The 140,736-nt window shown below is 39.0% G+C and overlaps 15 protein-coding genes and 1 pseudogene across 24 annotated transcripts in view; 9 read left to right on the top strand and 7 right to left on the bottom strand.

Moving 5' to 3' along the window:
- LOC120421453 (centrosomal protein of 164 kDa) overlaps positions 1 to 10,122 on the bottom strand; it is a 24,769-nt gene extending 14,647 nt beyond the window's left edge. The window contains exons 1-2 of the mRNA XM_039584665.2: positions 9,265 to 10,122; positions 8,803 to 8,914 (exon numbers count right to left, since the gene is read on the bottom strand). Of these exons, the coding sequence (XP_039440599.1) occupies positions 8,803 to 8,914; positions 9,265 to 9,340 (188 nt within the window). The 5' untranslated portion in view covers positions 9,341 to 10,122. The remainder of the gene's footprint in view (positions 1 to 8,802; positions 8,915 to 9,264) is intronic.
- A 6,667-nt stretch (positions 10,123 to 16,789) lies between these two features.
- LOC120421462 (protein DPCD) lies at positions 16,790 to 17,738 on the top strand. 2 transcript variants are annotated; one of them, XM_039584675.2, is made up of 3 exons: positions 16,790 to 16,934; positions 16,996 to 17,524; positions 17,590 to 17,738. In XM_039584675.2, the coding sequence occupies exons 1-3, from the start codon at positions 16,897 to 16,899 to the stop codon at positions 17,716 to 17,718; spliced, it is 696 nt and encodes a 231-aa protein (XP_039440609.1). In that variant the 5' UTR covers positions 16,790 to 16,896; the 3' UTR covers positions 17,719 to 17,738. The 2 variants fall into 2 exon arrangements, with proteins under 2 accessions (XP_039440609.1, XP_039440610.1); XM_039584676.2 differs by having other exon boundaries at positions 16,858 to 17,524.
- A 205-nt stretch (positions 17,739 to 17,943) lies between these two features.
- On the bottom strand, positions 17,944 to 19,313 carry LOC120421470 (speckle-type POZ protein B-like). The gene is made up of 2 exons (XM_039584688.1): positions 19,186 to 19,313; positions 17,944 to 19,099 (listed from the first exon to the last, which is right to left on the bottom strand). The coding sequence occupies exon 2, from the start codon at positions 19,094 to 19,096 to the stop codon at positions 18,035 to 18,037; it is 1,062 nt and encodes a 353-aa protein (XP_039440622.1). The 5' UTR covers positions 19,097 to 19,099; positions 19,186 to 19,313; the 3' UTR covers positions 17,944 to 18,034.
- Positions 19,314 to 19,579: 266 nt separating this feature from the next.
- Positions 19,580 to 22,107, top strand: LOC120421471 (origin recognition complex subunit 5-like; annotated as a pseudogene).
- LOC120421472 (glutamyl-tRNA(Gln) amidotransferase subunit C-1, mitochondrial-like) lies at positions 21,760 to 24,356 on the bottom strand. 2 transcript variants are annotated; one of them, XM_039584689.2, is made up of 3 exons: positions 23,722 to 24,356; positions 22,433 to 23,646; positions 21,760 to 22,362 (listed from the first exon to the last, which is right to left on the bottom strand). In XM_039584689.2, the coding sequence occupies exon 2, from the start codon at positions 23,406 to 23,408 to the stop codon at positions 22,923 to 22,925; it is 486 nt and encodes a 161-aa protein (XP_039440623.1). In that variant the 5' UTR covers positions 23,409 to 23,646; positions 23,722 to 24,356; the 3' UTR covers positions 21,760 to 22,362; positions 22,433 to 22,922. The 2 variants fall into 2 exon arrangements, with proteins under 2 accessions (XP_039440623.1, XP_052565019.1); XM_052709059.1 differs by having other exon boundaries at positions 22,433 to 24,356.
- A 2,508-nt stretch (positions 24,357 to 26,864) lies between these two features.
- Positions 26,865 to 29,518, bottom strand: LOC120421478 (uncharacterized). 5 transcript variants are annotated; one of them, XR_008212287.1, is made up of 3 exons: positions 28,128 to 28,712; positions 27,066 to 28,017; positions 26,865 to 26,995 (listed from the first exon to the last, which is right to left on the bottom strand). XR_008212287.1 is itself a non-coding variant. In XM_052709054.1 (3 exons), exon 1 carries the CDS (start codon positions 28,196 to 28,198, stop codon positions 27,260 to 27,262), a length of 939 nt encoding a protein of 312 aa, XP_052565014.1. In that variant the 5' UTR covers positions 28,199 to 28,712; the 3' UTR covers positions 26,865 to 26,995; positions 27,066 to 27,141; positions 27,257 to 27,259. The 5 variants fall into 5 exon arrangements, 4 of the variants coding, with proteins under 4 accessions (XP_052565014.1, XP_039440629.1, XP_052565015.1 ...); XM_052709054.1 differs by having other exon boundaries at positions 27,066 to 27,141; positions 27,257 to 28,712; XM_039584695.2 differs by having other exon boundaries at positions 27,066 to 27,141; positions 27,782 to 28,712.
- Positions 29,519 to 30,421: 903 nt separating this feature from the next.
- Positions 30,422 to 31,405, top strand: LOC120421466 (40S ribosomal protein S19a). Of its 3 annotated transcripts, none has more exons than XM_039584682.2 (3): positions 30,422 to 30,509; positions 30,775 to 30,845; positions 30,914 to 31,405. In XM_039584682.2, the coding sequence occupies exons 2-3, from the start codon at positions 30,775 to 30,777 to the stop codon at positions 31,311 to 31,313; spliced, it is 471 nt and encodes a 156-aa protein (XP_039440616.1). In that variant the 5' UTR covers positions 30,422 to 30,509; the 3' UTR covers positions 31,314 to 31,405. The 3 variants fall into 3 exon arrangements, with proteins under 3 accessions (XP_039440616.1, XP_039440617.1, XP_039440618.1); XM_039584683.1 differs by having other exon boundaries at positions 30,490 to 30,575; XM_039584684.1 differs by having other exon boundaries at positions 30,490 to 30,697.
- Positions 31,406 to 35,561: 4,156 nt separating this feature from the next.
- LOC120421469 (GRIP and coiled-coil domain-containing protein 1) lies at positions 35,562 to 37,882 on the bottom strand. Its single transcript, XM_039584687.2, has 2 exons — positions 37,648 to 37,882; positions 35,562 to 37,585 (listed from the first exon to the last, which is right to left on the bottom strand). Exons 1-2 carry the CDS (start codon positions 37,721 to 37,723, stop codon positions 35,649 to 35,651), a joined length of 2,013 nt encoding a protein of 670 aa, XP_039440621.1. The 5' UTR covers positions 37,724 to 37,882; the 3' UTR covers positions 35,562 to 35,648.
- A 4,190-nt stretch (positions 37,883 to 42,072) lies between these two features.
- LOC120421473 (actin-related protein 8) lies at positions 42,073 to 50,363 on the top strand. The gene is made up of 3 exons (XM_039584690.2): positions 42,073 to 42,171; positions 42,226 to 43,633; positions 50,061 to 50,363. The coding sequence occupies exons 1-3, from the start codon at positions 42,145 to 42,147 to the stop codon at positions 50,357 to 50,359; spliced, it is 1,734 nt and encodes a 577-aa protein (XP_039440624.1). The 5' UTR covers positions 42,073 to 42,144; the 3' UTR covers positions 50,360 to 50,363.
- On the bottom strand, positions 50,352 to 55,267 carry LOC120421474 (sperm-associated antigen 7). Its single transcript, XM_039584691.2, has 4 exons — positions 55,078 to 55,267; positions 54,850 to 55,006; positions 50,915 to 51,255; positions 50,352 to 50,849 (listed from the first exon to the last, which is right to left on the bottom strand). Exons 1-4 carry the CDS (start codon positions 55,154 to 55,156, stop codon positions 50,698 to 50,700), a joined length of 729 nt encoding a protein of 242 aa, XP_039440625.1. The 5' UTR covers positions 55,157 to 55,267; the 3' UTR covers positions 50,352 to 50,697.
- Positions 55,268 to 60,234: 4,967 nt separating this feature from the next.
- On the top strand, positions 60,235 to 61,650 carry LOC120421467 (zinc finger protein OZF-like). Its single transcript, XM_039584685.2, has one exon. It carries the CDS (start codon positions 60,250 to 60,252, stop codon positions 61,555 to 61,557), a length of 1,308 nt encoding a protein of 435 aa, XP_039440619.1. The 5' UTR covers positions 60,235 to 60,249; the 3' UTR covers positions 61,558 to 61,650.
- A 3,386-nt stretch (positions 61,651 to 65,036) lies between these two features.
- LOC120421463 (sodium/potassium/calcium exchanger 4) lies at positions 65,037 to 100,127 on the top strand. Of its 2 annotated transcripts, XM_052709047.1 has the most exons (8): positions 65,037 to 65,230; positions 88,280 to 88,453; positions 88,554 to 88,745; positions 88,843 to 89,025; positions 89,297 to 89,377; positions 94,460 to 95,134; positions 98,918 to 99,019; positions 99,085 to 100,127. In XM_052709047.1, the coding sequence occupies exons 1-8, from the start codon at positions 65,188 to 65,190 to the stop codon at positions 99,417 to 99,419; spliced, it is 1,785 nt and encodes a 594-aa protein (XP_052565007.1). In that variant the 5' UTR covers positions 65,037 to 65,187; the 3' UTR covers positions 99,420 to 100,127. The 2 variants fall into 2 exon arrangements, with proteins under 2 accessions (XP_052565007.1, XP_052565008.1); XM_052709048.1 differs by lacking the exon at positions 89,297 to 89,377.
- LOC120421464 (uncharacterized) lies at positions 81,964 to 82,771 on the bottom strand. The gene is made up of 2 exons (XM_039584679.2): positions 82,436 to 82,771; positions 81,964 to 82,330 (listed from the first exon to the last, which is right to left on the bottom strand). The coding sequence occupies exons 1-2, from the start codon at positions 82,730 to 82,732 to the stop codon at positions 82,022 to 82,024; spliced, it is 606 nt and encodes a 201-aa protein (XP_039440613.1). The 5' UTR covers positions 82,733 to 82,771; the 3' UTR covers positions 81,964 to 82,021.
- Positions 100,128 to 104,883: 4,756 nt separating the features above from the next.
- LOC120421475 (sodium/potassium/calcium exchanger 3-like) lies at positions 104,884 to 114,536 on the top strand. The gene is made up of 7 exons (XM_039584692.2): positions 104,884 to 105,465; positions 105,528 to 105,715; positions 108,439 to 108,586; positions 109,768 to 109,977; positions 110,042 to 110,239; positions 113,785 to 114,008; positions 114,099 to 114,536. The coding sequence occupies exons 1-7, from the start codon at positions 105,012 to 105,014 to the stop codon at positions 114,309 to 114,311; spliced, it is 1,635 nt and encodes a 544-aa protein (XP_039440626.1). The 5' UTR covers positions 104,884 to 105,011; the 3' UTR covers positions 114,312 to 114,536.
- Positions 114,537 to 125,721: 11,185 nt separating this feature from the next.
- On the top strand, positions 125,722 to 136,779 carry LOC120421479 (sodium/potassium/calcium exchanger 3-like). Its single transcript, XM_039584696.2, has 7 exons — positions 125,722 to 126,434; positions 131,371 to 131,661; positions 131,751 to 131,887; positions 134,963 to 135,133; positions 135,196 to 135,622; positions 135,690 to 136,034; positions 136,097 to 136,779. Exons 1-7 carry the CDS (start codon positions 126,308 to 126,310, stop codon positions 136,420 to 136,422), a joined length of 1,824 nt encoding a protein of 607 aa, XP_039440630.1. The 5' UTR covers positions 125,722 to 126,307; the 3' UTR covers positions 136,423 to 136,779.
- Positions 136,780 to 139,750: 2,971 nt separating this feature from the next.
- The window catches only part of LOC120421476 (sodium/potassium/calcium exchanger 3-like), a 6,225-nt gene continuing 5,239 nt past the window's right edge, over positions 139,751 to 140,736 (top strand). The window contains exon 1 of the mRNA XM_039584693.2: positions 139,751 to 140,174. Within this exon, the coding sequence (XP_039440627.1) occupies positions 140,102 to 140,174 (73 nt within the window). The 5' untranslated portion in view covers positions 139,751 to 140,101. The remainder of the gene's footprint in view (positions 140,175 to 140,736) is intronic.

Here is a 140,736-nt window from a genome sequence, read left to right as displayed (position 1 = left end):
TTGTTCCTGAAAACGAACTACTATGAGCAGTGAAAATTATTTTCTAAATACCATGTTTTAAGTGTTATTGGAACAGAATTCAAAAATATCTTTTTTTTTAATTTATATAAATTTTCAGTAAAACAAGTTTCTTAGTGGTGAAACCAGATTGATTTAAAAAAATGATTAGCGGAATAATGAAAATCTCATAAAAAAGGGGCCAGCAGCACAGCATACTTCGCAGAAAAATGTCTACCATAAAATATGTTTGATGACATATACGTCATTCCGAAGTAAAACGACAGCCCAGCTATTGGATAGAATGGGCTTGCCTGTCTCACCTGTAGAAATTTATCAAAACTATTAACCCAGGGTCGGTGCCCGTTATTTTAATTTTAATTTACTAATCATTTAATTCCTTCACCAACCCACACTTGGTGTAACTTATTCATTCAAATCACACCCGCTGGGTTCGTTCGTCAATCCTAACTGGTGCACTGATATGAGCTTTTCCATCAGCATAAATGATTTAAATTCAAGCCGAGCACCAGCACTTCGAGCGTGGGCGAGTGCTGCGAAAAAGTTATAAAAATACACACACACTTGTGCGGTGGGTTTTTATGGTGATTTCACAAGGACACCATTATGACGCAAGATGATGTGCAGTAGGTGAAACTACAATAAACTTTCAAGGGAAAAATTGATTTTCGTAAATTTATTTTACACTGGATTCCCAATGAAGATTTCCGTTTTAGCACAAACTGCATCTTACTGTCCAACCTCTAATCTATTTCCGTAACAAATTTCAAGAGAGTGTGAAGTGAGGTAATCCTTGAGAGTAATTCACACCCATGCACCCACGTAAAAGGCAGGGTGATGTTGCATTGGAACAACAGATTTATGAGAAAAGAAAATTTCCACCCACTTTGCTCCTTGGCGAATCTCCCCTTGTAAGGCCATGTAGGAAGCTGTCAACACGACTCCCACAAACACACACACTCAATTCTCCAAGGATGTTGAGAGATGACGAGGTCCTCGAGGAGTACGAGGAGGAGCAGGAAGGTGGTCCCTTGTTTTATGAAACACGCCACCTCGGAATGCACGGACACGGCCCGACTCGAACGGCACATGACGGTGCATTTTGCAGGCCGCTTTTCTATTTTCCCCCTGCCGGTGACCGACGAAACACAGAAATAACTTCATCCCTCTCTAAGCCATCACCACCATCACCGACCGGCCTGGCACAGGATACACTTTGTCAGGAAGTTGTGTAACAGCTCGGGCAAATGCAATTCATTTTGCATTTTCTTCCAGATGAATTGCATTTTGCGTGGTTGAGCGCCGGAATGGGACGGCGACGGAGCGATGGCAAGTGGTGAAAAATTGACTTCCGGCGCAAGATTTGTGCCGGAGTCGTGTGGCCCAGTTACGCTCCCCGTTACATGATGATCCGGAGGAGCACGTTTTGAACATTGGTTTTTTTCGCCTAAGATGTTGGACTATTGACATGACACACGTGGCTGAAGTTTACCAACATTATTGCTGATTTCTTTTTTAAGAACATAAAAGAACCTAAAAAACCTAAATATCATGCCTGAAACTATCACAAAATACATCAGACATCATTGCAGTTATGCTAACGTTGACAGATTGCAAGTTATCTTTAAATTGACGAACATGTTGTTTATCGAGTTTTACTTGCCTAGATGTTTTGTTAATAATCGATTTGAAAAAATGAATAAATAAAACAATCTCTTTTTATTTTTCTTTTCAAGTCCTTCTCAAATGTAAGTCGTGATTTTAAAAATAAAATTAACATTTTCAAGGGTTTGAGAAAGTTGCACACGAGTTTCACTTTTTAACATAACAAATCAGGTAGAATGGGATGGGGAATGGGGATAAAATCGGGAAAAGGCGATTACGTTCACATCTCGGAACGCGGCTATTTCCCCAAGTCCTGCCTAGACTATTCTTATTCAAAAAAAGTTCAGGGAATCAATTTAAAGAAGTTTAATCCTGGGTGGGCCATGGGGAACCGAGACATGGCCGGATTTTCACCGGAACTTTTATTCCGACGATTTTAAGGCTCTGGAAGGCATCATTCCCGATCGGCCATTTGGCGGCCATGTTTGTTTTAGAAAAAAAAAAACATTCAAATCTTGATTCAGAAGTTTTCAATCAAACAATTGTTTTCTTTGTGTTGTTTGTAGAATCATTTTACATACAGTGATTTTTTTATTTATCATTTTACATTATAGTGATTCATTTCAATTCACTATTTCTAGACCCTGAATTCAGAACCATCATTGGGGACCATCCACAAACCACGTGGACACTTTTTTTGAAATCTCACCCCCCCCCCCCCACCCTCGTGGACAATTGTCCATAAAAAAAAAAACTTTTTTGTATGGAGCGTGGACAATCGCCATACCCCCCCCCCCCCCCCTAAAGTGTCCACGTGGTTTATGGATAATCCCTTGACAGTGCCCCGGTGGAAGATTGATTAAGAAGGTCAAGTAATTTGGGCATGTTGCATTTCAAACGTCTTGATTTCAACAGAGCAGCCTACTACTAGTGTTTAATTAGTAAAACAATCAATTCTGACTTGTTTCTTATTTTACAACCACTAGATTGTGACAATTGTAAAACTTGATTGTAATTGTTATTGATTGTTTATTTGTGACGAGAGCCTGTTAGTTTACAACTTTTTATCAGGTTAAGGAGGTAAAACTTGTCAAATAGCAACAGGTTTTTTGCGAGTGTTTTCCTGTTTTCCGTTTCGTTTTTCAACAAACTTTATTTCCATCCATTGAGATAAATGTATAAGTCACAGCTGTAAGGATCCCCCAAAACTCTGTACTGCACCTATAAAAACTATTGTTAAACGATAACTAAAGAAATAAACAAATTTGAATTTGAAAATAAAAATTTGTCAAAAAGAGCATTAAATGAAATTTTCTAGCGTTTTTTTAAGGTCTTATACTGCCCATGACTGCATAAATGTCCCATATGCATTTTCATCACTTTTGAGTTATTGATGCAGTTTGGTTCAAAATCGTGTGCTCTTTCAGGAAAGCCTACAACATCCATTACTTTGACCTAGAAATCAGAAGGAAATTCAGTTTTTTTCGTAAAAACTTAACACGTAGCTTTATGTGTGGGACAAATTTCAAGTGCGTTTTTCTCAGCTTATTTTTTTTGCATATGGGATATTTATGCGAACATGGGCAGTATAGGACTTTACAAAAAAAAACACTAGATTTTAATTCTTGAAAAACGATTAAAACAAATGCTCATTTTCAAATTAAGATAAAATGAGTGGAAGAAAAAAGACTTCCGAGATATTTTCAACAAATGTACTCTAGAATGTTACTTTAAGATCCTTTCAAGAGTGAGGTCAAACTCCATTACCTTTTTAAGTTATTGACATCTGAAAATGACGTGTTATTGTCGCATTTTGGCTATAATTTATCTGAAAATGTTAAACTGAAATAGGGGAAATATACCCTCTCTCAGCCTATTTTTATTATCGGCCTATCAGCACTTTGATCATGAATAATAGCTTTCATGAAGTGTTTTTGACTGTAACGAAGTAATAAATAGCTCAAATCTAGATTAAATTTTCAAAACAACCTATCCCTCAAGGGTTTCCTATGCAGATAGGACCTTTTGAAAATTTAATCTAGAAATAAAAGTGAGCAAGCGACTCTCCATTGTTAATACATCTGAAAATGTTGATTTAATAGCGGAAACGGCAAAAGTGATGAGAATTGGTCGAACGGCTTAGAGTGGCTAAAATGGGTATATTTTCCCTAGCTCGAAACGGAGCATTTAATAAAAAAATACAAAAGTACTTTTTGAATCGAAAGTCAAATTTACAACGAAAAATTAAATTTAGCTTTTTTCGGGAAATTTTGGAGATTTTCCAAAAAAAGTTCTTAAAAAAATCATAACTTGGCATAAAACTAAACTTCCGTCAAACCCTATAGCTCAAAGGTTGACACTTTTTATCTAATTTAATATTAAAAAATGTTACTTAATCCACCTTTAGGTGGTTGGTGCCTTCCTCACATTCATAAAGTCAATACATTCAGTAAAAATAGCAACATTCCCCCTTAACATGTCAACTTAACTTAACAAATCAACTTTATTACTCATTTCTTTTGATAGGGTTCGCAGACCTTTAATATTTCTGGCTCATCGGCAAGGTCTGATAAAAAAACCCAATCCAACGATAGTTCGCATGGAAGATTCAGAAAAATATTTCTATCACAATATCTGAAATCCGGCCTCCAAAAAGTGAATAAATATCACTTAAGTGCAAATAATTTTTGATAGGATTGTCAGATCCTCCATGTTCTAGGCTCATTTGAAAGGTCTTTCGATTATCTAACTAACGGCGGGTTGCTAAAGGGACCCGGACATCATTTTCATTGAAATATCTGAGATCCGGCCTCCAAAAAGCGTATAAATAACACTTAAGTGCTAATAACTTTTGATAGGGTTGTCAGATCTTCAATGTTTTAGGCTCATTGGAAAGGTCTTTTCAATATGTATAGCATGATAGGTTTTCTTGCAAAAACCTCCCTTTTTACAATCTTCCGTACATACTCCTAAATCGTTTTTTAGCATAACTTTTGAAGTACTTTACTAAACTTGCTGATTTTAAAAAGAGACCTATGGGACCCCAAGACGGATCGAATGAGACTAATACGGTCAAAATCCGTTCATCCAGTCCGGAGATAATCGAGTGACAATTTTTTGTCCACCCACCTACACACATCCACACAGACATTTGCTCAGAACATGATTCTGAGTCGATATGTATACGTGAAGGTGGGTCTACGAGGTCAAATTATTCAATTCAATTCAATTCGGTTTTATTGGTGAATAATCAAGATACAATCAGTGAGCGAGTTGTGGCGCTATAACCACGGCAAATAGTGTCCAGGGCATTCGTGGAAATACAATGTCCCATCCCAGAGGGTCCCGGAGTACCAAACCTTCTTAGCATGGTGCTCCCAACGAATACAACCAAATCTCGGAGCGTGGTGTGTCCCCACGCTTCTTCCTCCCCTGTCGATTCAGAATTGTGTTGTTGTTCGAACACTCAGTGCTCAAACTCAACCCAATTACGAGTCATCTCTGCGATACGGCTTTACGCAGTAGGCCTGGCCGCTTTAACGCTTGTGATGTTTCAATGCATTCCGATGCAATGGCGCACTACAAATGTTAATAAATGACAAGAAGAGTGCTAGGCGTCATCTAACCTAAGGCACTCTCCAGGATCCCTTCGAAAGATTGGCTGCGCTAGGGTCTGATTAGATAGATTCGGTCTTATTAGTGAATAATCAAGATACAATCAGTTCTTTTGCAGTTCATAACAGAGTTTTGGAGTTCCTTTCAGCTGTGTGTTGCACCATAATCCATTTTGGAACAATTATTTCTATAACTATGGCACTAACAAGAGCAAGAAAAATTAAAAAAAAAAACTTGCTAAAATTGCAAAGGAAAGGGGAAAGAAAGAGAAAAAGCTTATAACTACATCACAGTATTTTATCCTTTGTAGATGTGCTTGATCATCAGCTCCCCAAGGGCTAGAAATTGCTCCGCCTTGTTACGGCAGGTCCGAAACCTCGACATCATCTCCCCCGCGAGAGCAAAGAACTCTGGCAGGGTGAAGAGATCTTCCCCGGTGACTTCTTGCTGGGCCGCATTGCCGCTACCGGCAGCGACCACGCTGGCGAACGATCGCCCCCAGCCAGGGGGGAATGCTGAGTTGTCCGCGGGAACCGTACGCTGCCCAGCAGCCGGCACGGTTACGCTCGTACTTCGCTGAGGAGGGTGGGACGCTGCTGCTTTCTTCTTCCTCTTTTCCTGCTCCTCGAGGTAATTTTTTCGTGCACTGCATCCACGGTAGTTGCTGGTATGGTTACCTCCACAGTTGGCGCACTTGATGCGCGCCTTGGTTTGCTCTGCCTTGTCCCCCAGGTCCGCCTTGCACGGCAGTGCACACGCCTCAGAGAGGTGTGTTTCACCGCACTTCACACGCGAGCCGTGGCCGAATTTCTGGCAACGGTGGCATTGTGCTGCGTCCGACGGGTTCTTTGAGTAGAACCGCCAGTTTACCCAAAACCCGTCCAACGCCTTAGTTCGTCGCAGGTCTTGAATCTTGACGGTGCCGCGGTCGAAGTACAACAGGTACAGTGTGTGTGTACCTGTGACTGTTGTCTTCCGCGAGAGGACTTTTATGTCACGCGGCGTTATTCCAGCACCCGAGAGGTCCTTCTTGAGGTCGGAGATCGGGCGGTCTTGGTACCCCTGCAAGACGACCTTAACGGCTGTCTTCTGCACGGGGTCGAATGTGTAGAACTTGAAGTTTTTACCCTTCAATTTCTCCACAACCAGGTCGAAGTTCTTGTTGTCAAATGTGTAGACTTGCACTGACGACTTACCGATTTTCAGACAATATCCGAGGCCTTCCAGCAACTCGTCAATATCGTCCACCAACGTGTCCAAAACAAAAATTGGAGGTGGTCTACGTTCCTTTGGAGAATTGTTCGTTTTTGGCGTCGGCACTTTTTTCCGTGCACGACGATCGTCATCGTCGTCGTCGGTAGTGCTGCTACCGTCGGTGTTGTTGTTGTTGTTTTCTTCGTCGTCGCTCAGCATCTGGAACTCGTTCCTGATGGGAATGTTGGCGGATGTTGACGTGTTGGTCGTGGCACCGGAAGTACCGGAACGGGTTCGCACTGGTGATCTTGGAACATATCCGGGATGTAGCAACTTTTTGTCGATGCCTTCTGCGCTCACGCTCCCCTGCGCGATGGCGGTCGACACGGCGTTGGTTTGTTTACCTTTTTGCACACGGCCGGTAGACGAACTTCGCGGGTTTTTCGAGGCCGCACTCGAACTGCCACGGCCACGGCCGGCCTTTGGCATGCTGCAGGAGCAAACTCGCGGGTAATCACGGTAATTTACGGCGAAAAAAATCGAAAAAACGATGGAGCACTGAGCACTTGACTGCTGCTTGCTCTCGTGCTTACACGGAGGTGAGGTCAAATTATGAATTTCATTTTTCGAGTGATTTTATAGCCTTTCCTCAGTAAGGTGAGGAAGGCAAAAAGAAGGATTTCAAGTTTGTCAAAATCGTATTTTGTGAAAAAAGGTAATTTAAAAAGGGATATTTTTCAGTGTACCTTTTCCGGATTATTTCTAATCATAACCTAAAACTTTGCCGAAGACACCAAATCGATAAGAAAGTTCATTTTCAAGATACCTATTTCCGGCTAAATTTGTACGGAGAAAACAATTCTAGAGTTTTTTAAAGGTCCTATAAACATAGTCAATAGCTTTGGACCTTTTCAAAAAAAAAAAACTCTAGAATTATGGAAAATGGCTATTTGGACCTCAGAAATCGATGGACTAAGTTTTATCTAAATCAAAACATGCAATGAAAATCGATTTCCGAAAACTCATGAGTTTTTAACGTTTTCAAATGTTTTTTTTTTTTTATTTTAAAATAAAACTGTACTGTAACAAGTGCTGAAAAGTTGAACTTTTCAGCACTCTGACGAATGCCATAATGAATTATTCAGCACTTTTATTGCTGGTGAAGGTGACAGTTAGGCAATTTTGTCAATATAAAGTGATTGAAAAAAAGTATTTTTAAAACGAAATTGCAAAGTATTTATTAAAGAGTGATTGATAACACTGACCTACAAAAATTGACAAAAATTACTGCGCAGGCACATTGACACTCATTTTTGCTTCAAAGAAAGCCCTTGCAAAAAGCATTTTTACTTTAACTAGAGTTTATATATCTGGCAATAATTAAAAACTTTGAATATCTGTTTCAACATTCAACTGTGAATATCCGATTTTGCATTACACAAAATTGTAGAATGTAACTTTCGAATTGAAACTAAGAAGAAAAATGCATTTTAACAAAGCTAACTTTTGAGTTTTAAATAACTGAGCAATCTTATTAGTTATGTTATCCGTCTATACTATATTCACATGAAAACAATTCTAAAGAATACATATTTTCCAAAAAAAGAAAACAAAATTGTTAAAAACGAATAATGTTATGCGTCTCCTTTTAATAGCTCGTTCAAATAAATTATGGAGAAGCATGCTTGAAGATAATTGTTCAATCGTAGATTTTATTTAAACATTTCATTTGATTTTGACATTTTTCTCATTTTCTTTCCATGATACCAGATAATAGTTCAGCAATAATGATTTAGCCATAACGCGTGCAAGCCAGCTTCGCAAAGAAAATCCAACCTTGCATTAATCATAAAAGAAAAACTTGTTCCAATCTCGCCCAAACAATCTCCTAACCGATAAGAAGCTTTTCGCAAACGACCCAAGTGACAGCGCGAATTCTACCATGAACCCATCATCCCAGCCTATAGAAGGTAAGTTTCGTACTAGAGGTAGAGGCCAAAAAAAGCAACATTTCATCCAATAAAAATATACATCGCTGAACTCTTTTTTTTTTCTCCATTGTCGGCACCGCACCCCATGTCAAACTCAGCCCGTAATATATTCTCTTTATTATATAATTTCTATAACGGAGCGAGACTGTGGCGAGTCCAACAACCCCCTCATCGAAGAAGATGAAGAAGACGATTTTCCCCGAATCAGGTTACGTATGACTAAATTTCCCTTTTTAGAACAAAAAGGCCCCGGTTGAAATCTAATTAAACTTTGCAGCATCCCCTCCCTCGGGGGAAATTCAACTTTTTCATAGAAAACTAATTTTAACCTATCGATATTTTTCTACATTTTTCCGTGTGTGTGTGTGTGTGTACTCACCAGGGTTTCCAGTTTTCCGGCAGCGGATGCAGCAGCCCCTGGCGGGCCAGATAGATCAGGTTGGTTTCGTTTTCCGGATCGATGCCAATCTTGACCGCATACTCGAGGATTTCTGTGGGCGAAATTTCCAGCCGGGGCAGCAGCAAAAAATTGGACAAAAAAAAAGAAATGGAAATTGTTGGAAAAGTGACCGGCCGTGTGCAACAGCGAGAGAGTGCCGAGCTGGATGAGTGGACAGATTTTTTGGGGAAAAAAGAAGGCAATTTGCGTTCACAAAGGCAAGAAAAGCAAGCGAAATCTGTGCCCTGAAAAGGCCTATCTCAACAGGACAAAGAAAATGAATGAACAGAAAAAGATGAGCAATATATCGCATATATCCTTAAATCATTGATTTTTCTCGAATCTGGCCTGGCTCTGAGGGGGGTTGGGCCATTTGTCCTCCTTTCCCGAAGGGGGCCGTACCTTCCTTCGACGGCTCGTACGTTGAAAAGAAGATTTCCTCCGGGTTCGTTCCGTCCAGCGATCCAAACGAAGTCATAGTCCTGGCAGGATTCGAAACCTCTCGAAGTCCACTTGGAATTTTGTGTCTCACGCTGAAGAGGTCCTCCGATTCTCTTCACACTTCACTGCACTCCATGCTGGGACACTTCGAACTCCACGAAGAAATCCCGCAGGTCACCGTAATCCGGCGATCCTAGACCAAACTCCCTTGGTTTCTTCCCTAGACACTGTTATTTTTAGCTTTTCAAAACTTTGCTCTTCCTTTTTTTCGCATTAACCCTCAAGGGGCGAGGACATCAACGCAATCTACACACACAGACAAAGCTCACACATACACAATCACGGCGGCGGTGGCAGCTCGGAAAAAAAGCACGTCCTGTCGGGTCGAATGCTGAGAAATTTGTGTGAAAGCTGCTGCTGCAGGAAGGAAGCGAAGCACATCAGCACAGATACATTACGGAAAGCTACGCGGGCAGGGCAGGACATGGCACACACGCAAAGTGTGCGACTTCAGCTGGTGCAGAAAGGATGTATTTGGGAAGCGAGCTGGTGCGCATGTGCCCTCTCGCCACCCCTCCCCCGCTCGGCAAAAACATATGAGACCCGACGAAACCACACAACCCGTTTGGCGTTGGTCCTCGGCGGCGGGTTTGCGTTTGAGGGAGGTCGTCACGGAAGAGATGGTGGATGCTTTATTTTGAGAGGGGGGTTCTGGCGAAATTATGAGTCTTTGAAGGAATTTTCTTGCAGCATGGCCAAATACTTTTGAGGAATTTTAATTATTTTATTAAATTTAAGCTTGTTATTTATAGTCTGGTAATTGCAAGCTAAGTTAAGCAACTTTTGCTTTTTCAAAAACTTTACTTTACTCTTGGTTTATGTTTGACTTATCTTGTGAAATATTTATTTTTTGTGATAGTGTGCACCTGCCAAAACCTATATCAGTATCTTTTGACTTTTTTGGACATCGAATAGCTATAACATTATACGAAAATTGATTTCACCATTTCTAATTTAATCTTTCGTGATAGATAATTTCAGGAAATAAATTATTTTTAATTAGCTACTAAAAATCCCGTCAGAATTTCATATTTCTAGATTTTCGGGAAATATTTTTAAACTGGAAATTCCCAGGGATTTTTTATGGGATGTTAAATTGCTCTCTCGAATTTGACAAAAAGTTGTAGAAATTTTAGCAATATGTTTGGAAGACAGGAACGAGGGCTATTGATCTATGCATCACTCGATTTCAGTCGCTTTTTATGAGCTATAATTGCTCATCAAAGTGCTGAGTTAGATGCTATTCTCCTCGTCATAAGAGGAACATTATGGCTTTTTGCAAACCACAGATCCGATAAATACGTGTAATTTTAAGAAGAATATTATGTTAATGAATTCAATGAAATTTTGCAAATTTCTGGTTGTAGCATTTAACTGTACCAAGCATTTTGTGATGTGGGGAAAAATTAGATGATTATGCTTGAAGTTTGAAAATTATGTTTTCATTCTCGCCTCGACTTTCCCCAGGGCCAAGAGACAATGAAAATGGGCAAAAAAAAAATTGAAATAACAAGCCAAAGTCTCAATATTTGAATCAAGATTTGAATGCAAAAAGTACCACTAGTTCAGTTGTTTTGCTATCATTATTTTCAAAAAATGGAAGATTTGACAAACCAAAAATTTTAGCGAAAAAAACTTTGTGCGATACCAAGCATTGAAAATTTTCAAAAATTTAAAAGATTTTTTAGTTAACCCAAACTTGCTAAAAATGATTCTAAACGCAAGGGAATGCATTTTTAATTAATTTCATTACTTACTAGGATGTAACAAAATTGACTTTTTGGCGGGCATTCAGGGGTTTGTTCCGGTGGGCATACTGAGCCCAAATCCCAAATATGAGCTTGATTGGACGTAACAGGAGCTAGCGCTCCGCCCTTCAATTTTATATAGGATTTAACCCGTAAAAAAAGATTTTTTCAAAAATTTCAATTTTTGAGGCATTTTGGCCACTAATGCGTTTACCAAAAACATCACTGACGTGAAGATCCTTGCGCATCTTTTGGTATATATAACATTGAAGTTTGGAGCACCCTGGTACTCGGTACAGACCTTCAAAGTTTGGCATTTTTTCGAAAAATCGGCCCCGGCAAAATCAAATGGCGTCTCGGGCGTCGCGAGGTGCGACGCATATCTTTTTTGCCGGGGACGATTTTTTGAAAAAATGCCAAACTTCGAAGGTCTGTACCGCGCTCCAGGGTGCTCCAAACTTCAATGTTATATATACTAAAAGATGCGCAAGGAACTGGCCTACACGCCAATGTTGTTTTTTGGCAAACGCATTGGTGGCCAAAATACCTCAAAAATTGAAATTTTTGAAAAATTCTTTTTTACGGGTTAAATCCCATATAAAATTGAAGGGCGGAGCGCTAGCTCCTGTTACGTCCAATCAAGCTCATATTTGGGATTTGGGCTCAGTATGCCCACCGGAACAAACCCCTGAATGCCCGCCTAAATGTCAATTTTGTTACACTCTGTTACTTACATTTCCATTGAAATTTTTAAGTTTTTTGAAAAAAATTTTCGGGCCGACTTTGGAGGGGGTGACAAAAACTTTAAATAAAATTTGTACCAACCTAAAATCAGGCAAATTGGAATTACTAGGAAAACTATTCCTTCTCATTTTTTTTTAATGCAATTGGCCATATGTCTAGCTTGTTGAAGTTCTTTTAGCGAAAACATTTCTGAGAAAAAACCTAGATTTATGATATTCGTCTTTTTCTTAAAGACTTAAAATGAAAGTCAGGGAGATTTATTTCAGCTACCGTCAGTAGGGGTAACATTAAGTCTGGGTGGTTAGATTAGGTCAAAGTGTTTTTTTTACGGATTTTGCAATTTTTCAAGTTCTTTTAAATGAAACTGAACTCTGTTTGAAGTGTTGTGTAGGGAACATTTCAAGAAAACTTTGCTGAAAAAATCTCTTGAAAAATCAACCCTTTTTATATTTTTCTGAAATTGCTCGAAAAGTACCTGAATGTTTAAAAATCTTCCAACATTGTAGCATGCCAATACCTTGCACAAGTAACACTGTTGAATTACTTGTTTTGACCCTATCTTTGTATTTGAACATAATTTAAGGGGTGAGATTGGGTCAGATTTTCGAACGATTGACATTTAAGGTAGGCTTTACAAATTACACCAAAATGTCTTGATAGAAAATATTTTTCGAAATAATTGAAATAGTCTTTGTTATTTAGAAACTTTGAGGGGTGTCTGAAGATATTAGAAAATCATAAATTGACATACATGGACACTTTTTAAGAAATTAAGGATATCCAAAACTCTGAATTTTGGCATTAGTGCATCTCCAGCGCGGGTACAAACAAAGAAAAAATACTCTAAATTTAAAAAGATCGTTCGTTGGATTAAAAGTTCGCGTTGGTGAATATTCGTAGAAAGTTCAAACTTTTTAATTTAAAAGTTGGAAAGTTGTTGATACTACCATGCATTTCTGGAACAAAATCGTTGTATCGGTAAAAGTTTTTTGCTTTTAATTTAAGAAGAAACTTTTTATGGCATGAATAAATAACATTTAACATTACAGTGATGATTTTCAAAAAATGTAATGGATTTTATTTCAATATTTTAATATTAAAACAGTTGCTTCCGTTTTTTTTTTTGTATTCAACACATCTGCTTATGGTTGGCCAACTTCCGCGTCCAAGCTGAACCGATTCTTACGGTACGCCACCGGTCACGTGCGAAGGCCCCATGCTGAGCAGGTTACGGATGGACGTTTCGTTGGGCAGCAACATCGCGGCCTTCATTTTGGAGCGCGACAGCGTTGTAGAGAACAGGGTGGAACAGGATAGTCGTCAAACATGTCCCGCAACGAGAAAAGGACTGCGGACCCTCAGGACATCCCACACTGTCCCGTCATCACTTCCGGCACATAATGCTGCTGATGGTCGTAAACCGCCGGCACCGAGTGCAACATCCGCGCTGACCTCCGATTATGGCGCTTCTCGTCGATTCCCTCTTCCGTCGGATCCTTCTCCTCACCGTTAAAATTTACTTTATCGTACTTGTTCGAAAAGCGTATGTAAATCTGCTTCAACTTAAATTTCGTCCTCCTGGCCACCACCACCGAATACAACCGGTGCAAATCCACATCCCGACCTCCGATCTTCGGCAACTGCATAAACTGCGTCCTACAAAAACAAACAAAATTAATCACAAACGCCACCAAACACCCAAGCTTCCTTCTTACCAACTCCGGTCGTGAAACAGCTGCAGGTCCTGCAGGAAGCTGGCCTTGTCCTTTTTCGAAAACCAACTTTCCCCGAGACCTCGTCCCGCACCGGCACCACCCACCTTCCGCTGCTGCTGTTTTGGCTCACAAAGGTGTCCGCGTCCGACTCCTGGCTGTGGCCGCGTCCGGATTTGATTCGCTTTGTGGACAACTCACTCACCACCGGCACTACCAAAATGTTTGTTTATATTTTGTACTTAGGCGTACACGGTTACACGAGAACGACGAAATGAAAGAAATTATGTAGTCGAATTAAAAGTAAAAACTTTTAAATCAGTTAGCAATGAGATTTTCAAAAACTGTAGCAGTAAAAGTTTTCATATTCAAAACAAGAAAAAAACTTTTAATGGAGCAAATTTTGACCACTTTTTATTTCAACAGTAAGTTACTTTTGCCATTACAGTAATATTTTTTTGTGTGTAGCAAACATCGAAGCAAATCAAATTTGCACCCGACGTCAACCCCACCGCGGTACCTGTCGCGGTAGAAAATTTGCTCTCAGTTCTTCGGGATTTCACTTTGCTACCCGCTATTCTGCTTGTTTGCTACCGTGGCAAATGGAATGATGCACGAAAAATTGAACCATGCACGGAAAAAAACCATTTTTTTAAATTGTTTTTTTACGTTAAAAAAAATAACAAAAAAATAAAAAAAAATTGAAAAAGATAAAAAAAAATTTAAAAAAAATTGAAAAAATTAAGAAAAATTAAATAAATACAAAAAAATTAAAAAAATTAAAATTAATTTTTTAAACTTTATGTTCTTCGACTCTGATCAAAGTCGAGGGGGGGGGGGCAAAAAAATTAAAAAAAAGTTAAAAATTTAAATTACAGGCCACGGTGTCAACATTTGAATGAAAAAAATGTTTTAAGATGCATCATACACCTGTCCAGTTGTTTTGCAATCATTGATTTCCAAAATTTCTAAGTACTGACGAAAATTTTATTTTTGCGGTGCTGTACATTGTAATTTCATAAAAGTTCAAAATATTTTCAAACGAGTCCAAACATGTTAAATATGATTATCAATGCAGAAAAAGGCATTTTAGATTGTTCTCAGTTGATTAGACTTCTATTTCCATTGAAATTTTGATATTTTTTTGAAAAAATATTTTATTGCCCCCTGTTTTTTCGGACCAATTTTGAAGGTGGGGGGGGGGACGTAAACTTTGAAAAATATATGCAACGGCCTAAATTTGAAAAAAAAAATCAAAAATAAGGCCGTTGCAAATATTTTTCAAAGTTTATGTCGCCCTCCCTTCAAAATCGGTCCGAAAAATCAGGGGGCAAAAAAATATTTTTTTCAAAAAACCTAAAATTTTCTAAAGGAAATAGAAGTCTAGCCAACAGAAAACCATTACAAATGCATTTCCCTGCGTTTAAAGCATATTTAGCATGTCTGTGATCGATCAAAAATATTTTTAATTTTTGTGAAATTCCAATGTGCAGCACCGCAAAAAGTTTTTTTTTCGACGAAAAAAAAAATCTCTCCAATACTTGGATATTTTGAAAACTAATGATTGCAAAACAACTGGGCAGGTGTAAAATGCATTTTAAAACACTTTGTTCATTCAAATGTTGAGACCATGGCTTGTTATTTGATTTTTTTTTCATCATTTTAATAAAAAAAATGTTTTAAAATGCATTATATACCTGTCCAGTTGTTTTGCCATCATTAGTTTTCAAAATATCTAAGTATTGACGAAAATTTTACTTTTTGCGAAAAATAATATTTTTGCGGTGCTGTACATTGGAATTTCATAAAAATTCTAAACATTTTTAAACAAGCCCAAACATGCTAAATATGATTATCAATGCAAAAAAATGCATTTTAGATTGTTTTCAGTTGATTAGACTTCTATTTTCATGGAAATTTTGAAGTTTTTTGGAAAAATATTTTTTTTGCCCCCTGATTTTTCAGCCCAATTTTGAAGGGGGGGGGGCGACATAAACTTTGAAATATATTTGCAACGGCCTAACTTTTAAAATCGAAAATAAACTTTAGTCGTCATTTCAGTTATGCTACTTTTCTATGACCAAAGAAGCTATTTTGTGTCATTGGTTCACCCATACAAGTCTCCATACAATTTTGGCAGCTGTCCATACAAAAATGGTACGTAAATATTCGAAAATCTGTAACTGTTGAATGAATTTTCTGATCTTCGTCAAAGTTGTAGGTATTTTTGAGGAATATTCAGAAAAAAATAGTTACACAAAAAAAATCCGATTCGATTTTTTATTAACATTTTTTCACAAAACTCACTCTAAAATTCGTATTTTTTGATTTTCGAAATTTTTTATGTTTTAGGGGACAAAACCCCGCAACTTTTGAGCCTTCAAAGAGAAGGCCCCAACAAAGTTTGAGTCAAATAAAAAAATACAAATGAAATCCATTTCCGGTTTTGGTAGAGAATTGCTCTACTATCAAAATGTTGCTCAATATCAATGAAATTGTGATTTTTTTTGGTGATCTGCGGCTTTAAAAACCTTTTTATCTTTAACAATTGATTTTAAAGTTTTTTCAATAAAAAAAAAATCAAATTGAGGAATTAAATATATGGCTTGAAATCATAGAAATAATTAGTAATTCTTAGGTTTAACGTTTACTTCAATAATAACCCGGTTCTGTACAAAATCTAAAATACACGCAGAGCAGAGATCTCTCCCCTCAAAAGCTCTTTCTTTGTAGGAAAAGTCCTCAAATGTCTACCACCCCTTCCGGACGTTAGCATAAAACAAAACAGTTATGCACACACACACTCATACACAAAGCACTCGCACACATACACACAACACGCCGAGCTTTCGTGGGCAAAGGAGAGAGAGAGAGTTGTGCACCGTTACCATGCCACCCACCTCGGGAAAACTTTTCCTAAACCGTAGAAAGGATCTCACTTTTAACAACTTTTATTGAAATTAAACTTGTGTTAGAACTTTAACTTTATGTTTTACTAAATTATAATTATTTGTCACATTTTCACACTAATTTACGAATCGTTTTCCCGTTGTTTTCCTCGTAAAAGCACTCATTTTCCACGCAGCACACCCACGAAGGACTCGTCCTGACCGCGCCGACTTTTCACGAATGAAAGCTCTCTCACAAACTCAAGCGCGCGCGCTCTCTCTCTCTCTCTCTCTCTCTCTCTCTGGTGGTGAAAGCTCCCCTCCGTGTGGTGAAGAGAGCGTTGTCAATGTAAACAACATGTGCGTCGCGCGTGGTGGCGCAGAGTTTGTTTTGTTTTGCTTCAAAATCAGCTGCGATTCTCGCCGAAAGAACCGATCTCCATGGCAATCCATGGCAATCCGGTAGTTTGTTTGGAAAAGTGAATATTGTTCACTGCAGCTGTGCGGTAAAACTTGGTAAAGTTCTAGAAATCCCCTCAGAATGTCCTACGTGGCCTGGTTGAGCCGGATTCGCGGCGCGGACAAGTCCTCCGCGATTCAGGGCACGGTCCGCAAGGTGCACTACAACTTCCCGGACGGGGCCGAAATGCTGGAGGAGTACAGCACCGAAACGGGCGTGGTGCTGCGACGAGCCTGGAAGAACCGGTCGGACCTGCTGCGGAAAGACGATTGGACGGTGGAGTTGGGAGATCCCATCCCACAGGGATTGAAGAAGGGCGGTGGCGGCGCCGCCGCGGACGGTGGCTTCCTGGTGCAAGAATCTTCAACGGAACCGTTTCTCTCCAAACGTGTCACGCGGAACGCCATCGAGTGGCGCATCCGGAACCTGCCGTACCCGCTGTCCACGTACACGATCAGCTGTGAGGGCGATCAGCGCACGATTACGGTGCGGACGTCCAACAAAAAGTACTACAAAAAGATCGAGGTGCCGGAGTTTCAGCGGTGCGGCTTTGCCCCCAGGCAGGAGGATTTGACCGTGCGGCACCAGAGCCAGACGTTGATACTGTCGGTGGGTTTGGGTTGAGAATCGTTTGAGATTTAATTGAATTTAATCGACTTTAAATCTTATTTTAGTACAAAAAGCCTCCGATTCTGGTGGAGATGGAGAAAGCGGTTCTGGTTGAGCTGCAAAATGTGGAAACAGTTGAGTATGATAACAGTCTTCAGTGCGAGGACCTTCTGAAAGGGTTAATTGGACAATAAGATTAATTTTCTAGCGGAAACCACGTTTACATTTTATTTCGATGACCTGCCATAAAAATCAGCTATTTTTTTTAAATGTGTCGGAGTGAGATTTAGTCATACAATTGTCTGGCCCAATGCCACCCCTAATGAAAGTACTATTTTTTGTACTTTCATTAGGGGTATTGGACCGCCGCCAAAGTTGTTTGGTTACTTCTATGCACGAACCAATGCAAACAATTTTAATTTTAAGGAGAATTTCGAGTTTATTTTTTATTCACTTTGAAAAGATAATGTTGGGACATAGTTTAGAATACTGTTCAGAGATCTCCTTTTCCTAAGTGGGTGGCAATTTTGCGGCCAGCGCCCAAACCGTTTCATTGACCAGGTGAGGATGGGTTTGGACCATCGTTTTCCAACCGGTCGTTTTGGTCACGTTGACGGCGACGCTACCACTGAGAAACTGCAGCGTTTCCTGCTTCATCTCGTGGTCGTTGTGCATGTCCGCCAGCACCAGTGTGTCCGCCGCGGTCTTCCATCTGAGCTTGGCCATGATGTGGCGCCGGCACAGACTCTTCAACGTTGCGATGTCATACTTATCAGCTGCCGTGTACAGTTTGTGGGCCATTTTGTCCATGCTGGTCGGCGTCAGTTGATCCGTGTAGATGTACCGGAGCAGTTCCCTGAAGACATCTGGCTCGATATCGTCGATGGTTACGCAGTTCTCGATCGTTTCCAGCATTTCATGCTCGAACATGGAAGCGAAAACGGAGCTCCGGGCTGAGAGTATTCCTTTGTAGGCAAGAAACCGTTGATCGGCAACCTGTACGGTCACGTCGCCATATTTCTCCCCGTCGACGAGATTTTTCAAATCGTTGGACAAGCTTCCTGGCAAAGTTTCCGGCAGTTTCTTCGTCAACTTTTTATCATTCGAGACTTTGGCATTAGTGACGATTTTGCACTTAATGAAAAGTTGATCATCAATCTTCACCTTCTCGAGCAACATTTCACGTTTGATGAATTTGCTATAGGACCAAGTGTTAGATTTCGCAAAATCGCACTCGAAAGTGCTCTTCTGTATAATGCAGCCTGTGGAAGTTTCCATAGATAACTCAAACTCCACTTCGATTTTTGCTTTGCTATCCAACGGCGTATTTACTATCTCTAAGCCCAACAAACAATAGTCAGGTTCCGAGGACGATTTTGGATTAAAATTCAAAACCCATTTCTCTGTGACGCTCTCATCGTACGGAAACTGGAAGGAACTCTGGACGCCTTTGACCGTGGCCAGCCAAGTGCTGCAATTTTGTATTTCCCAGGTGTAGGCATACTGGTTTGGTCTCACGGTTGTGACCATCTTGTCTTCCTGGACGTTGGCCGCATTGCTGGAAGTGGACATGATCTGGACACATAATAAAGTTTAATTTATTAAAAACAACTTTAAAGGTTGAATCTTGAATCTAGGACCAGAATTATCATATTACTTACGGTTGAATCAATTAAACTCCTGAAATTTCGTCAGATTACGCGTCCGCGGATTCCCGCAATAACCCGTTGAAAAGACTACACCCTTACCAAAAATTATGATTTTCTGAGTTCAATATCCCACTTTTTCATACGATTTTTTAAGTTCTAGAGTAAATTTTCAAAAGGTCCTATGCGACAAAATAAACAAACTGAGTTATTTATTGCATGACATTCTGCAGAGCGGAAACTACGCTATCCGCTGATCCAATTTCTTAAAAGCCTTTTATTTTTCAAGTTATTGATAAAATACAAAACAACCTAAAACCTCTCTCAAAAAATTTCACACCGAATAAATATAGGTCGTTTACCACTTGGGAGTCCTATGTGCATTCGAGTCAAACGTGCACATAGAACCGTAGCAAATCGACCTATGTGCCATTTATATAATTTAATAATCATGATGCATATACGCCCATATCAAAATGACCTATGTAAATGTTTATTTAGCTAATTTAAAAATATTTATAAGTCGTTTTTTATGAAATCCTAAAATAAAAATATTTTGCAATCTTCATGTTCGCCCAATCCTCGCGCAACGTGTAGGCAACAGCTGATTGAGAGCATGAAATGTTTCAATGCTTCCAGCGCGCGAGAGAGAAACCGTTAGGAGAACAAATCGACCAATCAGAGAACTCGTCAGCATCTGTCAGATAGGTGCTTGCAAATTAACTTACACGACAATGTAAACAATCTTTGCTTGGGTCCGGATAGGACTTTTCGTATTTTTCTAGTTTTTTGATGTTTTTTTCATGTTTTTTTACCAAAGAAGTGCCAAAATCTTGGTGTAGGCTAATTATTTAGCGTTCAGGTAAGTTTTTCTATTAAAATACAGCAGTGGTAGCGAACTGTAACCTGAAATTTGAACAATTTTTGATGATAACTTTTTTTTAGGAATCTGCAAGCAACCACTTGGCTGCCGTTGGTAATTTAATTTGGAGAATTGCGTGATTTAATTGTGAGTTAATTAGGAATTTTGGTTTTAGGTGTCGTGAAGGTGGTTTGATGACGCCCATTACGAGCAAAGCGTGGCACCTGCGGCTCAAGCAGTACTATCCGGACCAAGTGAAGCAAATGCACGAGGGCAAACAAAGAAGAGCGAGAAGAAGAATTTTAATGCGTCTCCGCTGCCGCCACCTTCTACTAGTGAGAAGGAACCAGCGACGCCGGACCAGACGAAGGTCGTTGTAGCCATAAGCACTCGTCGTCGTCGTCTCTCAAGAATCACAGCAGGAGTGGTGGAAGCTGCAGTAGTAAGAAGGACAAGAACCGGCAGAACGGCGAGCGGGACAATAATAAAGACCGGGATCTGCACTAGGATCGCGATCGGGAGAGGGAAAAGGACTGTCACTGGAACAAGTACAGTTCTTGGTCGGGTAAACCGTCGAGTTCATCGTCCTCGAAGCACCACCACGAAGAACGCCACCGAATGCTGTCCCACTCGTCGTCGTCCTCGGATCGGCATCTACACAGCGGAGCAAGTAGCCGGCGGGAATCGTCCTCGAACGTTACGAAGGACAAGGAGGTCAGCGGCAACGTCGTGAGCGTTCCAGCTCCGATGGTTCATTCCAGATGTGTGGCGCCCGGGATTGGACGGCAACGTGCGAAAGGACGCCGTAGGGACGAGGATTCGCCGAAGGCCATCCTGAACCGGCTGACCGGTCACGTCCCGTGCGCGGCCAACGGGTACGCCTCGCTGGCCAGCGTCGACTCCATGAAGGACTTTGTGGCCCAGCTGGCGCGACTGTCGCCCTCGCGAAGCTACATCGTCGTGCTGGAGAACGCCGAACGGGTGCGCGACATGGACCACAACGTGCTGCCAATGTTGCTGCGACTGCCGGAGGTGACCGGGCTGAACGTGTGCGTGCTGCTCGTGTCGGATTTGCCGTTTGAAAAGTACTTTGTCAGGACGGGGCTCGCGCCGGTAGTGAAGCTGTTTGTGGCCGAGTACAGCAAGAAGGACATTCTGGTGATTCTGATGAACGATTTCGAGGCGGTGCGGGAGCAATTAAGGATTGAGTTTGAGTAAGGGTTATTTTGGATGTTTTAGGGCAATTTGTGATACTGATTGGTTGTACTTTTTAGGTCCTACAAGCATGCCAACTTGTCGGAGGAGGAAATTGATAAGCGTCTGAAGATTGTGGAGATGCTGACGCCCAATTTCTACAAAAACTACCTCAACATCTTCCTGAACGTGTTCTTCAAGGTGTGTCGAGACTTGAAGGAGCTGCAGCTGGTTGCGCTCGAGTGCTTCCACAAGTACTGCGAACCGGTGCTGGACGGGACGATTGCCGCGGACGACGTGACCCGGCTTTGGCGGAACCATGAAACTTGGCCTCGGGACAATCTACATGCGCATGGGGAACGTCAACCAGGAGTTGCTACGTCCCATCACCGTCGACGGCCAGACTTCTTCTGAATCCGTCGAGCAGATGCAAACGATGGAGCGGCTGGCGCAAAACCTGGAACTGCCCTTCTACGCCAAGTTCCTGCTGTTTGCGGCGTACCTCGTGAGTCACAACGCCGCCAAGGAGGACAAATAACTGTTTATGAAATATCACGGCAGGCAGAAGAAGCGCCTCCAGTCGGTCAACGCAAAGGCCAAGGTGTCGGAGAAGATGACCACCAGCTGGGACCGAAGGCGTTCACCATCGACCGGCTGTTGGCCATCTTTTACGCCATTCTGGACGAGAAGATCGGCCTGACGTGCAACTTGCTGGCGCAAATCTCAACGCTGATTCATCTCAAGTTCCTGAACTTTGCCTCCGGCGAGGGAACCATCATGGACGGCAGCGCGACTTTAGTGCACCGTAGGAATGGACTTTATCGTGCACATCGGCAAGGCAAGGCTTCAACGTGAGACAATACCTATGCGATTTCTTCTAAACTTGCGCTTGTATTTATTAAACTCAACTTGTTAAATACTATTTTCAATAAATATTGCGGTAAATCCGAGATGTGAATCGTTTCGCTGAGGGTGGTGTCGCGGGACCGCAGCTGAAAGAGGCCATTCTGGAGACACTGGTCGCGCAGCAGCAGGCAGTACGGGACGGCAATCGAGTCGAGGTGGTGCAGCTGTTTGGCCAGGGAACGACCGCCGTTACGCTCGGAGCAGTCGAGACTCCGGCATCAGGGCGGGGTCTGGAAAGCGAGAAAGACAGTTAAAACTCAAAATTTGATCAGAAATCAGAAACAAGAACGCAGTACTTACTGTCGGAAAGACACACGATGCCACACTTGAACGGCGCCAGCTTGCGGTGAATCCTCACGCTTGCATCGCCGCCACTTTCAAACGCATCCAGCACGATCTGCAGCGTGGCCACGGGTTGATCAGGTATCGACAGGAGAGCGTGTGACCTTGGTCCAGATTAAGGGTCAAGGAATCATTCAAGAGAACCTTCCCGTTCGCAAATCGCTCCTCTATTGTAACTCCAAACGGTACATTCGGATCAAAGGTTTCCTTTACAAAGCTCAGGTTCTCCCGCATCGGAATCCCAGAACATGCTTCGTACACCGCTGTTCCAGCTTCCCCTCGTCTAAACTCATCTCTCAGATTATTGCGCAACATTCGTCCAATCGGGCTCAGCTTAAAACCGTCCACAACATTATCCCCCAAACCTAACGCTACAAATTTACTATCCCTACAAGCTTCCAGCAGCTGCCGGAAGCCCACAATCCCCTTCCCACCAACCATCCCCCGCTCACTTCCTCGGTTCCTGCTCGAGCGGAATATTTCCCGGTGGCGCCACAAAGTACTCCTCCTCGGTAACGCGTGCGTTCCTCAGCACATCCTGCTGGATGTTCCAGTCGGACACGCGGTCCTCGCGCAGCGTCAACCGCTCTCGCTCCAGCACCGTGTACAGCGGTTCCGCAAACTCGATCGCGTCCTCGAGCGTCCGGTGGGCCTCGGCGCTGTCCAGATCCACCAGGCTTAACCGCTCCAGCAGCTGCACCGTTTGGGCGTCCACCGGGATGCGGGTTGGTGTCGACTGGCCGTCAATCGTAGATTTGTGTGGACGCTGGGGAACCTTGCTCGGATGTTTAAGCTCGTGGAAATTGATCTTTTGCCGGGTGCTCTTTTCCTGTGTCCCGGATAAATCGGCCGGCTTCGTTGAGGCAAAGGTCCTCACCAGCGAGTGGAGGGTGCGTCCCGGGGGTGGTCGTAGATGGCACGGAATTCTAATCATGTCACACGAGGAGCCGAACTACGAAGGAACACGGGATTGATAAGCTGAATTTTCTTGGTTCCGGCCGCGTCCTGCAGAATTTCGACAGCCAATATCGTCGGATTTTCCAACACCGTCGTATTGAAGCAGATGTTTATTACACTATTGTCTACCGACTCGAACCGTTACCGGGAATCCGTGCTGACCCGCCTCCAGGTAGGCCGGTTTCTTTCGGTGGAGATTTGGGCACCGATCAGATCTGTAATAAAAATTAACGCGAAAAAAACGCCATAATTTGTGCTGTCACCGTACTGTATAATAAAAAATAACTTACCTGAACAGCTTACGACAGGATTCAATCATTTTTAAATTTTAAAAACGTAAAAAAACAAAAAAAAACAACGCAAAACTTGAAAAGTCCTATGCGACTCAACCAAATATTGTTTACATTGTCGCATAGGATGTTTTGCCAGCACCTATCTGACAGATGCCTTCGAGAGCGCTGATTGGTCGACTTTTTCTCCTAACGGTTTCTCTCTCTCGCGCTGCAAGCATTGAAACATTTCATGCTCTCGATCAGCTGATGACCACACGTTGCGCGAGGATTGTACAAACATCATTATCATAAAAAAAGTTTTTCTTTTTAAATAAAGATTTAAATTTAATTTAGAAAAGTCCTATGTGCAATGCTGCACGCATTTGCTCCAATGTGTTTAATCCTATCTGCAAAAATTGTTCTATGAAACGTGTCCTATGTGCAATCAAAGGTCGTATGAAACAAATTTATTCAAAAATAAGTTTAAACTAAACTTTTGATAGTTCCCGATAAGTACACTTAAAAAGCACCATTCTAGGTCTATTGGTGCGTTTTTAGAATTGAAAAATACCCAACTTTGTTTAAATGGGATTTAAAAATGTCCAGCAATACTTTGACATCAAATTACACAGATTGAGGTTTTTGCACATAGAACCTTTTGAAAATTTACTCTAGAGTTCAGGTATTACAACCACAAAAATGGGTTATATGGGTTAAACTGAAAAATTCGTATAAAAGGTGGAATATTGAACTCAGAAAATCATGTTTTTTTGGTCAGGGTGTATTCGCGGGAAAAAAGCGAAAAAAAAACAAAGTAGCACGCCCAATTCAAATAACTCAGTTCTGAGTTATTTTTACTCAGATTTATAAATATATCGAGAAATTCAAAGTGCAACATGGAGTTAAACTTTCTGTCAAGCTGCTGTGACAGCTGTGAAAGTTTCACTCCATGTTACCGGCTCACATCTCTCTTTTTAATTTCTCGATATGATAGGGGAAATACACCCATTTTAATCACTCTAAGCCGTTCAACCAATTCTCATCACTTTTGCCGTTTAAACGCTATTAAATCAACATTTTCAGATGTATCAACAATGGAGAGTTGCTTGCTCACTTTTATTTGAGCTATTTATTATTTACTTTGGAACAGTCAAAAACACTTTATTTAAGCTGTACACTCAACCCCCGGTGGTTGGTCACTTTTTCGTTTGACACTTTTTTAGTTTGTACCCCGTTGGTTGGTCAAAGTCAAACTAAAAAGTGACGAACTGTTACTTTTTACACGGCGCTCACGCACACTATCAAAACAAACGTTTAGTAGTGTGTGTGAACTCCATGTAAAAGGGGTGTCAAACTAAAAAGTGACCCCGTTCGTTTGACAACAGTTGGTGTCAAACCATCGGGGTTTGAGTGTAATTCATGATCAAAGTGCTGATAGGCCGATAATACAAATAGGCTGAAAAAGGGTATAGTTTCCCTATATCAATTCGACGGTAACATTTCAAAAGGTACATTTTGAGACTTTCTGGGTTATTGCATATTCTAAAAAAGTACTCCTAATAAGCTACCTCTCCACCAAAAATGAGCAAAAGTTACTTTAGTAAAGTCTATTTAATAATGATTTTAAATATTTAAAGTAACATAAACAAAATATCTGCCATCAGCAGTCCCTGTTTATATAGCCCTGTCAAACTGTCAAACAAAAGACTACATGAACCTCGTGACGAAAAAAAAAAGCATTATGAAAAAAGCGCCATGTACATTAGGGTGTAATATGGTTGTATGGAAAAAAATAAAGTTGTCCAAATTTGGCTAGCACAGCAACTTTTTGGTTCCTTATAGGGTCCTTAACAACTCCCCAAAGTTTTTGAACGATTGGTTTAGTCAATAGCGTGAAACTTGGATTTTTTAAATATCAAAATTCAAAAAAATGATTTTTCCCATACAAATTTGTATGGAAAATTGAATCGCTTTGCGCAAAGTGAGGACTAAACCAATCGTTCCCAAACTTTGGGGAGTTGTTTAGGACCCCAAAAGGAACTAAAATAATGCTGTGCTGGAAAATCGATTTTGATATTACACCCTAATGTACCATGCTTCATCAAAATTGAATGGTAGAAATTACAAAAACATTGGAGGGTTAAAATTACCATATCGCTCTCGACATAGTAAAACTGACTGCGTTAATCAGTCAATCCAAGCACGGAATGTTTTCAGCAAAAATACGTCGGTTCGTATTCTCAATAACTTAACCCTACAAAATGGTAGCAACCGAGGTAGCAACTACCATGGTTGGATTTTCAGTGTTTGCAAATGTTTTGAAAATGTTATTTTTTCTCGTATTTTCTTTTACCGTGTTTTTCACTTATCCAGCTTTTTAAGCGAAAATGGCGTTCGAATCTCGGTTCGAATGGTGAACGCCCGAAATGTCAAAATCACGCAGTGGTACCAACATTACGAAAAAAGTGTGCCATGGTATGACAGCCGCATTTTTTTTCTTATGTTGGTGCTCTTGCGCGATTTTGACATTTCGGACGTTCAACATTCGAACGCCATCTTCGCTTAAAAACCTGGATAGGGATCGTGCATAAACCACGTGGCCTTTAAATTTGAAATTTATCAATATTTTTTTATTAGTAGTATTAAAAAATAAAAAAATATAATTTAATAATAAGCAAGACATTTGTTTCAATGATTAATTTTTAAATTATGCATTTTTATATTAAAAAAGATAAATTTAGCTAGGTGCACAACTCATTTAAAATTTTCCCATAAAATTGGAAGGCAAAAAAATATTACAAGATAAAAATTCAAAACATTCAAGGGAAAACTATAAAGAAAACTTAATTTCAACGCACGTTTTCCAAATTTTGAAACAAAAATTAATACAAAATGCATGATCATTATTAAATTAATGGTTCTGTCAAAATATCTTTGAATTATAATTATAATTATTTTTCTCGTGTTTCATGTTTTTTTTTTATTTTGTGGCCATGATCAAGTCCGAGATCAAGCCCCCATTTTTTTTAAATTCATTTTTATTTAGAGGTGAAAGAGAAATTTTACCACCCTCGTTTAAAAACAGAGTTTTTTTTAAATTTCATATTAAATGGTTGCGGACCAACTTTTTAAGTCCCCAAAAAAGAAAAACAACAACAACATCGATGACATCCAAGCTTTATTTCATCAAAAAAAAAGTCAGGTTACAGGTCATTGGTAAAATTCGTCACACCCCAAAGCTCCTTCAATCTCCCGTCGAGGACCGAATGAATCCGATAAGCAGCGATCAAATCTGAGGAAGATAAACGTGAAAAAAAAGGTTAGAATAAATATTACCAAACCGTGTTACTAAATGTAATTACCTCCTGTGTTTCCAAAAAGATTTGGTATTCCAGTTTTGACAGGTTGCGAGGTTTCCATCTGAGGCAAGGTTTCCATCTGAGGAAAAACAAAAACCAAAATAAAAGAGAATAAAACCAGCTATAACAAACAAACAACAAACTACAAAGTCACACAAAATTTTGAAAACATGCCAAAAATCTCACTAGATTACTTTTCAAACCGATTCAACAATAACAAGAATAGCAACCAACGAACAAACGCAAAAACTAGTTAAATACTTTGAAAATACTGAAAATTTTGAATATCGCAATCTCAGCAACCGTGGTAAACCACGGTAACTGAGATTTTGACAGTTGCCAAAATTTTCAACTTCGAAATTTGGATTAGCGGGCAATTCCTCGGTTGGAATTGCCGCTGGATGTGCCAAAATATTGTTTTCAGGGAGAATTTTGGTTCCCGATGGGAGATCCGGCGGAGTCGAATCCACCTCAGGTTGGTCTAAATAAATATCAAGAGGAATTTTGATAGCCGAGGTTGGATTCGACTCCGGCGGATCCACCGCGGGTTGGTCGAAATAGTTTTGATTTGGAATTTGGAAAGCCCATGATGGACCCGGCAGTGCCGGATCCACCACGGATTCGATCGAATTGCTAGGAACAAAATAATTAGTGAGAGAATTTTGATCTGAGAGTGATTCCGTTTCAAGAATCACCCCAGCAGGTCCGAAATAGTAAACCTGATTAGAGGTCCAATCGTCGAGTGGTTCCTGAACCGGGATCGCTGCGAAAGCGAGTTCCGCGAGCGACCTCGGTTCATGAACCACTGAAGCGCGGGCTAGCTCGTTGAGCCGCCCGAAATAGGCCACTGCGAGTTCTGCTAGGTCATCGTCTTCTTCATCATCCCGGATGCCCGATTCGACATCCGGGTCATAGGCCAGTGCTGGCCGGGACCGCCAGACATCCATGCGGTGCGCTAGAAAGAAAGAAAAGAAATTGCGGATTAGATAGAGAAAAATACGACCGTACGCCGCCATCTTCAGTTTGGGTATGAGGGGTTTGTTAGGGGTGCACTCGGGTATATACCTTTTCGGCTTGTTGATTCGTTTCCAAGGGGGGCGTTGCCAAGCGCGCGCGCAGCTATTTATGTTTTTCATTGCTCGCGCATAGCAACGGGCGGGGTTTTGGTCGCGGTAGGCGTTGCGCTTTGCGTTAAAAATTTTGACGGGATTTTTTTTTTGTTTTGCAGAAACTTCTCCGGCCAAGAAAAAACGCTCCTGGGTTCGTTCCGCGTGTCCGCCGAGGATGATTCGTCGATTCAGCTGCTCAAGGACGAATTGCCGGCGAAGATCACGACACCGACGGTCAATCCGGACGTTTCCGAAGTGTTCCAGTGATGAACTTTGTCAAGCAGCGCTCGCTAACCTGGCATCTAAAGACGCACAGTGGCGCGGGAAGCGGCCGGAAAATTAAACGGGAAGACGGTGGTGGTGGTGGCATTTACCCGTCGGCGTCGCCCTCCTCCTCGACGGGAGAAGTATGTCAGGGTTGTACGAGGTTGTTTACCAATGCGTACAAACTGAAGACGCACGCTGGCGGTGCCACCAGCTCCAGTGGCCAGGTCATCGAGGCGCCAAATCTGCACGAGAGCAGTTTGAGCAGAAATTTAAGTGCTTCTGAACTAAACTCTCAATTCACTAATTTTATTATTTCCACCTCAACAGCACAACTTAATCCCTCTTTCCACTCCTCCGATAGCTGTTCTGTGTCCCAGACCTTGACTATCAGCCGGTGTAGACAGGCAGCCAGCTTGTCCGTTCCCATCTTGAGGAGTTCCGCACCGATACCTTCCTTACCCGCTGCTTTGTTGTTCTTCAGCTTCTTGATGGCATCCTTAACTTCCCTCATCGTGGTTGCTGGCTCGTCCTCGCCGTCCACCATACCGCTGACGTCGTTTCTTCCGTCGCCTTGGTACTCCGCCTCTGGGCCGTGCAGGTGCTCGTCGAAGTGCTGCTTCCACCTTTCGATCACCTCACGCTCGTCCGTCAAGATTCCTCCGTCCTTGTCCCGGCACATTTCGGCCCGCGGCATGAAGCCAGTCCGGGATTGACTAAGTTTCTTGTACAAATTATGGGTTACGTTGGAGCGATACAGCTGTTCCATGTCCTGGGACTCCAACTCTTCCAGGCGGCGCTTCTTGTCCCCAAAAGAGGTGGGTTATCTGTCTTCGCAACTGTTTCTACGACTCCTTGTTCCCACGTGTGTTATGCAGCAGCCACCTGTCCCGCGCCGGTTTCATCTCGTCCCAAATCGTCTGACATTCGGCGAGTTCACCCTCGTCAGGCAACCTCAGGATCCTTGAGCTGCTCCAGATTATACCGCTGCGGGCGACGGTCCCGGATCTTGTTGACCTCAGTGGTCCGAATCGATGTCCGCGCCACGGTAGGTTCTTTATTATGTCCGACAAGTGCCGACCATCGATGAGAACATGGTCGATTTGCGTCTCCGTATCGTTTGGTGATCTCCAGGTGTACTTGTAGAGGAGGCTGTGCTGGAAGAAGGTTCTACGTATGGCCATGTTTAGGGTAGAGACCGAGGTAGAGACCCTAAATAGGGAGACTGGTCTAAGTTTGCTAAATCGATCTGGCAACGTATGTTTTGAGCTTGGCAACACTGATAAGTTTTGCTGGGCGTAAAGGCAAATGCTCGTTTGGATACGTCAAACTCGTGTCTGTTTGGGTACGTCAAATTCACTTCGACCAGTCTCCCTATTTAGGATCTCTAGTTTCGGGAGCCCAGTCACGAAATATTCTAGCAGAGCTGGTTCTGTCAGAAACCTGCTAGAACGGTGGAACATTTCTGCTAGAATTTTATAAGAATTCTGCTAGAACGCCGTGACTGGGAGGTAGCGAAATCGATGAGTCGTAGGCCGTTCTCGTTCGTCTGCTGGTGGGCGCTGAACCACCCAATAACCGGTCTAAACTCTGCGTTTAAGTCGCCGATGACAATCTTGACGTCTTCAAAAATGATGAAAACTGCGTGTTTAAGCAAAAGTTTTTCTTAAACATGCAATCTAGGAAAAGGGCGGTCCATAACTGGCGAAAAACACGTTTTTTTTTCAAATGGCTATTTTTCTGCACAAAAGCAAATAGTTGAAGAATCAAATTGTCAACATTGTTCAAAACGCTTCCAATTTCATTGTTTTGAACAAAAGTTTATAGTGATTAAAATATTGAAAATTTGAGAAAAATGCTCGTCGGCTCTACTAGGGGGCCCACTACCGGTTAAAATACCCTAAAAATCTAAGCCTCTACTAAACCCGCGCTTCCATGCGCGCCGGATGTTGTCAAAACCGGTTTGACAGCTGGTCACGTAATAAAAGAACACTCCCCTAAAACGCGAAACGTCAACCGCACGCCATCTTGCGCTCTCTCCATCTCTTTTTCCGGTTGCCCTCACAAGTGCACGGTACGGTTTTCACACTTTGAAGCGTAGTTTTTCGGCAAAAATTGCCCGTAAATCCGCCCGGACAAGGTAAACTTTTGGTGGAATCGACGCCGTTTGGGGTGGGGATCGTGCGGTTGGTGGAAAATTGTGTGATTTTAGTGGTTTTTGCGGGATTTTCGAGCGGTCCACCAAAAGTTGCGCTTGTCGAGGTTAGAACCGAATTTTGTACACAACAAAAACTGACCACGGATTTGTTTCTGCTTGGTTCGTTCTATTTTCCGTACAGATGCCAGGAATCACCGTCAAGGACGTCGACCAGGACAAGGTTGTCCAGGGTGTTGCCCTGTTCCTTAAGAAGTAAGTTTGGGGGAAATTTGCGAATTTGGGAATCTTCTGTTTACTAACGGTTCGTTTTGCCCTTTCAGGTCCGGCAAGCTAAAGGTCCCGGACTACATCGACCTGATCAAGACGGCCAAGTACAAGGAGCTGGCCCCGAGCGATCCGGACTGGTTCTACGTGCGCTGCGCGTCGATCCTGCGCCGCCTGTACCACCAGAGCCCGTCCGGCGTCGGTGCCATCACCCGGATCTACGGTGGCCGCAAGCGCAACGGTGTCCGGCCGTCCCACTTTTGCCGTGCCGACGGTAGCGTCGCCCGCAAGGCCGTCCAGGCGCTCGAGCAGATCAAGCTGATCGAGAAGCACGCCGACGGTGGCCGCAAGCTCACGAGCCAGGGCCAGCGCGATTTGGACCGTATCGCGGCCCAGATCGTGACGAAGCAGCGTGCCGCCCTGAAGAAGGAAGCGGCCACGATTGTGCTGGCGTAAAAAAAACAGAAAAGTGGTGTCGGAGTGTACGCGCGCGCGTGAAGGATGTATTCGATAAGTTAAACCCATTAAAACGCTGAAATCCACACAAATCTCTGGCGTTGTGTAAGTGTTTAGTGAGTTGGAGAAGAAAGAAAGAATTCCATCAGGTGGGTTGCTCTAGGTGGCAGTGGAGTCGGTGGATTTGTGCAAAGTGTTGCGCTTCTTTGAACAGCGTAGGTCTAAACTACATAGAATGCTTCTGATAAATAGCTTAAATTACTTTTTTGATGGGGAGCAAGCTCATCAACCGATAGAAGGATCTTTGACAACAGATTTCGTAAGGGCATCTCCACCGCAGAGATCTAATTGCGTGGCAAACCTATCGGTTGGATTCCCAGTTTTAGCTTTGCTCCGTACCTAATGCACGTTTCCGCACCGCTGGGAGCTAATTTGGCTACTGAATCAAGCCCACCGCGGGGATCTAAATTATTCATTTTCAAATTCTAGCCGTTTTGTTGATGAAATCAATGAAACTACATTCTAGAATGATAGAACATGTTTCTAATTGCATAATATATCCAAATTGATTGCGTATATCAATAAAATATCATTTTCAAAATGTTAAAAGAGTTCATCCGATTTGCTCCCGACATGTTTGCACCCCAACTTTCGCACCGCGGGTATCAAAGCTAAAGCTAAATTAGCATTCGAGTTCATTCAGCGAAGAAAAAGTTCACCGGGGATCCGTCGAGTAGCCAAGATAGGTGCTCGAGAAGTCCCCGAGCTGCGGGTGGCAAATTTCTTCAGCGATTTTTGGAATTATTTGTAGGGGGAGGGGGGGGCAGAATGGACCGCCTAAGGGAAATGCACCAAAAACCATAGAAAAACATAAACAATTTTGAATCCAGTGTAGTAGGCTTATGCTTTGGAATGTTCCCTTCAATGCTGTATACTTGGTTGATGAAAATTTTTTACTTAAAACTATTTTTGAGCCACTTTGAAAAAAAAGTTTTTTTGACTAACTTTCCAGGGTGCGGGGCAGAATGGACCACCCTGCGGGGCAGAATGGGCCACCTTAGAAAACAAGCCGTTTCTTCTAATGCAACGTTGAAGGGTGATAAGAAATTACTTGAGAGACCTTTCCATTATAGTTTCCATGAAATTTGATCACTTTTAAAAAAAATAGTAACTTAAAAAAACAAAGATTTTTGTAAATAGTGTAAATATGTCGAAAAAAGACACTATTTTTACAACTAAGCGTCGAAACAACTAAAAAATCAACTTTTGTTGCATTAAACGTGATTTGTGAAGCTACCAGGAGTAAAATAATCCATTTAGCTCAAATTTTTTAACTTTTGATTGTTTTTATAAGGCAGGAAAAGGGTGGTCCATTCTGCCCCCAAGTGGATTTTAATTTAACACTTCCACCACCAAGTCTCTAAATGATTTTAAGGTTCCGTTGTTGTTTGTATACCTTGGTAGTAACATCTAGTAACGTTATAAGCATTGAGCAAACTTTTTCAAACAATCCAACTTTTCAGAAAGCTTATTTAAGAACCTCGAAATAAACAACATTTGCGTGGTTTTGTCAATAAATTTACATTTTTGCTCATAATTCGAAAAATACAATGAATTCAGATGTCGTTTTCGGTATGGTGAAGTTATTTGACGTCCTTTATAAGACCCTTGCCTTACAATTGGTCTAAATCCATTCTAAAGCCCAAAACCAAGGGTGGCCCATTCTGCCCCCCTGGTCCATTCTGCCCCCCCTGCCCCTATTTGTTTTGGTTGTTGTTTTTGTCTTCCAAAATGACACAGTTGCAAAAAGGCGCATTTGAACAAGAAAATCCAAAAGAAATAAATTTTAAGTTTAAGTAAATAAATGAAGATGCTAGTGAAGATGCATTTAGTTTGAATATCAAATATGAGTGAATATTAAAGAAATCAGGAGTTTGGTTCAAAACGACTTATATTTAAATTTAAAAATTGTCGGAAACAAATATTTCTTTGTATTATTTTTAAAAATAAAAACTATTAAATTACCTACATTTAATATAAGTTAACATTTTTAAATTCTGTTTTCAAATTCAAATAAATACCAAGCGAAACAATGTTATTGGGCCAATGCAAAATTGTAAACAAAGAGAAAACTAGTATCTTGCTAACGTCGGTGGAGGAATAAGGAAAAAATCCGAATACCCAGGTTTTTTTTAATTTTATATATTTTTTTTTTCATTTCATTTAAAAATATTTTGAATAGTTGTACATGCCATAAAACTGGATGACATTGATAGCTTTATGATTTTATTGTAAAATTAAAAAAACGAATTAAATACAAACGGAATGGTATGAAACCATGTTGACCTTGGTAAATAAGTGTTCAAAGTACCTTATGAAGCGATTTTTGACAAATTTTGAAAAGTTTTAAAAGTTAGTAAACTATAATTAGATAAATGGCATTATTTATTACTTTTAAAATGTCATGTTTTTCTCATTGAAAATGAGTTCGAATTGGAAAACAGACTGCATTTTCAGATTTTTTGAACAATTTTACTCTTAAAATAGTTTAAATTGTTATTTAAACAGAATTCAAAAATATCTTCAAATTTATTAGAATTTTCAGTACCACAAGTTTTATAGTAAATTTGAATTTTTATTTATTCTTCTCTATATTACGATTTTTTCAAATTTGACATTCGAAGTAACCGTACCAAAAGTGAATTTGACGTAATCACTATCAAAATCACCTCGGTTTTTAAAATAACAATTTATCAAAACACTCTATGAAATTCTTTTTTTTTTTTTGTGAAAACGTTCATGGACATACCAAATTTTTAAAACTTGTTAAGGAATTTTGCTTTTTTTTTGCGTTACGTAGTATAAAAGATTTTTGAAAATGTGTGATTGTTAAATGACTAGTGAATGTGTTCAAAACAATCCAAAAATTTTGGATGAACTGCTCGTAATTTCGAGTTTGTTTTTTTACTATTGTTTTCATGTAAAAAATAAAAAAATGTTATATGTAAAAATAATTTTAATAATTCATAAAAAAAACCTTATCTTTATTATTTTTAGTCCTTTCTGATTTACTACCGTCAGTGGGGGTGACTATGGGTCAAAAAACGATACACCTCTCACCCCTTTGAGGGGGTGACATTGGGTCAAATGAAACTAAAATGATGCTCAAATACAAAGGTATAGTAAAAACAAGTCATCCAACAGTGTTTCTTGTTCGAGGGAATCGTATTGACATGCTACAATGTTTGAAGTAGAGATTTTCAAACATTTGGGTACTTTTTGATCAATTCCAACAAAAAATGTAAAAAGTTTATTTTTCGAGAGGTCATTTTTGGCCAAAAACGTACCTCAACTTTAAACTGATGCTAAAATGACAGGATTTGATCTAGGAACGAGATTTTTTCAGCAAAGTCATCTTAAGATGTCCCTTGCACAACCCTTTTAACAGAATTTAGTTTCATTGAGAAGTACCTGAGAAATGGTAAAATCCGTAAAAAAATATTTTGACCCAATCTCACCCCCCAGACCCAATGTCACCCCCATTGACGATATTCAATATCTTGCTTTGAAATTAGAGTGACTGTTTGACTTGAATGTAAAAAAATCAACATTTCATAAATAGTGTTTGGATAATTTTTTATTTGAAGCTGACCATGCAACATTTTTAATCTCGGGAAATGCTATTTATTTCACTTTGACTTAGACAGTTAGAACTGTTTTGCAAATTCAGAGACAACAGGTAATCTTCTAAAGGGAGATAAACATTGTTGTTGGTTTAGTCGACCCAAACGCACTTAACTGAAGAATACGGTTTGGTTTTGGTTTTGTCAATAGTTTATCAAAATTCTGTTTTGTCAGAAAAAAAATGCAACGTTTTTAACTCTGTGTTCTTTATAGAGGAGAAAATCGTGACGTCAGAAATGAACTCAAATCACTCAAAGTTCATTTTGTGAGTGACTTTAACATTTTGGCCTAGTTTGACAGCTACCTCGTCCCCAGTTTTTTTGTGGGAGAGAAAAGGAGGCGAATACTTTATGAAACTCATACCTGTCAAAATTCCTAGCCTCAAAATTTTGTCGCGAGTTGCTTTTCTCCTCTATTAGGTCCCTGCGGTGGAGATGCCCTAAGAAGATTCTAGCCATTTAAAGTGAGAGATTTTGCAATTTGATTCAAAATTTCTACACAATTTTTCTGAACCTTTAGGAACACGAAAGGCTTTTCGAAGTAATCAAAGTCAACTAAACTCTATACGACATAACATGCTATAATTTAAACCTCTTCGTCACGCACACACACGACACTGTCCTCAGTTATTATTCCCTCCTGGTCCCGCGTCTACCGCTTCCCCCCGTCCACCGTCACAATCGACGCCATCTCGGCCGCGCTAAACTTTAACACGGCCGCGATCGCGTTGATCATGTGCTTCTTCCCGTCGGCGTCCTGCGACGTCAGGAAGCTCAACACCACGTTCTTCAGATACTCCAGGTTGGCGCCTTCGCGGGACTTGCAGCGCTCGAGCCGATCGATTTGCTCGTCCAGCTGGGCGATCCGATCGTGCAGTTCCTCCTGGGACGCGATCTTGTCGTGCAGGGCCTGGCGGAGCGCCGCTTCGGCGTTGTTTTTGGCGGTCCTGAGGGCGGTTATTTCGATCTCCTTGCGGGCCAGCTCGTGGGCGTAGTGCAGGATGTGATGCGTTTCGGGGTTCGAGGCGGCGTCCGTTTTGAAGACCGAGTTGAGGGCGTTGATCTTTTTGGAGAGGGCGATTGGGAGGTTGTCGACGAGGTGGTCCGGGTCGGAACCGTTGGAATGTTGCTGCTGTTGGCCGCTGGAATCGTGCATTAGGATGTCGAATGACGTTCGGAGGGACTTGATCTCTTCCTCCTTTTCCTCGAGCAGTTGAAGTGATCGTTCGCGTTGCTTCTTGAGCTGCTGCTCCAACTGGGACAGTTTGGACTTGAAGTCGGATTCGAGCGCCGTGATTAGCTCCTGCGTGCGAACCTTCTCCGTCTTGATCGCGTTGTTATGCTCGATCAGCTTGTTTTTATACTCCACCTCCAGATCGTCAATGTTCGCGTTCAGCACTTTGATCTTCTCCTGCAGCGTCTTCGTGTTGGTCTTGTGAATCTGAATGTTTGCCTTCAACACCTCGTTCTCCTTCAAACAAGCCTCAAAATTCCTTTCCAAGCTCCTAAAATCCTCCAAACTCGTACTCTGCGCCGGTACGACACTCTCCTCCACGTGCACCGTGAACAAACTCGACAAATCCAACGGATTCTCCAGCTTCGCATTCTCCGCCAGCAGCAAGTTCTTCATGTACCCAATCTCCTCCACGATCCGCTCGACGTTACTCTCCTGGCTGATCCGCCTCGTCCCACCTGCATTGCTCTCAACCGCAATCTTCGAAAGCTTGTCCTTCAACTTGCAAATACTGTCCTGATCTTGCTGCCGAAGCCGGTCGTACGTGCCGACAACCTCGCTAAGTTCGGCCAGCCGGGCCTCCAAATTGGCAACCCGTTCCTCGTGCACCTGCTCGAGCTTCTTGCTGCGTTCCTCCGCCACCAGAACTCGTTTCTGCTCCGAACGGATCGCAGCCGCGTGCTGCCGCTTAAGATTCTCAATTTCTCCCTGAAATTGATGCAACAACGACGACAACGCCGCATTCTCCTTCTTCGAGCTCTCGAGCAGCTCCGAATGCTGCCGGACCCTCTCGGACTCCGCCTGTGGCATCTCGTTGACCCGCCTGTCGGAATGTTTCTGGTTAAACTGAATCTTCAAATCGCGCAGCTGCATCTCCAGCGTTTCGTTCAAGTGCCGCTCGTCCAGCAACTGCTTCTGCAACTCACAAATCATCACCAACTGGCCGTTACATTCCTCCTCGCGGTCCTGCTTCAACTTGCTCTTGCAGTTCTCCAAATCCGTCTTTATCGTGTAGTTCAAACCCTTAATCTGCTGCTCCAAGTCCCGGATCGCGCCCTCCTTCTCCGCAATCACGTCCCGCAGCTGCTTCCGGTCACTTTTAAACGAGCTCTCCATCCGTCCCTTTTCCGCCGTTAGCGTCGCGAGCGAGTTCATCAGCGTTGCGACCTGCTCCCGCAGGGCATCGTCCCCACCATCACCAGCCACCGACTGCTGTTGCTGAGAGGAGGAGGACACTTGGCCGGAAGTTGCGGACGAATCGGTGGCGACATCCTTTCCGCTGCCGGTGAACGCGGCCAAACTGGACTCGAGGGCAGTTTTTTCCTTCAGAAGGCCCTTGTACGCGGTGACCACGTCTGGGTGGTAAATTAAATTATTGCAAATTTTGCTGTAATTAAGTGTTGCTCGTAATAAGTACCTTTAAGGCGTTTTTCGTAGCGCGAAAGTTGCTCTTTTTGGGAGTTGACGACGGCTTCCAGGTCTTGGCGTTCCATTTTGCCACGCTCGTTGGAAGGAATGTTTAGCAGAAATAATAACTCAATGTATTACAGCACATTCTCAAACTTTCGATAAGTTTTTACGGTCTAATTTAGTTTAAAAAAGTGGACCGTAAAATTTTGCACTATTTTTGTACACGCAACAACATTATTATTTACTTTCGGTTTGACAGTTACCAGTGTTCCCGTCATCAGCTTTGGGTCTGCAAACTTCGAGTGGCGAAGGGGGAGGACACTTTTCAATAATTTATGCATGCAACTGGTTTTGGTGGATTTGGCCTGGATTTTGAACTAGTCTACACCGAGAATCAGCATTACACCACTGACGAACTGACGTGCCACCAGGCATTTCAATTGTACCGTAAAACGGGGTGACTTTGATAGCCGGGGTGACTTTGATAGGTTTGCGATTTTTCCGCAAAATGAAGAGTACAATTAAAATACGTAAGGAGTGGTTTACAAACATACTGACCGTGGTAAAGAAGTGTTCAAAGTACCTCAAGAAGAACTTTTCATAAAATTTTGACAAGTTTAAAAAGTTAGTTAACTATAGTTAAGAAAATGTTGATGAAAGTCATTATTTTAAACTTCTCAAAGTGTCTTGATTTTCTCAATGAACATGATTTTTAATCGGAAAACGGAATGCATTTTCGGATTCTTTGGACAATTTTCCACTAGGAGAAGGTTAAAAAAGTTTGTAAATAATAAATAATATGTGTTTTTGAAACACAATTTAAAAAAATCTCCAAATTTATAGGCAATTTCAGTTGAACAAATTTCATGTAAAATGTGAAAACTTGTGATTCGTCCTTCGAATTCAGTTTAAAATGCAATATAAATCGATTATTTTATAAACAAAACTAGTTTTAACAAATTTCAGGCAAAATTCCGACTTTTTAACAATTTTACCTAAAATTTATATGTATTTTGCTAAAAAGCTTATACACTTAGTTAACTAAATATAAACATTGATTTTTTTTCTTAAAAACTATATCAGCTACTTTAGTGATGGTACATTTAGCGTACAAATAAAGTTTGAACATCTTAAATATGATTTTAACAAGAAAAACTATGACTATCAAAGTCACCCCGGAATTAAAACTAAGAATTTTTAACGTAACTATTTTTCTAAACATTATTGAAAAAACTTTTTTCCGAAATAGTGCATAGACTTTGTGTGGTCTACCCCAGTACATGTTTTAAAAATAATAAACTTGAGAAAAACCTTTCCTGTTGGAAAATATTCTAAAAACAAATTGAAATCCTATCAAAGTCACCCCGGTTTACGGTAATTGTAATTGTAATTTATTTGGTAACGATATTGTACGATCAGTACCTAGCTGGACTCGGTCACTGGAAACGACCGGCGGCTTAGTGACCGACGAAATAGGCGGCGGGCCAGATGCGGGCATAAAAATGTCAAAATCTCTTCCCCCCTCACTTCGTCTCACCATCCAGCTGCAGATTTGTTGACAAACAAACGGAGCACGCGGTCGCATGATGGCGGCATCGAGCCAGAATTAGGGGTGATCATGTGATTAAAAATGAAAGTTTTTTCAAGAAAAATAATATTTTTCCGACCGAATAAAAAATTGCGAGCATGTTCAAACAATTATTCCTGATGTCGGAGAAGTGATAAAAAAGCAAAATTTTAATCCATAATTTTTCTATAAATTGAATTTTTTCACTCCAACTGGGAACCCCTAGGTCTATCCACGACCGTTTCCAATGACCGTGAGAAGATGCCAGAAAATCCAGCTACGAGCTAAATCCACAATATCCTGTTAGTTTACACTTTGTATCAGGGCAAGGAAGGGATTAAGGCTTGGATTAAGGAGATTGTACATTTGGAGCCATTTCAATTTACTATTTCTTTACCCTGAATTCAGAACCATCATTGACGGGTCTCCTACAAAAATTACTCGAAAGGCAGAATTCTCATAAGGACGAATCCCAAAAGGCCGAATCTCATAAGGCAAACCGCGCCCAAAAAGGCCAAACATCGTTTGTAATGCGTTTCCGCTTTTTTTGACGCGGTTTGTTATTATTGTTTTTGTAAACAATAGTTATGTAATAAAAAACATTTTCGAAATAAAGAAGACATAACCACAGACAAACAGACGTGACTCTCCATACAAATAATTTTTGAAATTCATCGTCCTTCGTCAAACCACCAAATCAAGGCGACGCCAGCGCTGCCTGGTGAGCTTATGCCGAAGCGCAGCCCAAACATACCAATACAAACCCATTACTGTCATGTGTCATGTCAGTGTATGCGTGAGACAATCAAGCCTTAACGATTGTAAACATCAACAGCTGATTTAAATAATGTTGTTGTTGCTTATCGTCAGTACTCGATGAAATAAAAATAAAAATTAACATCGACGGCCGAAGATGACGGCCAAACCATGCGGCAGCATCAGCAACGACGCACCACAACCGCAACGACAGAGACCAAACCACTAGTCCTCCCCGTTGCTCCCAAAAACATCTGCGTTTCGTTTCGAAACATCCGCGGGAAACGTGTCCACGGCGCAGTTAAGTTGCGTTAATTAGCAAAAAGTGGCGAATGAGATGAAAAAAGTCGCAAGGATTCCAAAAAACGCTGCTGCAAACTCTTAGGTACATCGAAACAGAACAACTGTGGATGAAGATTGAGTGGCTCTCACGATCGACGCAACATCGCCAAAAGGACGACCAGCAGCAGCAATCCATAAAGGATAAGCAGGTTGCTCCAAGGTTGCTCCGAAAGAGATGACTTCACCACAGAATCTGGCTTCCTCCGCAGTAGCGGACGCCTCATCAGCAGCCTCAGCAGCGGCAGGCCTTCCGGGTTAATAGTAGGGCAAAGGGTATGTCCTCGCTAGTCAGTCGCTCATCTGACCCTGGTCGAAACTGCCCCAATATTGTCCCGCAAAGCCTGGATTGTGGATCACCATTAGAATTCCTGAATACTATCATATTTTGTTGTTTTCATTTGCTGCCACGTGCTCACGCTCAACTTTACAACAACACACTGAGGAAAGACGGGCGAGCTGTCACGACAGCATCGCCATCAGCACCGGGTGAGTGGATGCCGAAGCTAAATTGCATTTGAAATAACCGTTTTGGCTCGGTTATTGAAGGACGATGGTTCCGAACTCGAGTGTCCCGTCTGTTTGTCTGTGTTCTTACTGCATTCTAGCAGAAATGTTCCACCGTTCTAGCAGGATTCTGGTTGAACCAGCTCTGTTAGAATATTTCGTGACTGGGAAGCGCGATCTGGCACGATTTGCCGCCATGAGCGAAAAACAACAACGATGAAGGTGCGATGTGCGAATAAGGTGGAATTTGATGCGATTTTAATCAAATCGCGGAATATCAACCCCCTCGATGTAAGTACTCATTTTATACATATTTCGCTTAAAATTATAAAAAGAACACAGTTCGTTAGTTTACTGTATCTTTTAACATCATAATCAATGAAAATCGTGAAAATATGAACAAAATTCTGAATTCCATAATCATTCTGCCTTTCGAGACATTCGGCCTTTTGAGACGTTCTGCCTTCTAGGCAAAAGACAAAATTCGGCCTTTTGAATTTCGGCTTTCCGAGATTCTGCCTTTTGAGTTTCGGCCTTTTGAGGCAATCCCTCATTGACAGTCATTGCCACAAAAGTGAAAGACACCATCTACGACCTTAAGCTGTTTCAAGACCCCCTTTTCTTTGAAGCTGCGTATCGGCCCATAACCGGAATGGCGTTAAATAACGTAGGTATTTTCATGTCCTTTCAGCGTTTCTCAACTGGTGCACTGTAACTGAAAATCGCACTTTGCTGAGTTCGTTTTCGCACTTTTTCATACGATTTTTTCAGTTCGACAAAAAAGTTTAATCGTAGTTGAACTGAAAAAATCGTATAAAAAAGGGCGAAAACGAACTCAGCAAAGTGCGATTTTCAGTTACAGTGTGAGGCCATTTTGGCCATTCGGGACCATCCCTAAACCACATGAACAGTTGTTTAGAAACCTCAGACACCCTACGCTTACCATAAAAAAAATGTATAAAATACGAGACCAAAACAATAAATAAAATTTGCTAAGCTAAAAATTTTATGTAAAAAATAGCAAAAAGATTTTTTTGTACTCAAGATTTTGTTTATCAAAGATCTTTTGGATTTCGTTTGCTGAGTGCGTTTGATAAATCTGTAAATATTTCATACAGATTTTTTTTCCACAAATCTGTACATGTCCACTCAAAACCTGCAGGTCACCCTATCAACATCAAGCCAAGGGCTAACCTCGCGCTAAAAAGTGTTTTTGTTTACGTTTTTATCAGCCGGGTTTCGCGCGAGTGTTCCGATATCCGAATCTGATTCAAATTTTTAAAGTTAACTTTGTGAAAAGGAAACGTGTTGATTTTGTGAGAGATTTATCACAGGATGGCCACCCCAAAAGAAACTCCCGAGGTTCGTATCAAATCAATTAAATTGTCAGTCAATTTACTGATTAATTCCATCCAGCAACTCCAAGCCCAAAACATCATCGTAATCCACCCGGGTTCATTGTACCTGCGGATGGGCCGCGCCTCAGACGTGAACCCTTGCCGAATGCTGCACGCCATCGCGCGGCGTCGCAAACCGGGTGGCATCGCCCACCGCGATCCGGTCCTGCCGGTGGCCGTTGCTTCCGTGCCCATGACGGGTTCCAAGTCCTCGAAGGATTCGCTGCCGGAGTTTGAGGAATGTCGGCTGGCGGTGTCTCACACGCTGCAGTCGTGCGTTCAGTCCGATGGCCGGCGACGGTACGCGACTCCACCGCAGCAGATCTCGGCGTTCAATCGAAGGTCCCAGCCGGAGACGGTTGACGGGCCGAAGACGGAGTGGCGGGACGATCTGGTCGGGGACATGGTTTTTGGGGAGGAGGTGCTGTGGTTGAACCCGGGCGGGGAGTTTAATTTGCACTTTCCGATTCGGAGGGGAGAGTTGAATCTGCACCGGAGTGTGGGCGGATCGATTTCGAGCGTGATAAGCGATCTGCAAGCGATTTGGGAGCACGTGCTGCAGCAGCGACTGCGCGTTGATCTGAAGCAGCTGCGGCACTACAAAGCGGTTCTGGTCATTCCGGACATCTACGACCGGGGCCATTTGAAGGAGTTGACCACGCTGTTGCTGAACAGGATCGGATTCGGTAGCTGTTTTCTCGTGCAGGACCACGTGGCTGCCACGTTTGGCGCTGGAGTCGGTTACGCCTGTGTTGTGGACGTCGGCGACCAAAAAACCTCCGTGTCCTGCGTTGAGGACGGAATCTCCCACCCTAGCACGCGAGTCCGCCTGGATTACGGCGGCGCAGACGTTACGCAAGCGTTCTACTGGATGCTCCAAAAGTGCGCCTTCCCCTACAAAGAGTGCAACCCGGCAAGGCCACACGACGCCTTCCTCCTCAAGCAACTCAAAGAAGAGTACGGTCACGTCAACCTGGACGTGTGCGGTTCGCTCGAGAAAAGCTTCTCCGTCCAAAGCCCACAACAGTCCAAACGACGGTTCACCCTTCAAATCGGGGACGAAGCCATCGTCGCTCCGCTAGCCGTATTCCACACGGAACTATTCTCCGTAACGGGTGCGAATCGCGCCCTCCCAAAAACCCAGAAACCATCCGCCGCCGACCCAAATTCGGAAGACTGCTTCGACGCGGAATATCTCCGTGAAACGGGACGTCGCGGGAAGGAGAATCTCGAGCAGACGGCCAACGAGAGTGGACTGTTGGGGGCCGGAGCGGGTGGAGACAATCCGGACGAGGATATGGTGGCGGATGGATTGGAGCAGGAGACGAAGGAGGTCGGAAGGATGGCGAATGAGAAGGACTTTATGCTGCCCGGTGGGCAGATTATTGGGATCGATCAGGCGGTGGTGCAGAGTATCGAGCGGTGTCGTGAGTACATTTTTTTTAATAGTTTTTGTTTTAACATTTGCATGTTTTTGGAAAAATATCGAACATATGATAGTTTTGTTAGATTTTGCTAATGTGCACCGTTTTAAATTTAGGTTAATATTTTCTAAAAATTATCAGTTTTTTGTAATTAGAAATATTTTATATTTGAAATTATTGTCGTAAAGCCGGAAAGCAGAGACAATTTTGTACAATTTTCGTCTCAAGCTGAGTACGGAGCTCGGATGAAACGCGATCAACAAAATTTTCAGAAGAAAAAACAGTTCGGTTTAATTCTAAAATTATAAAATCAAAAAAAACTAAAATTTCCAAATATATATAAAAACCGAAAATTCTAAAATTTTCATAGATTGCCAAAATTCTGCTGCTTTCAAATTTTGAAATTCCAGAAAAAATCAAATTTAAATCTCCGGCAAAAACTTTTTTAAACGAAAACAAATTTCATGGCTATTTAGATATTTTGGAAACTAACGATTGCAAAAAAAACTTGGACAGTAGTGTGGCTCACGGATATATGAAAAAGACAAAAGTGTTCAATTGCGAACGCCTCAACCGGAATTTTTTAGCATTATAGCCCTAGATGCTAGCCTGGAATTTTGAGCGCATTTGGTTAATGCTTAATTGTTCCACTCCTGAAGTTATAAAGAAATTTCAATAAATTTAATTTATTTATTTTTAACTTTTTAACTCTTCTTCGAGAAAGTTTTCCTATGTCCTATGAATTTTTCTCAAACAAGAGGTTTCTTATTGGTTTTGTTCCGGGGAATAACTTTGTAAAAAATCACAAAGCGCTAGGAATTGATCCCGGAAAGATACATGCAAATTTTTAGAGCACGTTAAATTTAAAAAATCCGTGCTACAAAAAATATCTTGTATGTTTTCGGAATCAATTCCTAGCGCTATGCAATGTTCTACAAAGTTGTTCCACAGACAAACAGACGTGACTCTCCATACAAATTATTTTTGAAATCCATCGTCCTTCATCAAACCACCAAATCACGGCGACGCCAGCGCTGCCTGGTGAGCTTATGCCGAAGCGCAGCCCAAACACACCAATACAAACCATGTGTCATGTCAGTGTATGCGTGAGACAATCAAGCCTTAACGATTGTAAACATCAACAGCTGTTTCGAAATAATTTTGTTGTTGCTGATCATCAGTAACAAATTCAAAATAAATAAATCAAGACCGACGGCCGAAAATGACGGTGGGTCTGTTCCACGGTCGGTTCCGTTTCCAATGGCAGAACCTCATGAGGCAAATCATGCGGCAGCACCTGCAGCGATGCAAGAAAATACAATGACAGAGACCACACCACTGGTCCTCCCCGTTGCTTGCATGTTCCGTCTAAGATTCCTCCTCCACCGAAAACATGAACCATTACACCTAACACCATCATCAACAAGATATCCCGGTTACGAAAACACCAGTAGTTGCCGCCGGAATAGGAAAATCCAATTTAAAACTAACGGAATTGATCCCCACGATGGGCGTTTGGAAACATCTGCGGGTAACGTGTCCACGGCGCAATTAAGTTGCCAGCCAACAAAACCAAAAGGGCCGAATGAGACGAAAAAAGTCGCGAAGAGTGGCGCTCACGATCGACGTCAAAATGCCAAAAGGACGACCAGCAGCAGCAATCTGAGCAGCAGTCCACGAAGGATAAGCAGGTTGCTCCGAAGGAGATGACTCCACCACAGGATCCGGCTTTCTCCGCAGTAGCGGGCGCCTAAGCAGCAGCCTCGACTTCGGCAGGCAGTGGAGCAGGCCTATCTGGTTAATAGTGGGGTAAAATGTATGCCCTCGCTAGTCAGCCGCTCATCTGACTCTGGCCGAAACTTCCCCAAATTTGACCCGCAAAGTCTGGATAGTGGATCACCGTTGGAATTTCTGAATTTCATAATATTTTTTTTTGTTTTCATTTGCTGCCTCACACGTGCTCACGCTCAACTTAAAAACAAAAATAAACACGCATCACACACACTGAGAAAAGACGGGCGAGCTGTCACGACAGCAGCGCCATCAGCGCCGGGTGAGTGGATGCCGAAACAAAATTGAATTAGAATTAACCGTTTTTGGAGGACGATGGTTCTGCACTCGAGTGTCCCGTCTGTTTGTCTGTGGTTGTTCCCCGGATCAAAACCTGTAAGAAACCTGAGAATAGGAAAATTTGATTGGGGTTTGGGAAACTTTCTCTAAGAAGGGGTTAAAAGTAAAAATTCCCTATAGTGAATTTTTAAAAGTTCCATACTAACTTCAGGTCAATGGTGGAAGTACTAAACCACAGACAAACAGACGTGACTCTCCATACAAATTATTTTTGAAATCCATCGTCCTTCATCAAACCACCAAATCACGGCGACGCCAGCGCTGCCTGGTGAGCTTATGCCGAAGCGCAGCCCAAACACACCAATACAAACCATGTGTCATGTCAGTGTATGCGTGAGACAATCAAGCCTTAACGATTGTAAACATCAACAGCTGTTTCGAAATAATTTTGTTGTTGCTGATCATCAGTAACAAATTCAAAATAAATAAATCAAGACCGACGGCCGAAAATGACGGTGGGTCTGTTCCACGGTCGGTTCCGTTTCCAATGGCAGAACCTCATGAGGCAAATCATGCGGCAGCACCTGCAGCGATGCAAGAAAATACAATGACAGAGACCACACCACTGGTCCTCCCCGTTGCTTGCATGTTCCGTCTAAGATTCCTCCTCCACCGAAAACATGAACCATTACACCTAACACCATCATCAACAAGATATCCCGGTTACGAAAACACCAGTAGTTGCCGCCGGAATAGGAAAATCCAATTTAAAACTAACGGAATTGATCCCCACGATGGGCGTTTGGAAACATCTGCGGGTAACGTGTCCACGGCGCAATTAAGTTGCCAGCCAACAAAACCAAAAGGGCCGAATGAGACGAAAAAAGTCGCGAAGAGTGGCGCTCACGATCGACGTCAAAATGCCAAAAGGACGACCAGCAGCAGCAATCTGAGCAGCAGTCCACGAAGGATAAGCAGGTTGCTCCGAAGGAGATGACTCCACCACAGGATCCGGCTTTCTCCGCAGTAGCGGGCGCCTAAGCAGCAGCCTCGACTTCGGCAGGCAGTGGAGCAGGCCTATCTGGTTAATAGTGGGGTAAAATGTATGCCCTCGCTAGTCAGCCGCTCATCTGACTCTGGCCGAAACTTCCCCAAATTTGACCCGCAAAGTCTGGATAGTGGATCACCGTTGGAATTTCTGAATTTCATAATATTTTTTTTTGTTTTCATTTGCTGCCTCACACGTGCTCACGCTCAACTTAAAAACAAAAATAAACACGCATCACACACACTGAGAAAAGACGGGCGAGCTGTCACGACAGCAGCGCCATCAGCGCCGGGTGAGTGGATGCCGAAACAAAATTGAATTAGAATTAACCGTTTTTGGAGGACGATGGTTCTGCACTCGAGTGTCCCGTCTGTTTGTCTGTGACTAAACCTTAACCAAATGCGCTCAAAATTTCAGGCTATGTTCTGGGGCCATATTGCTACAAAGTTCCGGTCGAGGCGTTCGAAATTGAACACTTTTGTCTTTTTCATATATCCGTGAGCCACGATATTGGACAGGTCTGGAGTTTTTTTTTAAAAAGGTCTAATAAACCAAATTTCTAGTTTTTGCTGGGGCTTTTGGGTGTTTTTTAAACCGCCTTGAGTTAGCAAAGCAAAAACTGAAAATTTATTTATTGGACCTTTTTTTTAAAAAAAAACATGTTAAAACACTTTTTTCGATAAAATTTTGAAATCATGGCTCGTAATTTAAATTTTTATACTTTTTTATTTTTTAAATAAATTTAACAAGATATTGGATGAATTTTAGATAGATTTAAATATAGGTTATCGTCCGGTAACGTCGATAAGATAATCGCCGATATTATTATCAAAATAACGATAACTATACTGCCCCTGATCGCATGAATGTCCCATATGCATTTTCATCGATTTCGAGTTAATGATGCAGTTTGGTTCAAAATTGTGTGCTCTTTCGAAAGAGCCTATAACATCCAGTACTTTTTTCTAGAAATCAGGAGGAAATCCAGTTTTTTCGCGAAAACTTAACACGTAGCCTTATGTATGGGACCAACTTCAAATGCGTTTTTCTCAGCTTGCTGTTTTTGCATATGGGACATTAATGCGAACATGGGCAGTATAGAACTACCGTTATCGTTATCGAACCTCGATAATTTTATCGTTAATAACTGTGGTAAAAACAAAATTCATGCCATTCCAATAACAAATACTGTTAAAATAACTGAAAGCGTTATTGAATCTTCTTACAAACTCCATTTACAGAGTGGATTCGATAATTCGAAAGGAACTACATTAGAATGAGCGAATCCAAATTCGCTAATTGGAACGACTGACAGCTGTCAAAAGCTGGAAACCACGTGTTCGGAAATTGTCGAAATTTGGTGTTGAAACATCAACAACAGTTTGACAACTGATTTTGACAGTTGAGTGCTTTTTATTGTGGTTTCGGAAATAAATCGAATTTTCGCGGCGACTCATCTGACACTACGCTCCGCAAACTGATCAACTCTGATTCTGAGAGTAACGTGATGTTGTGTTGAACGCGTGGTCGTCATTGAAAAACAATTTGGCGATCTGGCACCAAACCGAAACGAGCGATTTCTCTCCGCATTTTCTGTCTAACTAAAAAGTATCAGTGCTTGCGTGTTACCGTCGGAGATTTTGGATGATGATGTTGGCCATTAATGCAAGTAAAAATAGTACATATTTCATTTTGTTTTTAATTAGATTAGCCAAAAACCGCCGACAATAATTTTCGTCAGTCAAAACAAGATGGAGTAATCACAACAGACTTGGCTTACACACTGATCGAATAATACCAAATTAAGCTTGACAGAAAAAGGCGGAGAGAAAAAGTGCGGCGAGAGTGGAAATCGCTTGTTTCGATTTAGTGCCAGAGCGACAATAATTCGAATACGTTCAAATTGTCCAATGCACCATGTGATTTTTGGACATTGTTCGGCACCCTCCGCAAACGTCAAACAATACAAATTTGTTGCCGGATCTTTTTCCGGATCTCTTCCGGAACTTTGTACTGGTTTGACGTTTGCGAACAACTCGTCTCTTTGTATTCACCGTAATACATTCTGCTAAAACGCTTAACCAAACCACAAAAATAAGTGTTGGAGATCGCGATGGCTGTTAGGACGTATTGCAAACTAACCACCGATTTGAAGTTATTTTTCGAACATGCGTTGCAAATATTTTTCAAAGTTAAAGACGTTTAAAGGCGGTATTGGACAATGAAAAACAAACTCGCAATTTTTCGTGTTTGACAGTTTGCCAAACTCGCAAACTTGTTTGCGGAAAATCCTGCAAACAAATGCAAGCAAACGGCAAAACTCAAAAAGTGGGAGTTTGTTTGTCATATTCTAATACCTCCTTAAGTTTATTCACATGTTGAAACCGTGGCTTGTAATTTCAATCTTTATACGGTCAAAAAATCAAATTATAGAACGAAAAATCAAAGCATGCTACTTGAAGGGACTGAAAGCCGGATCTGGTGGTGACGTGGTTAGCTCTCTCACCCCAGTAAGGCCTGGGTTCAATCCCAGACGGACCTGGTGGCATTTTTCGAGACAAAATTTGCCGGATAACGCCTTCTATCGGATGGGGAAGTAAAGCGTTGGTCCATTTGCGTAAAAGAGGTTTTGGGTGACTCACCACACATCAAGCAAAACAATGTAAAAGGGCCGAAGCCGAAGTGTAAACAAAGAATCTATCCTACTTACAACTGTCGAGAAAGACAATACTTGGTTGGGCAATTATGCGTATCCAGATTTTTAAGCGAAGATGGCGTTCGAATGGTGAACATCCGAAATGTCAAAATCACGCAGTGGTACCAATATTCCGAAAAAAGTGTGCCTTGGCATGACAGCCACATTTCTTGACTTTTTTTTGATAAGGTCCTATAAACAAATGTAAACATTGAGTGTATCCCTTTCACACCTTATGTCAAAGTCCATCGGAGTAAGCGGGATACACTCAATGTTTACATTTGTTTATAGGACCTTATCAAAAAAAAAGTCAAGATTTGTTTTCTAATGTTGGTGCTACTGCGCGACTTTAACATTTCGGATGTTCTCCATTCAAACGCCATCTTCGCTTAAAAACCTGGATAGAAGTGCAAAGATGGGACAAACAGACTTGCTGTTGTTTTTTATGAGTTTTTCTATAAGTGAACATCAAAATAAACAAGAAAATCATATTAAGCACAACATTATTTAAACTTAAAATTTCGGTGATTTTTTTGTAATATTTCATCGCGATGCAACGAAGGAAAATGAGTTTAAGTTTCATATTTTCCTCTCCCATTTAATCTTTCCCATTCCAGCCAACGACGAGCTGAAGCGCAAGATGTACAGCTGCATCCTGGTCGTCGGTGGCGGCATGAAGTTTGTCGGCATCAGCAACTGGCTCCAGAATCGGGTCTCGCTTAAAATCCCGCTCGTTTACCGCTCCGAACACAACATCGTCACCAGCTCGAAGGACATTGACGCGGAGATTACCGCGTGGAAGGGCGCCGCCATCATGTCCTGCCTGGAGAGTGCCGGCGAGTTGTGGCTGACGGAGCCCGAGTGGACCCGGCACGGACTTCGGATTCTGCGCGAAAAGGCCGTGTTCATGTGGTGAATAAAGAACGTTCTTTATTCTCATGTAAGTTTTGTTTTGTTTCTTTTCTTTTTTCTCTACACAATTACTGGAAGAACGACAGCGAGAGGGAGTTTAAGTTGGTTTAAATCTGCTTAAAACTGGATATTGCTACTTGCTGAGACGAGTAATTCAGTAATCTCGTAATAAATTCCTACGTATATCGGTGGACGCGAAGCTTATCAACTAAGAAAAAAGAGATACTAAAGCTAAAACTGTGGCTAAAAAAAATCAACTCTCCGTTTTGGTTGGTCCACCGAGAAAAAAAAACACACCGACACGATGTATACGCACAATTCAAAGTCTTTGGACGAACGCTTCTAAGGTTGACCGGAAGTTGATCCTGCGGAGGAATCAACGATCACCTCCGGCGGTTCCTCCACCGCGTGCTGCGTCTTGAGCTTCTTCTTCGCCTGAATATCAGCCATAGTTTGCTCGATCGAGCGAACGTCGCGTTTGTTTTCGCTAGGAACTACAAAAAAAGAAAGCCCTTTTTAGATGTTTAAAAATTACTTAACAAATTGATGACCTCCTCACCATAACCGTACGTCTTGTTGGACTCTGTCTTCTTAGCTGCCTCCAGCGCCGCGTCCTGTCCAATCAGATGGACGTATTTGTCTTTGTAGTTGCTGACCGGAGTGGCGACCTCTTTCTCCTCGAGTGGGCGCTTCCGCAGTTCCTTTTCCAGCATTTGCTGTTGCTTTTTCTTCTCGCAGTACTCTTCCGCCGTTTGCTTGTTCCACGGTTCGCCGCTCCGTCGGACAGCGAGTTCGTCCTCCGAGGGCATGCCTTCCTTTTTGTACACCACGATGTACCGGTCGACGCCCTCGACGCCGAAGCTCATCGCGACCATGCCGGCGATCTCGGCGATGTCGTGACTGAGGGAGATTGAATTTTTAGTCTTTATATTAGCTTTGAATTAATTTAACTTTATTATTTATCTTTGAAAATTAAGTTCTATTTTTTCAAGTTCGTACAAAAAAAAAAAAAAAAACAACTTCCCAAGTTATGCGGTAGTGTAATGGCTCCTTTAGACTATGACAAACTAACTTGCACTTTAACGTGTTTGACATTTTGCCAAACTCGCAAATTTATTTGCGGCAAACTCGGAGGAGCTAATAGACTATGGCAAACAAACTCGCACTTTTTGTGTTTGGTTTCGTTTTATGGATAATTTAGATTTTTGAACAAATCTCTGATTAGTTTTCAAAAAGACGTAAGAGCCAATTTGAGTTGAAAATGGATTTTCCGAAAATAGGTTAAGTTTTGGAGCTTTGGTGTCTTCAGAAGAGTTGTTGCATATGGAAAGGGGCAACTTTTGATTTGGTTGAAAATTAGGGTGGTTCACGATTAGGGTGAGTTTGGAAATCTAACTTTACAGGAATATTTTTGGGTTGTTTTGTCTTCTTGAAAGTTGTTGGGCTTGCCAATCCAAGCAACTTTGTCGAAGACACCAAAATTTTATCTCATAATCTACGCCTTCTACGACCAAATTTATAGAAAGCATCTGAGCAAACCTTCAAAAATCAGTTTTTTTTAACGTGGCAATTCAGGGTTAAGTTTTAGAGAAAAGTGATATTCGGGGCACTTTTAGAACTCTAAAAAACAAACATTTTTATTATCTGACAAGTCAATTTGGACTTAAGGGTCAAAAGTTACAGCGATTTTAAGGTAAAAAAGATGCAAATTCAACACATAAATATCTTGAAAAGGCGCAAGCCAAATTTTAAGCACCAGGTTGCATTTGAAAGAGGAGATCCAGCACTATAAACGCTGAAAAAAATTTAGGGGTGTTTTTCTTTAAACTTGAGATATCATCATTTGAAAAAGTCTAATTTTCAAGGAAAACCTTATGGGACCACCCTAACGAATTTCGAAAATTGTCCAAATATATGTTTTTCCATGTAATTTTGCCCACTGAATCTGAATCTGCTCTCAGAATTGACCCAAAGTGTTGAAAAATTGGTTTTTGGTCATATTTTGGGTTTCCATGTAAAATTATCATTTAAAGCGAGCGAGTCCACGAGCAAAGCATACCCATCTCGCATCGACATCAGCAATCTGCCTGAAATGTTCAGGGGTTGTTTGTACATATAGAACTAGTATCTGGCCAATATATGAGCACTCTAGGTCAACGGGAAGTGGGGCAAATCGGGACACAAAGCTTGAAGGTTCAAAAACGTCAAAAATCTTAAAATGGCTATAACTTAGGCAAAATTCAATTTAATTTCGACCTGCAGCTTGTAGGGGACATCTGGAACTACCATCTGAGACTGAGAACGCTTTGGGTAAGGCAGTTTAACATATTAAATAGACACTTTTTTTTTGACGACGCTAATACCGCACCGACACCGAATTTAGAAAAAGGACAAAGCAATGACCATGGACAACGAGATCAACAAATTCTACCACAAACAACGCCGAAAAGAAGACTGTGTAAGCCAGCCGTTTGACGGAAGACTACGCCAGTCGAATAATTGAAATGTTTTTTTTTGTTGTTTTTTAGATATAAGTAACGCTTGGCCAAACTATGTTTACAGAGGCCAGTAAAATAAACACAAAAAAATAGACACTTTTACTTTCAGTGAATTTTTTGGTTGTAAATTTTTGCTCGGGGGACCCCATAGATCCCATTTTTTGGAGATAATTTATCATTTTTATCATATTCGTGTTCCTGAGACAATTTCACTATAGAAACATGCATAAAAATGTTTATTTTCATCCATTTTAGACCTTTAAAAAATTAAAGTTAAAAACAATTAAGAAGCTGTTTTTTTTGCTGGTGTCATCTAGTATCCTTGGAAACGAACTTGAATAAATGTGAATCGAAGATTTTTTAACTTTCATTTTTTAAAGGGTTAAAATGTATGAAAATAAACATTTTTATGCATGTTTCTATAGTGAAATTGTCTCAGGAACACGAATATGATAAAAATGATAAATTATCTCCAAAAAATGGGATCTATGGGGTCCCCCGAGCAAAAATGTACAACCAAAAAAATCACTTAAAGTAAAAATGTCTATTTAATATGTTTAACTGCCTTACCCAAAGCGTTCTCAGTCTCAGTTGGTAGTTCCAGATGTCCCCTACAAGCTGCAGGTCGAACCGAGTTGATATCTGTATGGAACACTTTTTATTTGAGTTTGAAAATTATTCTATTTTTTCACTAAAATGCCAATAACTCCCTTTAGAATTATCCAATTGGGATGCTTTTATCTGCATTTTGTTGCATTCTTTAAGCCCTTCCAGATGCATTTTGAGTTTTGAAATTAAATTGAATTTTGCTTAAGTTATAGCCATTTAAAGATTTTTGACGTTTTTGAACCTTCAAGCTTTGTGTCCCGATTTGCCCCACTTCCAGTTGACCTAGAGTGCTCATATTTTGACCAGATGCTAGTTTTATATGTACAAATAACTCCTGAAAATTTCAGGCAGATTGGTGAGGTCCAAACGACGTCCCATACAAAGGGGTATGCCCTGTTCGTGGACTCGCTCTTAAGAAGTTCTTCTTGAGAGCTTATGCGAACAGTCAGATGAAAATATACCTAAAGTCGGGTTTTACCAATGAATCAATGTGTTCTACACATTATTCATGTTAAAAACAAGTCATTTTCAACGGGCAACATGCATAACATAACATTCAACGCCATCTAGAACAAGCTGAGTGACGTTAAGAAGAGCTCGTACTTCCGATGCATGTCTGCTTACAGTACAACACTCAAGTAAATTTCGAGAAATCAGTGCCCTGAAAATGTCTCGATATTTACTAAACTAGCATAAATTACGTTATTCAACACCATTCCGGTTATGTCTACGGCAGAACTACTTTTAACCCTCTACAACCTAACCCCGCCTCTAGACGGGCTTCGATTTGAAAAATCGCCAAAAATCCATTTTTCAACCAATTTTTGATCTTTAAAAAGCACTGGAAAGAAGAACTCTTAAAATTTTAGAAAATTTCAGGGTTGGAAGTTTAACTTGTTTTATGTGACTTTGCCAATGTTTTTAAAAATGTCATTTTTTTAGGGGTCAATTTAGGCTGTGTTTTTCACTAACATTTCCAACATTTTCAGTAAAAAGAAGTATGCAGTAATTTTTGTAGTGTCCCAGACTATGCCTCTACGCATTTTTTTGCAATTTAAATGATGATGGTGCGATTCTATAGCAGAAAATGTGAAAAACATGCAAAAAATTGAAAAAGTGACTGTAAAAACATGAAAAAATTAGATAGGCGAAATGTAATTATATTAGGTGGTAGAGTAGGCCAAATACTACCAAAAACAAACGTAAACTAAAAAAGATAAATGCAAATTAAAATATTAAAAATGAAACAAGAAAAACATAAAACAAGAGAAGTAAAGTTTTTCGTAGAACAAAAGTTGCTCAAAATGACCTCCTGAACACGGGAAAAATAAATATTTTCGAAAAAAAAATTTGGGCAGTAGAGGGTTAAAGAACCATGGCAACTTACACCACCGATCTGTGCACCTTGTCCAGTGGCTGAAACTCCATGTACGTCCTCACAGGATCCTTCACCAACCGTCCCAATCTCTCTTCGGCGTACTTCCGGAACCGGTTCAGCTCGTCGCGTTCCTTGTTGCGCATCATCTCCAGCTCCTTCTTTTGCTCTAAAATTAGATATAGCGCGCATTTTTTCCCCACTTTTCTACTTTCATAAATCCCCATTTCCGCGACTTACTTTCGATCATTTCCTTTTCCTTTTTGTCCCGGGCTGGAGGTTTGTCCATGGCGCCCAGGATGGAACCTAGCAGATCCATCGCTTTTTATGTTCCTGTTTTCGCGGGTCTTGTGGAAGGAAGTTATGGAAGTTGATGTGTGCTTCCCCTTTTCGCTTGCTCTGTTTATCACACGAACGGGTTTGACAGTTCGATGTTTGCTGCTCAGCAGCAGTCAAAACAAAAATAATGCTTATTTATAAACACGCGCGCGTGGTGGACCGGGCAAGAACTTTTGGCTAGGGTTGGTGGTTTGATAGTGGATCGTTTGAACAAATAAATTTGAAAACTATTTTTTGAGTTTTTGAATGACGTTTAAATTTATCTTATGGCGAACTACAATCACTTAGAATAGGTAAGTTGATTAAAATAACTAATGGCCTATCTACAATCACTTAGCTTAGAAAAGTTAAGTAATGCAAAATAGATAAGTTACTTAGAAAAAGTTCGCAACTTATGGCCTATCTACAATCACTTAGCTTAGAAAATTTCACTTAGCTTAGGAATTTGAATCAATGGAAATGAAGCCGAGCTTCTACAATGGAAAAGTAATCAAATTAGAAACTGACGTATGGTTTGAAAAATTTCAAAATCTACGGTAAGTTGACGTTTCAATATCAAAGGTAAACAAACAACTGCATAGCAACGTATATCAGCCCAGCAAAATTTCTAAGTTGATTGTGGATGACGGCCGTAAGTTGCGTACTTTCCTAAGTAACTACTTTACTTAGATGTTCTAAGCTAAGTGATTGTAGATAGGCCATTACGACCGTCATCTACTATCAACTTAGAAAACTTGCTGGGCTGATACACGTTGCTATGTAGTTGTTTGTTCACCTTTGATATGGAAACGTCAACTTATCGTAGATTTTAAAATTTTCCAATCCAAACATCAAGTTTCTAATTTGATTACTTTTCCATTCTAGAAGATCAAATTCATTTACATTGATTCAAATTCGTAAACTAAGTGCTATTTCGTCACTGTCGTGCTAACTTGTCCCACGTTCATTTTGGGCAAAATTAAGTTCAGAACGCCATTTTGTGCAGCTCACAATGCCTCACATTTTGACCTTCACAGATCCCCAAAATTCAAATTCAATCCTGAGATCTGGAGTTTTTTTTGAAAAGGTCCTATAAAAAAAATTTCAAATTTTTGCTTTTTGGGTGTTTTTGGAACCGCCTTGAGTCAGGGGTATTCAAAAACACCCAAAAAGCAAAAAATCAAAATTTTGTTTATAGGACCTTTTCAAAAAAAACTCCAGAGATATTCAGTAAAAACCGGAAAAACTCCGTGCATTATTGTCACTTTTCATATGAAAGAAATTTCTATTTTCTCGTGCTATCTTGAAACAGCTTGAAAATTGATGTAAGTGCGACAAAGGGCAAAGAGATTTCAGATCAAAATGCGTTTGACACAAGTACGAGCTCTACTACCGTAAACATTTGTAGTTAGAACTCGGGACTCCAGCAACCAAATTCAACCAAACTTCAGTACAATGCACAGAATGGTCAACTAAACAAAACGTGTTTGTTATTGTTTACATTGCGTGCTCTCGTTTTTGCCTTCCTCACCTTACTGAGGAAAGGCTATAAAATCACTCGAAAAATGAACTTCTTAATTTGACCTCGTAGACCCACCTTCACGTATACCTATCGACTCAGAATCACATTCTGAGCAAATGTCTGTGTGTGTGTGTGTGTGTGTGTGTGTGTGTGTGTGTGTGTGTGTGTGTGTGTGTGTGTGTGTGTGTGTGTGTGTGTGTGTGTGTGTGTGTGTGTGTGTGTAGGGATGTGGGTCTGTGCACCAAAAAATATGCACTCGATTATCTCAGCACTGGCTTAACCGATTTGGACCGTTTTGGTCTCATTCGATTCGTCTTGGGGTCCCATAAGTCCCTATTGAAAATTATGAAGTTTAGTAAAGTACTTCAAAAGTTATGCTAAAAAAACGATTTTGGCGTATGTCCGGAAGATTGTAAAAAGGGTGGTTTTTGTAAGAAACCCTGTCATGTTACACATTTTCAGAAAGGTATTAAAAAGACCTTTCCAATGAGCCCAAAACATTGAAGATCTGATAACCCTATCAAAAGTTATTAGCACTTAAGTGTTATTTATACACTTTTTGGAGGCCGGATCGCAGATATTTCAATGAAAATGATGTCCGGGTCCATCATGCGACCCATCGTTAGTTAGATAATCGAAAGACCTTTCAAATGAGCCTAAAAAATCAAGGATCTGACAATCCTATCAAAAGTTATTGACACTTAAGTGTTATTTATACACTTTTTGAAGGCCGGATCTCAGATATTTCAGTAAAAATTATGTCCGGGTCCATCATGCGACCCATCGTTAGTTAGATAATCGAAAGACCTTTCAAATGAGCCTAAAACATCAAGGATCTGACAACCCTATTAAAAGTTATTGGCACTTAAGTGTTATTTATACACTTTTTAGAGGTTTGATTTCAGATTTTGTGATAAAAATATTGCCTGAATCTTCCATGCGAACTATCGTTGGATAGATTTTTTTTATCAGACCTTGCCGATGAGCCAGAAATATTGATGGTCTGCGAACCATATCAAAAGAAATGAGTAATAAAGTTGATTTGTTAAACATATTAAGGGGGAATGTTGCTATTTTTACTGAATGTATTGACTTCATGAATGTGAGGAAGGCACCAACCACCTAAAGGTGGATTAAGTAACGTTTTGTTTATTCAAGGTCAAACATTAAAACGCATAATTCTCGGAACGTCAAAATGCGACGTGCGAAACAAAGTGAAGTGTGATTGTAGATAGGTCATAAGTTGCTAAGAAAAAGCACCTGACTTATGGCTTATCTACAATCACTTAAGTAATTAACTAAGTAAATTTACGTTGCTTAGAATAGATAACACAGTCCAACAAGATTTTGTCTCTGAGACGAGTATATGTGTTCCTAGTAGAATTTTGCCTGCTGAATCCGAATCCGGGTCCAGAATTGCTCCAAATGGTCCCAATTTTGAGATACACCCGTTTGAAATGTTAGTTAAGGCCAAAATTAGCTACTTTGTTGACTATTTTACAAAAGAACTATTGAATAAACAACTAAACCAATACATGTATCTTAAAGTTCACGTTTTCCCCTTTCTGAAACACCCATGGTTTTTAAAATTTGATTGTTTCTACGCATATTTATAGCCATTTTAAAATTATATTTTCAGTTGGTTCTCATTCAAGTTTTTTAAACTTGCATGCAAGTCAAATTCTAATTTTAAAATGGCTATAAATATGCGTAGAAACAATCAAATTTTAAAAATCAGGGGTGTTTCAGAAAGGGGAAAACGTGAACTTTAAGATACATGTATTGGTTTAGTTGTTTATTCAATAGTTCTTTTGTAAAATAGTCGACAAAGTAGCTAATTTTGGCCTAAACTAACATTTCAAACGGGTGTATCTCAAAATTGGGACCATTTGGAGCAATTCGGGACCCGGATTCGGATTCAGCAGGCAAAAATCTACTAGGAACACATATTCTCGTCTCAGAGACAAGAAACATTTGATTTTTTGTTGAACTGTGTAATTTGTTTCGTACTTTTCAATTGCAGAAGATCAGATTTCTTGCATGGATTCTAATTCCTAAGCTAAGTACAATTTTCTAAATGATTGTAGACAGGCTAAGTGATTTACTACATTATAGAAACATCACAAACGTTTATGGGGCCAGGCCTACTGTGTGAAATTTAACGCAAAAATGATTCTTTGAATTGGATTGAGCTTGTTTAAGTCGAAGGTTCAAATATCAAATACCTAATTATTTTTCGTTATTATACGAAGCATAAATTACATCGTGTCCTAGGCATTTGTAGAAATAGGATGCCTTATTCCTTAGGATTCCAGAAGACTCAAATTTTTTACGTGATGTTAACATGATTTACATGACTTAAAACTTTGAGTTTTTTGGAATCCTTAGGGATAAGGCAACTTATTTCTACAAATGCCTCGGACACGATTTGTCGTGAACTCAAAAGTATCCATGGAACATATCTAGAGTTTTTTTTATTAGGTCCTATAAACATATGAAAGACAATAGTTTATTGGTCCTTTTTTAAAAAAAAACTCTGGATATTATCTCTTCTACTCTATAAATCAGTGGTTCTCAACCTTTAGCTTTCCATTCCCCCCTTGACTAATTATAAAGACCTTAATTCCACCCTTGAATTTAGAAAAAAAAATCAAATAATCTTAGTTTTCAAGCAATGAAGTTATCATTAAAAAAAATATATATTTAAAATAAACTTAAATTTTTAGTTTGTGAAATGAACTGAACAATAAAATGAAATGAACTGTTCCTATTTGAATTAATGCTCATGGTTTTATTAAATGAAACCCCATTTTTTTTATTCATGAATATTCTATGCTTAATTTAACAAAATTATACTAGAATTAATCCTTAATATTAACCGATCACATTTAATAAATCATATAAAAGTTTTACTGTTAAAGTTTGAATAAATATTTGAATTTTTTAAAACTAAACAATTTGATTATAACCACTGCTCCTTGAAAAAAATCAAGGGTCTTGTGTATGAATCAATGCAATATGATGAAAGAATTAAATGAATATTTGAAAAAGTAAGGATGCCGTAAATCACAAAACCATTGAAACAATCTGCTTTTAAAATGAGATATAAATACTACAAGAATTTTTAGTTTAATTGTTTAGAACTTAAAAATATCCACAAAATATCATTTACATTATCGATAAATCTTTCCCAATTCGATACTTTTATAGAAAGTATCAGATATGGATTTTTTTAGAAAACGCGTTTAAATGCATTGAAATTCTATTGCACCCTCATTCCCCCCCAAGAATGACCAAATTCCCCCCCAGGGGGGAATTCCTCACCGGTTGAGAAACACTGCTATAAATGATGAAAAAGACTATGTTCATAACCTAAACCTGTCTGTGCCTAAACTCTAGACTAGCGAGTGCTTTTTCTCTCAGTCGTGTAAACTGCAAAAGAATAAGGGAATAACAACAAAATCATCGATAACTTCTATAGTCGAAACTAGCTGTAAGTACAACTGCCTTTTAGAGGATGTGAAACCTTAAATTGTTAAAATCTCATCAATATTGTAGGAAATTATTAATCCATGGATCAACTCTGCCGAATATGTCTGACCTCCATCGCCGATTTGAACTCCACAAATCTTCTCACATCAACAGTCTCAAGCGAGACAACACTTATGGATATGCTTACCGCAATCTGCAGTCCGGTATTTTCCTCAATCTCAGAGGCTGAGGATTCTAAAAAGCTACCCCTCGATGTCTGCCTGGAATGCACTGGAAAGATCCTGTCTGCGTATGAACTGTTCCAGCTTTGCATCGCTTCCAACAAGAGGCTGCGCGAGATGTTACTGGAACAGAACAAACCGATTGAAGTGATTGATGCTTACGATACGGTGGAGGATGAAGTAGAACCTAGTGAGAGGCCTTCGGTGAAAGTTGATAAATCTTGCGAAATTTGTCACAGAGTGTTGAAAACTTCAAAATCTTTGTCGAGGCACATGGCAAAGATTCACCAAATCAAAGCTCTTACCTGCGACGATTGCCAGCAAGATTTCTACAGCGAAGAATCGCTTAAAGAGCACAAGCTGTACCATGAGACGGAACAGGTCTACGACTGTCCTAACTGTGACTCGCGATTCCCCACCAGCAGTGCCTTAAAAGATCACCAACAGCAAGTTCACACCGCCGGAACCACCTTCCTCTGCACGACCTGCGGCAAGTCGTTCAACAACCGAAGCAACTTGCGCCAGCACTCCGTTCGCCATTCGTCCCAAAAGCGATTCGCCTGCGGCGAGTGTCCGGCCCGGTTTCACTCGAAGGGTTCGCTCAAAAATCACCAGCTCGTTCACACCAAGGAACGTCCGTTCGGTTGCGACGTCTGCGGGACTCGCTTCACCATGAAGCACTCTCTGGTGAAGCATCGCCAGATTCATTCCGGAGAGGCTCGCCCATTTGGGTGTTCCATGTGCAAGCAGCGATTCCGGAACAAACACCACCTGGACCGTCACCAGCGGGTTCATTCCGGAGAAAAACCGTTCAAATGTAAGCTCTGCGACCGGGCGTTTGCCCAGAGCAACGATCTGGTGAAGCACAGTCGGACGCAGCATTTCGGGGAGAATCTGTATCCGTGTAGTCGCTGCGAGGCTAGCTTTCGGTTGTTGGTGGAGTTGAAAGATCACTATCGAGTTCATTTTCAAGGGGAGAAGGACCAAATCGTGGAGGAAGCCGGCGAAGAGGTGCGTTTCACCAGCGTCAGTATGATCGAGAGGAGATTGGAGCAGGAGAAGATGCGGGATGATCTGGGATCGAGTTGGAGACAGCAAGGAGACGGAAAAAATCAGGTTCGGACGGAACAAGTGGTGGCGCCATCGGTGAATATTCCGACTCTATAGAAGGAGTGAACAAAATTGTAAATAAAATGTACATTTTATGCTTAAGTTTTGTTCTTATTTACTTAGTTCTAATTCAAAAATTGCCAATGCTAAATACTGCTGATTAGCCCGGGTCAAAATAAAAAATGCTCGAATCAAAAAGTATACAAGTTTCACCGAAAGAGAACTAAAACTGGCTTGCTGGTAGCAGGAACAAGTAATTTTTTTTCAGGAAATGCCTGAGGACGGCTTTATTCTTTCAACAAAATCTAAATATCGGAGAGTTCGAATTTAATGCGAAATTTTCCAAGAGAATTATTATTTAAACATATTTGTAATGGCCTCAATTGAATGAACGTCTTCAATGTTTTTTTAAAGCAAAAGTTTTTTAATTGTTTTTCATTGAACACGAGAAACGTTTGGATTTCATTTTCTTGCCAAGTTTTCCCGATAAATAAAAATCTACCTTTATCTACATTTTTGAATCCAAACTCATAAAAAAGTTTAAGCGCAATTTCGATCTTAATCTTAAAAATTGCAAATTTTTTTCAATCGAACCAGTATTTAAAGAACGGAAGATTACATTTTCTAATCAATCACGGTGTATTTTTTCGAGACCTCAAAGATAAAAAATTCGGTTTGTCTGATATTTGGCACCGTGAAAGAAGGGCTCTTTCCCGACATTTTACGGTATATACCGAAATATTTCGTCGGGGGGTCTAGAGTAACTATTTTTTTGAAGATTATTTTTCGATTTTATGGGATATTTGTTCAAAAAAGTCACAGAAAATCGGTACATTCATGTTGATATCACTCAAATTTCTTATGAATATTTCTTGGGGACTCTAACCAACTATATTTGACTAATATTTGACCTCCACCAAAAAAAAAATCGAGCCATATTTCTAGCATTCTTTGAAATTACCCCAAACTCCTAGCTGGAAACACCGATACTACCGAAAGTAAATTTTTTCTTTGTACAATTTGTCATGAAATTACAGTAACACATTACGCTGATACATGTTTGAGCATTGAACAATGCAAAACATAGATTATATATTTAATAAGCTGTTTGTTACCCAATTAGGTTTTACGCCGACTCGATTTGGAGGTTAGAAAGGAGTGCACTGTTTACATGGACTTAGCACAGTTCGATGCGGTCATCGATATTGTTCGGGGAAATTCATCGAAAATCGACGAAGACCATATAAACAGTGCACACGGGCTGTCAAATGACGTCACGGCGTAAAACCTAATAGGGTCCGAAAATTATTTTTTCAATCCTCTGCCACATTACACCATTACATTTTAAAACATTTTAGAATCAATCACATTGTAGAAAACAGTTTTCTGAACAAGTTCCATAAAAAAGTACTAGTTTTGGTTCAATATAAGCAGAGATATGCCCAATTTCCTGAAATAAATAGTGCCTTTCTCCAAAATTTCTTAATTTAATTGCCTTTCACATGATGGGCACTGCCTACTGAGTTTTGTAATGAATGCTATAGAATAATTTTCATGAATTTCGCCAAAACTTGTTATAATTTTTATGTTTCAATAAAATATTATCATCATAAATAATATATTAGTAGGCAGTGCCCATCATGTGAAAGGTAATTAAATTAAGAAATTTTGGAGAAAGGCACTATTTATTTCAGGAAATTTAGCATATCTCTGCTTATATTGAACCAAAACTGATACTTTTTTATGGAACTTGTTCAGAAAACTGTTCTCTACAATGTGATTGATTCTAAAATGTTTTAAAATGTAATAGTGTGATGTGGCAGAGCAATGAAAAAATAATTTACGGAACCTATTGGGTAGTAAACAGCTTATTTATTAAATAATCCATGTTTTGTATTGTTTAATGCTCAAATTCGTATCCGGGCAATGTTTTGCTGTATTTTCATGACAAATTGTACAAAGAAAGGATTTATTTTCGGTCGTATTCAAAGAATCCTAGAAATCTGGTAAATTTGGTCGAATTTTTTTTGGTGGAGGTCAAATATGGGTCAAATATAATTGCTTAGAGTCCCCAAGGTATATTCATATGAAGTTTGAGTGATATCAACATGAATGCACCGATTTTTTGTGACTTTTTTGAACAAATATCAAAAAAATAATCTTCAAAAAAAAAGTTGCTCTAGACTCCCCGACGAAATATTTCGGTATATACCGCAAAATGTCGGGAAAGAGCCCTTCTTTCACGGTGCCAAATATCAGACATACCGAATTTGTTATCATTAGTTTGTTCTAAAAAACACACCGTGCAATCAATTCAAAATTCAAATCAACAAAACCAACAAAATACATAATAAAATACTGGAAAGAACCTTAAATTTCTTGTTAAAGGCTAGTACGCAGATCGGAAGGAAAGGGGTCAAGAAACAGCTTTACGAACAGCAGAACAAAGGAGAGGGAGCGATTTCTTGGGACTTTTCTTCACCCTTTCTGGCTTGCTTCTGCTGCCGCTGCTGCCCATTTGAAATTTCTCTCGACCGATTCCTTCCGAAGTGCATTCACCGCTTAATTGCTCACAAATAGAGTGTCATTGAATAAAAAAATAAAAATAAAATATAATAATGCTGGATTTTCCAGACTTTTCCCAACTTTTTGACAAAAAATCACAAACTTGTTTCTCGATATTCTTTGGATACGGCTTACGAGCCGGAAGCGTTACCGCTAGGCTACATGGCTTGGTCTTGCCAGTTTGGATGGAATAGAATCAAATCTTTATAATTCCAAAAATGTGTGGTCTAATTTTAAGATGGCGCAGGTCTGTAACAAGAACTGACACGTAGGACATCGTTCCTAAAGACACGCAACGAATAGTCAAACGGCTTTTTGTTATCACTACTAAGAGGAAAAGAATCCTATGACTAATGTTGTTACCTGTTGCTTCCAATCTCTTATGTTTTGTTATCTTTTATGCTCCTAACTGACTCATAACCACACGTTGACAAACCTCCATGTACACGATTTCTTTAGGCAGAAGAGAACAGTGACAAATGTTATTATATGTTTTGGATCTGCCTAACTCCACAAGCTACTACGATGCTCAAAAGATTCCGTACACTTCGCTGGATCCATCAGTATAGAACAACGTCGCCGTCCATCATATTACCAGCATAATCTACAAACTATAGAACAAGCCATTGTCAACGCTACTACTGTGTACGTACATAGCTGAGCCGTACTTCATTGTAGTAGGTAGCCAACAACTGAAACCCCGAAAAACGGCCTCTCCTAACCGCACCTATTCTCGCCAGTAGAATCCAATATTCCAATATATCCAACGGACAAGCACTAGAGAGTGAGATGGAGAGAGCGAGCACGGAACAAAACGAGAGCAACGTCGACTTATGATGCGCTCGATTGGCAGGCCCAGCTTCCTGCAGGTCGGTTTCGGTTGGTCAGATTGATCTGGTGCTCCGGTCGGATAACATCTCTTCTCGCGCGCTTCACAGTAGTTTGGCGTCGGTCGTCGGTTGGTGCGGTTGTTCCTCCGGACATTGTGGTGGTGGTGTCCAGCTGACTTCCCAGTTGCTGTCGTGTGACCGAGACCGAGACGGAGACGGTGCCAGGGGTTATAGATAGGCCCGCAAGTTGGGATTGGCGCTTCAGTTGGCTCTGGACTGTGATTTGATCAACATGAACGAAACGACGGACTATTGGGATCTTACGAGAACTAATGGTAATACAGTTCTGTAACACGGCGGTAATCTGTTGGAGATGTCGTGTAGAAGTTGGTTGGAGGATCATGCTAGGAACAGCTAATTAGTCGTGATTGGAGTTAATAACTCAATTCAACGGATCATGAGAACAAAACCAGCGCATTACAGCGGCGGCAGCAGTGATTGTATCGAAGATATCTCCAAGATCTTCAAGTGCGCTCCCCCGGGCGCGCTGCTGATTGTCATAGACGAGAATGTTTCACTTAATTCGGGAAGATGAGAAGATTAAATAATAAAGTGGTTCAACTGTTGAGGAGCTGCGCCGTGTGTAGTTGTGACCCTTGGGGGATGCTGTATTTGTGAAGATCTTGGCGCGTCAGATATGTGTGAGGAGTGCCTTAAATTGACCAAAGAGTGACCCGCGTAACTACTCCGGCTGTAGAGTGTATGCTAAGTGCCTCCAAATGGAAACTGTATCACGGCGACTCAAAAAATTGAATAATACACAGAACACGCAAATACAGCCGAACCTCAATGTGTGCTGGTCGTTGATAACCTGCTGTCCCGCGGGGGAGATTCCGGAGATCGCCGCTGTTGTTGTGTGATTGTATTTGGGATTGTGGGGCCTTTTGTGGTCTCCCCCCGCACACCTCACGTATGTATATTCAGAACGTACACACAATACGCCAACATCACAGCCACACACCACGAGGTGATCCGAGATATGGTTCTTGGACCAGGCGCAGAGATCTTGGTTCGAGATATCAACAGAGAAGCGGATAATAAGTTATTCATTTGATAAATAAGCGCTGAATTAATCAACAATAAGATTCAATTAATTCCTCGTTGTACATGCCAGCCTGGCCGGTTGACAGATTTGTGTCGCGGAGGTATTTGAAGTGTAGTAAAACACGTTCTACCAGGGAATCGTTTTGGGTTGTGGGTGACCTGTCAAAGGTGGTGATTTATAGAGATTGCAAATGTTGAACGTATAACAAATCGCGAATCTTTGGTTTCGATAATATTGATCATACCATACTATCCGTTGATTGCAAATACGTATTGAATCGAATGATAAATTGATCATTTCAGTTAAGTGTTTGCATTGTTTGCGTTTGGTTTCAAATTTAATTGATTACAAAACTGCCGCTCGAAGCTAGTCCGTCCCATATGTTATTTCGTCAATTTTGAGGTAATGAGTTTGGTTCAAAATCATGTAAACTATTAGAAAAAAACAATAAAATATAGTACTTTGTTCTAGAAAGCCGGAGAAAATCCACTTTTCGTGAAATGGGCGGGACAACATTGACACGCGTTTTTCTCGGCTTGCTGTTTTTGCATATGAGCAATTCTCTACGAAATCGGTCTTTTTTCTTCAATTTTAATATTGCTTATTGCGAGATAAAATCACGTTTCTCCATCGCTGTGAGTGACAGGAGATAATTGCCGCCTAACTACCGCAGTGTAAAAATCAGCAAGTTGAACTGAAATTCTGCGTTGATTTGGCTGTCAACTTGGTTTGTTTTGAATATTTTCCAAAAAGTCAGCTGAAAACTCAAGGCAACCTTTGACAACAGCCAAAAATTTGTTCTGCGGTTGTCATGCGGCTGTCATGCGACCATTATCTTGCGGTCGTATCACCGCGCGTGAACTCTAATTATTAACGCCCGCGATAATATTTGTATTTTTTAATCCGACTGAAACTTTTTTGGTGCCTTCGGTATGCCCAAAGAAGCCATTTTGCATCATTAGTTTGTCCATATAATTTTCCATACAAATTTGGCAGCTGTCCATACAAAAATGATGCATGAAAATTCAAAAATCTGTATCTTTTGAAGGAATTTTTTGATCGATTTGGTGTCTTGGGCAAAGTTGTAGGTATGGATACGGACTACACTGGAAAAAAATAATACACGGTAAAAAAAAATTGGTGATTTTTTTATTCAACTTTTTAACACTAAAACTTGATTTGCAAAAAAACACTATTTTTAATTTTTTTTATTTTTTGATATGTTTTAGAGGACATAAAATGCCAACTTTTCAGAAATTTCCAGGTTGTGCAAAAAATCATTGACCGAGTTATGAATTTTTTAATAAATACTGATTTTTTCAAAAAATCGAAATTTTGGTCGCAAAAATTTTTCAACTCCATTTTTCGATGTAAAATTGAATTTGCAATCAAAAAGTACTTTAGTGAAATTTTGATAAAGTGCACCGTTTTCAAGTTATAGCCATTTTTATGTAACTTTTTTCAAAAAAGTTGCAGTTTTTCATTTTTTTAAATTAGTGCACATGCTTGTCCACTTTTGAAAAAAATATTTTTGAAAAGCTTAGAAAATTCTCTATATTTTGCTTCTTCGGACTTTGTTGATACGACCTTTAGTTGCTGAGTTATTGCAATGCAAAAGTTTAAAAACAGGAAAATTGATGTTTTCTATGTCTCACCCAAACAGCCCACCATTTTTCAATGTCGATATCTCAGCAACTAATGGTCCGATTTTCAATGTTAAAATATGAAACATTTGTGAAATTTTCCGATCTTTTCGAAAACAATATTTTCAAAATTTTCAAATCAAGACTAACATTTTTAAAAGGCCAAACATTGAATATTACGCCCTTTTAAAATGTTAGTCTTGATTTCAAAATTTTGAAAATATTGTTTTCGAAAAGATCGGAAAATTTTACGAATGTTTCATATTTTAACATTGAAAATCGGACCATTAGTTGCTGAGATATCGACATTGAAAAATGGTGGGTTGTTTGGGTGAGACTTAGAAAACATCAATTTTCCTGTTTTTAAACTTTTGCATTGCAATATCTCAGCAACTAAAGGTCGTATCAAAAAAGTCCGATGAAGCAAAATATAGAGAATTTTCTCAGCTTTTCAAAAATATTTTTTTCAAAAGTGGACAAGCATGTGCACTAATTTAAAAAAATGAAAAACTGCGACTTTTTTGAAAAAAGTTACATAAAAATGGCTATAACTTGAAAACGGTGCACTTTATCAAAATTGCACTAAAGTACTTTTTGATTGCAAATTCAATTTTACATCGAAAAATGAAGTTGAAAATTTTTTGCGACCAAAATTTCGATTTTTTGAAAAAATCAGTATTGATTAAAAAATTCATAACTTGGTCAATGATTTTTTGCACAACCTGGAAATTTCTGAAAAGTTGGCATTTTATGTCCTCTAAAACATATCAAAAAATAAAAAAAAATAAAAATAGTGTTTTTTTGCAAATCAAGTTTTAGTGTTAAAAAGTTAAATAAAAAAATCACCAAATTTTTTTTACCGTGTATTATTTTTTTCCAGTGTAGTCCGTATACATACCTACAACTTTGCCGAAGACACCAAATCGATCAAAAAATTCCTTCAAAAGATACAGATTTTAGAATTTTCATACATCATTTTTGTATGGACAACTGCCAAATTTGTATGGAAAATTATATGGACAAACTAATGATGCAAAATGGCTTCTTTGGGCATACCGAAGGCACCAAAAAAGTTTCAGTCGGATTAAAAAATACAAAAAAAATCGAATGACCGAAATCCTAGAGAACTGCTCATATGGGACGGACACGATAAGAGCAGCAGAAAATGTACTAACACTTTTCGATTTTTTTTTTAAATAAGGCATCTTTTGAGATTGAGTTCAGGATACAAAATGTATTATTGGAGCATAGCGAACCGCACTAATTCTTTTGTATGATGCTCAACTAGAGCGTCCAATTTCCCGTCCCGGGAATTCCCGGGATTTCCCGAAAAATATATTTCCGTTTCCCGTCCCGTGTTCAATTCAATTTATTTTATAGCTCATATACAATTAATCAGATTATCAGACACTTTGATATCAATAATATTAATTTTTGAAGCTACGGGAAAGAATATTTGGAGTTATTTCATAAAAAATACACTGAATTGAAAATTTTTTTTTTTTGAATTTTTTTTACCATGATCTAATGAGTTCAAAATCAAATTGGTATCTTAACATTTTTTAAATAGTTTTGTGCCTGAAGAATTATTTCAATTCGTTAAATACCTGGTATACAAGAAATTACAATATGTAGTAAAAGAAAAATGGAGCACTGGTGTAATAAGGCCGTTGCAAATATTTTTTGAAGTTTATGTCCCTCGACTCTGACCAAAGTCGAGGGGGGGCAAAAAAATAAAAAAGTATAAAAATTCAAATTACGAGCCATGGTTTCAACATTTTGATGAAAAAAGTGTTTTAAAATGCATTATACACCTGTCCAGTTGTTTTGCCATCATTAGTTTCCAAAATATCTAAGTATTCACGAAAATTTTATTTTTTGCGAAAAATATTTTTTTTGCGTTGCGTTTCAACACAATTTTTAACAAGCCCAAACATGCTAAATATGATTATCAATGCAGAAAAATGCATTTTAGTTTGTTGTCAGTTTATCAGACTTCTATTTTTATGTAAATTTTGAAGTTTCTTGGAAAAAAATTTTTTTTTGCCTCCTGATTTTTCAGACCAATTTTGAAGGAGGGGGGGGGGGGGGGGGGGCGACATAAACTTTGAAAAATATTTGCAACGGCGTAATGGGTGTTAGGAGGTTAAATATCAAAACATGTAAGACTGATTGTGACATGATGTTAATTCCAAATATTTGAAAACATTGAGTTGTTTGAAGTAAAACAAACAAGAGAAGTTTGATTTTTGCTTTGCCATTTTGTCCAAGAACTGAAACCATTATGACTTTTTTTAGAAAAGTTATTTGTCATGAAAAACATAATTTCTGCATGTTTTTTTTCCAACCTTTTGTAAATAATTTGTATGATTGTGGCGTATGGATTCATTTTAGGCGAAATTCTCGTAGGTTTCGCAGGTTAAGCACTCGCTCCTAACTCCATCCAACTAATTTTGCAAAACTTTTAAAAGTAACTTGCTTGCTCACTTCTTATTGAGCTATTTATCACTCTATTTCAGTTGAAATCGCCTTCAATGAGTTGTAATTGAACGTCAAAGTGCTGACCTGCCAACATAAGAGGTACGACGGAATTAGATGCTGTTCCACTACTCACTGTCTAATTACCTTGATAAAAAATAAATGACATTATTTTTTGATTTATTGTACTATTGGAGCTTATAAAATAAGAAAAAGATAACATTTTCTTGCAGTTTTATGATTTTTTACATGCAGTTAAGCTGTTAATTGATCTTCACACTTGTTTTAGCCTTTCAGTCGCTGTTCTAAACAACTTACAGGGTGGCCACTCAAGTCGGGAAATCGGGAAAGTCGGGAAAAAGTCGGGAATTCGCCTAAATCCGCCAAAAATCGGGAAAAAGTCGGGAATTTATGATTTTTTGTCAAAAAGTCGGGAAAAGTCGGGAATTCTGAGCATACTTGTTTGAAAATTATTTTTTAACTCTTGAATAATTTTGTAATATTTTGTACAATTTTCAAATTAAATTCACTCATTTCTGCTTTAGTAACTTACTTTAAATTTAAGGTTCTTTTCACTATTTCAATATATTTGAGTTTAGAAAAGCTGTTTAAGGCATTCAAAATCTTAATGAATATTGGAGTCTTTGACACAGATTTTCATAATATTTTTTTATTAATCAAATGAATGCTATTAATTTTTGTTCATCAAACAAGAGGTAAAATTAATGAAAAACCGATATAAAAATAGAGCCTAATGGCCAGCTTAGAATTATGATTCTATTTCATTTTGTCACATAATTGAATATTTGAAAACAGATTCCAACTTGAGTTTGGCAATGGTTTTTTTTTGGTGAATATTTTTAATTGTTTAACTAAATTCATTTAGTAATTTAAAATATGTTTTTTTTCTCCAAATGTTGCCCTTGAACTTTTTTTTGTGAGTATGGGTAAATTACCTACCATAGATAAAGCTTGATTTTCAGTTTTCGGAAAACTTAAATATCGAATAAAATCCAAAATTGAAAAACTTTTTTCGTTTTGAAAACATAAAGAATATATTGAAATTGCAAAAAAAAAACATAATCCAAGAAATTTTCAGCTATTGCAATTTTTTTTTAATTGTCTCTTCAAACATTTTGCTTAAAATAAGTGGGAAAATATAAAATCATATCAAACTAAATTTTCATTGAAAAAAAAAAAAAACAGTTAAATACTGACCACTAGATAAATTAACATTGATTAGAAAATTCAATATAAAAAATTATAAAATTAAAAAGGGAACTTGGCAAAAACGTTTTTAATGCCTTCCTTGACATTTTTATAAATCCTTTGAATGAATAATAACAGCAATTATATTTTAAGCATTCTTTGTTTGAAAATAATGATGAATTTAAAAAAATAGCAACGCTATTTTAAATTCAGTTATCTTAAACTTTGTGCCATTTCCAGTTGAAACGAAGTATCAAAAACAATATGTTTGCCAATTTAAAAAATATCATGGAAGTTATAAGTATTGTTGAACTTTCGATTATTTTTTCAAAGACTTGTGTTTCTACTCTGAATCATAATAATGAAATTCCATTTTTGGAGTTTTTTTTATTTGTTGTTTAGTTTCTGTATTTACAAAAAATGCCTATGTTTGGATTTTTTTTAAATCCATTGAGAATTTTTTTTCGGTGGTTAATATTGACTGTTCTTATAGAAAGTTTTTTGTTTGAAATCATTCTTTAGATAAGAAATGCCTATTATTTGAGCATTCTGGAAAAGTCTGGAAAAAAGTCGGGAATTTGAAAATCAAATTTGAGTGGTCACCATGAGTAACTTAGTTGCAGCAGAACCAAGATCAAAACAATTTTCAATAAATTTAAATTTCCCGGGAATTCCCGGGAAATTGGTTGAAAATTTCCCGTTTCCCGGGAAATTTGTAACCCCGGGAAATTGGACGCTCTATGCTCAACTGTCGAATGCGTATTTCTCAAAACGCATGGTTTGTACATGATTCTATTTGATATGTAGACGTCGAAATAGCCGTAAAACTTTATGGAAAAACAAATTCATAGATTCATTGAAATTAAGCAAATTATGGATAGTGTCATAACTGTTATTATGTATGAATTATTTTGCAATACTTTTTGTTTCTAGATTTGGAAAATAAGACATAAAACTTTTTGTTTTGTTTGTTTGCTCCCCTTTTCGACCTTCAACTTCTGGAGTTTTTTTTTAAAGGACCAATAAACAAAAATTATTTGTTTTTTTTTTGCATTTTGAGGGTTTTTGAACACCTCTGACTCAAGTCGGTTTCAAAAACAATTTTGTTTTTTGGCGTTTTCAAAATAATCTAAAAACTTATAAATATTCATCCATGCTTTTTCTTATCATGTTAAAAACACACTTATTTTTGCTCTCCCCGGACCATTTGCTTCGGCCAGATTTTAAGACATAAACATTTAAAAATATATTTTTTAAGTTTATGTCATTATTGCGCAATTCTCACTAACTTGGACTTCGCACTAAATTATTGCTATCGATCGCACTATTGCGACTTGTCAAACTGGCTTGGGAAATTTTAATTTTCTCAAAAAATGATCAAAGCGAGCCGATGTTTCTCACCTGTCAATCGCAATTTTAAAGTGCGAGTGTCCAGTTTGGTGGAAACTGCGACTGAAAATGTAAATAAACAACTACAAAAGTGCGAGAGAAAAGTGCGGGCCAAATCCAAGTTACAGTGCAAGGATCAATAACCATACCAATTTTTTTACCGCGACCCGTGGTGCAGGGGTAAGCGTGATTGCCTCTCACCCAGCCGGCCTGGGTTCGATCTCAGATGGTCGGTGGCATTTTTCGAGACGAGATTTGTCTGATCACGCCTTCCGTCGGATGGGGAAGTAATTGTGGCCCCGGTCTAACCTAGAGGTTAGGTCGATAGCTCTATCCAGGTGTAGGAGTCGTTTCCCTGGGTCCTGTCTCGGTGGAGTCGCTGGTAGGCAGTTGGACTAACAATCCAAAGGTCGTCAGTTCGAATCCCGGGGTGGTTTTGCAATTGCCTCAACAATCAAGCCTTCGAACACCTAGTTTCGAGTAGGAATCTCGCAATCGAGAACGCCAAGGCAATGCTGTATAGAGCGAATAATTTGATTTGATTTTTCTTAACAAATTTTTACAGACAAAATCCCAAATTCAAAGTATTTCTCGGATTAGTTTTCAAAAAGACGTAAGAGCCAATGGTAAACAAAGCCTTTTTTGCTTCAGTATTCGATCTACTTATGAAAAACCATCAAAATGCTTAAGATTGTTCATCTACACGTATTTTAAGTGCCCCAAACTAAAAATACTAAAAATAAATTAAATTTTGCAAGAATTTTGAAAAAACCGAATATTAGTGTCGGGGGTCACGGTGGCTCTTACGGCTTTTTGAAAACTCACGCGAGATTTGCAACATAATGTGAAGTAAAATATTTCTGAATTTTTTTTATGACATTACAAGCCTTACCCGACAAACTTCGTTCTGCCATTTTTTCGTTTGTTGACGTTTCTTGCTTGTTTGCTAATTCAGCCTCCTGTGATCAAAATCAGATTTTACGCAGCTTTTCCGGAATCGGTTCCAGAGTGACCAAAGTTGTCACTTTTTGGCGTAAGAACCTTCCTTGGGCTTTTAACGAACCCAACGCAACAAAGAACACCTCGATCCGACGCTCCGTATTGAACTGATTCGCATTCGAACAAAACCGTCGAAATTTTTTTTATATACAAGCCTTACCCGAAAAACTTCGTCTTTTCCTTTTTTCGTTTGTTGACGTTTTTAGCTTTTTCCTTGTTCAGCCTCCTATGATCAAAATTTGATTTTACGCCACTTTTCCCATACAATCTGCAGATCTTCCGGAATCGATTCCAAAGTGGCCAAAGTTGTCACTCTTTAGCGTAAGAACCTTCCTTGAGCTTCAGGGGTGCCCAACCTTTTGGCCCTACGGGCCAGATCTGATTTTTCTAAAGCAGAGGCGGGCCGGAACTAATATTGGTGAAGTAAAAAACAGTAAACATTTTTTAATCATAAAATTTATTTTAATAGGTTAATTCAAGTAAACAAATACATAAACAAGTGTTGCAAATAAGATTCAAATAATTTGTTTTGAAGAAAGAAATATTTTACAAAACATTTAAAAAAAATTTAAAAAAAAAGTGTATGCAAATAACGTCATGATTCGAAATCCGGACACTTAGTACCATATTATTTTTCTTATGGCTGGCAAAAAATCATGTAATAAGTTGGAAATGTAGAAATATCATCAGGATTTAGTATAAACAGTCAGATTCAAGAGAATGCATGCAAAATATGTCTTTTCTAACAATTTTTCATCAGATTTTGAAAATTAAAATGACTTGTTGTGCTTCGAATTCCGGACACTGTTAAAAGCTGATTCGAAATCCGGACACTTTTGCTTCGAATTCCGGACACTCGGTTTTGTTAATGAATCGCACAAATTTGGACTGAAATGTTAGTGAATGGCATTCTTTAGGTCTCAAATATGCTGTTAACATCAAAACAATCGATATTTTATATAAAAATTTGCTAGAATTTAAGGAAATCAAAACCATAAATTTCTGCTTTGCCTTCCCGGTGCTTCGGACGCGTATGAAATATTTCAGTTGAAATGTTTCGCAATTTTGGTAAACTTTTAATTTTATTTTATTTTGTTGTTTTTGCATTAACTACAGCGTTCAAACGAACTTTAAATGAAGGTTGATGTTAGAATTCATCAAATAACACAGTTTTGACATTCATAATGGGAACTTATATCCAAATAATTGATAAAACAAAATGAAGTGTCCGGGTTTCGAAGCGTCCGGGAATTCGAAACATGACGTTATATATCTGATTCGTCATTCTTCAAATTTCTTAGAATTATTGAAGATTATGAAAAAATGCTATCTGATTTCTTAACTTCTTTAGATTGTTTTTTAATTTTTTTAAATATTTGCAGCGATCTTTATTTTCAATATGATTAATTTGCCTTTTTTAAGCTTTTTCCCAGCAAAACTTTATCATTGAAAAGTTGCTCTGAAAAAAAAATTAATCAAAATCCCAAAAAAAAGAAACAATTGAATTAGAAATAGACACAGCAAAAACTATAAGAAATTAGAATTCAGTGTCTTTTGCAATCTTTTTGTAAAGTTTTCAAGTTTAATAATTAATTCTGATAACATCAATATTGAAATGATAAGAATTAAATTCAAACATAAAGAATGTTTAGATGTGAAATAACATCATTTAAAAAAATACAAAGGCATAATCCTAACAAACGTTGAATTAGCAACATTGTATGTCAAAAGCAAAATAAACAAATAAATGTTTTGTTATAATATCTGAAAAATTGATCTCAAGATATTTTTTTTGTTAAGACACTAAATTTATTTATTGAATATTTTATGAAGGGCCGGTCATAGAACTATTTCGAAAAGCCGTCGCGGGCCGGATTGAAACTGTTGTAAAACTAGGCAACGGCTAACTCAGGTTACGGCATGAGACACTTAAGGGTTAATCTAAGGGTCGGCTGCGCTACGGTGGTCAACAGAGGAGATCGCGGACAAGGACTAAAACGTTCACTTTCTTTACAGGTCGGGTTCAATAATTCAATAAATAGTAATTCGTTTTAAAGTGTTTTATTGTAAGTGTATGTGTGTGTGTGAGAAGGGGGGGGAGGGGGGGGGGGGTTTAGACGCTGCCGGTACGTACCGCTGCTACCTTATCGACGACGACTTCTGGGCCGAATCCGTTCGGCCGGCGAGCGCTCGCGTACAGGTGGACACCGGTTCTCCGGAACAGTGTCGACGGTGGTGGTGGTGGTGTAGAGCACGGCTGGAATCTCAGGCCTTCCCTCCTTGGCGCTATCGGGCGACCTGGGACCTGCCCAATCCGGCCAACCCGAGAGGGGAAAACGCTCCTTGGGAATTAGGACCTTCCGGTCCGAGCGTGCTCCTTGATGTTGATGGCCACCCTGGCCAGAGCAAAACGACGATCCTTGACGGGTTAGACGTAGCAGCTGGCTCCTCCGCTCTTACGGCTGCTAGGCCGAGAGTGTGCGATCGGGGTGTCGGACCAGTTTCCTGCTGACCGACAAAATGGCCGTTAAACGGCAACACAAAAGGTCCTGTGGACGGGGAGTAGTGAGTGGATTTCTAGCTGTACTCTTTAGCGTAAGTCAGCTAGTCACATCGTCCTTGCTGCAGAGCCGTACTGCAGGGCGTAAACGTACCTGGCGATGTAGGGTGCTTCGCGCACAATTTCCACCTTGCACTCACTACTAATTTTAGCTCTACGAATTAACGTCTTGATCGCACACTTGCCTGAGGGGAATAGACCGATGGCGGCCTTCCCCAGATTCCTTCAAGCCTCCGATGCCAGTGACACGGCATGACGTCACAGAGGGAGGTCACACCACCCTCTGGAGTCGTTCCATTTTCCACCCACCGGAGATGGATTCTGTTGTTCATTATTAGTGTTATTGTTGGTAGTTTGGTCCCACCTTGTTGTTGTATTGTATTAGTGTGTTAACAAATTGTGTTTTCAAAACGCTTTTCATCAAATCCCTACTAGCTGACATATAATATTCATCATTTCCCTGTTTCCCTACTAACCCTAACCTCAAAGATCGTGAACGTTCGTATTTAAATATTTATAAATTAAGGAAACCTGTAACAACGGTTACAGGATGAAATGGCTTCACGGGCCGGATCCGGCCCGCGGGCCGGACGTTGGGCAGGCCTGGCTTATACGAACCCAACGCAGCAAAGAGCACCTCGATCCGACGTTCCGTGTTGAATTGATTCGCGTTCGAACAAAACCGTCGAAATTTTTTATATATATAGATATATATATAAGAAGAAGATGTAGTTATTTTTATTTATTAAGTTTCTCAAATGTAGAAAAAAATCTCTTGAAAATAAGCCTTATTAAATGTCGAATTTTAAAATATTTGTATTTTACCTTAACCTTCGGGAAGTCGCGTGTTTTCTTTCTTACAAGTATTCTTACAAACTGTATACAAAGTACACGTACGTGACTGCTGGTGGGTTAAATTACAATAATCATTCAAAAAAATATTTATTAATTCAAACTTTTGATTTTTGCTTGGCACCAGGCATCTCGAACACGAAGTCAGCAAGAAGTACCATTTAAATCTAATATCGGACAAAAATATACTTGTGACTAAAATAAGTTAAATAGTTTGAAGAATTTGAAATAAAATACAAACAAATATTTTTGCTTTCTATCTTCGTCTACCCCGTCTAGAAACGCGGTTGTAAAGGGGTTAAATATTGCAATGGATATTTGATTAGAAATTGATCGCATTCTGTAACATTTGACACGCCATCAGTATATTCGATTAATCAAAAATACATCTCCAAACATCTAAAATCGTATCAACAGGTCGCCCCAAAAGTCAACGCTGGGTCATCTGCGGGTCTTGCACGTCAAGCCTCTTACACTTATACGCTGCTACACACAGTGAATATCACTTTAATTCAATTAAAGCTATATTCCGCCCAATAAAAATATGAGTGGAAGTGAAAGAATAAGCAAACGAATGCACGAATGGCTTCATCTCGGAACCGGTGTCGATGTGTGGATCTTGGCTATAGAATTGATCAAGTGTGTGCTAGTGCAACAATTTTACACTTCCGATCAGCTGAAGACAAGACTGAGGAGTTATCAAATAGCCATTTGAGTTAGTTTCATTGTCAAAATATATTTATTTGTTGAATATATATTGGACCAACCTTCAGTCACAAACATCTCCACATTCACATCTTTATCTGTCGTAAATCGCACATGTGACTTTCTATCAATTAATTGTGCTCCTCACTGCTAGTTCACATGGAACGACCGAAACAATAACCGACAAGATCGTATTGATATATCCACTCACGAAACGAGCTAAGGTACTCATCGTCACGACCTTAGGCCCTAACTCTCGTAAGATATGGACTGACCCTCCTCAAACTAACATGTGTTTTTGCTAACGTGTGACAAAATGGTTGAATTAATGGCGGAATCTGCGGTCAAACGGCGGGGCTTTAGACGCCATGCCATCTTTCAAAACGATCTGTACGACGACTTCCGAGAATAGAATCGCCGCTCGCATGTTCTCGTGACTTGGCTCTCGTGCCCACTTTCCGGCAAAAGCAGGGAGTGTTTTCCTTTAAAAAAGCTTTAATTTCAACACAGACACACGGAGAGGGGGTAAAATGTGTGTGCCCTGGGTCGATTCACAGCTGATTAGACTGATTGTGCCGGCAGTGTTGATGTTGATGTTGATGCTGAGTCGTGCAACAGGCGGCGTTTGAGCACGAAGATGGTGATTAATAGTTAAAAGTGAGATTTAATTGCACGCTTTGGTTGTTTATGAATGGAACAGGCCGGGAAAAATATTTCATGCATTATTGGAACCGAACACGCAACTTCCCGATCATTCACGTGATGTGCGAAAAGATTTATCGTTTATCGTTGGTGATGATTTGTGAATCAGAATGTTGTGTTGGTGTTGTTTGAGGAGGGCTGTTTCTCGCCAATGGTTTGGTTTAGTTTGAGATATTCAATGATTATTATGTAAAATTAGCTGGGGAACACGATGGCATTTTTAAAATTATCACCGGAAAATGGGATCTAAAGGAGACCCCTTAGCGACAATTTACGCCTGAAAAATTATTTACAGATAAAGCGTCCATTTGATATATATTAAACTGTCTTATTCAAACTGTTCCCAGTCTCAAATTGTAATCTCAGTCCCCTAAAAGCTCCTGGTCGAATTGAATTCTCGCTTACTTTTTCAAAAGGTCCTCTTTACCCATGACGCATTGGTTGTTTTGCAAAAGTAATCTAGAATTTATATCTTAATGGAAATCTTTTTTAACTGAGTTTTAAAATGTTTCTATTTTTCACAAAAATGCTGATAACTCCCATTAGGGATGCTTAACCCTTCATTTTGTTGCAATTTTAAGCCCTTTCAGAGGCTTTTAAAATTTTGAGATTTAATTGAATTTTGCCCTAGTTGCAATGATTTTAAGTTTCTCGAGGTTTTTAAAATTTCAATTTTTGTGTCTCGATTTGCTCTGCTTTCCTTTGACTTTGAGGTCATATTTGGCACAGATTCTAGTTCAGGGGTGACCAAAGTATGGCCCGCGGGCAAAAAGGGCCCGCGGAGCCATTTTGAATGATCATGTAAAATGGCCCGTGCAACACTTGTAAAGTGATTTCATTCTTTTTTTTAAATTTAAGATTATTAAAAAAAATAGACTATGTTTTTATTTTTTGTCAATATAAAAACTAATAATTTATTAATATTTTGATCCTCATTTTTGGAAACAAATATTTTGTTTAAAAATCAATAATAAGAACAATTTCACACGATTCAATGTGAGTGAAACTAGTAAATATCGTCAAAACATTCATACATTTTTGGAAATGTTTATAAAACGTTTAAATTTGAGGTAGAAATCTGTAATAATTGCAAAAGTATTCTATATGTATTAATTTAAATGTCATAATGACCATTTTTATGATCTGACTATCAAACTTCCCTCGGGATTCATACTCTTTACAGCAGGATAACGAATCTGATTGACAAAATGTTGAATCGGAGAATTAAGTTTGTTGCGCAGTGCGTGGCCGAATGGTTACGTTGCCCACTTTGTAAGCGGATGATTCTGGGTTCGATTCCCATCTGCTGCAACCAGACATGCATCGGCACTATGAGCTCTTTTTAACGGCACTCAGCTTGTTCTAGATGGCATTTTAGTTTAAAGCAATGTTATGCTTGATGCTAGGTAAAAATCTCTTGCTTTTAGCTTGAATAATGTGTAGAAAATATTTCTAGAGTTTTTTTTGATTAGGTCCTATAAACATATGAAAGACAATAGTTTATTGGTCCTTTTCAAAAAAAAAACTCTGGATTTATTCATCGGAAAACCCGATTTTAGCTATATTTTCATGTAAATGTTCTCTTAAGCTCTCAAGAAGAACTTCTTAAAAGCTCTTTGAGAGCAATTAAGAGTTCTTAACCTATTTCTCGGTTGGGTTGCAAAATAATCTCTCAGGGTCTTCGGGAGCCTAAAAGACAAGCGTAATTAGCGTATTTTAATCACTGGCACAACATGCTGGGTATCTTCTTCGTGAAATGCCAAACAAGTTCTTCTAAAAGAGGAGTTAGAGCGGATGCATGTCTGGCTGCAACCTTCCATCGGATGTGGAAGTAAAATGTCGGTCCCGGCCTTGGTTGTTAGGCCGTTAAGTAATTCCAGGTGTAGGAGTCTTCTCCATGCCATAAGAACAAACAACACACCAAACCAAGCCTACTCCGGTGGAATCGCTGGCGGCGGTTGGACTCGCAATCCAAAGTTCAAACACATTCAATTATTTTTTTTCATATACCTAAGACACTCAAAGTAACACTCATAGAAAACTGTCATTTTGTGTTTTCTACAATTTTAATTAACGAAAATGTTATTAATTATTTAATGTTATGTAAAAATAACAGAAATTTTAAAAATCTTCAACTGACATATAATATCAAATAAAATAAAGTATTTTTTTTAAATAACCTATTCTGTAAATTCGGCCCGCAAGCTCATTTGAGCTTCAAATTTGGCCCGGCCTTCAAAAACTGTGCTACAAAGTTTTACTTTGTAAAGTTATATTTTTCTATATCATTTTAAATTGAAGTATGAACACTTCGACTCCAACTCAAAGGGTGTTATTTGGAATTGGAAAAATGTGGTTTGCAACCCGTCGTTTTTATTCAACTAAGTAAATGTCGTTGGATAAATGTACTAAATGTATGTAGCTAGTGCTGAAACAAACATCTTTTTGGAACTGTTGGCATTTTGTTTTTTTGCAATTCCGTCGTGAAACTTCTTACTTTTCATGTCATTCTAATGACTTACTTTTCACAACCAAAAATAACAGAATGGAAAATTTATATATTTCAATACCAGTGCTGAAAAGTTCTACTTTTATAACTATCATCTGACCAAAATATGAGCAATCTAGGTCAATGAGAAATGGGGCAAATCGGGACACAAATTTTTACGGTTCAAAAACGTCAAAAATCTTAAAAAGGCTGTAACTCAGGCAAAATTCAACTAGATTTCTAAAACGATCTTGGAAAATGAAACAAATTGCGGTGTGAAGCATTCAAATTGGTTTAATCTAAAGGGAGTTATTGGCATTTTAGTGAAAAAGCGTAATTTTCAAACTCAAACAAAACAATGTTCTGTCCAGATAGTAACTCAATTCGCCCTGTCGCTTGTAGGGGCATCTAGGACTACCATCTGAGACTGATAACGCATTAGGTAAGGCAGTTTAAAACATAAAATAGACACTTTTTCTTTCATTGATTTTTTTGGTTGTAATTTTTTGCTCTAAGGACCCCTTAGATCCCATTTTCTGGTGGCAATTTTATCAGATTCGTGTTCCGAGTAAATATCACATTAGAAACATACATAATCAAAGTTAAAAAAAAATAAAGAAGCTGTTTTTTCTGGTGTCATCTAGTATCCTTGGAAACGAACTCAATTTTCAATAAATGTGATTCGAAGATTTTTTTAAAATTTGATTTTTTAATGTTTCACGCTGTACTAAAACCGGATTCATATTCGGATGCTCTGGAAGGTGCTCTACAACTTTCCCGAAGTGTTAGCTTGCCCCTAAAAAAGATACAGCGTTCCAAAACTGGTCTAAAACGTGTTTTTTGCTCGAAAATCACGTTTTAGATCAGTTTTGAAAATCAGCGGCTCCTAAAAAAAGGATGGGGTTTCCTGTTTCTACAGAAAACCAAAACCAGATAAATATCAAGCTATTGTTATTTCAAAATGGTGTATTTGATATTCAAAATGTTTGAACTCTTCTACGTCAAATGTTCCTCGGCGTCCGAGTAGAACGACGTATCAACGCCGGAGGTGGACAACTCCCGCGAAAAACTCTCATTGGTCGTCGACAGCACCGACACATCCGGTCCGGACGCCGTCCGCGACACCTGACGACGCAGTCCGGTTGGCGTCACCGTGGTCGATGTCTCCGTCAGGCTGTACGCATTTCGTTCGTTTGGTCTGCCCATGCGCCGGTTCATCGCGACATCCGCCACGGTCGTGTTCCGGCCGTAGGTCTTTCCGTACGCTTGCTCCCAGGCCTGGTCCTCTTCGTAGTACTTGGTTCCCTGCAGAAATAAATCATCCGTACCGTCCTCGTAGTAACTGCCTTGTCGTCGCCATGGACTGACGGTCGGTGAACCGAGCGTTCCAAAGACGCGTTTGCCGCTTACCGGGGTGGACACTCGCAGCGGAAGACTGCGGGGCGTTCGTGGACTCATCGTACGCTGGGGTGTTGAAGGGCTTTTCGGTGACGCCGGAACGGTTCGAGGTCGTGGAGGTGTTGCGGCCGCCGCCGCTGAGATATTCTCCAGCTCGTACTGGATCGGGATGATGAGACTTTTGAGGAAGGGCTTGGAGATGTCTTCGCCGCTGATGAGCACTTTGAAGCCGTTGTAGGCCAGGTTTTGACACACGGTGATTAGCCTGACTAGGGCCTGGGTCGTCGGGGGACATTGGTGGTAGTTCATGGTAGAAAGTTGAAGGACACTTGAGGATTTCGGAACAGAGAAAACGGGTAATTTAGAGTGACCTGACAGGTTTTCTAATTTAAAATGAAATTTTTAGTCATTGATTTCAACCAGGGTGCTTTGATTGATTGACTTAGTATTTATTTGACCAGCTCTCCAAAGTTTGCCGATTAATATTTGAATTTGAAAGTCTTTATTGCTAGACTTTTTTGATTAGGTCAAGGATTAGGTTCTATAAAAAAATATAAATTTTTATGGATACTTTCATTAAAAATTTAAACAAAATAATCTTCAAGTGTTTCAATTTATGCCTGAACTTAAAGCACGTACAACACATCACTGACTGATGTTATTGTTATTACGTAAAAAAATAACTCACGTGTTTTAAGCTCTTCCTTTAATTCACACAAAACATAAGGTCATGTACGCTATAATTATAGTTTATCAAATGACACGAATCAGATTCGTAGTCTTATTCTCTCCACTTCGAGGTAAACGAACATTTCCTCGATGTCACTAATTACACGATCAAGTGTTAAAACAAACAAATAGGCATACTTAAGTGATGCTGAGTGACACAATTTGATTTTATCTGCGAGATAAACGGCCAAAATAGCTGGCAAATCCACATGATTAGCACAAAAATACGAATTGTTGCGTCGTTTGCTGACGATTTATTGGAGGAGGAAAGAAGTGTCGGATGTTGTTATCGGTTTCCCCAAGTAAACGTTGTCGCGTGTATCTTTGTGAGGGCGCGATGCAGTGCGAGCTGTATTCAAGATTAATTTACACATGTTCACTGCGAGACGACTCACGCAAGGCCACTTTGCAGCATATGGGCAACATTGTTGCGGTTCATTCACGTGGGGATGGGCTCATGGGGGGGGGGGGTATTGATGAACGATTTTTTTTAAATAAAAAATATGACCAAGGCAAAATTTGATAGAATTTTTGTCTCTCCTCTTTTAAAATTTTCTATAAAAAATAAGGAAACAAATATAAAATGAATTAAAAAAAAAAAATGGAGGAAAATACCTAGTGTTTTCTTTCTACCCTTTATTTTTCAACTTACGATAGCTTGGCAACTATTGGTCCGAATTCAATGTAATTTTCAAAATTCAGTCTAACATTCCAAACGAGAAAAAAATGTGTTTTTTCCTCATTTAAAATGGAAAGTGATTTTAAAATATTGACAATATTTTTAATAATTAGAAAATTTAACAGAGATTGTATTTTATTAACATCGAAAATCTGACCAAAATTTGCCGAGCTGTTGGCAGTTAAAAAAGAAGTAAAAAAAATATGTCTCTGCTGAAAACAAAAACTATTTTGACTGATGATTTTGCTTCAGTAAGTCCACATAAACTTAAAACTTAATGAGTATTAATAATTTCGAGAAAAATTAGAATCCTGCGCTCCAATTAATTGCCGCAGAAAGATAACGTCGCAATGCAATGCGTATACGTTTTCTATGGTAACCAAAGGTTGTTGATATTTTTTCACCGACACAAACACACAAACACCAGTATTTGTTTACGTTTTGCACTGCGACTGTCATGCGCTAATTTTTTCTTATCCTTCGAGATAATCGCCAAAATCTATTAATTCTAGATAGGCGCAATATAAGGGGACCATCCACAAACCACGTGGACACTTTTTTGGAAATCTCATACCCCCCCCCCCCCCAGGTGGACAATTGTCCATACAAAAAAAAAACATTTTTATTTGAAGCGTGGACAATCGTCATAACCCCGTCCCGGGTATTCCCGGGATTTCCCGAAAAAACATATTTTCCGTTTCCTGGGAAATTTGTAAATATCCCGGAATTTCCCGAAATTTAAGAAAAAGTATACATTTTCTTAACTTTTTGGAACCATTTTTTTAATTTATCTGGAAAAAAATGAACATGATTTTTTTCAATTATATTTATTGTTTAGTTCATATAGAATAAATCAGATTATCAGAAATTTCGATATTTAGATTTATTTCTGATAATATTAATTGCTGAAGCAACTGGAAATAAATCTTGCGTAGTGAAAATTAACTATTCCAATGAAGTAAGCTTTTTAAAAATTATTTGGTGTTATTTAACAAAAAACAGATATATTAACCTCTTACCGCAGAAACAAAATTGAGTTTTTTACGTTTTTCTTTACCATAATCAAATGAGGTGGAAATCGAATTGACATCTGAAATTTTGTGAGAAGATTTACATTAATACTTTTAATACCTTGTATTCAAGAAAATCAAATTTGATGTTGTATAATTAAAAAGCACTGGTGCAACATTGGCTGTTACAGTGTTTAGCATAAAAAATGTAAGACTGATTGTGGAATAACGTTAATTTACGGTCAATTATCAACCTGGAACCAAGTGGCAAAAAAAAAGAACAATAAAAAACTATTGTGTATTGTTTGAGAGGTGCTCAAAAAATGTAAACAAATATTTCAAATTTGCTCCAAATATTTGAAAACATTGAGTTGTGTCAAGTAAAACAAACTCGAGAAATTATTTTTTTAAGGAAAAACTATAATGCTTTTCTTCTCATAAAAAAACACCTTGGATAATTTTTTGATGTATTGTAGATTGGTGTTTATAAAATAAAAAAATAAAATTTTCTTGAAGTTTTATGATTTTTTACATTCAGTCGAGCTGAGCAGTCGCTGTCCTATACAATTTCGGTGCATAATACTGATCATAACTAAAATCATAAAAATTTTCAATAGATTTAAAATTTCCCGGGAATTCCCGGGATTTCCCGGGAAATTGGTTGAAAATTTCTCGTTTCCCGGGAAAAGTGTAACCCCGGGAAATTTGACGCTCTAGCCTAACACACACGAAATAGGAAACCGTTGCCCCGACCATTCTTTGATTTCCGTGCTTCATGGGATAATTTTTGTCCCGTATCACGAATCCGAGGTACATTTTTTCGACGGTGGAACGTCCCCTTTAATTTCTCCAGATTTCTACTTTGACAGGTTTAAAGTAATTTGTAGTTGGAAAATTGGTGTAAAAGATAAATTACTTTGTGAAAAAAGGACACCCGAGTTGTTGGCGTACTCAAAACTTGAATTTTGATACCCATATTGCCTATACAAAGCAATTCCAGCCCAAAACAGGAATTTTATAGGGCCTACGCTTACATAAGCCATTTTTGTGTATGTGGAGCCAGTTTTACTCGATAATGACATTTGAGAAGGGCGTAAGTGTTTTAAATATTTTGGTATTTCGTAATTTTAATATTGCTGTATCTCGAGGTCGTTGCATCGTATCAAAATGTGGTCAAAGACAAACCAGACAATTTTACATAAAAGTCTCCAGATTAACCGTTGTCCCAAGTCCAATTCTTGTGAAGTTACATCGTGTTTAAAAATAAAAATGTTGAAAAAACAGAGGTTTTGGCCATTTTTTTTGGCTATTTCTATATGACAGACTTGATTTTTCATTTTTTTTTCTTTCAGTGCATTTTTTCAGAAAGCTTGTCAAATTTCCTACAAGTTTGTCTTTGACCACTTTTTGATACGATGCAACGGCTTCGCGATACAGAAAATTTAAATTTCGAAATACAAAGTTATTTAAAACACTTACGCCCTTCTCAAATGTCATTATCGAGTGAAACTGGCTCCATAGTCCATATAAATAAAAATGGCTTATATAAGCGTAAGATAACATGTCTATAATGTTTCATTGAAATCGAAGAGATCCGGTACAAAAATATTATAAAAACAGCTCCGTAATTGGAAATATTCCGGGTTTCACCGGAGAATCTGGAATCGGTCCCAAAGTAGTAAAATATGTCCAAAAATTATTTTGAGTGTCATTAACGAACTTGATTTTGATTTTCGGGATCCACTGGAGAACCTGGAACCGGTCCCAAAGTGGCCAAATATGTCTAAAAATAGTTTTGAGCGTCATCAATAAGCCTGTTTTTGAACATTCTGAATTGTGTTATGCATAGCGTGTGGTAAACAATATTCTCGTAAATGCTCTGCGATTGGCCAAATTCAGGGTTCCACCGGAGATTCTGGAACCGGTCCCAAAGTGGCCAGATCGGTCCAACATGGTCTTGGATATTACAATTAAACTGTAACTGTTTGGGAATAACTTAGGATAAGTGCCTCTATTTGTGACTTTTCAAAAAAGCAAAATTATCTAGACATTTGTCAACATCTTTTGCTTCTTGAATTATGAAAATCCGTCCACAAGGAACCAAGATAGAACTCCATTTATATTTTTTTCCATTTGTTTGAGGATTAGGTTTATCATTTTTTTTATTTCCCTGTCTCAAAAATGTAATCAAATGTTTTGAAAACCCTGATATGTTTATGTTGAGCTGTGATTTAAGAATAAGAAAAACCTGCTTTCCTTTCACCATCCCCAATTAATAAGCTATTTCGAAGGTTTTTTTTAACTTGTTTTCTTTCCCCAGCTCAACTCCGACTTTCGATCTTCTTTCACCTTTTTGCCAGTAAACTCTAATCCTCTTAGATTTTGTTAGCTGTTGAATGATACCCCATATGCGCTATTACTGTACTGATATTCTGCCAAAACAACCCAATTAATAAAATGACATGTTTTTATCACTTTTTTATGTTGAACATATTAAAAACGATTTTGCAGATCGACGCAGTCATGCTATCTTGTCGTACGTCGTTTTTTGAAGTTCCGAGAAAAACGCTTTTTCATATTTGACATAGAATAAACAAAAACGAGAGCACGCTTTGTAAACAATAACAACCACGTTTTGTTTGGTTGACCATTCTGTGCATCGTCCTGAAGTTTGGTTGAATTTGGTTGCCGGAGTTTTGAGTTATAATGGAAATGATTACGGTAGTCGAGCTCGTACTTGGGTCAAACGCATTCTGACCTGAAATCTCTTTGGTCAATTGTAGCACTTACATCAATTTTCAGGCTGTGTCAAGATAGCACGACAAGATTGAAACATCTTTCATATAAAAAGTGATTAAAATGCACGGAGTTTTTTCATTTTTTATTGAATATCTCTGGATTGAAATCGAATTTTGGGATCTGTGAAGGTCAACAGGTGAGGCATTGTGAGCTGCATAAAATGCCGTTCATAACTCAATTTGGCCCAAAATGCACGTGCGACAAGTGACGATCTTTCTTTTTGAATCGAACTTCTTCCGATCTTCTTTTCCCACGTAGCAGAGCAAAGAACCGGCACCTTTAATTGTTGTTAATTCTTCTCAATTATAATTGATATAGCGCCATCTTGACCAAGTGACAACTAGCTGCTCTAATTAGTGATAATCAACGGACAACAACAGGCAAGGCGCGCACTTGGCCAAGTGACGTGGACCACGTTGGAGAAAGTCTCGCTACCTTTTCCCTGCTTTGAAAGATCCGATCTGGGAGCCGCTTTGTTGTTCTAGAGTTGGTTCGCGTCCCGGTTGGAATTAGATTACCAACTCCTACACGACATCTGCTGGATCCGCCGTAATTGAGCTCATTTGCCTGCGACTGTGTGCCCCCGACATTAGTCATTCGGCACTCGACTCAACCATTTTTTTTCTTGTATCGCTCCAGGGCTGAACTGTACACCACCTGCGATAGAGGACTTCCCGCCAGATCTGTTCACGGTGGAGCAGAGACAGAACGGGGCCGTAGTGTTACACGCAATCGCTAGTTTATATTTATTTGTAGCTTTGGCTGTAGTTTGTGATAAGTATTTTGTACCTGCCGTCGAAAAAATATGCCACGGTGAGTCATGCCAATTTTGTCGACTTGAATAACCATGCGTCTCCATGCTTACAATACAATTTTGATTGATATCCTTATGAATTGAATTTTATTCTGCCAGCGCTGAACATGTCCAACGACGTCGCAGGAGCGACCTTCATGGCGGCGGCCACGTCAGCGCCCGAGCTGTTTGTGAACGTGATCGGAACGTTCATTACGGAGGGCGACATCGGCGTCGGCACCATCGTGGGCTCCGCCGTCTTCAACATCCTGGCGGTGGCCGCCTGCTGTGGAATCGGTGCCGGAATGGTAGGTGGCCAATATCCTCCGGCAATCGCAATTCGCTAGGAGGGGGTTTGTCCCCGTTGGTTGGTTGTTGTTTGTTTTTAATCACGATTCCTTGCAGGTAGTTCCCCTCGATTGGTGGCCCCTGACGAGGGATTGCCTGGCGTACGGCATTACGGTGGCCATCCTCATCTGTATCATCCACGACGAACGGGTCGAGTGGTACGAGGCGTTGATTCTGGTGCTGCTCTACATCGTGTACATCGCCGTCATGTACTACGACAAGTCGTTCCAAAAGTGTGCCAGAGGTAGGGCCGAAACTAAACGTAGTACTCGTAGTCACTAACTAGTTGTTGTTGTTGATTTGTCGATCACATGCTGGGCCGGAAACGGCTTCATCAATGTAGGTTGCTGGCTGGTGATGGGGACCAATTGTTAATCAATACTCGTATTTTTTTTTACTTTTATACATTTTCTCTTCTCGGTCGCACCTACAAACCCATACACAAACAACATAAAACATACGCACCTCGTTTTTCATCTGCGGTGTTTGGGGGGAACTCTTGCACCGTAATCCAGGTGGACTGAAGCACGCGAGAAATCGCAGATCACACGATGCGGCGTCCAGTAGTAGTAAATCGGTGTCCAGTAGAGAGCAAGGTAAACAGGGTAGAACATATTTTGGTGTTTGGTTTCAGCAGGTGGGTCAATGTTGTGTTTGGTAGCGCAGTGAAAATCGCTTATATAATGTTATCATCAAACTACAAATCTCGATATTTTCTACAAAGGGTGAAAATACAACATTAACAAATCTAACTTTGGTGGTATTCTGTAACATCGATTTTTCTTTATTGGGATGATTTTTTTGCACTAAATTATCTTTTTTTTTTTTATTTTATATTTATTGTAATGACCCTTCATCAATTATTACACCGACTAACAAAATTTCTGCACAGGCTCAACTCGAGGGGAAGCATGAAGTTTGGGGTCCTCAGAAAACGTACACTTTGAATTTTTCAAAAATATTCAGATATGGCCGTTGTTGGACTTCGAACAACATTTATTTTTTATTGGCATAAACTTTGCATGTTTTTTTTTCTCTTTATTACCAAAGAAGTCATCCATACAAATATTTATACAATTATACGAAATATTCCAAAATCGATATCTTGAAAACTGGAATTCGATCTTTTTGATGCCTTCGACAAGTATTAAGAAAAAGAATGTTGCGCTCCATTTAGGGACCATCCTTAAACCACGTGGACACTTTTTTGATATCTCAGATCCCCCTCCCTCCCTGGTGGACAATTTTCAAACAAAACAAATTTGTTTTGTAAGGAGCGTGGACAATCGCTTTGGTGTTGGAATGTTATTTAAAAGTTTTGAAAGAACTCAAACAAATTTGTTGATTTAATTAGGTCAATGCGGTTTATTTTAAAGTTATTATCTTTCTGTTTTTTTTTTATTCTGGAAAAGAATCTTGTACAGAAAAATTTAAATTTATCAGATTACATTGTTTGTTTTTGAGTGTTCACTTGAATTTTTACCAAATGGTGCTCTTTTAGGCTTTTTTTTAACAGATTCTCAAAAAGTGTCCACGTGGTTATGGATGGTCCCTTACCTCCAATATTTTTAAAATTTCGGTTTAAAATATATTTTTTAAACGCTTGACATGCCTCAAAGAACTCTTTTGATCAAATACTTTCTCATGCAAAAAAAGTCATAGTTTTGCGATAAGTCGAGAGAGCTATGCCTCCGTTCCACGCATATTTGTCCCATGTCATTTTTTGACGTTTTTGATTTTTTAGCATTTTCATGTTTAGTTCGACGTATACTATCAGAAAACCCCATAAAATCTAGTACTTTGTTAGAAAAAACTATACAAACAACATCAAGTCTGTTTGTCCCATCGTTACACTTCTACGCATAATTGTCCCACCAAGTTTTTCTTTCGCGGAAACATTAGTTTTACGAAGCATTGTGGCTTGTTTATCTGTTGCATAGCAAGAGGATTACAAATAAGAGTGATACAAATTTAACTGGGGTGATAAGAGACATACAGGGCGATCAAGGACCCACGGAACAATTATGCGTAGAACCACAGAAATCGATCAAAAAATTTCAATCGCGTTTTTCTCAGTTGCACTTTTTTGAACATGGGACAATTATGCGTAGAACGGCAGTATGCGCGATACATAAAAAGAGATGAAGTCTCCCCACTATTCCCTTTATAATGTTTTTAATAGCCTTTTTTCATGATTGTTCCAAAAAATACCAACACTGCCAAATTATTTTTGATTGTTTATAGTGTTGTATAGACGTTTTTGGTTTTCGCTAAAAGGTTGTACATTTCAAATATTTATTCATTGGTCCAATCATCAATCGCAGCTCGATTAACAATAAAAATGTTTATCATACCGTAAACTGGGGTGACTTTGATAGAATTTCAATTTGATTTTCAAATATTAGTTAACCGGTAAGGCTTTTCTCAACATTTATTATTTTGAAACAAGTACTAGGGTAGGTCCCACAATGTCCATGTATGTTTTTTCGAAAAGTTTAATTCAATAGTAAAAATAGCTTTGTTGAAATTTGTTTTTATGACAAGAACCAGGGTGACAGGGTCAATATGTTTTTTTTAAACAAAATTCTGCCTGAAAGTGTGTTACTGATTAATTATAATTGACCATTTGCAAGGTTACTTTGAATGTTTTATTTGAAAATTTTTAACTGAGTTAATTAACTTTTAGTAAAATGTATATAAAATTGAGGTTAAGTAAGTTAAAAGATCCAAATTTGATCAAAATTCATTAGAAATTGAATTAAAAAAAAATATCATAGTTTTTTGCCACTTAAACCAAAATGTCTGCATGAATTAAACCTTTTTTCAGGCCTATAAATCAGAAAATATGTTTGAATTCTGTTTTAAAAATAGCTAAAACATTAAATTAAAGATCAAGAAGAATTTTTTTTTTGTGTAAAATTGTCCTAAGAATCTGATGATGCAGTTCGTTTTCCGGTTTGAACAAATTGTCATTAGCTACTTCTTGTAGAAAATTCAATTTCTAATCCGAAATTGTAAATCAGGGCTGCGGAGTCGGGTCATATTTCAAACGACTCCGACTCCAACTCCGGTTTTCTCAGATTAGCCGACTCAGACTCCGACTCCAGCTTTCAACAAATGGTTGGCTCCGACTCCGACTCCGACTCCACATATTTTTAAATTTTTCAAAAGTTAGTTAACTATTATTAGTTAATTATTTTTAAAACATTGATAAATAGGATTACTTAAATACTCTCTAAGCGTCATGTTTTTCTCAAGAAAAATAAGTTAAGTAAAAATAAAGTAAAGTAGATAAATGGAAAAAAAAGTTTCTAAGTTACAAATTTTATACGTTATGGAAACAGAAATCAAAAAAATATCTTCTGTTTTAGAGGCATTTTGAACAGTTTTGTAAGTAAATATGGATTTATTTGCTTAACCTCAAATTTGAAAATATTTTTTTCAAAGCTAATAAATTTAAATATTAAATTGTTATTTTTGAATGAATAACTAAAAGAAACCTGGCCTTAATGATCTATTGAACAATAAAATTCAATTTGCTCACTTTCAGGCTGACATTTGTAAAAAGCACAGTGACAGGCACCTTGTTTTTTAAATGACAATTTTAAACGAATTTTTTTTTTGTTTTTTTAAGACGTACATGGACATCATACCATGGCTGAAGGAGATTATTATTGCAAATCAATGTATCTAAACAATTTCTTCTTGGAAAGTACGCTTAAGATGTCCTTTGCAAATATCTGTGACATGGAAAATATTTTACTCTGGAAATTTTTAATTTATTTTAATTTTATAACTTTATATACTTTAAAAAGGAGTGAAACCTAAAACCGATGCTTTATGAATGATCTTGCGCCTCCATCAAAATATATATGAAAAAACTTAAAATATAATAAAAAAACAAATATCCACAAGTAAAATATTTTCTAGGTCACATATATTTCATTTTTTTAAGGTACATTGATATGCAATGATTATCATCTTCCGTCATATTGGCGTGGGACATACAGTATGAGAAAATTCGTACCAGTTGTTAATATTTTGATTTTGTTTTTTTTTATAATATTTGAAAAATAAATTAAAATCCTATATTTTGTTCTATACATTTTTCAATAGTCTATTTTTGTACTGAATTCTTGAGATTTGTTCAACGATAATTTGTAACGATATAAAAATAGTTTACCGAAAATCAACATCAGCAATCAATGATTAATTCAAAATTTGTTGCAACTTATGGGAAATTGGACGAGCTTTCCAGTAAAAATATTTACGAGACTGAAAATCCAAGTCTGTCATATAGAAATTGCCAAAAACCACCAAAAAACCTATTTTTTCAACATTTTTATTTTTAAAACCACTGTATCTTCACAAGGATTGGACATAGGACAATGGTCAATATGGAGACTTTTATGTAAAATTGTCTGGGAAATCGATTCCCACTATCGGTTTTTGAAAATTTTGACGTTTAGACCACTTTTCAAAAACACAGTTTCAGTAAATGATTTTTGTATATTTTTAGGAGAGACATACCATCCTGCATTTTTCATCAGTCTTTTTGTTACATCTTAGGCTATTTCCTCAAAAATTTTGAGCGAAAAAAAATCGTGACATCACCTTGAAAATTAATTTTTAAATCTAAAAATCAAAAAATTTCATAGAAGCGGGGTGTATTTTTGTTTCAGTGTATTTTTTTTCAGAAAGCCCGTCCAATTTCCTACAAGTTTGTCTTTGACCATTTTTTGATACGATGCAACGGCTTCGAGATACAGCAATATTTAAATTACGAAATACAAAAATATTTAAAACACTTACGCCCTTCTCAAATGTCATTATCGAGTGTAACTGGCTCCACATACACAAAAATGGCTTATATATGCCTAGGATAACATGTCTACAAAGTTTCATTGAAATCGGAGAGGGTCGGGTACAAAAGTATCCGAAAAATTCCTGATTTGAGCTGGAATTGCTCTCTATAGGAAATACTGAACAATATGAAAAACATATTTTTTGTAGAATTTAAGATAACACCGGCTCCGACTCCGACTCCGGGTTATCAGAAATCTTCGGCTCCGACTCCGACTCCAGCTCTTAAAATTTAGCCGACTCCGGCTCCGACTCCGACTCCAGCTGTTCGAGATTTGACGACTCCGACTCCGACTCCGACTCCAGGTCCCCAAAAAGACCCGACTCCACCGACTCCGGCTCCGACTCCGACTCCGACTCCACAGCCCTGATTGTAATAACATTTTAGATTTGAAATGATTTTACATACTTCGAAAAATAAGTGGAAAATTTCATACATCGCAACGCCGGAAAGTGTCAATTAATGTTTTCATCAGCCTCAATATAAATGGTAATATAAGGATGGTATTTATAGCGTCCTTTAACGAATTTCTGCAAGGATGCCAATATCCTAACCTTGAACCAACAACATGTTACTCACAATGCGACATCGCGACGATTTGTTTGACTCAACCCGCAATGTACGTCATGTCCCTGATATCTTCAATGAAAACTCATTACTCAGATCCCCTCCCCTCCCGAACTCCTCATTTCCCTTCCGATACCAAGTTCTTCTGTTTTCGCTGCGCTAATCAATTTGCATTGACCTTAATCTAAATTGTCTTTCCGAAGCTTGACTCACATGGCGACTTTTCTTTTTCTCTAAACTCTGTCAGAAGCGGCCGAGGCCCACCTCCCGTTACGTATCAGCCACTTCCAGCAGAACGGCAACTTGAAGAACGTTACCCACATCGACGCGAGCAACAATGAATTGACGTCATCGGATCTGGAGATGCAAATTAAGGCGATCAGTGCGAGCGGAGGAGGTGCTGGTGGTGGGGGCGGAGTGGCACTGGCAGCGGCGACCGCCGTCGCACTCAAAGATCAACAGCAGCACCCGGTCAAGCGTCACAGCGCCGGTAGCGTCAACGGGACGACGCTGGATGGTGATCAACCTCCGCCGCCACCCAGCCCCACGACTCCTCCGCAGTCCACGGACAGCAGTGCCGAATCGGTGCAGGTAAAACAGTCCTTAAACGGTGCAGATCGGGGTCCAAAGGACGTCGAGAATGGAACCGGAGCGCCGGACGGAAGTGACGAACACGTCCCGGAAGAGGACGCCGAATCCGTCAAAGATGAAGAGTTCCAGCTGTTCAAGTATCCGTCGGGGCAGAGTGCGTTCCGGCAGTTTTCGTGGTTCATCACGTGGCCGATATATTTGCTGTTTTCGTTTACGATTCCAAACTGCGAGAAGCCCCGGTTCAAGAACTGGTTCCCGCTGACGTTCATCATGTGCATCGTGTGGATCGGATCGCTGTCGTACGTGGTCGCGTGGATGATTACAATCATTGGTAAGTAAAGCTGCTTGAGTATTTTGAGCTTCATTTCATTCATAGCGGTCTGGCGAAGGGGTAAAAAGCAAACGGGAAAGGGGTAAATTAAATGGTATAATGATGTTTAAAATGCTGATTTTCTTATATACAAGGATAAAACTTTTTTTTTTCCTAACCACATTGACACTTTGTACGACAATAAAAAAGCAAAATGAATTGAAAAAACTAACTTAATCCACCTATGTGGTTGATGCCTTCCTCACTTTTTACCAACAATAGGTAATTTGAGTGGTTTAGACACATATTTCAGCTATTTTTTTTAGGTCCAGAAAAATAAGTACACAGATATAACTTAAGTGGTCAGAACACGAGACAGGGTTGTCAGATCATCAATGTTATGGACTCGTTGGAAAGGTCTCTCGATTACCTAACCAACGATGGGTCGGATGATGGATCCGGACATCGTTTACATGCATTTAAGTGAGATCCGGCTTCAAAAAAGTACATAAATATCACTTAAGTGGTCATAACTCGAGACAGGGTTGCCAGATCTTCAATGTGGTGGACTCGTTGGAAAGTTCTCTCGATTACCTAACCAACGATGGGTCGGATGATGGATCCGGACATCGTTTACATGCATTTAAGTGAGATCCGGCTTCAAAAAAGTACATAAATACCACTTAAGTGGTCATAACTCGAGACAGGGTTGCCAGATCTTCAATGTGGTGGACTCGTTGGAAAGTTCTCTCGATTACCTAACCAACGATGGGTCGGATGATGGATCCGGACATCGTTTACATGCATTTAAGTGAGATCCGGCTTCAAAAAAGTACATAAATATCACTTAAGTGGTCATAACTCGAGACAGGGTTGCCAGATCTTCAATGTGGTGGACTCGTTGGAAAGTTCTCTCGATTACCTAACCAACGATGGGTCGGATGATGGATCCGGACATCGTTTACATGCATTTAAGTGAGATCCGGCTACAAAAAGGACATAAATATCACTTAAGTGGTCATATCTCGAGACAGGGTTGCCAGATCTTCAATGTTGTGGACTCGTTGGAAAGGTCTCTCGATTACCTAACCAACAATGGGTCGGATGATGGATCCGGACATCGTTTACATGCATTTAAGTGAGATCCGGCTTCAAAAAAGTACATAAATATCACTTAAGTGGTCATATCTCGAGACAGGGTTGCCAGATATTCAATGTTTTGGACTCGTTTGAAAGGTCTTTCAATTACCTAACCAACGATGGGTCGGATGATGGATCCGGACATCGTTTACATGCATATAAATGAGATCCGGATATATGTGAAAACACATTTTTATACATAACTTTTGAACTACTTATCGAAACTTCAAACCATTCAATAGCGATGTATGGGACCATAAACCAAGTCGAATGCAACCGGTTTGATCAAAATCGGTTCAGCCAGTGCTGAGAAAACTTGGCAAGAATATTTGACACATACATACATACACACACACACACACACACACACACATACACACACACACACATACACACACACAGACATTTGTTCAGTTTTCGATTCTGAGTCGATATGTATACATGAAGGTGGGTCTTCGAGCTTTTGATAAGAAGTTCATTTTTAGAGCAGGATTATAGCCTTACCTCAGTGAGGAAGGCAAAATAAAAATACATGAAAGTACATAAAAATATCCTAGAACAGGTGTTTCCTAAGAATTTGACTATCGAACCAAATTTGAAGCTCACATGAGCTTTCGATACAAATGCGGAACATTAACAATAAAACGTTACTTAATCCACCCTTAGGTGGTTAGTGCTCTCTTCTCATTTATAAAGTGACTTTCGACACGCACAGACATTTGCTCAGAATTTGATTCTAGGAGGTCAAACTAAAAAGTTCAATTCTCGAGTGCTTTTATAGCCTCTCCTTAGTGAGGAAGGCAAACAATTAAATTAGGCTATTTCCAACTACGATATAGGCTTCCATTAAACATACTAGAAACACAATATACGATTACCACTCTGGAGTGTAACTGGTCAGTTCCGGAACCGGTCCTAGATACCTGATAAACGGTCAACTTGACTTTTTGGATGAAACCCCATTATTTTTGCACATGTTCATGAAATTGAAAGATATGTAAAAATATGTATGGTCATGCCATTGTTCGCTGACCCATTCTGGATTGCAGGCCTTAGCAAAATGGGGTTATAAAATATTCATTCTTAAAAGTTATTTTCTAAAGCTATGAGAAGAAGTCAAACCAATTCAGGATCTTTATGGTACATTTTTAAGTGATCTACAGTATGTAAAAAAAGTATTTACAACCCTTGGGCACTATGCACATATTGTGATGAAACATCTAAACAATTTAATGTTTACAGAAACCTAGTACTACGTTTTGTTCAGAAACTCATGCCAGACATTTTGCTACAAAAAGCTCATGAAAAGATGATTTCTATAAAAAGTTATATAACAAATACTATTACGAAAATAAAAAAGGTACAAAAAAAGTTTGTACACCTTTCGAAAAATAAACATAAATTAACAAATCACCATAAATCCAGTCTCCCAACTCCAAATAGGCATCCTTGACTGATTAAAAAAATAATTTGGATTGAATATAAAGTTTACTAACTACTTAGTATAAAAGTTTATACAACTCTGGAAATTCTATATAAAACTTATCTAAACTTAATTTTGAAAACTTCTAATTCAACTAAATGTCAATATATTACCATAGAATTGCAAAATAAACATTAATATTAACATTAACACCGTTTTGGGGGTCTTTGTATCGCTAGAATAGATTTTTCGTTGGAATTTCGTACCAACCCGGAATTACGTCGTCGGAAAATCCGCCGGCATCTGAACCGGTCCACAATTCACAAGTCAACCTATGTGGCATCAGAAAGGGCATAAAATTTCCGATCTTTTGATACCCGTACATCTAGGTTTTCTATAAAACCCACGTTTTTGGTTTTTTGGTTTCTTGAAATGAGTTTACTGCATTTATAATCGAAATTCGAGCTATTATTTTTGGTCAGAAATGAGCTTAATTTTTATTCTGTTGATTGGAAAACTAATTGCAGTACGGGTAGTCTATTTTTTACAGACCACGGCGAAAAATCGAAAGTTTAGCCAAAATCATCAATTTTCAAGTTAATCCGATGGACATTGGTGTGAGTGGAAACATGTGTTTTAAATCTTGAAGGAACTTGCAAAATATATGTACATTATAATCATTTGATGGTGTTTTCCGATTATAAAAGAAAGAATTACAAAAAAAAAAAAATCATCAACAATCCATCTTAACATTGCGTTCATTGATATCGAATGTTTTATGAATTGCAGTTATCATGCGACAATCTCGTTGCGGGGGTTCAAAACGGAAAAGGTGATATCATCATTCATCGGCATTTGATATTCAGAATATTGGTATCATTCTTTTGATAAATCTTAAGATTAGTCATCAACCATGTTTTGGTTGCGGCGTAGATGCAGGTTCTCCCATCGTAATTAGTTGGGTTTAAATGATAAAGCAATATTTATGTATTTTTTTTTAAACAAGCCGATATCATACGCATACGTCAGACCTAATCCGTAACCTTTAAGGTGATAAATGTCTTTTTCTGTACGACGAACCTCGTGTTTTCCATTTATCGACATTGCGCCATTATCTAAAAACCCCCGACAACAACCCAGCGCGCGCGGGCCCTAATCGGTTCTGCCTTTGATAAAAAACAACCAAATCCAATTTTAAAAAGTAATATCTTTTTTCGCTTATTTCCTCTTTTTCGTCACAGGTGACACGCTCAAGATACCGGACTCGGTGATGGGCATCACGTTTCTGGCGGCAGGCACCAGCGTGCCCGAGGCCGTCTCCAGCGTAATCGTCGCAAAGCAGGGTAAGTCCGGGAGAATCCCAGACGCGTACGGATTATCGTAATGATGGGGTGTTGATCAATTTCAGGACACGGCTCGATGGGCATCAGCAACTCGATCGGTTCGAACACGTTCGACATCCTGCTCTGTTTGGGGCTGCCGTGGTTCATCAAGGCGTCCTTCTCGCCGATCAAACCGGGCCACCACTGGGTCGGGATCAACTCGGCGGGGCTGGAGTATTCGGCCATTTCGCTGCTCTCAACGCTGCTGATGCTGTACATTGCTTTCTCGTTGAACAAGTTCAAGCTGGACCGGCGGGTTGGCAATGCGTGCCTCATCATGTACGCCGTGTTTCTCATCCTGGCCAGCCTGATCGAGCTGAACGTCTTCTTCCGGGTGAATCTGCCCACGTGCGGGCGGTGAGACGGTGGCCTCAGCTGAAGTGTAGTTTTGTTTGGACTTTGAACTGTTTTTTGGAAAGCCCCGGGTTGATCTTCCTCAGTGGACGAGAGGCTTGCGGGTGTTGTTTGTTGTGTGCCGCGGATTTTGATGCAGCCTCCTCCCTCCCGGAATCGGTTTTATCACGTTCCGGTTGGTTGCAATGCGAGGAAAATGATAAGAAAATTAGCAGAAAAAATGAAGAAGGAAAAAAAGTCAGCACGAAGAAACCGAAAAAATTGGGCGGAGCCAACGCGGCATCCGCAACGATTTAACACGATTTTAATTGATTTATGAGACGAAGCTTGCGCAAACCAAAGATTGTATTTGACTTAATCCCAGATCGCAAAAGTCGAAAAAGATAATACAAAAATAAGTGAATTGTTTGAACGATAGGAAAAATAGTATACCGGAAACCAAAAAAAAAAAGTTGTGTTAACAGTAATCTCAAAAGAGAACATTCCTACAAGCTAGGAATGCCGTTACAGTGAGCATCAATTAGACAAAAGTGGACTGTGTTTAGGCCACTTGTTTTGCGCGCAGAGTTTTAAAAGTGCAGAATTTTAAAAAGTGAAAGGCAAGGAGAAGAAAACAAGTGACATGCATTCTTTCCCTTTCCCGCTGTAAATAAATGTGTGTTTTCAAATGAATCTGTATTAGCTGCTAGAGTAATAAATAGAATTTCTGTAATTATTGCATTGCATTTTGATTAAAATCCGAATTTCTGTCATTGTTTGAAACTTTACTTTCCACGTGTGTGTATGTGTTCCAATCCAATACCCGCTGGTCAGCAGCGAAATTATGTGAAAGTATAGTTTGTATCACACTTGGATTAAACTGCAACCCTCGTTCTGCTTCCAATGAACCATCTCAGAGGGGCAGAGAACCTGTGTGTGTGCATGTGTGCAACCAAGCAAACGGGACGACACGGCCGCTTCTTACAAATTTAGTTGTTTCCATGTATTTTAGATCTACATTCTATACATGCAAATAACTCGCATAGGCATTTGGAAGGTGTTAGCTCTGCCGAGCTTCGGTGACCCATAGGGGGATGGCGTCGCTATTTTTAGACCACGTTTTCCAATTTTTCTCCACAGAAACCGACTACTTTATCGACTTCATCTTGCTGGGCAAGATAGGACGCCGTTTATTTCTACTTCAGCGCTGGCTAGCCGAGCGCGAGGTACTTCAACATTATCGACAAGCCCCGCCCTGAAGAACGTTTGCATCAATCGGATTCAAACGTTATTTAGAACTTCCGAACCCTTGTCAAATAGGTACGTGGCGTTACATCGTGCTGCCATCTGGTATTTTAAAAGTGCAAGAGTGGAAAAGTGCTGAGTCGTCGTCTAAAAAAAGACGGCGCCCTATCTCGCCCAGCAAAATGAAGTCGATAAAGTAGTCGGTTTCGATGGAGAAAACGTGGTCTAAAAATAGCGACGCCACCCCCCCTATGGACAAGGACCCAGCGCGTTTATAGTTGGTAGTAACAGTATTCCAGTAATTCCAGTTATAAGCTCACCAAGTCGCGTCCAAAGAAAGGGGGATCGAATCCCAACTTTCTCGTTGGGAGCATGCGAATCGAACTCAGGACCATGTAACCTATGGTATTTGCATCCCAAGATTAGTGCGATCGTTTGTTTCGCGGCACGTTACGGAGGGAGCACTTGAGAAGGCTTGCGGGCAGAACGACCTACTAGCGTAGCTGTCCAGCCCCTACGGACGCTACCAACGCTGCACCACTAGTTGCGCTAGTCACCGCCAGGAGCGCACGAGATCATCGCAAACGCCCGCCTTGGGTAGCGGCGATGATCAGGACGATGGGACAAAGGAGTCCAGAAGGAGGAGGTTGAGGATCGCTGGGAAAACCCCGCCATTGCAACGGTCACTTTGCCTGGTATTTTGAAGAGGACGGTCGATACCCGTGAAAATCGCCGTTCCGTACGTGAAGTTTTGTGGAATTGGGCATTGTCAGGCCCGCGTAAAGAAAGATGAAAATCCAGACGTGTCTTCGACCTATCCTTTAGAGGCTTTTTTATAGACTTTGCTCGGTTTGTTCTAGAGGTTGTATCGAGGTGCGCCGATTGGAATGAAACTTGCAGTGTTTGTTTGCCTCTAAATGAAATCTAGAGTAACATTTAAAAAGGGAGGAATAGCATTTTGACAGCAATATAGTTCTACAAATTCCGAGACAACGATTAGTATTGTTAAAAAAAAAACGAAACTATTGGCACTACGCCCCCCGGGGCATGGCCTTCCTCTAACGTGGGATTTCTGCTCCAGCGCCTCTGACGAGACAGGAGAAACCGGGACCGACGTTTTACTTCACCATCCGATAGAAGCTCAGTGGATAAGGCGGGAATCGAACCCGCGTCTCATAGCATCATCGGGATCGGCAGCCGAAGCCGCTACCCCTGCGCCACGAGACCCACATTGTTGTAGTAGTATTGTTAAAAATAGCCGAATATGAGCTCTCTAGGATTTTTCTATAACAAACTTTTAACGCCGTTTGGCGTCATCCATAAAGTATGTCATGCAAAAATCTGCCAAAATTAACCCCCCCCCTCCCCCCTATGTCACACTTTGTCACGCAAGGTTGAACCCCCCTTAAAAAGTACGTCACATTTTGCCAGACCCCCCACCCTTGTTTTCGATGGGATTTTTTATAGTTTCTATTTCTTTAAACTCTCATAATTTTGGTATTTTTGCCAATTTTAATATAAATAAATTTGTCTAAATATTCATGTTTTAGAATATAATTGCGATATAAAAAAACAGTTTTGTATCTTTTAAAAATTAGAAGACATTCAAGTATTAAAAAATCTTGAAAACAGTTTTTCATAGCTTTGTATCTAATAAGTTCAAACCATTTACAGCAGTTTTCTTATGAACACCTTACAAAGCATTTATTTTTATCGAGCAAGAATTTGAACAATATTGAAGTTTCAGTTGAATAAAAAAAATGTGACTTTTTATATAATCAATAATAATGTGACACTTCTAAATAATATTATGCAACCATAAAAAAAACCTAGCGTGACGTCACAGTCCCGCAAACCCCCCCTCTCCCCTTCGTCACATCTTGTCAAACCTACGGTAATCCCCTTCCCCCCTAAGAGCGAACGTACTTTATGGATGACGGAACTGTTGGAACTTTTTTTTTTTTTGGTTGAAATTTTGTGATTAGTTTTTCCTTGACCAAAGAAGTCATTGTTTCCATACAAGTCTCCATTTAATTTTTTAAACCGTCCATATATATGTATATACATACCAAAATTTTTCGTAATTAAAAGACGCAACTTTTGGTACCATAACATCTATAGGTCATCGCTGAAATTTTAAAGTTATCGCAGTTTTAGTGAAAAAAGTCGATTTTTTCCCGTTTTCGTAATTTTCCCATTTTTGCGCGTGGCGCGTCGAAAAATCCAGTTTTTATTTTCAAAAAATCGTATCTCAGAGTATCGAAAACATAACTTCACCATTTTTTGATATGTTATGTGAAATTTTCCGAGGAATCCGATAAAAATATTTTCAGACCTAGGCTCTTTGGTCAGGAGACCTTCAAAACAGCATTTTATGTTTTCATTCAACCTTTTCAAATGTAAAGCTAGATTTTTGAAACTTCTTACTATTTTTCTCAAATAGTCAAACTAATCACCTTTCTTTTGCGTCTAGGACAGCTAAAATCGGATGAAATGGCGCGGAGATATGATTTGAAAAAAGTGGTTTTTGCGAAAATCGACGAAAATTGCCATTTTTCGAACCACCCTAACACGGCGTAGGTCACCCTAATGGCCAAACAAAAAAATACGTGTCTAATTATTTCGGCCAAGGATCCCCCAGAAAAATTTTGAGCCCGAACGGAGAACTTTTTTTTCGAATCATGCTGTTTTCGTGGGGAATTGCTGTATATATGTATACAAAAAGCCTATTAAAGCATCTGAAAATATGTATTTTGAAAATAGATTTTATCATCGATTTGGTGTCATACGCAAAGTTTTAGGCACTGCCAGACATTGCAGATACACTTTAAAAAAAATATCGTTTTTTTTAGATCTAAACTTTAAAGCACCAGCGCTAGCTTATTTATTAGCGTAGAAGCCTTAGAATCGTAAAATGTTGCTTTCTTGGTATAGATCCAATAGAACTCGGGCTACCTGTTGCTTGCCCGAACAGACGGTAATAACTAAATTCATGCCATTTCAATAACGAATACTGTTAAAATAACAGAAAGTGTTATGGAAAATTCTTGCAAAATCCATTTTTGCATAAGAGTTCAATAACAGTTTATGTTATCATAACAAAGTTTGTTATTGGTCTGATATTGGTTGAAAGCCAAAACAACTTTGGAATAACGTTTTTTGTTATGGACGAATACCTCCAACTGTTATTGGGATGATCGGATTAGTTGTTAAAATAACAAAAAATAATAACAAAGATTTGTTCGAAGAATAACTAGAAATGTTATAAGTCTGTTATTACAATAACAATCCAATAACAAAAAATTCATAACGATGAATAACAAACCCTGTTATAAATAACATAAAATGTTATTGGCCTAGTATTTTCAAATATCAAAAAACGTTATTCCCAAGTTATTTCCGTCTGCTCGGGTGCACCCCATACCGTGGATTTCTTCATTCGTCCCTTTTATCCAACTCATTTTAGACATACAATTTCGCGTCCGCGAAGTGAATCCTTACAGGTGCTCCGTTACAGTTTTATTTGATGTAACTGGCCACATCACGACCACTTGGTCATCACAATCATCCTTAGTTCTAGCGCGTGTGTGCACCAGCCTGTCCACGACTCCGTGCATCTCCTAGATTGGCCTCATAGTTGTAATATCAAGTCTACCACATTGTACGAGGCTCTGCAATCACCATCACGTTGCGGATTCGCCAAACAATCCCGGAACTTTGTTCAGACCGTGTGTTTGTAATTGTCGGAGGGATATCTCTTTACGTGTCCAGGTTACCAGCATGGAGTACGGATTATCGCGGTTTCTATTTGCGATCCTGTCCGTCTGCTTCGTTGACACATTCGCGTACGGAACAGCTGCAACATGCATTTGAGTTCAATGTCTTCTGGGAAAGTTTTTTGAATGGAACCTGCTGGAAAGACAATGAGATTTGGGTGAATCGAGCTGCTGCTCAGTAGTTGGAGTGCAAACATTTGCTCAACGATACCGCAGCTATTAGGAATAGAGTACAACTAGACGAATCATCGGTAGCGATTCCTGTTGACACCGTTATCACCAAGACACTGGAGGGTGCGTGATTTACGGTCCGTCCATCTACGGGTGACGACTTTCGGATCCGTTGAGAGATAAAGTGCATCTTGGTCTTTGTGCAGCATCCCCACCTACTCCTCCCTTTGCCTCGGAGATAGTGAGAGATTGCACTGTTGTTATCACCTTCTCCACGGGGCCTATAAAATCCTGACCGACAATGGAAATTAACTTTCTTTCGTTCTGGATTTCTCCCAGTGAAACGGTGCAACCGTGTAGTGCAGTGTAGTGCAAGTTCTTGGAAGTTAACTCGTGAATTCCGTGAAGAGTGTGTGGCCAATTTGGAGATGGTAAAATCTGGGACGTTTCTCGGAATCAAGAGTCGCAAAGTGAAGATCGCTTTCGTGCTACGAGTGCTGTTTGTGGGCAGTTTGCTGTCGATTTCTGTGATCAACTCCCTACTAAATCCCTCGGATAATGGCCGTGTAGTCCCGCAAGTGCGTCCCAGACGCCACCTGCTGCAGATCCTGCAAGATCAGGTTGAAGTGTTTGAAGATCCGCTGGTTGAGCCAGAGTTCTCCACCCTCACCCCACTTATTTCAACAACCGAATCTCTCGAACTACCCCACCGTAACTGCACTCCGGCGGCCATCTTCGAGTTCCCGTCGGATGGCTTCACGCGGGAAGATCGTCGCCACGGGTGGATCGCCGTGCACGTGCTTATCGCGTGTTACTGCTTTTGGCTGTTGGCGATCGTATGTGATGACTACTTTGTGCCCGCAATCGAGCTGATGTGTAAAAGTGAGTTAAGTTTGGTAGAAAGTCCTTAACAAAACAATAAAAATAACTATTTGAAAATTCAGAACTCCAGGTGAAGGAGGATGTCGCCGGGGCTACGTTTATGGCCGCGGCCTCGTCCAGCCCGGAGCTGTTCATCAACTGCGTCGGGACGTTCGTCACCAAGGGCGATATCGGGGTGGGCGCCGTGGTGGGGTCGGCTGTGTTCAACATACTGGCGGTGCCGGCGGTTTGTGGGCTGTTTGGTGGACAGGTGAGTTGAATTTGTTAATCTGATTCGTGTGTTAAGAACAAAAACTGATAGAAAATTTTCATGAATTATCCTAATGATATTGATTTTGAGAACTTACTACTGATTCTGATGACTTAGGTTATATTGATTTATGGTAATGACAATGTTTTACAATTTCAAAAACAGGTTTTGGTATCATTAAAACTACGAGAATTATCAATATATTTTTTTATCATCCTCCAAAATTACTTCAACCACATGATTTATAGTCATCCCACATATTCGGAACACCCACAAATTTGGAATACTTTTGTGATAATTTGTCAATAGCAAGCCAAATACAGCTTTTCTTTCGACCCTACTATTTTTAGGACCTTTGTTTGGACATTTTCTTGGTATTTCACTAGTAAAAGTAGTACTTTTTGAACAAAAAACATCCTATCAAGACTATTTTACCTTGAGCAGCAAAACACTGCCTTCAAATTGCCTGTTCCATGATTGTGGGATGTTATTGTGCCTCCCACAATTGTGGAACACCTGAATTTAACTGATATTCTCACAAAAAAGTTATCAGACCATGGATAAAACATTGCTAAGCTTGAGTTCCACTGGTTGCAGTTTGTGAAGTCATTATTTTGTTACAAATATGTACTCCTGGAGAGATCCAAAGTTTGTTTACATCCATGTTTGTTTACATACATTACATGTGGATTTCAAGGGTCAAATTGTTTGTTCAAAAACTTGATCTAAAAGTTAAAATTAGCAGTTGTTCGATACAGCATTCGAAAGATCGCAAGAAAAGCTTTCAAATGAAGGTAAAAGCGAATCATTAAGTTCAATTATCGATTTGCTATGATTTTTTGAACATTGGCCGATCTGTAAACTGTTCCGAATATGAGGGATGACTTTATACAAAGTTTGTTTTTGTAATCAGATTGTGGCAGGATGCAGGAATACGCTGATAAATTCGACAATTTATATTTCCTGATATTTCTTCCTTATATTTCTAAACACAGTCCTGGCTTGAATATCTGAAATCTCTAAAAAAAAGGTTTGGAAATAAAATAGAAAAAATATTGTCCTTTTTGGTCGTAGAGCTCAAATGACTTGGGGTGAATCGGAGCACATGGGGTGATTTGGGACAGTTGTTTTAGCCAGGATCTTTTACTATATTTTGATATTTCCAAATTTGAAGCTTTAAATGATTTAAAAACTGCTGTCTACATTCAGACTGTAGTTCTGATTCGCCTTTTTTGATGGTACTTTAAAAAGTATTAAAAAATATAGGTCATCGCTTAAATTTTAAAATTATCACAGTTTTAGTGAAATATTTTTTTTCTCGTTTTTTCGCGTTTGAAGTAAAAAAACTTAAATTTTAATTTCAAAACATTATATCTCTGAGTCTTGTCAATGAACTCCTTCCATTTTTTGGTTTCTTACGTATTTTTTTCAAAGAATCCATATTTTAGGCTCTTAGGTCTAGACGTCGTCCACTCGGTAATTTAAAGTTTCACATGATTTTTTTCAAAAGTTACTATTGGAGTTATAAACATCTCGGGAAACGGGATATTTTTAAACAAATTTCCGGGAAATCTCGGGAAATTCGTATTATTTGTTTCAGCTTTTGAAGAAAACTGTCAAGTGCTGAACTTTCCTTAAAAACTTACTTTTCGTTTTTTTACTTGAAACACTTTATTTATGGAATCACAACTTAAAGGTAATTCATATTTTGAATGAATTAAATATCTTTTTGCACAATGCTTTTTGGAACCTTGAATTCGGTTGGCACGCGTTCGATTAAAAAAACTAAATAAAATAAAATAAAATTATTTATGTTTCCGCAGCCGGCTACCTAAGATTTAAAATTTTTCAACCGATAGACAAAATGCTCATGGTCACATCACTGCCACTCGTGAATCCTGACCTCATAATCATCTACTAACCCCCTCAAAACTCATGTGATACTTTGTCGGAGATCCAGTCGATTGGGCGGTCTTTATCACTCAAGTATCGGACTTATTTGCAGGGCCGATTTTTCAAAAAAATCCCAAACTTTGAAGGTCTTTACCGAGCTCCAGGGTGCTCCATACTTCAATGTTATATATACCAAAAGATGCGCAAGGATTTGGCCTACACGAGTGATGTCAAAGTTCCTCAAAAATAGACATTTTTGAAAAAAAGGATTTTTACGGGGTAAATCCCATTTAAAAACGAAGGGCGGAGCGCCAGCACCGGTTACGTCCAATCAAGTTCATATTTGGGAATTGGGCTCACCGGAAAAAACCCTGGAATGCCCGCCAAAAAGTCAATTTTGTTACACTCTAGTATATAACATCATTAAAACAAAGTATGAACATTTATTTTCCATCGTGCGTCTGCTCAATGTTTTTCTTTTCCAATGAAATTACTATATTTTTGAGGAGGTGACAATTGTAACAAAAATATTGTACAGTATAATTTTGCTTTTTAAAACTGTTGGATCAAACAAAGTTTTTTTTTACAAAATTTTTTAAATAAAAAAGCCAACTACACACTAAAATAAGTGTAAATTTGGAAGATTTAAAATTTGAAGATTCAATATTGTTATATAACCTTAAATTAAATTAAATATACAAATTTTCAAATGGAAAATTACACTTTTTTCTCTGAAGTAAAAGATTTACTCATTCTGTAATGTAATGTAATATTACCATGATTTTTTTTTACTTTGTAAGTATCTAAATCAATGTCAACTCTCATTCCAGGTGGTTCAGCTGAGCTGGTGGCCTGTCACGCGGGACTCGATGATGTACGGCGTGGCCGTTATTGCGCTGATAACGGTCCTGATCGACGGCAAGGTGATGTGGTACGAAGCCGCTATCCTGGTGTCCGCCTACGTTCTGTACATTGCAGGTAAGGCAGAAAAATCGTGCTGTTTTAAAACTAGTGCGCAGTTAGAAATTCTCACAACAAATCTCTCCAAAGTGCAGCGAACGATGCATCTTCTGCTTGGAATGCGCGTTATCTTTCGCGGGAGAGTTTTATCTTAACTGTTTTTAGTCGCGGCACAGATTTATTACAGGAGGGGTATTCCACACAGCAAACTTGACTCAAATAAGTAGACAATTTCCAAAAAAAGTGCAGTCCATCTGCTTACAATGTAGGTCGGGAAATGTGCACTTTGATAAGCTCCAACCACAAAAAAGCTCCATTTGGTCATTTGGTGGCAATGAACTTGGGTGAGTGGGTTAATTTCACGTTTGTTTTATCTTGTCGCCAGTTGTTATAAGTACAAAAATCAACAAACAAAGCGCATTCGGTTCGCCACATCCGAGGTGGTTTTTGTTTTTCCTAATTACCGCCTAGACTGTAAAGTAATTAAATGGTGATGATCTTTTGTTTGAAGGTGTCTTTATTTGAAGGGTAATCCGATTATGATAACGAGCTCTTTTTCTGTCTAGGTTTCAAAGGTATCGAACAATGAGAGCTTGTAGATTATCTGAACAGCATAATACAATTAGGTCACTTTTTAAAATGCAGTAGTTGTTCGGTAACTAAGCGTTGTTTAAAGCAGACAAACGTCAAAAAACCACAACAAACCGAAATTACTGAGGGGTTAATGGATGCAAAAATCATGTTCAATAAACTAAATAAGCTTTTTTTCATTTTTTTATTTAATTTGAAGTCACAATTAAAGAAATATGAAAAGTAAGCATTGTAAATAAATTTGATTAACTTTTGTTTTTATAATTCATCATGAAATTATTATGCATTGATGGTCCCCTCGTTAGTTTTCGATCAGCCCAGTTAGCAAGCAGCATTCCCAGTTACCGAATAAGTACTGTATCCCAAACATTGTTAGTTAATCTGGTCACGATTTGGATTTCAAAAAGGTTGCGACAAATATTTTTAAGTATTTGTTTCCTGCATTTGAAATTTAGAAGCAAAAAAAGTCGATAGTGAACCGTTAGAATTATTTCAAGAAATTTTGAGGCAATTTTGCCTTTAGTTAAAACTAATTGTAAATCAAGGAATTTGAAAGCAGTTATACAATAATTCAAACAATAATATGATAACATACAACAACTTTTCAGCAATGTACTGCAACGATCCTATCAGTCGGTTCATGTCCCGCGCGTTCCGCCGGAAGTCCTGCGTGCGACCGTACGCAGAAGTGACGGAAATCTCCCCTCTGCTGTCCAACGGAGCCCAAAATGGCGCCGCAGCTAACGGGGTGTCCAAAAATGGTAACGGACAACACGCGTGTGACAGCGAAGCCAGCGAGGACAGCTTTGAGGAAGAAGGTATGAAATGTCAGGCGTTATATTCTGGCGTCGTTTTTTGGAACAATTTCCGTTATGCTTTCAGAGCTGGCTTCGACCCCGTGGAACTGGCGGGACGAAAACACGCTGGCCTACCTCTGCCGCTGGCCGATCACGTTCTTCCTGTGGATCACCATTCCAGATTGCCGCCGGTATCCGAAGCTGCGTCTGCTAACCTTCTTCGCGTGCATCTTCTGGATCGGCATCACGTCCTACTTTGTAGCGTTCCTGGTCACCGTTGTAGGTGAGTTTGGACTTGAAATCTTGTCGAGGAGATTGTGAATAACCCATACTTGAGATTTAGCCTAAGTAATGTTGTTGTTAATTCATTTATTTCTGGCAGCTTTAACCTTCTTGGTCATTTGCTGCCCTAGCCTTAGTAATGTTTTAGGTTTTTAACACTCAAACGCTCGGAAAGTACCTAGTCTTTTTTAGTAGAATATTATTTTCATGATGTTTGAGGTTCATACATCAAAAATGAAAAGTACCATGCGTCTCCATGAAAATTTCTAGCACTTTTACGGAGACGCACGATGCTTTAAATTTGTTTGCTACCTGCTCTCAAACTTTAGATCAGGGGGCCCAACCTTTTGGCCCTGCATTTTACAAAACATTTCAAAATGATTTTAAAGACACGAAATAAAAAAAAAACTGTAGGAAAATATATTTATGATAGTTTTTAATTCGTATTTATTCAAATTTCATAGAATTATTCAAGCTTATAAAAAATAAAATTTGCTACCTGATTTCTTAACTCATTTTGAAACAATTTTGTTTCAATTTCAATCAAATTCCTCAAAAATTAGAAGTTAAATCAGCCAAAACTTTGAGAAATTTAATTTTAGTATGTATCTTTTTGCAATCTATTTTTACATTTTTCAAGTTTAATAATTGATTCTGAAAATATCAATATAGAAATGATAAGAATTAAATTGAAACATAAAGAATGTTAATATGTGAAATAAAATTATTGTAAGAAAAATACAAAGGCAAATCCAAACAAAACCTTGAATTAGCAACATTTTGTATCAAAAGCAAAAATAAAACATATAAGTAATATGTTATAATATCTGAAAATTTGATCGCAAGATTTTTTTTTAAATTTTGACACTCAATTTATTTATTGAGTATTTCATGAGCAGCTTTAGGGCCGGTCATAGAACTATTTTGAAAAACCGTCGCGGGCCGGACGTTGAGCAGGCCTGCTTTAAATTATTACCAAAAATTACTTGAACTAGATTTCTTTGAAATGTTACAAAGACGAATGATTTTATTCTCAAACGCTTTGCATGGAGAATTAGAACGGTTCTATACTCCTATATTGCCCGCGAGTTCCGAGTTGTATGCTGAAGCAACGAACCGCCCTAACCAAAGAAACAAAAATTTATAGGAGTTCTACAAGAGCTTTTCAGCTACAGCATAGCAGTTTTGACCGCGGGTGGATAAAAATATCTTCAAAACTTCTTCTGGACTTGGTCCAAACTGCTATGCTGGAGTTACCTTGTAAAGCTCGTGTAAAACTATTCTAGATTACCTTTTCAATACAACCAATGTGCCATGGGTTTTTTTTATGTATTTATGTAAGACTTTTTGAAAAGTAAGCAAGTATAGAAACGTTTTGCTACTTGGGTAATTTTTCATACAAACTTTGGTGAAAAACCCCACGGCCGCCTGAAATATGTTTTGAGAAAAAAAAATAAAATTGAAACTGCAAACCGAAATTTGTGTTAAATTTGATCCCTTTAGTTTTCTTTATAATTGATGTAAAGAGGTATAAAATTACATCATAGTTTTTTTTAAACAAATTTTAAAACTCAAATCGATGCTGATCAAATAAAGCAATGTTCAGAAAGAAATTTAATCATCTGGTCCATCTGATTTTGTTCTAAACAAAGCCGTCTTCAAAAGCTTCAAACATCAAAATTGTATGTGCAAGTATTTACACGGTAAAATAATCGTGAATTGGCTAATGTGATCAATACTAAAACTTTTCACTGGAGAAATAATTTTTCTATTTTGAAGACAGTAATTGTTGCGTCCAAACAAGCTAGTTTTATGGCATCACTTTGAAAAAAATTTGTCATTCACTACTAACTCTTTTCGATTTGTGTGAAAACGTTAATTTTGTTCCCTGATCACGAAACCGTGAAGAGATAGAAATTTGGGGTCGATTGGACGCCCTATTTTGAGAAAATTAAAAAGCGAGAAATGGCAGTGGTTTAATAGTAATTTATGCAACAAGTTGCAAAAAGAGGATTTTTTTCAGCACGAGTCGTACATTTATCCAACGAGGTTCACCGAGTTGGATAAATACGAAGAGTGCTGAAAAAATCAAGTTTTGCAACGAGTTCCATACAACATTTTTTGCAATTCCGAAAAACATCCATTAAGTGCAATTTTAAGTCAAATTTTCATGTATTTTGTCAATAAATCGTTTAAATAAAAAAAAAATGCTGAAAAGTGTTACTTTTCAAAACAAGTGCTGAAAAGTTCAACTTTTCAGCACCCATTTCAGTGCTGAAAAGTAGAACGTTTCAGCATTTATTTTGAAAAGTTTTGCTATTCGATTTTGTTATTTTAGGTACAGAAAAGTAGGCTATTTCGTCGTTCAAGAATGACAGGAAAAGTAAGTAGTTTAACGACGGAATTGCAAAAATACAATTATTAACTTTTTTTTAAATTATACCGTCATCTGGGGTTACATTGGGTACGTTTTGTTTTTAAAATTTTGAGAACGCCATCTAATTGGACGTACAGTCGTTTAACACCAAATTTCTATCACTTCACGTTTTCAAGTTGAAAATTTCCGTGAAAAGTTGTGTCTTAGTGAAAAACTAGAAAAATGGATTTGTGATCAGGCACCACTCTCCATATACCAAAGTTCCTCAAAAATCAAAGAGAGGTTGGGGCAACTTTTTCGATTTCGTGTGAGTTGGCGCCTTGGCGGTGAATGACCCTAACTTTTCTTTAATAAGTGAAGAATATTTATGATTTTATTCTGTTGTTGTCCTTAAACATCCTATTTTTCAATCAAGTTCATCTGGATTGCTCCCAAGTTTCAGGGTCCCAAATGCAACCGGGAAATGTCCAATCTAAAAAAATTGATCGTGCCGTAATACACTAAGGGGAGGTTGGGAAGACTTGATCCCCTTTTTTGTATCGCACATAACTCTCATAATTTCTTACAAAGCTATGAACTTTTTGCATGAGTTGAAAGCTTAAACATTCAACTATGTTTGGCTGATAAGGGTATTTAATCAGATAAACTGTTCTAATGGAGCACCGGATTCAAGTAGTAGAAATGACAGTTCTCCCATAAGAAATAAATTGAAGAAAAAAGCAAAGACTGCTCGAATGGAAGTGCTCCATTGTAATTTTATTGAAACGATATCCTTTTAGTTAACTCTGTATATCAGGGCAAGGATCAAGTTTTTGAAAAAAATTAAACCGGTATTTTTAAAATGTTAGGGGTAATTTGATCTCCCTTTCAACATTTTGAAGAAATCTTAAGCAAAATGTTTCTTATTCATCCAAACTTTTGATTTTCTATAAGTTACAGCAATTTCACATAAAGTCTAAACGTTTGTGTTCAAAATAGTAAGGATATAATAGTACAAGTTTAGTATGTAAAATTTTTAAAAACTTAAAATTTCTACAATATTTTCGGAGATTGAAAAATTTAAAAATATATCACAGCATTAACGCATGCCAAAAGTGGTTTGGGCTCGTAATAGTTTTGAGTTGCAGCTCCTTTCAAATGATTAACTGAGTCGCTCTTCAACCTTTCAGGTGACACCATCAACATCCCCGACTCGGTGATGGGGCTGACGTTCCTGGCGGCGGGCACCAGCGTGACGGAGGCCGTGTCCAGCATCATCGTCACCAACCAGGGCCACGGAGCGATGGGCATCAGCAACTCGATCGGCTCGAACACGTTTGACATCTTGCTCTGCCTGGGTCTGCCGTGGTTGATAAAAGGCCTGGCCTTCCCGGCCATCCCGGGCAACAACTGGGTAAGTCGAGTGGTTGGGGGTGTGACTCACCCTTAAAACCGTGGCCAAATCCTAATCTCTCCCGTCAACCACTTTTTATTGCACCAACAGGTCGCGCTAAACTCGACCGGCTTAACGTACTCCGCCATATCGCTGCTATCGACGCTCTGCGGTCTGTATCTTTCGTTCTGGCTGAACCGCTTCAAACTGGACTGGAAGGTTGGGCTGGCCTGTACCGCCATGTACGTTGCGTTCCTGACCGTGTCCAGCCTGATCGAGCTGAACGTCTTCTTCCAGGTCAATCTGCCGACCTGTATTCACTAGAACGTAGTTTGCTTCTGTTTGTTCTTTTGTAGTGTTTGTGAGTGTGGGGTGTCGCACCGTACTATTTATACAAAGAAAAAAAAAACAATAGATATTACGCAGAGGTGACGATGCGCGTGTGAGAGTGAGTGTATTTCTTAGAACGTAGATCGTAGCAAAAAAAAAAGTATAAATAAAAAAAATCTTACAATAGTCACTCCAATTATCTGGTTTTGCAATCCGGAACGCGTGCCTTTGGCGCAGTGTTTTAATCTCAATTATGCGCGATAAACATGATAAGAAAGAAAAGTTCCTTGCTTAAATTCATCGCGTAGATCAATCCAAGCTGCAGATTATAATATTTGGCGCGGATAAACCCCCTCCTTCGGGGTTGAATGTTGTGACGTGCCTTATTTTTGTCACTTTATCTTTAGAGCAGATAGAACGTCATCGTGGGTCACCACACCAGTTTTAGGATTTTGCTTGAAAAGAAAATGCACACAGATTTACTGCAAGTCGTTATGTATGTTTTCAAAATCAACAAAAATCCAATTATTTGCTCTACAGCTTTGCCTTGGCGTTCTCGATTGCGAGATTCCTACTCGAAACTAGGCGTCCGAAGGCTTGATTGTTGAGGCAATTGCAAATTCTCAGTCGCAACTAGATAAGCTAATAATTGAGGCTCTAGTAGATCATGCCCTGAAATGCTTGGCAATTTTACTGAATTTGTAAGTAAACCATTTTCACTAATGATACAACATTTCGTCGCTATGTCGCTATGGAGAATCGACAAAGCATCAAAGATACAAAGTTGCTTTTTAAACGTCATATAGATATTCTTTGAAATTAACAAAACTCAACAACGTCAACAAGCTGTAATCAAACCGTTCGCAGTAACGGCAATATGGTATCACAAACAGACTAGCCTAGTCAGTTTGACGCCTAAATTTTATCGGTATTCACAGAATAATAGATGAGACAGTTTCACAATAGAAACATGCATAAAAAGGCTTATTTTCATCCATTTTAACCCTTTAAAAAATGAAAGTTCAAAAAAAAGAGGCTGCTTTTTTTCTGGCAATCTAGTATTCTTGGAAACGAACTTGATTTTGATAAATGTGAATCGAAGATTTTTTTCAATTTTCATTTTTTAAAGAGCTCAAATGGATGAAAATAAACCTTTTTATGCATGTTTATATTGTGAAATTGTCTCAGGAACACGAATATGATAAAATTACCACCGGAAAATTTGGTCTAAGGGGTCCCCCGAGCAAAAATTTACAACCAAAAAAATCACTAAAAGAAAAAGTATCTATTTAATATGTTAAACTGCCTTACCCAAAGCGTTCTCAGTCTCAGATGGTAGTCCCAGATGTCCCCTTTAAGCCGCAGGTCGAACCGAGTTGATATCTGGATGAAACACGTTTTTATTTGAGTTTGAAAATTATGCTATTTTTTCACTAAAATTCCAATAACTCCCTTTAGATTTAACCAATTGGGATGCTTCTCCCTGCATTTTGTTGCATTGTTTAAGCCCTTTCCGATGCATTTTGAATTTTGAAATTAAATTGAATTTTGCCTAACCTTTTTAAGATTTTTGACGTTTTTGAACCTTCAAACTTTGTGTCCCGATTTGCCCCACTTCCCGTTGACCTAGAGTGCTCATATTTTGGCCAGATGGTAGTTTTATATGTACAAACAACCGCTGAAAATTTCAGGCAGATTGCTGAGGTCGATGCGAGATGGGTATGCTTTGCTCGTGGACTCGCTCTTAACAGTCATTGCCAATGAAGAGATCTGTTTATTCATGTTTCGATACTAGTTGACTCTAGCTGTGCAAGCATTGTTATCGAAAACCAAATATGTTTTGGATTATGTTTGCTACATTCTATATCGCAAGTTTAACTTAGTTTACTGTTTCGATACCAAGATGTTGCTAACCGCTACTCAACTGTAAAGTTTGTATAAAATATGCTAATTGTTATTGATACTTTCTCATTGAAACGGTAGATTTGGATCAAGCACGATGGCTTTTCGCAAAAGACTTATTTCGAACGAAAGTGCAGCCGAGGGAGACTCTGTAACGAAAATTCCTCCAGAAATTTGGACGACAATTTTCAAGTACTTAAATTCCGCTGAACTATCTCAAGCTCGACTAACCTGTCGTCGTTGGAACCAGATCATCATTGGGAGTTTTTCTTTGGTGCACAAATTCAGAGTCCAATTGCGCGATCGAACTCTTGGTCCGCAAACTAGCTCAGTCAAACAGCTTACCAAGTCACCGGTCAGATTTACCCAGCTTTCCCTTCTTGGTGAAAGATTCATCGACATCAACCGGTGGTGGCCTCAGATTGGAGCGCATTTGAACACGCTGGATATGTGGAACTACAAGCTTCTTCTGAGCGATCTGCTGGATATTCTAAAAGAAATTTGAAATATTTTCGCTTGGAAATCCCAAATCGATCAGAAAAGGAGATCACCACGAGTGACGTAATCAACTTCATTGTTGCAATAAAAGAAACGTTGAAAGAATTGACGGTAATTGGTGTGGAAGGCGATTTCTTGAGCGAAACGTTTAACCCGGGCATGGTCTTCGGGTCTATATGACCCAAGAGCATGATAAAAGTTATCGTAACTTTTGACCTTTGGCACTTACAGAGCTGAAATTTTATGACTTTGTGTATCTTACCAAGACACACATTTGAGCCAAAAATGGACTTCCGGTGGCCACCGGAAGTGCCCCCCAGAAAAAAAGTCACACTTATGGTACTCGGGTCTATATGACCCAGAAATGTTTTTGGCTGCCAAAATTCGGAACCTTGACCGATTTTGGATGTCTTGGCCGCAAATGAAAGGTTAGAATGTCTACTTTGCGATTCCGACTGGCAGAACCGGTTTTGGGCACTGTGGCCACTGGGAACCTGCTACAACCGAAAAAAGTCCTTTTTGAGGCCCCGACTTTGAGGACCTGTATCTCCGGAACGATAACACATAGCGGGTTGCTTCCAGTTGCATTTGACGGGTAATAACCTCAACTTTAAGCTCCCGTAGAGATGATTTGTCAAAAGTGGACACCGGTTCCGTTAACCCGGAACATCCGAAAAACATGATTTTTTCAGCTTTTGTTATAAAATCAACACATTAGTCAATTTTTTCAACCGGATTTTTTGTAAATCATTACATACGCACACTACATACTACCCCTGACTGTTTGGAATCGTTCCGGCCAACTGTGGCCAATCCGGAACCGGTTCCAGGGTACCACCAAAACGGTTCCAATAATGGTATCGCTAGAAACCCGTCATGTTGCATATCAAACTTCATGAAATTGAAAATTATGACCATCTGAGGTCATGCCGATATCCTCTGACTCAACCTGGTCATGCTGGAACCGGTTACCGGTGGCCAGTGGGGGACACTTCCGGAGTATGCAGGAAGGCATATCATGCGACATATCAAACGTCATGAAATTGAAAATTATGACCATCTGAGGTCATGCCGATATCCTCTGACTCATCGTGGTCACGCCAGAACCGGTTACCGGTGGCCACTGGGGGACACTTCCGGAGTATGCAGGGAAGCATATCATGCGACATATCAAACTTCATGAAATAGAAAATTATGACCATCTGAGGTCATGCCGATATCCTCTGACCCAACCTGGTCACTCCGGAACCGGTTACCGGTGGCCACTGGGGGACAATTCCGGAGTATGCAGGGAAGCATATCATGCGACATATCAAACTTCATGAAATTGAAAATTATGACCATCTAAGGTCATGCCAATATCCTATGACCCAACCTGGTCACGCCGGAACCGGTTACCGGAGGCCACTGGGGGACACTGCCGGAGTATGCAAAGAACCCTACCATGCGACGTATCAAACTTCATGAAATTGAAAATTATGACCATCTAAGGTCATGCCAATATCCTATGACCCAACCTGGTCACACCGGAACCGGTTACCGGTGGACACGGGGGGACACTTACGGAGTATGCAAGGAAGCATATCATGCGACATATCAAACTTCATGAAATTGAAAATTATGACCATCTAAGGTCATGCCGATATCCTCTGAATAACCCTGGTCACGCCGGAACCGGTTACCGGTGGCCACTGGGGGACACTTACGGAGTATGCTAGGAAGCATATCATGCGACGTATCAAACTTCATGAAATTGTAAATTATGACCATCTGAGGTCATGCCAATATCCTATGACCCAACGTGGTCACTCCGGAACCGGTTACAGGTGGCCACTGGGGGACACTTACGGAGTATGCAAAGAACCCTACCATGCGACGTATCAAACTTCATGAAATAGAAAATTATAACCATCTAAGGTCATGCCAATATCCTATTACCCAACCTGGTCACGCCGGAACCAGTTACCGGTGGACACGGGGGGACACTTACGGAGTATGCAAGGAAGCATATCATGCGACATATCAAACTTCATGAAATAGAAAATTATGACCATCTAAGGTCATGCCGATATCCTCTGACCCAACCTGGTCACGCCGGAACCGGAGGCCACTGGGGGACACTTCCGGAGTATGCAGAGAAGCATATCATGCGACGCATCAAATTTCATGAATTTGAAAATTATAACCATCTAAGGCGGTGGTCACCAAAATGCGGCCTGCGGGCCGTATGTGGCTTACCGAGGTCTTCTGTACGGCCTTCGGGATGGTTTTGAAATTATTTTGGAATCCGGCCCACTTTGCATTCTCATATGAAGTTCGCAAGAGAAATCATGGACTAAGTTTCTTTAAAAAGAATAAATATGTTTTTTTGACGAAATAACCATAATTGATTTCTGGTTTCTACAATAATTATAAGATCGTGGGAAGTATTAAACTGGTGGTGCATTATTTTCCTGAAGAATTTATAAAACGATTAAATTTCTAAATTTGGAAATAATTAATATGAAACATTCATTCCTTTAAAAATATAAAATTATGAATGTGATAGTGTGACAAAAACTTTGTATTATCTGGGAATCACATTGCTAAAAATACTAAGAATAAATCAATATCCAACAGTTCTAAACATCAGATCACTTTCTGACTAAAACTTGTTAGAAATATTGAATCAAGAAATTATAAAATATGAATTCCGAGCCAATATTTTTTGGTTCAAATTTGTTATCCTAAAAAATCGACAGAACATAAAAATTCTATTTGATTATATTTTTGATTTTTTTTTTGTTTTTTGTGCCCTTATGATTCAAAATGAAACGAAAATATTATACTTCGTACGAAAAGATCTTAAAAAATTTCAAAATCATTGAAAAAACACTTTTTTTAACTTGTTCAATAATACAAATTTTTCGAAGCAAAATAAACTTCTAAATTTCAAAAAATATGATTTTTTTCCTATAACATACGAATAATTCAAAACTTATTACTGTTACTTCAAAATTCACTCAAAAAATCATTGAAAAAATTAGCAAAACGTTCAAAGCTTAAATAGAACAATCAAACCAAATGTGTACGCAAAACCAAGAAAATAATTATCAACAAAAATAAGTTATTATAAATATAACAAAAAAAAATATATATTTTTTAAGTGAAATACTGTCGAATTGTACAACAATTATACAGTGGACTCTCTCGTTGTCAATATTGAAGGGACCGTCGAGAGCGGGAGTTATCAAATTATAGAATGAAAAATCAAAGCAATCTATTTGAAGGGACTGAAAAATTATTGACATCTGGAGCAATATTGATATCGAGAAGATCGACAGCCAGAGAGTCCACTGTATTTTAAAACATGAAATATGATGAGAAAAATGTATGAAGAATGTTGAATTTTTTTCAATTGATTATGTATAATTGGTGACAATTTCTATGTTGTCAAAAATTTAGTTGTTTGTCAAAATTTCAATTTCAAACTATTCTACTCCACAACTTATTTTTTATTTATATTTTACATGTTGCCCACGACTCTGGGGCAAATTTCCAAATTAGCCCGCGATGATCAGCTGGCTGAGGACCACTGATCTAAGGTCATGCCGATATCCGGCAGTGTCCCCCAGTGGCCTCCGGTAACCGGTTCCGGCGTGACCACGTTGGGTCATAGGATATTGGCATGACCTTAGATGGTTATAATTTTCTATTTCATGAAGTTTGATACGTCGCATGGTAGGGTTCTTTGCATACTCCGGAAGTGTCCCCCAGTGGCCACCGGTAACCGGTTCCGGCGTGACCAGGTTGGGTCTTAGGATATTGGCATGACCTTAGATGGTCATAATTTTCAATTTCATGACGTTTGATATGTCGCATGATATGCTTCCCTGCATACTCCGGAAGTGTCCCCCAGTGGCCACCAGTAACCGGTTCCGGCGTGACCAGGTTGGGTCATAGGATATTGGCATGACCTTAGATGGTCATTATTTTCTATTTCATGAAGTTTGATACGTCGCATGGTAGGGTTCTTTGCATACTCCGGCAGTGTCCCCCAGTGGCCTCCGGTAACCGGTTCCGGCGTGACCAGGTTGGGTCATAGGATATTGGCATGACCTTAGATGGTCATTATTTTCAATTTCATGAAGTTTGATATGTCGCATGATATGCTTCCCTGCATACTCCGGAATTGTCCCCCAGTGGCCACCGGTAACCGGTTCCGGAGTGACCAGGTTGGGTCAGAGGATATCGGCATGACCTCAGATGGTCATAATTTTCTATTTCATGAAGTTTGATATGTCGCATGATATGCTTCCCTGCATACTCCGGAAGTGTCCCCCAGTGGCCACCGGTAACCGGTTCCGGCGTGACCAGGATGAGTCAGAGGATATCGGCATGACCTCAGATGGTCATAATTTTCAATTTCATGACGTTTGATATGTCGCATGATATGCCTTCCTGCATACTCCGGAAGTGTCCCCCACTGGCCACCGGTAACCGGTTCCAGCATGACCAGGTTGAGTCAGAGGATATCGGCATGACCTCAGATGGTCATAATTTTCAATTTCATGAAGTTTGATATGCAACATGACGGGTTTCTAGCGATACCATTATTGGAACCGTTTTGGTGGTACCCTGGAACCGGTTCCGGATTGGCCACAGTTGGCCGGAACGATTCCAAACAGTCAGGGGTAGTATGTAGTGTGCGTATGTAATGATTTACAAAAAATCCGGTTGAAAAAATTTACTAATGTGTTGATTTTATAACAAAAGCTGAAAAAATCATGTTTTTCGGATGTTCCGGGTTAACGGAACCGGTGTCCACTTTTGACAAATCATCTCTACGGGAGCTTAAAGTTGAGGTTATTACCCGTCAAATGCAACTGGAAGCAACCCGCTATGTGTTATCGTTCCGGAGATACAGGTCCTCAAAGTCGGGGCCTCAAAAAGGACTTTTTTCGGTTGTAGCAGGTTCCCAGTGGCCACAGTGCCCAAAACCGGTTCTGCCAGTCGGAATCGCAAAGTAGACATTCTAACCTTTCATTTGCGGTCAAGACATCCAAAATCGGTCAAGGTTCCGAATTTTGGCAGCCAAAAACATTTCTGGGTCATATAGACCCGAGTACCATAAGTGTATGTACGAAACGAAGACCATGGCCAGGTTAACATCGAAGGGTTACGTTTAAAGTTAATTACAACTAGTTGTCGCGGAAATGAGCTGCTCACCTACATGAATCTAAAGCAACCTACGGTTGAAAAGCTTAACTCGTGTCTCTCTTCGGATAAGGTATGCTTTCATTTTGTTTGAAACACATTAAGTGTAAAGCTTTCTCTTTATTTCAGGCACTTTGTGAGGTAGGACAGAATTTGCCGAATTTGAATGGAATTACCATCGGATTTCATGAGAATCTACCATCTAAGGTTTCATTTACTGGCCTTATGCCGAATCTTAAAGCGATACGCATTTATTGTCTACAGAAGCCTCATTTTAATGGAACCTTAAAATTTTCAAATTTGGCGCATCGAAATCTCCAAAGACTATCACTAACAGCTTCGGAGCAGACTCTGCGTTGGATCAAACACTTTCCAAACATACGTGTACTGGAGTTGCGCTCTTGTGAAGTTGAGAGCTGGTCGGATTTTTTCGCTGAAATCGCTCAACTGCAACGTCTAAAATCGCTAAAGCTTGATTCGGTGGGGAACGATTGCGAGAAAATGATTTTTGGAGTGTACTCTACGAAGATAGTAAATTTAGAACTAAGTCGTTGCGATATCCCGAATGAGCTGCTCGATTCATTTATAAGGTCATGTCCAAATCTTGCCCGGGTTCAGTTGGATGAAATGCCAAACGTAGATGACAATATTGTTCGAACACTGTGCCAATGTTTGGATTACCGTAAACTTTGGTGACTATGATAGCCCGGGGTGACATTGATAGAAGTTTGATTTGGCCACTAAATTTGATACATCCAATGTAACAGTCACATTTTTGCATATATGTTCGATAATAAGCTATCCCTTAATGCTTACATATACTCAAAATTCTCAAACATGTTGAGATATTGCTTTGACGGGCATTTAAAAAACCTATCAAAGTCACCCCGGACTATCAAAGTCACCCCAGTTTACGGTATATTAAAACGTTGATTTTTAATAGCTGTGACAACATTACCATGACTTCCATTTATAACATGCGCCAATACCACAAAGGAGTGTATTACATAGCGTTCCGAAAGTGCGAAAATATATCTAGTGAAATAACCGTGGAATTCAAAGGAAGATACAATTATGAAGCAAACTTTCTGAAAACAAGCTCTTGAAATTGTATTCAAATAAATATGTTAAATGAAAGTATGTTTGATAAACGCATTGATATATCAGTCAAATAATTCGAAAAATTGTCCAACAAATAAATATGTCTCATCAAAATTTACGCCAAATAGACATAGAAATTGCACTTAAGTACTCGTAACATTCGACAGGGTTGCTATATTTTCAAATGCCATTTTCTTCTAAATCCATAAAGATCTCTAACAAAAAGTGATTTCACTCAAGATCTCATATTTTTTACTGTATTGCTAGATCCTGTTATATTCATCAATGGGTTTTTTTAATATTCATGAAACGACGTAAAACACAGACCTATACAAAATGACAAAAATAACTGTGCAGGCTCAACTCTAGGGGAAGCATGAAGTTTGGTGTCCCCAGAAACACGTGCACTTTGAATTTTTCAAAAATATTAAGACAGTTGGAGTCGAGTTGAGCCTGCGCAGAAATTTTGTTGGTCAGTGTAATAAGACATTTTCAAAGACTGCATGAACATTTTCAACATTCGGTCTTTAAATTTCATTTATACGAAAACGTCAGCACGGAAAGAAGGTTTATCGTGAATCTTACTAAATTTCGGTTAAAAATCCTAAAAAAATTGGTTGTTTTTTCTTAATTTAACTTAATTTAACTTAATTTAACTTAATTTAACTGAATTTAACTGAATTTAACTGAATTTAACTTTATTTAACTTAATTTAACTTAATTTAACTTGATTTAACTTAATTTAACTTAATTTAACTTAATTTAACTTAATTTAACTTAATTTAACTTAATTTAACTTAATTTAACTTTATTTAACCTAATTTAACTTAATTGACTTTAATTTAACTTAATTTAACTGAATTTAACTTAATTTAATTTAATTTAACTTAATTTAACTTAATTTGACTTAATTTAACTTATTTTAACTTAATTTAACTGAATTTATTTGAATTTAACTGAATTTAACTGAATTTAACTGAATTACACTGAATTTAACTTAATTTAACTTAATTTAACTTAATTTAACTGAATTCAACTGAATTTAACTTAATTTAACTTAATTTTACTTAATTTAACTTAATTTAACTGAATTCAACTGAATTCAACTGAATTTAACTTAATTCAACTTAATGTAACTTAATTTAACTTAATTTAACTTTATTGACTTTAATTTTACTTAATTTAACTTAATTTAACTTTATTGACTTTAATTTAACTTAATTTAACTTAATTTAACTTAATTTAACTTAATTTAACTTAATTTAACTTAATTTAACTTAATTTTACCAAACAACTTTTAACAACAATTGAACTAAATTCTACCAAATGTAACGAAATTTCAAAAAATGTATCTTAGTTTAATTAAATTTAACAAAAATTTCTAGATATAACCACACTTGACTAAATTAATTTCATTTTTACTATGTTCAGTTTAATTATACTGAACTTAACTTCACTTAATTTTACTTGATTTTTAATTAATCATGATTTAACTAAATTTAATTACATTTATCAAAATTTTACTGATTTTAACAAAATTTAATCAATTTAACTTAATTTAACTGAATTCTATTTTTTTCTAAATTCAACCAAATGTAATTCAAATTAACTTTCACTTAATTTAAAGTAATTTAACATTATTTAACTCTATTTTTTGATGTGCTTCAAAGGCATAAAGTGCCCTGCTCGTACGGATCTGTCAAACATTGGCCAGTCTATATCTAGACACTCTGTACCCGCAGCCTCCCCCCACGTAGACAGATGTCCATACAAAAAAAGTGGAGTGTGGACAAACGCCAGCCTCCACCTCCCCCGCCAAAGGGTTCACGACAAAGGGATGCCAAGAAATCGTCCAAACAAAAATTAGAGGCTCAACTTCTAACCTCTTTCCCTCAACACAAAAAAAACTTCTCACCTAATCAACTGAAGATCTCAGCCCGCAGAAAGTCTTCCTGGCTTTCAATCCATTCACTCACGCACCATCTCCACCTTTTGCACTTGCACTTTCGACTTTCAAACGCAGAATCGTCACAAAACTCCGCGATCTGAGCGGCTTAACAGGATCAAACACGATACGAGACATTCTCTTGCTTTGTGTTGGTCTCGAACTGATGATCTGTCAAAAAATCCATGCTGCCGGTTCCAGCTAGTTTTTCGGTAAAAAGTAGGCAAAATTGTGCTGAAACACCATTATTTTTGGTGAAATCTCTCCTGTCATTTTGATTTGGGCTGTCAGTTTTTGATAGCAAATCAGCAATCAGGGTTAGCTGTTTCACCAATCCCAAGTTGGTAAATTTACCTATAATTTTAGCTAATTTAACCAAAAAAATCACTGTTCCACCAATTTGAAGCCAGCTAATTTGAATTGTTAAATTTAAGATGGAACTCCTTTCCGTGAGTGAAATGTATTTACTTAATAATAATAATATGAACACATTTTGCACCAATCGTCATACATAATCGTAGTTTATCTTGATGATAAAACATCGTCGATAATAAGAGATGTTCGGGTTCCAATTTTCTGCCCAATATCTTTACATATCAGTCCCCAAACCTTCTCTACCGGGGGAGTTGGCTATCACTCGATCACCAATCTTCATCGCACGCTCTGCTGTCAGCTGGGAGGATCTGTCGATGATTGATAACGGCCAGCAAGAGAGAGATAAGGTGCTACCGGTCTCTTTCGGGGCTACTGGAAGTGTGCGGTCTTCGTGTCCGCAAGAGGGGGGGGAGGGGAGCTTCCACTGGATTTGGGGTTCGGATTTTGCCACAGAAATTACGAACCCGTCGATGGCCTTGGAGTCAGTACCGCGGCGAATTTCGAACTGGACGGACTGTGTTGAGTTTGATGGTGATCTGGATATTTCTTTTTGACATTATTTGTGTGAAAATTACTCGAAGTTGAAGTTTCAATTGATTTTACGTTGAGTTTTTCGCTCGGGAGTTGTGCTGCTCGTGAAATTGGAAAAATCCGAAGCATTTGGTGGAGTCTGACACTGTTACGAGATTCATTTGCCAAGTAATTAGTGAACTATTAGAAGAAGAATTGTTGAGTCTCACAATCTGCAGTGGTAACAACCTCCCTCAGTGTCGACCACGTTGCTATTGTAAAGTTCTGAGATGTTACAAGCTCATCCAGCAGCTATGTGAATCATCGGCTTTGTGCATTGTGCCTGTACACTATTGTGTACGAACGCTGTTATTAGTTAAAAGGAATAATCTACACGATTTGTTGTGAGCTTACACGAAAGTACATCTAACTACCGCTAAGCTCGGTGGTGATCTAACTAGCTATGAGGACTTTGAGAGGTGCAGGCGTCTCAAGATTGGACTATGTTGTTCCAGCGGCAGTATTACTCATCACCCTCGCCGGAGTTCACTGTATGGTGCCTGACCTGAGGCAGTTGGAGGAATTACCTGGTGAGTGGCTAGATTCTCCCACCATGGTGAAGTGCAGCGTGCCGGCACATTACAAAAGGAATTAAAGATTAGGGATCAAGGGCGAGGTTAAGGCGGATAACTATGACAAGTGAAGGAAACTTCTAGTAATGATAGGTGAAAGTGTGGATTGGATTAGTTTAACAGTATCAAAATATTGTTTCTTTAATATGAAATTCATCGATAATTTGTCCGACAAACTACAAAAGAAAAACATAAACTTTAATGGAACTTGAGGCTTACAAAGGTACAATTGTGTAAACCTTTCTTCTTTAAACGTAGATAGTTAACTCCTTCCCGCCCAGAGCAAAATCGAGATTTCTTACGTTTTTCATCATTACTCGTAACTGGATCGATCAAATTAGATGAAATTTTAATGGTCGTAAGCTAACATTCTATTTAAACTAACGCAGGTTGAACCAGTTTGAAAAAAAAATCATGGTTGCTGAGAAATTTAATTTTGAAGACAAAAATTAGTGGTGTTCTGGAGTAACCATGTTAGAGGTTTAAGACAGAAAATATTTTTTTTAACATCGATATCAAACCAATAATTTTCAAGGAACTAAATTGAGGGCTAACTACCCGATCAGGGGTTAATAATACAGGACTACAAAATTTTGGTATTGGGCAAATAACAGGGACCAAAAAGTGCCCTTGGTTGCCCAGTAATAGATGTTAAAATACCATGATATCATACCATAATCTTGTATGTGGAAGACCACCACAATACCAATATCCCGAGCAGACGGAAATAGGTTGGGAATAACACTTTTTGATATTTGAAAATACTAAGCCAATACATTTAATGTTATTTATAACAAGATTTGTTATTCGTCGCTATGATTTTTTGTTATTGAATTGTTATTGTAATAACAGACTAAAAACATTTTAAGTTATTCTTCGAACAAATCTATGTTATTATTTTTTGTTATTTTAACAACTAATCCGATCATCCCAATAACAGTTCGAGGTATTCTTCCATAACAAAAAATGTTATTCCCAAGTTTTTTTTTGGCTTTCACCCAATATCAGACCAACAACAATTTGTGTTATGATAACATGAACTGTTATTAAATCCTTATGCAAAAATGGATTTTTCAAGAAGATTCCGTAACACTTTCTGTTATTTTAACAGTATTTGTTATTGAAATGGCATGAATTTTGTTATCACCGTCTGTCCGGGATGTTATTCCAAGGGTAAAATAATACCACAAAATAAAACCATTTCAATACCATGTTGAGATATTCTGGATTTTGAACACGCCCACGCCCTTGGATCACCAGATTTTGATATTCCTGTGGTTTTCCACATACATGATTTTGGGATGATTTCATGGTATTTTACCATCTATTACAAGGCAAACAAGAACATATTTTAGTCGCTGTTATGTGCACATGAAATAGCAAAATTTGGTATTTAATGCCATTTTTTAGTGCAGCAGTTGCAGTTAGTGAAAGAAAATTATAACACAATGCTAATAACATTGCAAAGTTAGAAAAAAACGCGAAATTTTAAAATGAAAAAAAAAATGTTCTAAATGAAAAAATTACCCTTCTGGGTCAATGTAGATTCGAAAAGTACATTAAATTTCCCTTAAAATGACATGTTCTAAATTTTTTTACAGTCGAGTAACGGATAATGGCAGAGTTCTTAATACTTTTTTAGTGTTTTTTTTTTCGATGAAAAATACGTTTTTCGGAATTCTGAGTACGCCATGAAATCGGGCGTCTAATTTTACATAAAAGTTCGTTTGACACCAAATTTCTATCTCATCACCGTTTCAGGCTAAAAATTATTGAAAAACACCTCTTTTTTCGCATGTTCAAAAATAAAAGGGGTCGTACCGCTCCTTCGTCACGAGATATCAAAAAACGGACTTCGGATTCGTGATCAGGGACAAAAGTTACCCCTTAGGACAAAGTTTCACGCAAATTGAAGAGGGGTTGGGGCAACTGCTGTGTGAGTTGGCGGAGAATTACCCATAAAAGATTGAAAAATAAATGTTATTCAAGTCGCCAAAAAATTAATAACACTATCAATTGACTCGTTAACCAAAATATTTGGTTATCCCGGCATAGAAATATTTCAACGATTTTACAAATTTTATTAGTGGGTACATCAATAATTTAAAAAAATCAACTTTAACAATTATGGGTTTCAAGTCATTTTAGCGCAAAATTAGTGTCTTTGTCAAAATTGGTCAAAATTCGCTCATAGTTTCTCAGAAATTTGATAGAACAGTATAATACCAAAATAATACCAAAATGTGGTATTCAATCATTGACAAATTCTGCAATTTTGCAATATCAAAACAATACCTTAAATTGGTACGATACAGTCATCCCATTAATTCGGAACACTTTTGTGATGTCCCGCCCGTGTGATCAATCGGACCGCGCACTGGACTCACAATCCAGAGGTCGCCGGTTTGAATCCCGTGGCGGGCGCTCTAAAATTATTTATGTAAATATGGGTAGTCGGCGCCGTCGCTCCGTGCCAAACTTTCATACACTTAGGAGCCCAGGGCGGCGAAGTCCTTGTAGATAAAAAGGAAGACACTAGTGGTTGGTACTAGCAATGGTGGCCGACTGCTATAACTTCGTTTTTTTGTGATAATTTGTCAATAGCACACAAAATTAAACTTTTCTGTCGACCCTACTATTTTTATGACCTTTATTTGGACATTCTCTTGTTATTTAACTACCGTCAGTGGGGGTGACATTGGGTCTGGGGGGTGAGATTGGGTCAAAGTGATTTTTTACGGATTCTACCATTACTCGGATTCTTCTCAATGAAACTGAATTCTGTTAAAAGGGTTGTGTAGGGGACATCTTAAGATGACTTCGCTGAAAAAATCTCGTTCCTAGAACAAATCCTGTTATTTTGGCAGCTGTCTAAAGTTGGGGCACGTTTTTGGCCAAAAATGACCTCTCGAAAAATCAACTTTTTAAATTTTTTGTTGGAATTGATCAAAAAGGACCCAAATGTTTGAAAATCTCTACTTCAAATATTTTAGCATGTCAATACGATTCCCTCGAACAAGAAACACTGTTGGATGACTTGTTTTTACTATATCGTTGTATTTGAGCATCATTTTAGTTTCATTTGACCCAATGTCACCCCCTCAAAGGGGTGAGATTGGGTCAATTTTCAAACGATTGCCATTTAAGGTAGTGTTCATCAAAATCCACCATATTTTGGGAAAATGTTAGTTAACTATCTAAGAACAAATCTACGTTGGAAGATTTTCGATGTTATTTAAATTGTTTTTGTTATTAAGTAATTACGAAGGGTGTATCGTTTTTTGACCCATAGTCACCCCCACTGACGGTAGTAAAAGTAGAACTTTTTAAACAAAAAACTGCATTTCAAGACTAACGTCATGATTCGAATTCCCGGACACTTCGAAACCCGGACACCTCATCTTGTTTTATCAATAATTTGGATATAAGTTCGCATTATGATTGTCAAAATGGGTTTTTGATGAATTCTAACATCAACTTTCATTTAAAGTTTGTTTGAACGCTGTAATCAATGTCAAAACAATAAAATAAAATAAAATTATAAGATTACCAAAAATGCGAAACATTTCACGTGAAATATTTCATAGGCGTCCGAAGCACCGGGAAGGCAAAGCAGAAATTTATGGTTTTGATTTCCTTAAATTCTAGCTAATTTTTATATACAATTTTAATTGTTTTGATGTTAACAGCTCATTTGAGACTTAAAGAATGCCATTCACTAAAATTTCAGATCAAATTTGTGCGATTCATTAGCAAAAACGAGTGTCCGGAATTCGAAGCAAAAGTGTCCGGATTTCGAATCAGCTATTAACAGTGTCCGGGATTCGAAGCACAACAAGTCATTTTAATTTTCAAATTTTGATAAAAAATTGTTAGAAAATACATATTTTGCATGCATTTTCTTAAAACTGACCGTTTATACTAAATCCTGATGATATTTCTACATTTCCAACTCATTACATGATTTTTTGCCAGCTATAACGAATATGATATGCTACTAAGTGTCCGGATTTCGAATCATGACGTTATTTTATCCAGAGCAGCGAAACACTGCCTCCAAATTGCCTGTTCCATAGTTGTGGGATGTTATTGTGCCTTCCACATTTGTGGAACACCTGAACTTAACTGATATTTTCACAAAAAAGTTTTCAGACCATTCATAAAACATTACAAAGCATGAGTTTCAGTTTGTGAAGTCATTTTTATTGTAAAACAAATATGTACTCCTTTAGAAAATAAAAGTTTGTTTACATCGTAAGAAAAAAGTGTACCGAATTTGTGGATTTCAAGGCTCAATGTTTTTCTTTAAAAACTTGATATAAAACGTAAAAATATACAGCTGGTCTATACATCAATCGAAAGATCATAATAAAAGCTTCCACATGAAGATAAAAGCAAATCATTATTGATTACGGTGTTTGTGAATGTCCCCTCAGACAAATCTAGAACAAATTTCTGTCGGAGGGATGGCACGAAAATCGACATTTTTGAAGTCATGGCAGTAAACACTTCAATTTCGTCAAGGTATGATAGATTTGGGCATCCTAAACACGTTCCAATCGACAGAATACAATTTTAGTGAATTTTCTGTCACTATATTAATTTGTAAATCCGATTAAGATAATTTCATAGCATTTATACATGTTTAATTATTGCCAAGAATTCACTGAAATTCAACTCTGTTGGTTGGAGCGTGTACAAGGAGCTAAAATCTATTCACATCTTGATGAAATTGGCGTGGTTACTGACATCAATTTAAAAAATGTCGAGTTGTAGAATTTATTCTTTCTTGACTTTAGGAACTTGAACTCATCTTCTAGATTTCATATGTTTTTTTTTAAATTATTGAAGAATTGAAAAATACAACGATGTCTATTTTTTCCATTCCTTCCAGAAAACTACCGTCCAAAACCCATCTCATCAAACCCCTCTCAACCGTATCCATTAGAGCCAAAGTTTCCCTACCAAAGCAATGACACCTCGGTCAACATCCAGCACGTGGCCGCCAGTGGCTTCTCGCCGGCCCATCTGACGCTGGACGAGCGGATCGAGCTGGAGAAGAACACATGGCACTGGTATCCGTACCAGCGCATCAACTACAAAGTACTCGAGGATGGCCGCAAGGTGGAACTGTTTTGCGAGGGGGGCTCCGCCATGGACGACCTTCCGGATGATGTTTTCACTCGTGAGTGTTTTGTTCCTTTTTTTTTCTGGGAACGACAGTTTTGTTGACTTACTTTTACTGAGTGTCACACTTTGTACTAATTCTTGCAGAGGAGCAACGGTTGCAAGGTGCAATAGTACTTCACTTTATTGGCGCAATCTACTTCTTCACAATCCTGGCCTATGTCGTCGGAGAATACTTCCTGCCAGCGGTGGAATGCATCTGCGAGGATTTGAAGCTGACTCAGGTGAGCCTTTTTGTAACCGGTTTAGTATTTGGAGTTTGATTTATGGCCACAAGTTGTCGCATTCAATTACCGCATGATAAGTGTGTGTTTTATTACAGCCAGTGAGTATTTCTGAACCTGTAAGAAATCAAACCCAGAATAGCGTTGGTCTATCCGCAACCGAATGACTGGCGCACATCCGATTTAGCTGATAACGGCGCGGAAAACATGACACGGGATTAGCGTATCTTTTTCTTTCCTTTATTTTGTTGAAAGGTTTCTTCAAACGCGATAACTGAATTCAAATCAAATATTATCGGACTGCGGGTCACGTTCTGTGGATTTTATCGATGTTTGACTGATTTTTATTTCAATTATTCTACAGAACGTGACGTACACAATGACAGTGTATTTTTGTGTGTTTAGATTTCTTTTTTAGTTGCATAGCCTCTCACTAAGATTGCAAATTTGCCAATCATCCATTTTCAAGTTAAGGGAAAACAAGGATAATATTAGAGGTGGGCAGAAAAAGAGCGAGCCGCTCAAAGAGCCGGTTCTCTGAAAAGAGCGAACGATCCGTGGCTCACACCGCGGTTCTTTTTTTAAACTCCGGTGTTTTGAAAGAACCGTTTCAAGATGGCATGATTTTTGTTATAAATATAATTTATTGAATTTCAAAAAAAAAAAAATGGTATTGAATTTGTTTTCAAGAATTGAAAATGCAATTTCAAATATTTCAAAATCTCTTCCCTTATAAAAATTAATCCCAAAATTAAATGATTATCTAATCAAAAAAAAAAAAACTTTTGTACACTGCCCATAATTGAAAATTCGGCTATTATGCCAAATCAAGTATTCCGAGAAAAACGCGTTTTAGTGTTTGTCACTAAATCTCCGTCAAGGCATTTTCCCATAAGAGTGGCATATTAGCCGTTTGGTTTTTCGCATCGGCAGCCAAAGCTAAACACTACTTTAGTGAAATTCAAGTTTCAGAAGATGCGTTGGAACATCCTCTAGGGTATTTTAACCATAAGTGGACCCCCTAGTAGAGCCGAAGCACATTTTTCACAAATTTTCAATATTTTAAGCACTTTTTCATAACTCTTTAAACAAAATAATGGAATCTGGAGTGTTTTGAACAATTTTGAGTATTTGTTTCATCAGTTTTTTGTTTTTGAGCAGAAAAATAGCCATTTGAAAAAAAAGTGTTTTTTGCCTGTTATGGACCCCCTTTTCCTATAGTGGACCCGGGTCCATAATCCGATTGTGGACCCGGGTCCACTATAGGCAAAGTGTTATTTTTATACTTAATTTAACCGATATTTGATGTTTTGATGCATTGTGTAGGTCTAATGATAGATATAATGAATAAAAGATGGATTTTGCTCACTTTTCATCTTGAACAAATATGTTTTGTTAACAAATTTGGCTTTAAACAACAAAAAAACCTAACAGACATTTAAACACATTTATTTCCGAAAAAGATCAGAGAAAACGTTTCAAAAACCACTGTAATCATACAAATAATTTAAAAAAGTAATGTTGATGCATTTTTTTCCATATTAATTACATAAATGGTTGACCGAAACTAAACAATAGATTTGTTTATACAGTTGCTGATAAAACCACGCATGTTCATTTAAAAAAATGTGTTGTTTTTGATTTATTATTATAAAATATCATTTCAAACTGCAATTATGATGCATCAGTTAAGTACAATTAACTATAGTTTTGATTAATAATAAATTCTTACGGCTTCAGCATTTTTGGTACTTTTAACATGAAAACAGCTATATTTATACTCATAATTGAAAAAAATATGCGTTTAGGTTGATAACAACAAGCATTTATTGTATGTTTAAGAGAAACTTTTGCTTAAATACACAGTTTTCTTCATTTTTGAAGGTTAAATTAACAGGGGTCCAGGGGAAATTTAAGTTTAATCAACCGAAAACCAGTTAAAATGCATTGTCCTGCGTTTATAATCATATTTAGCATGTTTGAACTCCGTTGAAAACATTAAAAAAAATTCATGAAGTACCAATGTACAGTCCCACGAAAAGTTTTTTTATTTCGAAAAAAAAATTCGTCAATACCGTAAACTGGGGTCAATCGAGACACATGGGGCGAATTGGGACAGCAGTTTTAACCATGTTGGAGCACAGTATTTTGATTTTTCTGGTTGGTTTCGGTTAGAACAGACTCAGGCCAACAAAATGTGAATATCCATTTCCAAATTTAAAAGCTTTAAGGGCTCTAAAAACTGCTGTCCCTATTCAGACTGTAGTCCCGATTCACCCCAGATTACGGTACATCGATATTTTGAAAACGAATTATTGGAAAGCAACCGGACACGTGTAAAATGCCTTTTAAAACACTTTTTCATCCAAATGCTGAAACCTGGATCACGGGATTTTTATATTTTGTCCCGGTTTTACCGAGAATGAAAAAAATATTTATTTGGTCTGTAATTTGAGATTTTGTTGTGAAAACAAAGACACAGTTGAATATATAGAAAAAAAATTACATTACATTGCTTAAAGGGTAAATATTATTTTGGTTTTAAGGAAAATTGTTTAAATCTACTTTGTGATTTTTTTTTTCTGGAATCAGTGTGTGTTGTTGTTGTTGGTAGTGATAACAATCTCACGCATCGTCACTGCACTTGACGCCAATAACTTCCTGATGATAACAATCCGGTTGTAATGTCTACTTGCGCCTCTGGCTAAGCAGAAGTTGATATAATGCTGTTTAGGAATTCCAATAACATGATAAATACGAAGAAATACGTGATCTCGACAACTTCTTATACGGCAGGTTATAAACTAATCCACCTTGAACTGATTCTGTTTGTTCAGGCTTATCTTCGTCAAAACATACGATTGTAATGTTTTGATGAATTCAAAGCCGGCGTTTAGCCAAGGTTTTCCCGTTTCTCAGAGACACTTATCACTCACTTATCACTACCCGGCTGCTAGTGTTACTTACACTAAGTGAAATGACTTAATTACGGCGCTCATTACCATATTGACAAACCACGTTGAAGAGGTGCAATTAGTTAGACAAACACTCTGAGAATTCCCTTTTCTATTGCAGGATGTGGCGGCGGCCACGTTTATGGCGATTGCCGGAACCACGCCGGAGTTCTTCACCAACACGATCAGCACCTTCGTGGCGGAGTCGGAAATGGGCATCGGAACCATCATGGGTTCGCTGCTGTTCAACACGCTGGGTGTGGCCGCCGTGGCCGGACTGGCAACGCGGAAGGTTGGTGTTGAGTGTGAGGGTGGGTGATGAGCAATATTGATAGTAGTTTTTCTGTTCAACAGCCGGTTCAACTCGACTGGTGGCCCATAACGCGTGACTCGATTGTGTTCGCCATCCACGTGGCGATCCTGATTGGATTTGCCTGGGATGGGCGCATCCACTGGTACGAGTCGATCGTGATCATGGTTCTGCTGGTCAACTACTTCGTAGTGATGTTCCAGAACAAACGAATCATGAAGTTTGCCAAGAAGTACATCGAGGTCAAGTGGAACCTGTGTGGCCGGGTTATCCGGAGTATCGAAGCCGATGAACAGGCTGAGGCGGAAGAAGCCACAGCTAAGGCTGCTGAACAGGGACAGAGTCCCCAGAAGCTGCAGATCCCGACGGTGGCACAGCGAATTCAGCAGCGTCCCAGCATTCGGCTGTCCACGGCATCGATCTTGTCCGACCAGATGGCGGAGAAGCCATTGAAGGTGGGCGAGTTGCAAAGTAAGTTAAAGGTGGTAGTTGAATCGAGAACAGTCCCTAAATTCCTTTTTCATTGAATGATTTACAGTTCCATCCCGTCACGTCCTCCCCGATCCCGACGACCATCCGGACATGACACTATGGAGAATTTCGAACGAAACCTGGCTTCGTCTGTTCTGGTGGTTCTACAGTTGGCCGATCCGCTTCGTGTTGACCTTTACGATTCCGAATCCGCTCATCATGCGCCGCTGGTACCCGCTGACCTTCATCATGTGCATAATCTTCATCGGGTTGACCTCGTTCCTGGTGTTCTGGATGGTCGCCATCATTGGGTTCACGTTCGGCATTCCGGACACAATCATGGGGCTGACCTTCCTCGCGATGGGCGGTTGCATGCCGGAGGCCATCGCGGCCGTGCTGGTCATCCGGACGGGTAAGCAACAGCCCGTAAAGCTCCGTCAAGAACACCTTTTACTAACCATTCAACCATTCCAGGTAACGGAGCGATGGGAGTGTCGAACGCCCTCGGGGCCAACTCGCTCTCGATCCTATTTTCCCTAGGTCTACCGTGGTTCATCCGGACGATGGCGGACGGGGCCAGTTCGAACAACTCGTACGTCATAATCGCCTCGTACGGGATGCAGTACTCGATAGTGGCCCTCTTGTTCGCCATCGCCGCGCTGTACATCGCGGTGTACGTGGCCAAGTTCAAGCTGCGAAAGCGTCTCGGACTGGTGCTGTTTGCCTGCTACGGCGTCCTGGTGACGTTCATGCTGTTGAATGAGCTGGACATCTTCTTCTCATCTGGAAACAAATGTTGATTGAAGGCAAAAATGTCCAAAACCGACCGTGTCGAATATGACTTTGTAGTTGATTAGTTTGCTATCTTTATTGCTCTGTCCTATTTAGTGATTAGTGTTAGTAGTAGTAGCCAGTAAGAATAAACGATACTCGACTCTCGAATAGAAGGTCCGAGAGATCCTGTTACAGTTACGTAGTGTATAGTCTGGAACCCGTTTGTGTGATATTTTTACAAAGAAGAAAATGATATTATGTTGGAACAAAACATATGAAAGATGCAAACAACTGGTTTGTGCATGCCTGTGTAAAAAAGAAAATAATTGTTATTAGATGCCATTTCGTTGCTCAATAAAAACTTGCCATTACTTACCACTAAATCGAGTATTTAAATCATTGCAATCTCCATGACTATGTACTCCAATCTGGTAGAATTCTAAAAAACTTGTACCAACACAGTAAACCAACCGACATTCGCAGTATCTCAGTTGCTCATGCCTATTTCGTTTCATTAATATTCTGCACCAGTCTTAATATAAAAAAATACTCTTATTAGTTGTCCATTGTCCTAATACCTTACTACCACCTCGCGCACACGTGCGGTGCGGTTTATTTCATGTTTTTCACTTCGGATAACCGAATCACTTAATTATTTCTTTTTGTCTTATTATCTTTGATTGTTGAAATTTTGTACGTGTGTGTGTGTGCAATCAACCAAACGGGACCACGCGGCCGCTTCTTATAAATTGAGTTGTTTCCATGATTTTAGATTTTACATTCTCTCCATGCGCGAGGTACCTCAGCTTGAATCGACCAGCCCTAAAAAACGTTTGATTCAATCGAATTCAAACGTCATTCAGAACTTCCAAACCCTTGTCAAATGGACAAAGACCCAGTGAGTTTCTTCATCAAGCCGTGATGTGCTAGTGGTTAGCATTTTTGCTTACCAAAGGACGGGAGATCGGATCCCGACTCGAGCAACTTTGATTTTTCGTTCATGTTCAGAGCTTCAAGAGTTTATATTTCCTAAACTTTCTCGCAGGGAGCAGATGGAAATCGAACCCAGGACCATCCGCGCTTACAAAGCGAACATCGTAACCAGTCAGCCACGGCCGCTCCCTTTCGGACTCTGGTATAACTAATCCAAAGTAATTTAGAATGTCTCAAAAAACAAGATGGCAGTATTGAAATCTTGAGAAAATGCAAATGTTTTAGGATCCTGTCTGCCTATGTCTGCCTGTGTGGATCAATCGAACCGCGCACTGGATTCACAATCCAGAAATCGCCGGACGTCCTGAGGCGGCCCAAAAAAATTCTAAGTATAAATATAGGTATTCGGCGCCCTCTCCTCGTGCCATACCTTCACATTTAGGAGACCCGGGAGGCGGAGTCTTTTCGCAAAAAGAACGATACACGCCTGTGGATCCGTTGACAAAACCGCAAGGTTTAAGAGGGCCACATTATAAGGTGTTACGTCGATTCCGTTTGTTTGGATCCTATTATCCATACAAACTTCGGAGAAAACCTATTCAATCTTGTCTAAATGTTTCGAAAAAAAAAAAAAATCAAAGTGCACGTGTTTCTGGGACCCTAAAGTTCATGCTTCCTCTCGAGTTGAGCCTGCGCAGTAGCGTGGTTCACGGATATATGAAAAAGACAAAAGTGTTTAGTTTCGAACACATCAACCGGAATTTTCAAGCAATATACTGCCCATGCTAGCATAAATGTCCCATATGCAAAAACAGCAAGCTGAAAAAAACAATATTTCATCCTGATTTCTAGAACAAAGTTTTTTTCTGGTTGGCTTCGGTTAAACAGACTCAGACCAACAAAATATGTACATAAATTTTCAAATTTAAAACCATTAAATGCTCTAAACACTGCTGTCCCTATTCAGACTGTAGTCCCGATTCGCCCCAGATGACGGTACTGGATTTTTTAGGTTTCTCTGAAAGAGCAGACGATTTTGAACTAAACTGCATCAATAACTCAAAAGTGATGAAAATGCATATGGGACATTTATGCGATCATAGTCAGTATAGTTCCAGAAGCTAGCCTGAAAATTTGGTTAAGGTTTAGTTGCTCCAGTTTTGATCTGAAGTTAGAATGGAATTACAAACAATTTAATTGATTAATTTTTCACATTTTTATTCTTCTTTTACAAAGTTTTTCTCAACCCGATGAAATTTTCTCGTCTTTGAGATTTCTTATAGGTTTTGATCCGGGTAATAACTTTGTAGAACATCGCTAAGCGCTAGGAATTGATCCCGAAAAGATACAGGTTATTTTTTTGAGAAACCTGGAGTTACTAAACCTTAGCCGAATGAGCTTAAAATTTTCATGCTAACTTTTGGGGTAGAAGAACTTTGAAAATCCGGTTGATGCGCTCGAAATTAAACACTCTTGTCTTTTCCATATTTTCGTGAACCATGCTACTGCGCAGTCTTTTTTGTCAATTTGTGTAGGTCAGTGTAATCTTAAGATATTCGGACCTGGACTGTATTTCTTTTTTTTTTTTTTTTGTTCAAACGCTCCTACAGGTTCCTAAAGCTCCTGGGCTCGTGTGTAAACCACGTGGCCTTCAAACTTGGAATTCTTCCCCGCTTCTTCCGTGTTTTTCCTTCCATACACAATTTCAACATTTCGTATGAAGCGTGGTTTTTCGAATTACGAAAATACGACATACGTATCTGCGAAAAGTAACACGTCGCCTCTTTAGCATTTTCAGTAACGCTAAAATCCTGACAAAAACAAAACTATTTGTAATGTTCAGTGCAATCCTCTAAATGGCATCGCAGCACGGATATTTGAGTTATTTGAATCTCAATCCATTGCTGCTAGTGCCACCAGTGGTAAGTTAGACAAGCCAACGGGTTTTCACTGGTCAATGGCTTTGCGTATCGTCGATCCCTGTTATCCAATTGATAACAAAAGTCTTGAATAACTACTGGTACAACTTACATCCGGTAGCGACCCAGGAAAATCCCCCTTCAACTTTCATTCTGAACCTCACTCGTCATTCATTGAAGAATGACGAATCGTTGTATCTTCAAACCAGGTATTCTCCGGTTCTTTGCACGGCAAACTGCTCACTTATCAAAACACATGTTTTTTTGTTTGCTTTTGATTGCTTTACAGCCGGTTTCCGAATTTCATGAACAGCGTGTGAGTGTTGTTGTTTGGCAGTGATTAGCCGAATCTCGGCGTTTTGTCTCCAATTGGAGCACGCGGTCCGACCCAGACAGAATGCGAGTCGAATTATTGGAGGTAGTCTGCCGACTTGATTAGTAGGGGGACCTAGTATCTGCACTATCTTCCGAGAATCTCAATGATGGCTGATTGCGCGCCTTCTAACGCAGACAACGGGTAGATAAAGATGCATCGTCGGCGACGAATCGCTAGCCGATTGTTTGGACGACACTCGCGTGGACAGAACATCCATATCAGTCAGCCCGAGATATAGACAGCCGGTCGACCTGGGGCACGGAACACTTGTGAATCGAACGTCGCCGGTATCGGACATGAGTAGAAGTTCGCTGGACGAGGAAGACTCTGTCGGTGGTAATCGGAAGTAAATCGTGGTTGGATTTGTCGTAGTTGTTTGGTTCAGATGTGCAGCTTGGATTATTCTGCAGTGGCGGCAACTGTTTGTGAAGTGAAAGTGAAGCTTAGAGACTGTTTAAACGCGAATTAGCGGTGACAATGAAGCCACTTGACATTAGTACGGCTGTACTACTTACCGTGTTGTGTTGGAAAAGAGTTAATTCAGTTTTTGGTAAATACACATTTTCGATTAAATTTGCAGAGGAAAAGAAGATCCGCTAAGAAAGACTTTCAGTGGAATGTGAGCTTGTTACTTGAACGGAAGAATATAACGTTGTTTAAATGTTTGCCCTAGCTTTTAACATCTGAGCAAATCAAAGGAACTTGTGACAAGAGTGCTAAAATTATTTATGTTTTTTAATCGTTCACTGTTCATACTCACAAGAATGTCCCATAAGCTAAAATTGCGAAAAACGTAAAGGAAGTATGTCCCACTAATAAGGCAACATGTTAAGTTTTTTTCTTTAAAAACTAGATTTCCTCCGGTTTTGTAGAACTACGTACTGGATATTTAAGCTTTTTCTCTGAAAGTGCACATGATTTTGAACCAACCTGCATTATAAACTCAAACGTGATGAAAATGCATGTGGGACATTTAATTTTCTTCAAACTGGATCTCTTCGCACTCTTCGACAAATTGGTTTCCTGGAATTATAATGATTCGAGAAATTTTGTTAACCGCGTGTTCATTTGACGTTGTTGTTAAACCACATGAGCAATATTTAGGCTTAGTG

This window comes from Culex pipiens, chromosome 2, assembly GCF_016801865.2.
Source record: "Culex pipiens pallens isolate TS chromosome 2, TS_CPP_V2, whole genome shotgun sequence".
In the NCBI taxonomy this organism is placed as follows: Eukaryota; Metazoa; Arthropoda; class Insecta; order Diptera; family Culicidae; genus Culex; species Culex pipiens.
The sequence above is the reverse complement of the archived record's forward strand: the minus strand, read 5'-3'. Positions and strand labels throughout refer to the sequence as shown.

Excerpts from the sequence above, each read along its gene's own strand:
- LOC120421464 (XM_039584679.2), bottom strand. The coding sequence starts at position 82,732 with ATGAACTACCACCAATGTCCCCCGACGACCCAGGCCCTAGTCAGGCTA. Across the intron at positions 82,331-82,435 it reads CGCTGCGAGTGTCCACCCCG|GGAACCAAGTACTACGAAGA; the intron begins GTAAGCGGCAAA and ends TTATTTCTGCAG.
- LOC120421470 (XM_039584688.1), bottom strand. The coding sequence starts at position 19,096 with ATGTCCACTTCCAGCAATGCGGCCAACGTCCAGGAAGACAAGATGGTC.
- LOC120421472 (XM_052709059.1), bottom strand. The coding sequence starts at position 23,408 with ATGATTAGAATTCCGTGCCATCTACGACCACCCCCGGGACGCACCCTC.
- LOC120421467 (XM_039584685.2), top strand. The coding sequence starts at position 60,250 with ATGGATCAACTCTGCCGAATATGTCTGACCTCCATCGCCGATTTGAAC.
- LOC120421466 (XM_039584682.2), top strand. The coding sequence starts at position 30,775 with ATGCCAGGAATCACCGTCAAGGACGTCGACCAGGACAAGGTTGTCCAG. Across the intron at positions 30,846-30,913 it reads GTTGCCCTGTTCCTTAAGAA|GTCCGGCAAGCTAAAGGTCC; the intron begins GTAAGTTTGGGG and ends TTGCCCTTTCAG.
- LOC120421475 (XM_039584692.2), top strand. The coding sequence starts at position 105,012 with ATGGTAAAATCTGGGACGTTTCTCGGAATCAAGAGTCGCAAAGTGAAG. Across the intron at positions 110,240-113,784 it reads GTTCCTGGTCACCGTTGTAG|GTGACACCATCAACATCCCC; the intron begins GTGAGTTTGGAC and ends TCAACCTTTCAG. Across the intron at positions 114,009-114,098 it reads CCATCCCGGGCAACAACTGG|GTCGCGCTAAACTCGACCGG; the intron begins GTAAGTCGAGTG and ends TTGCACCAACAG.
- LOC120421469 (XM_039584687.2), bottom strand. The coding sequence starts at position 37,723 with ATGGAACGCCAAGACCTGGAAGCCGTCGTCAACTCCCAAAAAGAGCAA. Across the intron at positions 37,586-37,647 it reads CTACGAAAAACGCCTTAAAG|ACGTGGTCACCGCGTACAAG; the intron begins GTACTTATTACG and ends TTTACCACCCAG.
- LOC120421479 (XM_039584696.2), top strand. The coding sequence starts at position 126,308 with ATGAGGACTTTGAGAGGTGCAGGCGTCTCAAGATTGGACTATGTTGTT. Across the intron at positions 131,888-134,962 it reads AGGATTTGAAGCTGACTCAG|GATGTGGCGGCGGCCACGTT; the intron begins GTGAGCCTTTTT and ends TTTCTATTGCAG. Across the intron at positions 135,134-135,195 it reads CCGGACTGGCAACGCGGAAG|CCGGTTCAACTCGACTGGTG; the intron begins GTTGGTGTTGAG and ends TCTGTTCAACAG.
- LOC120421473 (XM_039584690.2), top strand. The coding sequence starts at position 42,145 with ATGGCCACCCCAAAAGAAACTCCCGAG. Across the intron at positions 42,172-42,225 it reads CCCCAAAAGAAACTCCCGAG|CAACTCCAAGCCCAAAACAT; the intron begins GTTCGTATCAAA and ends AATTCCATCCAG. Across the intron at positions 43,634-50,060 it reads GCAGAGTATCGAGCGGTGTC|CCAACGACGAGCTGAAGCGC; the intron begins GTGAGTACATTT and ends TTCCCATTCCAG.
- LOC120421474 (XM_039584691.2), bottom strand. The coding sequence starts at position 55,156 with ATGGATCTGCTAGGTTCCATCCTGGGCGCCATGGACAAACCTCCAGCC. Across the intron at positions 55,007-55,077 it reads GGAAAAGGAAATGATCGAAA|AGCAAAAGAAGGAGCTGGAG; the intron begins GTAAGTCGCGGA and ends ATCTAATTTTAG. Across the intron at positions 50,850-50,914 it reads CAACAAGACGTACGGTTATG|TTCCTAGCGAAAACAAACGC; the intron begins GTGAGGAGGTCA and ends CTTTTTTTGTAG.
- LOC120421478 (XM_052709053.1), bottom strand. The coding sequence starts at position 28,198 with ATGAAAAACATAAATAGCTGCGCGCGCGCTTGGCAACGCCCCCCTTGG.
- LOC120421462 (XM_039584675.2), top strand. The coding sequence starts at position 16,897 with ATGGCAATCCATGGCAATCCGGTAGTTTGTTTGGAAAA. Across the intron at positions 16,935-16,995 it reads CCGGTAGTTTGTTTGGAAAA|AATGTCCTACGTGGCCTGGT; the intron begins GTGAATATTGTT and ends AAATCCCCTCAG. Across the intron at positions 17,525-17,589 it reads GCCAGACGTTGATACTGTCG|TACAAAAAGCCTCCGATTCT; the intron begins GTGGGTTTGGGT and ends ATCTTATTTTAG.
- LOC120421463 (XM_052709047.1), top strand. The coding sequence starts at position 65,188 with ATGAACGAAACGACGGACTATTGGGATCTTACGAGAACTAATG. Across the intron at positions 88,746-88,842 it reads AATCGGTGCCGGAATGGTAG|TTCCCCTCGATTGGTGGCCC; the intron begins GTGGCCAATATC and ends CCTTGCAGGTAG. Across the intron at positions 95,135-98,917 it reads GTGGATGATTACAATCATTG|GTGACACGCTCAAGATACCG; the intron begins GTAAGTAAAGCT and ends TTTTCGTCACAG.